The 141,267-nt window shown below is 41.8% G+C and overlaps 2 protein-coding genes across 4 annotated transcripts in view; both read right to left on the bottom strand.

Annotated features, from left to right (window-relative positions):
• Positions 1-11,111, bottom strand: part of serpine2 (serpin peptidase inhibitor, clade E (nexin, plasminogen activator inhibitor type 1), member 2) — a 15,550-nt gene extending 4,439 nt beyond the window's left edge. Inside the window, exons 1-8 of one of the 3 annotated variants that reach the window (XM_041182830.1) lie at positions 10,675-11,111; positions 9,978-10,068; positions 5,634-5,919; positions 4,436-4,663; positions 3,668-3,862; positions 2,465-2,663; positions 2,090-2,190; positions 1,915-2,001 (exon numbers count right to left, since the gene is read on the bottom strand). In XM_041182830.1, the coding sequence (XP_041038764.1) occupies positions 1,915-2,001; positions 2,090-2,190; positions 2,465-2,663; positions 3,668-3,862; positions 4,436-4,663; positions 5,634-5,889 (1,066 nt within the window). In that variant the 5' untranslated portion in view covers positions 5,890-5,919; positions 9,978-10,068; positions 10,675-11,111. Of the gene's footprint in view, positions 1-1,914; positions 2,002-2,089; positions 2,191-2,464; positions 2,664-3,667; positions 3,863-4,435; positions 4,664-5,633; positions 5,920-9,569; positions 9,735-9,977; positions 10,069-10,674 lie in introns of those variants that run through there. The other 2 variants (XM_041182829.1, XM_041182831.1) reach the window with 2 other exon arrangements.
• A 25,042-nt stretch (positions 11,112-36,153) lies between these two features.
• Positions 36,154-108,271, bottom strand: prss16 (serine protease 16). Its single transcript, XM_041205418.1, has 10 exons — positions 108,265-108,271; positions 106,972-107,093; positions 102,345-102,526; positions 90,116-90,348; positions 84,903-85,038; positions 67,036-67,150; positions 64,496-64,697; positions 62,190-62,280; positions 58,559-58,755; positions 36,154-36,263 (listed from the first exon to the last, which is right to left on the bottom strand). The coding sequence occupies exons 1-10, from the start codon at positions 108,269-108,271 to the stop codon at positions 36,154-36,156; spliced, it is 1,395 nt and encodes a 464-aa protein (XP_041061352.1).
• Positions 108,272-141,267: the final 32,996 nt, after the last annotated feature.

The following is a 141,267-nucleotide window of genomic DNA, read 5'->3' as shown; positions in this document are numbered from 1 at the left end:
AAAAAAGACAAGAGCCATGTTGCCTTTGCACCAGAACTCTGTTACGTGTGCATCTCCTTAATGATTTGTACTGCTCCAGAGTTCCAATTGCTGAAGCATTGTTCTGCTCCCATGCAAGAAACTAGGGAAGATGAATTTCTACCAGATCTGCATGGGTGCATATTTACACCCAAAGGTTTAGGCACAGCTTGTAGTTGCACTGACCTCTTGGATCACTGAAAACTTTGTATTCGTGCTCCAACATGTCAATAAACATGGATGTCCAGATTAGATAGATTCCACTGCAGTTGCACAAATAACACCACAAAAACTGACATGCACATTTACACATTGATAGTAAAACAAGTCATCCTCAAACTTTTAGAGCTGCACCAGTACGACTATTATTTTCACATGACACAATAAGCTTATAGTGGGTTGTCCAGTTTGGCTATCTGTTTGACAGCCTAGCTGCTGAGCAGCAAAGTGAGGTGCCTTCTATAATAGATCCTAGTGGGCAGGTTGATGAGATGTGTTCCATGGTTTGGGATTCATGTCCACAATTACATTTCAGGTTGTTCCCTCATCTTCCACTTGTGGAGCTAGTGGCTGCATTATCCTTACCGACTTGGTTGAGCATCATTCACCGCCTCGGAGGGAGGTCAAAGCCAGGGGTGTCTGCTGTGGGTCAATAATGAGTCGCTGATTCTTTATGCTAAGTATGTCCCACAATTTTGCCCATCTGGATAGTGGATTGATATCAATAGCATGAATTAGCTGCTGTTTCCTAGAATGGCCGGTATGATTTTAAGTGTTTACTTGGTAGGTTTATCCACCTGAGTTTTCCTCTCGGTTGCATTTGTTCCTTTAGTGCAATTTGCCCAAAAATCAGTGAAACCAGCACAAGGATTGCGGAATTAAGTCCAAATTGAGTTTGTAATCTTTTGCGCTATTTAAAAAGTTAGAAGTGGAGTCCGCCAACACAACACCCCTAGATCAAATTAATCACTCATTGGAAGTTCCTACTAATTCTGCTTGTTTGTGGGCTATTTTAAGTTTTTCCTTATTTAGGCACAAACAAGTTGTAGAAACTTTTGAATATAATTTTATTATAAATTGACTTACTGTCAGATCCAATACCTAAACAGTGCAGTACTCCCACAGTACTGCATTAGAGTGTCAGCTTTGATTTTTGCTCTCAAACCCTGGGAGTGGGATTTGAGCATGAAACCTCGTGACTCAAAATGCGAGTAAGTCACAGTGCAAACCATCATCTTACGAGATGGAAGGCTGCCACTAATGACTCAGACTGTGGCCTAGACATGGATTAAATGTTTTAATTCAAGATACCCATTTTCAACTATATTAATCAAGTTACACCAAGTTGCCACTCAAAATATATCCATTTAAAACAAGTTCAAAAACATTGACTGACTGCGCTGGTTCATGGCAGATTTTGCATTTGGTGACATGGGTCAGAATTTTACAGCCCCTCCCACTGACAGGATTTTCCAGTCCCCCCTAAGACTTTCGAACAGCTTGCCACATTTTCCGACCCCACCCTCACCATAATGGGCCATAAAATTCCGCTCATGTAAATGAACTTGAGTGGAAATTGAGGGAAAAAGAAACACTTCTCAAAACTAGTCTATTTTCAGGTGCAATTTGTACATGAATCACCAATTACACCAAAACAGAAACTTTACCCCAACAGTCTGTTCTGGCAACACGTCTTAGCTGTCTCAACTGCTACTTCATGTTTGTGCAACACATGCTTTGCAATCATTACTTGAAACAAAACAGTCCAATATCCAGCTCACTGCAGTTGAGGGATGTTCTCTTTTAGTGCATTAAGTATACTCTGTAGTGTTATAAATAATACATGAAAAACACTTTACTTCCTATGGTTAAAATTCAAAGTGCTGTCAGACTTGCCTGTTGCTGCAGAAGCTTTAGTTCCATCTTCATTCACTTCAATTTTAGCCCTTTGTAGTACCTGTGAAACATACAGTTCACCAGATCCTGCAACATATTATTGAAGGCAGTTTAAAAAAAATATACACTTCAAAAATATTTCTTGAAAGTTCTGACAAAAGATTCAATTACTTACTGCTAATTTTTACAAAATTTGCCTTAGTTTGATCGAACATATCAGTGATTCCAAGAGCTGAAAGCGGTTTCTCCAGGTTGGTTTCTGCCTCAGCAGTGAATCTACAACATATGAAGCTTTCAGTTAAAAAAATGCCCACAAACAAATTTACCAATAAATTAGTTTGTCTACAGCAAGTTAATTTATTATTGAAGAGAAGTGGCAGCCAGAATAAAAATCTTTAGACAGACAACTAATTTATATACACAACTTATCATGTAGTGCACAAAGTGCTTCTGTTAGTTAAACAGGCTTCAAAGACAGAAGCATTAGAACTAGAACATGACTATTTCCTTTCTGACGTACATGTTTCAAGCGCAAATACTTCACACTTACCTAGGTAAGGCAATATCAAGTTCCTTTTCTCTCATGATTGCCTTCCAGCTGTTTATAGATTGTACATTCATGTGAGGAATTATTTCAGAGAGTTGGATAGTAATATCCACTGGAACAACAACAAACATACTGATAGTGCCTCCATGGTATGGCAGCTCAAGGATATAATAGTTCACATTAGTAGGTGTGATGGCCATACCTGCAAAGCAAAATCAAAATAACATGTCCAAATAGTTTAAAGATAAATCTCTTGTACAAGGGATTCTGATATTCAAAACCTGGTTTGCCAAAGCTAGCATGAACTATAATCTCGTATATTATGAAAACAAGAGAGATCAAATTAAAATACTATTGACCACCAACCCCATTCAATCCATAGACAGTGATAGATAGAATGAGTGGTAGTGATTTTAATGCAATAATCAGCAGCATTCAGACTACCAAAATAAACAGATCAACTCTCCTCTTTAATATTATGACGTTCATGGGGATGGGTTTATACTTTTTCACAAATCATTTGTCATTATCCTAGATACCAGTCATTACCTTTCTTGTTAAAGTACAATAGTATTTGCAGTGAATAATTAAGCTACTCAGATTTGCAGAGATAAAGAATGGATCAAAAATAAAATATCGACAATGCAAAAATTTACATCTACAGCCCCCTTGCTCAGCTCGTTGTAACAGTTAGTTACTGATCAGAAAATATCTCAAGGTTCAATTGCTGATCTCTGCTGAACCAGCTGCTCTTTGTCAAGGTGGCAGCAAGGCCACCAAAGCAGCCTTGGACCTCAGAATTAGGAAAAGGAATAAGGTTATAGCTCCACAACATCAATATACTAAAATACAGATTTCAAACATCTTACACCCAAATTTTCAGACATTAATTCCCTCAGCTCCCATTTTTCATCCGCTCAGCACTTCACCCAGGAACCAGTGTCCCAGTATTATTGAGGTACAAAGTAACACTTAGTATTTGCGTTTTCAGAAAATATCCGCAAGATGATATGACCTAATATACAACTTAGCAATTTGATACTGAACAGCACACTTTTTAAAATCAGGAATACAGCAAAACGCAAGAATGAAACCATGCCACACTCTGGCACACTTTGCTGCTTCAATATACTATATACTACATTCACCTATCCAGTATCCACCCAATCAAGCTAAAGGCAGGTATTCTAATGATGCCACACTTACCAAAATTGAAGGTTGATTTTTGGGACATCATAGGAACTTGATACACATTTCCATCAGCTGCATAGAAATCCCTGTTGCGAGTATTTTTTGGTAGAAACCGAGACTTCCACAAACCCTTGAAAAAAATAGCATTGACCACCACTAGCCTCGTAGCTTCACTGAGAATTGCCGGAGAAATTAGATTTGTAATCATACCTAAGAAACAGGTCAAATTATAACACTTCAATAAAACAGGGAGTAAATTCTATACCTTGCCTTCCCTTTAGTACAATTAAATGATCTTAAATAACATGCTTTCGTGGCAAACAAATTACAAAGAGCATGTCAAGATGCAAGTACCAAGTGAGATTTACTCATTATCTAGAAAAGTCCAGGAAATATTTTTCATTACTTTACATTCAAATTCATCACAGCTGAATGCAAACCAGTTTGGAAAACACTGCATTAAAGATAGCACAATTATAACAATATTATAACCACTAAAATAAAACCAGATACACTAATATTTTTTCATATCTGACAAGCAATCACCCAAGAATTGGACAAATAATATCATTGCAGTTCATTAAAGTTAAAATCCAATACTAAGTTTAAAATCCCAAATTATGAATTTACATACAAATGCCACTGTTTGGTAACTTTCATTTTAAAAAATAAAAAAAGCATCCAGGAAAATCAATTGCTTTCTCACTATCCCTCACCCCCCTCCCCAAAGAAATGTTAGCAGATTAAGCTGCTGATCTCTCTTCATATTGATGGATGATGTACCTCTGGTTTGATTGTTAGTCCACTGGTTGATTGCAGCTGCAGCTTCCACAGGATTTTCATAACTCAAACTTCTCAATGCAGCTTGATACACGTCTTTAGTCTTTCTAATAAAAGGTTCCTCCATTGCAAAATTATTAGGTGCAAATAATCCATTGGCAATAGTTACTATATCCTGATTTCTGCTCTCAGTTAAAGACTTGTGTATCCTTTTGAGCTTTCTGTAAATACCTATAAAGGAATCAATCAATATAGAAAGTAGCTTATTTAGAAACAGACTTCTGTTCTACATACATTATCTAATAATACACAATTCATAACATCAGAGGTACTTGGGTATAAAAGATGAACTCCCCAAAGATCTAAGAGATATGTCCAAAATGTTTCATTACTTAAATTATGTATAAAAACATTTTTAGAATTCAAATAGTGTATCTAATATGTGATCTACTAAATTTATATGGTATTAAAATTGCTATGCAATTCTAGACATGTGAACTGAATTAATTAACACTACAAAAGGAACTATTTTGTCTGGTGATTTAGAATATTTTATATGTTGATTTATTAGCTGGAGGATTAAGTTGGTCAGGGTCCTGATTTCCAAGCCATTGTGAAAAGGTAGCGTCTGTGCTCGGAAAGACTGAAGTTGCATTAAAAGAAAGTTATTGTTTTGGAAAATTACATGCAAAAAAACTGCAGCATTTTAGTTTTGAGAGAATATATCCAGAAACCCACAGGAACACAGTCAAGCTTGGTGACTGGATGAAACACAACAGCTCCTTATTTGCTTTTTGCATTGCAACTGCAACCAGTATCTTTTAAACAGCACATAACCAATATAATGTCTTTTGGAGTTTTAGGTCAGATTCTGGTGATGGGGTCCCAAGTACCATGGGCAGGATGACAAACAATCTTCTTCAGAACCATAATTTCAAGGCAATACCTGAAAAATGTGTTAGTGTTCATGGATGGCTTGCAAAATCAGCAATTATATATGCTTGAATACAGTGAAATAGACTGAAGTAACTACGGCAGTAAGAGCCAACTGCCCAAAGTAGAGGACAAATTGACATCAGTTTTTTTTTGCCACTATGGGGTCCAAATTACAAAATCTCATTTAAAATGACATAGGGAAAAGGATTTTTTTTAAAAAAGTTGATATAAAAACATTAAAAAGCTTATAAAAGTTCACACAAACCATACGAGTTGTATTTCAGAGCAGAGCTCAATTGCTGTCTTGTTCTTGCACCTGCGCCTAGCTGCAGCATTCCAAGTACAGATGCAATTCCATGTGGAGACATGATAATGTTTTCTGTTGGTTTAGAATTAGCAACGTGATTGAAAATCTTCATCCCCAGGTCTGACCCAAGTTCTGATACTCGAGTGTTCTTCCACTGACAATCAATAGATTTCATAAACACACACAGGAGGATCAAGATGCCTACTTTTTCCATTGCGATTCCAATACTAAATCAGATAGGAATCTGCAAGATAAAAACAAAAACATTTAGTCTGCAAACCACATTGGAAAAATAAAAATAGTGAACTTTGATGTCTTCAAAGCCTTAATATTGGATCACAGTTCAGCTTCTATTGGGCAAAGAGCTAGGAAGGTGGCTATATTATTTCAGTTTTTAAAAAGGTCCATCAAAATATATCTCGAGCATCTGATTGCGTTAAAACCTGAAGACTCGAGACCCTTCTCTAAAACTGATAAAATCAGTAAAAGCACCACAAACAACTTACGCTATTACATGATAGGAAAATCAAGTTCAACATTGGGACAGATAATGGCCGTCATTATCCTCAAATGATTTTGGTGTCCCACTCAAGCATTCTTGTAACTTACTGACTGGAAATCTTGTCAAAGCTCAAATATCAACTGCATGGACTTTTCAATCTATTGTCTAATCTACATCATAGGACATACTTTACTACACAAAACACACAAGGGCCAGATTGATGAGCTGCCCGCAGCAAAATCAGGCCAGGAGCTTTCCTGCGAACTCCATGCCGAACATTACTTCTGGGTGAAAAAAATCCCAGAAGTGATCTCAAATGTTCAATATGTCCACCCCAAAATGGATTTGTAAAAATATAATTGGACAGAAGTTACAAGAATATTTAACATATGCACTTCAACGTTAATTATATTGTTCCTTGTGCCCAAAGAGTCACCTTCCATTGTGCAACTGGTCTTTCGACTAATTGCAAGTGACATGGTAGGAAAGATGGACAAACAGGGTGGTGAGTGAAGAATTATTGATAGAGTGTGAAAATGTCAAGCTGCACTGTCGCAGGCTTTCAGGAAGAGATATTAATGTATATAATGTAATTGGAAATTATTTTGTTTAAAATATAGGTTTAGTTTGTGTTTTATTTGGATTAAAGCCAGCTAGTCTGGGTGCTTTGATGTATAGCAGTTTTGAGATGTAAACAGAGGTAGAGAGTACATTTGCATTTTGTTGAATAGAGCATTCAAGAGTGGGAGTGCAATCTTGCATCTAGCTAGGAGACACCAATCAATGTTTATATTATTAATAAAATCAGTACTATGAAAGGGGTTCAAAGGGCCTGATGATACAATGGAAAATTTACATTCAAAGGGGAAGGCTGGGTATAACAGAAAGGAGTTGTGCTTGCAGGTCAGAGGCATGTAAGATCTAAGCCTGTAAGCCTACAACTGTTTGCAAAGAAACCAAATTGAAAGGAACCTCATTTTGAATTCGTAAGGTGAAAAATGCTTTGCCTGGTGTCTGGTTAAGTCTATTGGTTATTGTTGCCTTAGTGGAGATTAATTTAGGAATCTGTTAAAAGTTATAGCAGTAATTTATAGCCAAGTGTATGTGTTTCATTTGTTGTAACTTGATAAATGTTTCATTTAGATATAAAAAATTCTCGAGAACTGGTGGCCTTATTCCTGAATTTAGAGCTGCAGCTCAAAAACATTCAATTGAAAATATTAGGTTATGATAGTTGTTTAACATTTTCCTCTGGAATTTTAAATGACCTAGCCTTTACAAACTGCTGTGTCATAACATAGGCACCACACATTTCCCTCCAACAATCCGAGTAGGCTGCCTGGTGAGAGAAACGCAACTGGAACCCATCTAAATTATTCCTATGACTTCCCCTTGAAAAATTGACAAGTGAGTCAGGAGCACAGACATAGCAAAGTTCCAGCACCATTGCAGCAAAATAAAAAAGTCTACCAAGTATTTCAACACAAAAAAAAAGTCATCAAGTAAATCCAAATGTCAAAGGCCTGGAAGCAATTTGCTTCATGGCCCATGTTGTTTGTTACTTGCTACAACAATCCCGTGATAAAATTAATGTATACCAATTTTATTTCACACAGTATCAGAATGCTTTGCCTGCTGTAGTCTTTTACAGATTACATAGCACAATAGGCAAGTTTAATGCATTATTTTCTACAACTATAAGCTAATTTCAGTAATATGCACACGTTTGACCAGAGGAGATAGAAGCAAAAGCAAATTTGTTTATTAGCCTTCATTTACCAGATCATCTTCCACAAGGTTGTGAACCAGCAAACATCAATTTAAAAGGTGAATGGCAAGAGTCAAAGGTAACAAGAAAAAGTTTTTTTTTTAAAAACCTAATAAGTGGTTAGGACTTGTAAGGAATGCACTGGCTGAGGGGGTAGTGGAGGCTGTTTTAATTGTGGCATCCAAAAAATTGGGTAAGCACCTAAAGAGAAAAAAATGGGCTGTAGAGAAAGGGTGCTGGAGTGGGACTAGCCAGGTTGCTCTTACAGAGAGCTGGCACTGACACCTAGGACCAAATGGCTTCCTCCTGTGTTGTAATCATTGCATGATTCTTTGATCCAACCAGCAACAACTACTTCCTTTCCCTCCACTTTCCTCAGGGATCATTCCCTCTACAATAACCTTGTTTAGGCTCCACCCTCCTTGCTTCCAGGTGCAACAGTTGTCCTTTCAAACACTTCAGCAAATAAGCAAACTTTGTCTAAACCCACCAATCCACTGTATACTCATCATGCTTCATCTGTGTATTCAGATTAGGTTATCGCTTTGATGAAACATACAAGATTCTGAGGGAGCTTGACAGGGTAGACATTGAGAAGATGTTTCCACTAGTGGGGGAATCTCACACTAGGGGACATAGTTACAGAATAAGGGGGCACTCATTTAAAACTGAGATGCGAAGGAATTTCTTCTCAGAAGAACGTGTGGAATTCTCTAACCGAGAGAGTTGTGGAGGCTAGATCACAAAACTATTTAGAGGATAGATTATTTAGGCCAGCCTTTTTGGCCATCCCTAACTGCCCTTGTCCAGAAGGCATTAAGATTCAACCACATTGCTGTGGGTCTGGAGTCACATTTAAGCTAGACCAGGAAAGAACAGCAAATTTCCTTCCCTAAAGGACATTAATGAGCCAGATGACAATCAACAATGGTTTCATGATCATCATTAGACTTTTAATTCTAGGTCTTTATTGAATTCCACTATCTGCCGTGGCAGGACTCGAACCCAGGTCCTCAGAGCATTACCCTGAGTCTCTGGATTACTAGTCCAGCAACAATACCACTATGCCATCGTCTCCCTGAAATATCAAGGAGTTAAGGGTTATGAGGAGCTGGCACAAAAGAGGAGTTCCAGCCTAGGGGAGATCAGCCATGATCTTATGGAATGGCAGGGCAGGCTTGAGGGGCCAAAGGGCCTACTCATGCTCCTATTTCTTATGTTCTTATGTAAGATCTAAACTCCATCTGCAAATTCTTTCCTACTGCAAATCATTTTAACTTGTGCGCTGGCCTCTCTTACACGGTCCCAGCTAAGCTCAATGTAAATTCAGGAACTGTATCTCACTTTTCTTTTGCAAATTCCCCAGTCTTCTAGCCTGAGCAATGACTTTAGCAATTTCAGGTCTTTGGTATAGCATCCATTTTCTTTATAGCAGAAAGTAATGTTGATATGGGGCAGGGGTAGGGCCTGACAAATTTGTTGTTTGCATTTATTTCAGACTGATATTAGTATAGACATTATTTAGCATTTTTGGGGTTTCCATGAGACTTTAACTGAAATTATGACAGATCATAGGGTCAACACATTTCCTGCGTGCTTTTTTCAATTCATCCAATTTTCTCACCTTTTTCTCGAGGTTGGTGTTTCATGAATTTTGTTATTTAAATGTTGTTTTCTTTAATGCTTCTCTCTCCCCACCCCACAATTGCCTGACACGGATGATCATATTATCACAATCTCCTACTTTCCTTTTAAGTGGGTTACACATCACTCAACTTGCTCCGTGTGTTCGAGCACACTCCACCCCACTCCTTGCCTCTTCCATGCATATAAAAATCAGATTTATCTTTCGGGTTTCAGTTTTGAAAAATATTTGTGCTTGAAAGCACTGAAACGGAATGACTTGCTTATCCGTTGCTGTTGAAAACCAGGCGGCCTACTGAAAAAAAAACATTTTAAAATAAAGTGCCTTTCCAATTCATCAAAGCAACAAAGTAAAAGTTGTTTGTATTTAAAAAAAATACAGACCCACCGTGCACGTTGGGGTTCTTCAAAAGATGAATATCAATTACTTTTCACAGCAAAATCAAGTAAACTCGGAACAACTTGCGTTTATACAACACCTTTAACAAGAAAGGATGTCATAAAGCATTTCGCAGAAGTACAAGCAAGTTGTCACCAAATAGCCGAATTGTTCTTCAATTTGCAAATTCTACATATTGATGCACTAGAGACCAAATACCGGACCAAGATGTAGCAACTAAGTTTTGTTTCCAACTCATACCAGTCACTTACCTTAAGTGACTGCACAATACAAAAAAAACTTTTGCTTCTAAAACATTTCTCTTAATTCACTCAAATTATAAAAGCTATCCATACAAATTAGTTTGGTTTACCACATATATATTAAACTACGGTGATTGCGAGCACTTGCACTTGATTGCACTTGTTAAATGCAGGCTGTTTTGCAAACGATTTAAAAGCCAGAATAAGCTTCATCGTCGTAAACCGGCGAACAGGGAGGAATTATGTTTTCCCAGGACTTTTTTTTCACAAAAGAAAACTACCTTTCACAGTGACAGGACAACCTTATAAATCCGATTCCAACTCAGGGTTACTTAAAACAACGAATTAAGCACACAAACAAATCACCATCCTCACACCAACCACGTAAATACTTGCTAAGTAGCTAAAACAACGCCCAACTTTTCAAAACCGCATCAACTTACTTAGAAACAAGCTTGAGTTCAACTAGGCTAAATAGAGTTGTCTTTTTGTTGAAGACCAATTTACTTGTACACGGACCGCCCTCATTCAAACGCAGTTAACTCCAGCTAGCCAGCTTTACCGTGGAGTGGCACTTTAATAGGCTGGCCTCTTGCCTCCTCCTTGTTGCTGGCGCCTGCCGGAGATAGGCGGCTTCACAAAATCTGGAACTCCTCCTTCTCAATCCGAATCCCCGTGACAGAGTTCTGGCACCAATCCCAATCCTCCAGCCCGTGTTTTAAACTGTCAGCAGTGTCCCTCCCCGCACGACTGTGACCCGCTGGTCAGCTTTGCTTTGAGTGACAGGTCTGTGAATATGAACCGTGAAACCACCAGGGTGATAGGTTTTGCAATCCAAAATGGGAAGGAAATGTCTCGTAGGGGTAGGACACACAGGGCTCTTATGTGCAGCTGTTGTGTGGTGACCCACATAAAGAGCGTTTATGGAAAATCGCCAATATAAAGAGTCCCAGTTCATTTGGCTCTTCCGTTAAAACATCCCACGTATGTGCTGCAAACTTAGTCCAGCGTCACATCCGACCACTGACTTTGCAAATGGCATCAACTCCGACCATGGAAGTAACAGCGTTCATGAAAAAGAATGATTTGGGATTGAAATAGTTTCACCCTTTCAAGAGGCAAACGTTTTGTCGAAATAAAATATTAAATGAAACTCGGTATTTTCCGTGCCCAACAATAATTGCTCGTATGGAAGTTTAATATTGTTCATTTTAGCTGTAGATTAATAATCCAAGACCTACAGAATCGCATTTCACAAATTTGACTTCAACATTGCAGCTAACCAAACTACATAATGGTGAGTCATTGTTGATGTATTGGTGAATAATTTAGAGACAAACACTATCTCAAGGATAGTGTTGCGTGTACATTGTCTTGGAACACTTAAGCACAGATTTGTTTGGTATTTAATTTTCACGCATATTTTTTAGTTACAGGGATTTGGTGGCACCTTTGCAATTTGAGTTGGAATTAATTTGGGAGATAAGAGACAGGGAGCAGAAATAAAGGATAGTTCCTCTGGCAAAATGCGACAACCGATGTTCCGGCGGGATTTTCCGGCTTCCGGGATCGTCTGGTCCCGCCGAAAGTCAATGAATTTCTGGCTGGGCTGCCGCATCGCCCACGGGCCGGAAAATCCCTGTCTTCGGTCTTCAGTTTTTCACCACACGTATCAATAACTTGGATGAAAGATATAATTTATATATCCAAGTTTATAGGTTACGCTTAAATTGGAAAACATAGTGAATAATGCAGATAGGGGGAGAAGGTTTCAAATGGACAAAGGAAGTGAATGGGTAACACATGGCAAATGTTCATTGTGGACACGTGTGAGATCATCAAATTTGACCTGCAAGCCAGGCAAATCAGAGTGAATTCTAAATGGTGAGAAACTACATATGAATTCGGAGAAAGGTAGGCTGATCAGCCTTTCAAGCCTGCTCCGCCATTCCATAAGATAATGGCTGATCTGATTTTCACACAATTGTTATAATGTAGAAGAAGGCCATTCAGCCCATTGTGTCTGTACCGGCTCTCTGAGCATTTTAACTTAGTGCCAATCTCCTACCTTTTCCCTGTAATCCTGGCATTGTTTCTATTTAAATAATCATCCAATGCCCTCTTGAATGCCTCAACTTAACCTCACATTCCTGCCTACCCCGATAACCTTTTATTCCCTTGCTTATTCAGAATCTATCTACCTCTGCCTTAAAGATGTTTAAAGACTCAGCCTCAACCAGCTTTTGAGGAAGAGTTTCAAAGTCTCACAACCCTCTGAGAGAAAAAAAATCCTCATCTCTGTGCTAAATGGACAACCCCTTCTTTTGAAAGTGACCCCGTCCTAAATTCTCCCATGAGAGGAAACATCCACATTCAGCCTGTCAAGTCCCCTCAGGATCTTAAGTGTTTCAATCAAGTCACCTATTACACTACTAAACTCCAGTGGATACAAGGCTAGCCTGTCCAACATTTCCTCATAAGACAACCTCCCATTCCAGGTATTAATCTAGTAAACCTCCTCTGAACTACTTCTAATGCATTTACATCTTTCATTAAATAAGGCGACCAATACTGTGCACTAGGAATTGTGGAAGAGCAAAGAGGTTTGTGTGCCCATGTACACAAAACCAAAAGCTTGTGAACATGTACATAAGTAAACAAAAAGGTTAATGAAATGTTGGCCTTTATCTTAAGGGGCCTGGAATTCAAACAGGAGAAAGTTATACTTCAGTTCTATAGAGCCTTGGTCAAATTCCTTCTGGAGTAATGGGTTCAGTTCTGGGCACAGTGCCTTCATTGGTCTTGGAGGAGGTACAGTGAAGATTCACCAGAATCTTCCACCAGACTTGGGCTTCAAAGTTAAACTATGAGGACAGGTTGCTTAAACTGGATTTGTATTCCTTTGAACATAGGAGATTGAGGGATGAACTAATTGAGGTCTTTACAATTACAAAATGATTTGATAAGGTAGATACAGACAATCCATTCCACCTGGTGGGGGAATCTGGAAATAGATTCTTTTTAATTTAATTTTTAAATTTAGAGCCAGGCCATTCAATAGCAAAATCTTCTTCACACAAGCAGCGGAAATTCTAAGCTCTCTCCATAAAGATGCAGATGCTGGTTCAATTGAAACTTTCAAAACTGAAGTATGTGGACTTTTGTTAGGTAAGGCATTAAGGGATATGGAGCAAAGGTTTGGTAAATGGATTTGAGGTACAGGTCAGCCATGATCAAACAATCTTGAGGGGTTGAATGGCTGACTGGTTCCTATGGACACATGAAAATGTTGGTTGTGATCTTTATGAATGTGCTTTATTGATCTTTCGACTAAGGGTAGACTCTGCCAAAAGTCCAAGACATAAAATATGTAACACAAACCTGCTAGGTCTCCAGGGGTTTCTTTGGGCCCACAGAAGCTTTAAGTTCTCATAAACCAATCATTCATTCTGTTGACGCAAAATAAGGAACTAAGTAATAAAGTAAATATATCCAGTTTAGCTGAAGTGATTTTGTGGAAATGAGTGTCATTCTAAAAAGGTCAAGTTTGAAGTTCTAGCTTAGTAATAGTGAATCACTATTACATCAGTTTTCATTTTTTAAAAGTTAGCTTTGCATAACCCAAGATGTTAATTTTGGTTTTCACAATTTTTGAGGCATAATGATATCACCCATTCTTCCACATTGACCTGTAATTGCACTGTTGCAATTGATTCAGCCGTCTGCCTTCAAAGAATTTAGCAACCGAACTATTGGTTACAGTTTGTTTGCATCATTTACAGGCAAGTACACCAGACATTTCAAATGGATCTTTTTCAACTTATCCTATTTTGAATGGAAAACCAATACAGGCCTATATTTTCCTCTCATTTTCTGCCTGCTTTGTAGCAGATTCTATGGTGGAGGAAAATGGAGCTGAGCAAACTTGCACCCAAAGCCCATCAGACCAAAACCCCATTGGCATTTTTTTTGATCCTGACATACAGCATTAATATCAATATTGTCATCAGTATTTATTTTGTTCTAATGAAAGGCCATCATCGATCTGAAATGTTAATTCTGTTTCTCTCCACAGATGCTGCCTGTCCTACTGAGTATTTCCCACATTTTCTGTTTTTATTTTAATGTTGTCCCATCTGGCATGAATAAACTTTATAGGCCATGAAAGATTTAGTTCAATTTCTGTTGTACTTGTTTTCAATATCATGCCTTGGTTATTGTTGTATGTGCATGTAGGAGCAATGTTTGGGGACTCTTGATTGCTTTCTAATCTTCATTATTCACCAGGTATAGTTCCCTCCATAATAGCAGGAAATGGAAGTTCCACGGTGCAACAGTTCAGATAGGTTATGTGCATAACAATGAATCAAAAGAGTAAAATAATCAATTTTAAACAAAATGGACTGAAATTTTAGTAGTCTATAATCATTTATACATGATGACATATATTCACTAAGGGATGGAGATGCAAGCCATTGCTTCCAAGGAAGATTCCCACTTGATGGGAGCAGAGATTGGAAAATCAGAAGTAGAACACTTAAGTTACACAACACATCTGATTTTCTGATTATTAAGATCAAGAACTAGAAAATTGGGGATTTTAGTTTTGAATTTCCCATTTGCACTCTTTTTGAGTGAGACACCTAGCAAGGGCAATTAGGGGTGGGCAATAAATACTGGTCTAGCTAGCGATGCCCACATCCCATGAATGAATAAAAAAAATCATGCCAGAAGTAGTCTGATGGCTTTGGGGCTACAAAATCTTTCAGGTGTTTAGCAGAGTGATTTTAGCTTTGAGTTCATTTCTTTATGTCACAACTTGTCATTTAGGATATTGAAATAATTTATTGCCTGTGATATTTGTTAAGCAAACCTTTTTTTAAGTTTTCTTTCTGTGTTTAAAATTTTAGGTGTGTGGAGCGATGCGGTCATCAACATCAATGCATTTAAGGAAAAATTAGATAATCGCAGGGAGTAAGGAATGGAAGATTATGTTGATAGAGTTAGATGAAGAGGATTAGAAGAAGATTCATGTTCAGCATGAACACTGGAGGAGATGGGGAGATGGTGACATGGTGGCATGTCATTGGATTTCAGATCCAGGTTAATGAATCCCACCATGGCACTGGTGATTTTTAAATTCAATTAATAAAATGTGGAATAGTCTCAGTAATGGTGACTATGAAACTATCATTGATTGTTGTAAAAGATATCTTGTTCACTTAAATCTTTTAGGGAAGGAACTCTTACCTGGTCCGGCCTACATGTGACTCTACATCCACTGCAATGTGGTTGACTCTTAACTGCCCTCTAATGTTGATGATCAGAGAAACTTGGACATGCTTGTACAAGGAACGCAGAACATTAGCATGTATGGACAGTGAGCAGTTAGGAAAGCAAATGGCATGTTGGCCTTTATTGAAAGGGATTTGGAGTACCAAAATGAGGAAGTCATGCTACAATTGTACAGAGCTTTGGCGAGACCATACCTGGAGTACTGTGTGCAGTTTTGGCTCTCCACATTTAAGGAAGGATATACTTACATAGGAGGCAGTGCAGCAAAGGTTCATTAGATTGGTCCCTGGGGTGAGGGGGTTGTGCTATGATAAGAGTTTGAGTAAATTGGGTCTATGTTCTCTGGAATTTAGAAGAATGAAAGGTGATCTCATTGAAACATACAAGATTCTAAAGGGGCCACACAGGGTATACACTGAGAGGTTGTTTTTGCTGGCTCGGAAATCTAGATCCCACAATCTTATGGGACTGAGATGAGGAGAAATTTCTTCACTCAAATAGTTGCGAATCTTTGGAATTCTTTATCCCAGAGGGCTGCGAATGCTCCATCCTTGACTATATTTAAGGCAGGGATACACAAATTTTTGGTCTCTTAGGGAATCAAAGGATATGGGGAGCGGGCAGGAAAATGGATCGTAAATCCAAGATCAGCCATGATCATATTGAAAAGCGAAATAGGCTCGATGGGCCATGTGGTCTATGTGCTCATGCTCCTACCTCTTGTGTTATTGGATGCCATTATTGTCAATTGAATACAGTACTGATTTATAGACTGTATTATCTCCTATTGCTATGAGATTTAGAAACCTAATGATCAAAGTCGACTAGATGTCTTCAACAAATACATGGTTTGGTTGTACATTTTCAAATCTAATTAACTTTCCAAGTACATTAAATGCCATTGACCTCACTTCACAATATTGATTGTAAGGAAAGGCTCGACTGAAAATGCTAAATTAACAAGAAAGTAAAATACATAATTCTCTTACATACAATAAACAATCTTGGATATGCTTTACGTTGCATCAGCTGCTTTGGGACCGGTGTCTACTGGGCCTCTCTAAAGCTTTCCCATGTTCTGTATATTACACTCTGTGTTAGGAGATCAAAACCAATATAGCATTCTAGGTGAGGCTTGATGAAAGCCTTGTACAAACACAGAATAGTGTCCCTTGTTTTGTATTTAGTCATCTTGGCTAGACATCTGAACAACTTAATTTGAGCAATTAGCTCCATGGCTCTGGAAATGGGCTGTCAATGGGTCATTCATCATAATACTTCTCCTGCTTAGTAACCTTGAGTAATGTCCTTATCTGTATGCACAGCATTACATTTACATATGCTAAAAATCATCTTCCAGATGTGCTATTTGACATATATCCTTGCGATCAACTGTAATGGGATGGTAAAAACTTACTCCAACCTGAAATGCCAGAGGAATTTAAAAAACAAATTATTTAACTTGAATTTTTGAGTTTTGAAAAACTGAAAGCTGACCATATAAATACAGACAATTATAAAAATTTTAAAATTATTATCTCCTCAACAACACATGATTTACTTTTTTCATTCATTCTAGATCAATGTTGTTCAGTAGGATTTCAATGCTTGCCAAACTTGTGGCAATTAAGTCACCATATTTGCCACATGATGCAAAAAAAATGCAATTTGAAAACAAATGAGCAATCTTATGAAATTAGGTTTGAAGTTTTAAACCATCAGCAATCAAGACCGATACACTCATTGCTAGAGTCAGGAGAACAGCATCAAGAGCTTTCCAATCCAACTATTCTGCAAAGCAAGCCTACTGTATACACTCTTAAAGGGTGGTGACAACCAGTTAACTGAAGTATTCTGTTTGTGACAGTCCAGTTTATTTTGGAAAAGCAAATTTCTTCAAGAGTAAATTGATTTTGTTTTATTAACATTGATATATTCAGAGACTTACGGGAGGGAAAATAATTGAAAAACCTCTATGTATTGCTTTTGCACTCTGACTCTTGCCTTGCTTACGCTTTGTCACCTGTCATTTCCAAACACAGCATCTGGACATTTAATTGACCTTTGGTTCATAGCCACCTGTGGTCTCTCCTTTTACACTGATAACGCTCAATCCCTTTCAATTGCTCATTTGAACAGATCTATTAAGATGAAGGGAGAACATTTGGACCTTGTTGCACCACCCCAACTTGCTAATATTGCACATTTCAATGCTCATTGGCAGCCACGCAACACTGTCTGTCACTCATGCACCTCAACTGTTTTGTGAAAATTGCCAACTATCAGCTAACCAAAATCAAGTTAGTCAATTAGCATCCCCCGTATCACTAGATTTCCCCAAGGAAATGTCAAGAACAATCAGACTATTGTCCATTTGAAGGCCGGCCCTTCACACAGTAATCCCGTAGATATAACTATATCGTCATTTAGAGGCATCCAGAGAGAACATGAACAGAGAAGTTAATAAAGAGAAGTTAAAAAAGGACTATTTTCCTTGTTTCATTGAGCAAGTGACTCACTCCCAGACCACTAGATATTCAATAACTGAACTATATTCTGATAAACATAGTTGTGGTCTGACCAATATGTGACTCCTATCTAACAGCGACATGGTTGAACCTTTCTTGCTCAGTTAGGGACATCCATACTCATACTGCTGCAACTTTAACATAACTCTGTATTGTATGGCTCTAAAAATGAACAGCATCTACTTGCCACATGTCTTTGGTCGGTTCACCACATGTGGTGAGTGGCAAGTGTATTGGACAATTACATTGCTCTAGATTTTCTATTCTTGTTTGAATTGTTTTAAGTGTCTTTTAATTCAATAATTTTTGGGTTTTTTTGTCATTTGTGTGCGTTCTATGTGATATTTTGGTCAGTGTGTACTTTTGCATTATCTACCATCAATTGGTCATTTTCCAAGCAGTCTTGATACATTTTGATTTCCTTCTAGCTATAAAAACAATACTTCCCTCCTTTGTTTCTTTCATTTTGTGGTTTATTAATCTTTTGCTTATTATTTGCATTTTTATTTTGTTGCCGATAACATGTATTCTGAAAAATAAAACGCCCCAAAACAATTTGCAAGAATATCAGGATACCCTGTCTCTTTAAACATCAACAGAAATGATCAGTAATTTATGTTAAACACTGGCAAGAAAGTAAGTTTAGCTGTAGCTAAAAAGATATGTTATGATTTTACTAGTTATGATACACAATTTTTGAATTTGATTTTAAATTTCCTCTAAAATGTTTTAATCTTTTAAAAATATTTACATTTATGATGTTGATTTTAAAATCCTCAACACACATGACCCAGCTGTGAATCAGCTTTGACTAAGTTAGACATGTATTTTTATTGCCATTTTAAACACTGTACTAACATACTCAACAACAACCTGAAAGAAATTAACAGAGGTCTTGCACAACTCTTGGAGGAATTGCACAGAAACCTCTGCATACAGATTGAGATGAAAACAGCAGTCACTATGGAAACAAAATGGAAACTCAAGTAACAAAAACTTAGCAAACAATGAATGCAAGGATAGAAATGCATGAGCACAGTGAGGCAGTAAATGATTGGGAGCCGCATAACTACCATGGTAATATTGGCATTTAGCAATGGGAGCCAACAGAAGGGTGCAACCTAACAAGGAAAACAAAACCAGAACATGCTTGGAATATTTTTGCAGCAGGTTACTGCAGAAACAAGTGGCCCTGTTGACTTGGAACTGCTACCAAAATGGTATTTTCTCATTGCCGAATATGAACCCTTACGCTATTACCTCTGACTGCTTGATCAGTACTTTCCCTTGGTTCTGTTTGTCTCTTCATTTTGCCTTTCTAAATTGTGGTTCTGATTCTCTTTGTATACTTTTGTTTCACAATACTGCCGACACTGTTGCCATTGACTCCGTCTGTCTGAATCCCTCTATATTCTGTATGTATGCCTCTTTCTTTTATTACTTGGATTCTGTCATATGGAGAATGTGCCAGGAGCAATGCTTTACTCATGCAGTCAACACAAGAGCTTTTCATGCTATTTTGTGGATGGTTTGTAACCAGGATGAGACTTCCCTTCTGGAGAGCCATGAAAAATAGCTCCAGAAGCTGAATCACAGAAACAACAAATAATTCCCATCGTTTAGCTTGGCACTGACAAGATAGATGCTTATGTTTGGATGCAAATCACTTCACATGCATGTTTTACGGTCATCATAGGGCTTGAATCAATGCAGCCCGTTGTGGCAGGAACCTTGGCAGCCAAGCTCACTTAATCGCAGGAGAGGCCCCACTGTCTCCCTCAATTAAATCAGAGGGCAGAAGGGGCTGTCAAGGGATTCCTGGAAGCTGGAGGCCATTATCATTGAGTCCACCACAATTTAGTGGGTGCCTCAGGGCTCAGGGATTTAATGGGTGAAGCACAACTTTCACGGGCTCTCTGAAGGCCACCCAGCAGCCTCTGTGTGTATGCTGGGGGGGTTGGGGGGGGGGGGGGGGGGGGGGGGGGGGGGGGTGGTGTGCGGTGTGGTGGTGGGGGGGGTTGGTCTGGGATAGTCCGTCATTATTAAGCACTCTGGTGGCATCAAGTAGTTGCCAGCCACTGATTGGCCAGCAGCTCTTGGTGCGTGGAATTTCAGCTGTCAGGGGCCTTTAATAGCGGGGGAGACCTGATGATGGCCGTTTAAGTGCCTGAAGGCTTCTTGATTCCATCGGCCTCCTTCACAGAACTACCTAGTGTTTCCCACTGGTTCTCTGGCTAGTGGTGAAGAACCCTGTTGTTCCCACAACACCCAGCCCGTGATTACAATTTAAACACATTTATTTCACTGTTGCTGATAATGCAAATTCTGGGCATACTGTTTGTAAGCACTGATAAGATTGACACATAGTTTCTAGTTATTTAGATTTATTTCCGAGTCAAATGGTTTCAATTCACTGTACATTTGGTTGAGGGTTAACATAAATTCCAATGTTCCGATTTTTAATGCAGTACATATAAAAATTGATAGTGAAAACAATATTGAAGAAACAAGATGAAAATTTTCTTTATGCACAAAATTATATTTTTAGAAAGAGATTAAGATTCCCTCACTCACCTAACTCCCAGCACTCTTGTTCTAAGTCGCGCTCCCAAATACCTGGAATTCCTTTCCTAACCACTCAGTGGGTGTACTTACACCACATGGACTGCTCATCACCATCTTCTAAAGGGCAATTAGGGATGGGCAACAAATGGCTTTCCAGTAATGCCCACATCCCATAAATGAATAAAGTGGCAAGTTGAGCCGATGCTTGGAATATCCTTAGTTTGATTACCGGTCAGTTCTGAGTTGCCTGGTCTCAACCAGTTACATGGCAGGGGCTCTTTACTTCACCTCAGTGCCTCTGTTAGGAAAGGAGTGAAAAAAATCAGTTAGAGTTGCCATTCCTCAGCTCAGTTGGTACGGCCAAGTGCATGAGCTCATTATGTAGGCTCACATATGACAAGTAGCTTCTTGACCATTGGAGTTGGGAGGCATGGAGGAGGCACTAGTACTGTGGGTGTGTTAAGTGTGTGGTCACTAAACTTTACCCACACTCCTAATATTGGAATAAAAAAGGGCATTGTGCATGAACAGTTGGAGGATTTCTACTTAAATTCCTAATGGAAAAAGTGAACAAAATTGTGACTTGAAGTGGCTTGAACCAAACATTGTGCATTTGGGATAGTGAGGGCAATGAGGTAAATGGATAAAATGGCAAAGAGACTACAGAAAGGTAAACTCTATCCTGAATGAAAAGTACTTCAAATGCTGAACCACTATCACATGGTGTCTAGGCATCTGTTAATATTGATGATAAGACCATCAGTTATGTTTCTGTGAAGCAGGATATCTGCGAATGATGAGGCAAGGCAAGTGTGATGAATATCTAGTTTATGGTTCATGTTAATATTTCAGACAGAATGTTTAGTTTGGGGAGATTATTGTTGTGAAGGTAAGGTAGCTAAAATGCTGGGCTTTACAGATTGCCAGAACACCTAAAAGAAAATGGCAGTTCAGAAGGTTACCCATGTTTATTTAGGAGAGTCAGAGGAGAAGAGATGGAGCCATAAAAGAGGTGGGCTTACTTGGCTGGAGAACTGGAGGTGTGATGTTTATACTGCTTGCCAGACGTTTTGTTTTGAGAATTAGAACTAAATTAGTTTAAAAGCATTCAGTGAACTTTGAAAGGCTGTTTCATTATAGAGATGGGTGGCGTTTAAGAAGGTTCTCTGATTTCAATTTTCCTGTGTGTTTGCTGGGAGGGGGGATTAGTTGCAGTTTGGACCTTGTGTGGTTTGCAGCTCATGAAGAAACCCTTGGAGTTGTTAGCAGGCTCCAGGCAGATAGGGCTCAAAAAGGGCCTGTGGAACTGGGAAGGTGGCGGAAGGTCACTGGGTCTGTGCCAGACAGTTAGAGCTCAGAGAAGCCCTCGGAGCCATTTATAGCTCAGTGCAGCCGGGAGACTGGAGTCTGGAGAAACTCAGGGCAGTACCAGTTTAGTGAAGCTAGTGGTCTACAAAAGAGTTGGCAGTGTGCCAGTAATTAGAGTCGGGAGTGCAGCTTTGTTAATCCTGTGGATTGCAGTCTCAGGAGAGGAGATTGAACCATTTGGAAGTGAGCAGCCATTGAGCCAATTGAAGTCCGAATGGCTTCTGAGGTAATTCGGAGGCTAGATCTTTGAAAGTGAGGAGTTGAAATGCCTCATAAAGGAGACAGAATTTTAACAAGATTTTGTGACTCACAATGGTCACTGACATTGGGTGGGATGTCGAGAAATCTGTGGGATCTGTCTTGGTCACATCTGTCATTTAATGTGCAATGTGATGTGTCTGGCCACAGTTTGCCTGTTAATTCATATTTACCTCATGTTAATTCTGAATGTTAACACTTTTCTGACTTAGTATAGTAATGTTTATTTTTATGTTTAAAACTGTGGAATCTTGCGGCTTTATTCTCTTAGTGGGAAACTGGTATTCCAAACTTTGTCTACTTTAAACAAAAACTGGTCCCTAACTGGATTGTAACATGAGGGAGAACAGGAAATACAAGACACCTAGCAGGAACTGGAAAAGATTTAGTGCAATTATCTAAATGCAAGATTGAAAAGCTCAATGTGCAAAGATTTTTGAAAATGGGAACAGGTGAAGATGGGAATTAGGGATTTAGAAAAAGCAGTGCAAAACACAGGGCTTTGAGGCTGAATGTTCTACTTCAAATGTTGAAGTGAGTGAGAGAGAATGCATTATTGTCCTGACTCAGATTTTCAGTCTCTTCTTAACTAATTCTACAGCCAGGATTTTCTGGTCCTGCATGCAATGGCCATCATCATGGTGGGATGAGAAAATTTCGCCAGTGTCGGGGCCGGAAAATCCCACCCTACATATTTTCCAAGACTAATGTATGATTGGAATGAGTTAAAATTCATAAATATCTAATGCTTTGCTCTCACAGTTATGGCATTATCTCATCCCCTGTCGTACAGAGATTACATGTCAGGATCAATTTCGGGAGGTGACTTGAACAGAATTGTAATTGTTCTGATCTGGAATGCGCTGCCCGAAAGGGCGGTGGAAGCAGATTCAATAGTAACTTTCTAAAGGGAATTGGATTAGTATTTGAAAAGGATAAATTTGCAGGGCTCTGGAGAAAGAGCACGGGTTAGTGGGACTGCTTTGGTAGCTTGTTCAAAGAGCATGATGGGCTGAATGGCCTCCTTCTGTGCTATATCGGTGTTTTCCAAAAAAAAATCGAAGTACTGGCTATCTCAGTTGCAGATGAAGGAGCATAAGAATAGAAGTAGGCCCCTCTAGACTGTTCTTCCATTAATTTGGACCATGGCAGGTCTGAAACTGAACTCCATCTGGCGATTTTACGACTCCTAATACCCTTGCCAAACAAAAACCTATCCATCTCAGTTTTGAAAGTTTTAGTTGATTTAGGGTGGAATTGTCCCAGATTTGAACTAAGTGTGGTAGCAGGTGTGAAAAATATTGTTTTACTCGCCGGCCCTAATGGCAGGTTTTCGCGCCGTATTGCCTCATTCCCACCTCATTAATTATGCAGCCACAGAAAACATGCTATCTTGCTAGCAGCAGCCTTCGATTTGCCCGCCACACCGTTACCTTGTTGCTTCTTCAGGCAGGGCGCCACATTTAAACAGCAACCGCATGCACACTTCTCAATACTTACAACCCAGGGCTGCTCCTGTGAATACATGGCCCCAAAAGCCAAGAAGAGCATAGCCCCGTCCCCCCCATGATTCAGTGATGCATCCCTGGGACGTATTCTGGGCACTGTGGAGGCCCGCCGTAATGTCCTCTACCCCTGCTCTTGCCGTAGGAGGCCCGAGGAGGTGGCAGAAGTTGTCAGTCCCAATGCTGCACAAAGAGGTCGGCCATCCAGTGCAGAAAATGGATGAATGGTCTCATTCATCGGGTAGGGCAACTACCTTATCACTCTAAACTCATGCACTCACAAGGTCATCACACATTCACTGCCAGCTCAAGGGATATCACCACTCACTCTCTTGCGCGCACCCACATATCTCCAACTGGCCTCATCTCCTCTGGAGACTGCCTCCTCACCATCTTGAGGCCACTTACTCAAATCAACATGTGCCCCCACACACACCCTGGGATACCCCCCTTCTCCAGTATAGCCCTCGCCTTGCAGCCTCTTCCCTTGTCTAAGGCCACTTCTCTCCTTTCCCCAAGCAAGCCAAAGCCCTGCAACCATTGGAAAGCCACCCCTGCCTTACAGCAGAACTGGTAGGTAGCTACCTGCCTGTGACTCCCCCTAAAAGTGATGTGATGCTGCCTGCAAAGCCTGGTGCCGATGATCATGAGTGCTGCCAGAAGCAAGGTAGGCAAACAAACCTCGAAGTCCCAAGCAAAGTGCTGCTCCCTAGGTGCACGTCACTTATGTATAGTTGTGAAACACGTCGGCATGATTGTGCCTGGATGATCCAGCGTGGGGGTATGATTCTGCGAGCAGGGCTTATAATGAGTTGCTGAAGTATTGAAATTAGGTTCCTGATGTGTGGCATCGGGAAATGCAGCCTGTTATTGATGGGTGGAGCAGACAATTGTAAACTGGATTCACAACTGTGTGAAATCAACTGTTGACCATGTTGGCGTCTCCCCCGCCCATCATGACGCCAACTGGGCCAGAAAATTCTGGCCTTAATCTCTACAGCTTTTTGGGGAGAGATTCAGATTTCTACTACCCTTTGTGTCAAGAAGTGCTTTCTGACTTCACCCCAGAATATCCTGGCACCAATTTTAACGTTAGGCTGCCTTGTTCTGGACTCCCCAATCAAAGGAAATAATTGCTCTCTATCTATCTTATAAACTCCTTTCATCATCTTAAACTCCTCAATTAGATCACGCCTTAATCTATATTCGAGAATACCAGCCTAGTCCATGCAATCTGTTCTCTTAATTTAACCCATTTATCCTGGTATCATTCTGATGAATCGGTGCTGCACATCTTGAGTTAATTAAATTGCATAAATTACTGCTCCAGAAGATGTATTCTAGTTAAGCACTAACTCAAAGCAATTAACAATCATTTATATTTTCTAAAGCTTATTGTCTCTTCATGTCATTGCCATTTTCACTTACTAGTCACTTGTGGAGTGTTACATTTGGTAAATTTGAGAATTTGATTCAGTAGCCTTATACATACAGGAACATAGAAAGATTCATGACATAGAATGAGACCATTCAGCCCAGCATGTCTCTGCCAGCTGTATTCATCCCAGCTGCTTTTAATACTGGACAAATCAGATCCCAGAGTGAAACCTGGCTTGGTAGATCCTGACTTTTTTTTTAGAAACTGTGGAGGAACATTACTGAACAAATTCACAGCAGTCTGCTGATGAACTTTTAATACAAAGAATAAAATATTTATTAAAACGAGAAAAGTGAACTATATTACACCAGGCAAAAAGGTTGAAAAGATCTCAATGCAAACACAAGAAGATGATTCAGATTCCCACTATTCCTTTACACCAGCAATATCTTTACAGACACACAAACCAGTGAAGAGTTACCACTGGCACAGTTGAAACAATTTTCTTTTGGTGAATTCCTAAGCATTCACCTGATGTTTCTCACCCAACTTGTTTTGCCCCATGAGATACCCAAAAACCATACTCTAAACTAGCAGTTTTTTCAACTGCAGTGCAAACAAATAAGTTCCCTAAACTCAGTCTTCCAGTAGCACCTCTGCTAAACTGATCACTTTACTGAGTTCTATAACTAAGTAGTTAGTTAACTACTTTTCCACTTGGTTTGTAGTTTTTCTTCTCAGAGAACTTAAAATCCCTGACTTCTCTCTCTGATACACACTGAACCCGCTCCCTCTCAATTTCTGTCTTTTCTGTGTCTGTCCCCCGGATCACTGTTGCTAGACAACAATAAAGCTTTTCTATTTTTTTTTCAGAATCACTGAACTTTTAACCCTTTTTAGCCAATCTCTTTAACTTGAAGGGTTGTAAGTCCTCATTAAAAATGTGTATATACAAATAAACCCAAAAGAAGTGAAATCTTTTAATGACAAGTCTATCCGGACTCCCAGGCATCAAGGTTCTTGAACAAACATAAGTGAAACTGAAACCATTTTTACCTTTCTTAACACACAAATGAAATATATATAAATTCAACTTAAAATTGCCCACTGTTCATAACACAGCCAAAAAAGTGATTGATCTCTTAGTCCATAGCCCTGTAGGTTATGAACCTCATACCCATCCAAGGGTAGAATTATCTCCCCGTTTGGGGGGTTGTGCGGGGGCAGGCATGGAGCCGATCGGTGCCCCTGATCGGGTCTGCGCCGCCACTTTACGTGAGCAGACCAATTAAGGCCCGCCCAGCATGATGCGCACCCGGGAACACTGTGCACTCTCTGTGTGGGCGTGGTGGGGGGGTGGTTTCCCTGTGTCGGCAGTGTGCTTTTTTGCGCATGTGCACGAAAGAGCGCAGAAACCTCCTGAGTCACAGAGGTGCCTCAGGGAGATTAGTTTTAAGTTTTAACAGTTTAATAAAGTGTTGAAAAATGTTTTATGACGTGTCCCTTCATATGAAACTGCCGCATGAGCTGGGACATGTGCATTAATTTCAATAGAAATTTTTGGGAAAATTTAAAATCATTCATGAAACCTCATCCCATCTGTGGATGAGGTTCCACAAAAAAGTGAGGGCCGCCTGGGCTCTTCACCAACCTTAAGGCTGGATAGGCAGCTCTGTTAATTATTTTAATTGTTAGTTAAATGGCCTTAATAGGCCTTTGACAGTTCGGCGGGCTGCACGCCCACCGAACTGAAATTCTAAATGACGCATGGTGATGTGGGGACACATACCCGACATCACCTCGCATCATTTTACGTCTCAGCAAACAGGCCCTTCCCCGCTTGTTGAGCCGAAGATTCTCCCCCAAGCATTTTTTTATGTGTTGAGGGTTTCTGCCTCTACCAGCCATTCAGGCAGTGAGTTTCAGAGATGCAGCTCCCTATAGATGAATAATTTAGACCTCAACTCCTCCCTAATCCTTCTACCAATTTAAATCAATGCCCCCTGATTATTGACCTCTCTGCTAAGGAAAATATTCTGAGCCACTCTATCTAGGCCCTTCATAATTTTATACACCTCAATTCAATATTCCCACAATCTACTCTGTTCTATCTGAAAACAATCCAAGCTTAACTCATCTTTCTTCATGTCTAAAATTCTATAGTCCTAGCAACATGCTCGTAAATCTCCTTTGTAGCTGCTCTAGCGTGATCATATACTTCCTGTGATGCATTGACCAGAACTGAACACAGTACTCAGCTGGAGTCTATCTAGTGTTTTATACAATTGTAGCATAACCTCCCTGCTCTTTGTCAGGAAGATGTAATAATGTTATTGGAATTTATTGTAAAATAGTGGTATCTATGTCTATATGTTTGCACGTGTGTGTGTGAGACTTAATAGGATTAAAGGCAGCTAGTCTGAAGGCTTTGATGTATTAGAAGGTGAGCTAAGTTTGAAATGTTAAGTAGATAAATTAGGGGGATGTTTAGAATGTAAGGTGTAAAATTTTAAATGAACCAGACTAGATTGTTTTCAAAGGAGGGGTGAAATGTATCACCTAACCAGGTGAAGTTCAGAAACAGTGGGCAGAATTTTGCCGCTGATGGGCGGATGGGCGGGTGGGCCCCACCGACTTGGTTGCGGGCGGGTCGCCGCCGCCAAAATGAGCCCCGCCATCATTTTAAGTGGGCGGGCCGCCCGACAGGAAGCTCTGTGTGATTCCTGTGCGGGGGTGGTGGGGGGAGGGGGGATGGTGGTGGGATTCCCCAACTGCCAGAGTGTGCTCTTTCGCACATGCGCACAGAAGAGCACACATCTCTCTGAGACTAAGTGCTGCCTCAGGGAGAGCGCTGAAAGTTTTTGAAAGTTTAAAAATAGAAAAATAAAATAATTATTAACATGTCCCCCTCATGTGACAATGTCACACAAGATCGGACATGTTAATAAAAAGCATAGAAACCTTATTAAAGTTTTTTAAAACCGACATGAATCCTCATCCCGCCGGTGGATTTTTCTACTATCTTCAGGGATCCGTGGACATAACTCCAAGGTCCATCTGTTCTATTGCAATTCTCAGTATCCTACCATTTATTGTGTATTCCTTTGCCTTGTTTGCCCTCCCAAAATGCATTACCTCACACTTCTCCGGATTGAATTCCATTTGCCATTTTTCTGCCCACCCTGCCAGCCCATTGATATCTTCCTGCAGTCTATAGCTTTCTCCCTCACTAACAACCATGTGGTCAATTTTAATACTGTCTGCAAACTTCTTAATCAAGTCACCTATATTTAAGTAATTAACATATATCATGAACAGCAGTGGAAATATTACTGAGCCCCATTGAAACCCACTGGAAACAACCTTCCAGCCCATAACTCTTTGCTTCTTGCTACTGAACTAATTTTGGATCCAACTTGCTAAACCACCCATACTCGGTTACTAGTTTTCTGCCTTCTATTTCTTTCTCTTCTTTATGAATCTACCTTCAAGTTCCAATCCCCTGCCAGGCTAGCTTAAGCTCTCCCCAGCAACACTAGCAAACACCCTCACCAAGATGTAGGTCTGGGCACTGTAGAGGTGCAGCCGTCTAGCTTGCACAGATCCCATTTCCCCAAAACAGATCCCAATGCACCCAGGAATCAAAGGCCCTCTCTTCTGCACCACCTTGTCAGCCATACTTTCAGCTGCACTTACAGACAATGGCATCAGCAGTAATATGGTAATTATGATGTTTGAGGTCCTACTTTTTAATTTCTTTCAGCTCACTAAAATCTGCCTACAGAATCTCATCCCTTTTTCGACCTATGTCATTGGTACCAATATTGACTATGACTTCTGGCTAATCTCACTCTGTCTCAGAATATTCTACAGCTGCTCAGTGACATCCTTAACCCTAGCACCTTGAAAGCAAGATAGTGTCCTGGAGTCATGTCTACAGCCACAGACATTCTTGTCTGTGCTCCTACCTATAAAATCCCCCATCACTATTGTCATGAAGATGTGCTTTATGGAAAATAATGACTTTTAATCCACCAGCTGGAAACCCAAATTGAACTTTTAAAAACAAACTTTTTAAAGACACAGACTAAAGTGACTTGAACTCCCAGTCCAAGATGACTAACTCCAATTTGCGTTACTATACATTCCACAATCCAATTTATTGGAGTGGAGTCAGTCAGTCTCAAAACGTATCAAAGCCAATAACTTCAGGAGAATGTGAAGGACTCATTGATCAATCTCATTAGCAAGGCAGCTGAGGTATTCAATGTTGGAGATGGGCCATTAAGACTAATCACTTGGACAATGGAATGCAGGATAAATTAGCTTCCAGACATGAGCTAATCAAGCCTACTTTGAATACATGGACAATGTCTTTTTTTTTTAATCCCCTTGGGGGCAGTTGGAAAAGGAAGGTCACATGACAAGTCAAACATCTGTATGCTTTAAGTAAATGTTTTCTCAGCAGAACTGAAGACAAGCAGTTTAGGGAGAAGACCTAAATGTGGTCCTTCCTGCCTCCTTTTTTTCTTGCCAACCCACCTGGTAAGTTTTGAGCTGTGTTTGCTGATTATGATCATCCAGGGCTGCCTGCTGCAGAGATTTCTTAAAAGAATCCAACCCAGCACTAGTGTCTCCTGAAGAACAAACAACTCAGTCATCTACATCTATAAATTGGAAGCATCAAGAACATGGAATTCAGCCTAAAGGCAGCCGAATCACCAAACTACAGATTGTATACTCTTTCAGTTTCTCTTAATGGACTCTAATTTGACCAACCTCTCCTTCCCAACTCTGTAACCTGTGCTTATATCTGTTTGAACTTTTGAGTGTTTGTCTGTGCATGCATGAAAGTAAGCGCATATTTTATTATTTTACTTAGATCAGTTTAAGTATAATAAAGTTAACCTATTTCTTTGTTAAACTCAAGAAAACCTATCCTATTGCTTTCTTTATGATCACAGCACATAAATAATTAAGCACTTGCTGAATTGGCAAGTATGCCCTTTTCAAAAAAAAAATTTGTTGCAGTCAAATGAGGAGAAGGCAGAAAGTGGAACATTTCAATCCCTCCTCACCTGTTTCTAACTCTATTAATTTCCCAATTTTTCTTCTCCCCTCTCCCCATTCACAGCCGAGCTACCCACGGTGCTGTGGACTTGATTCTGCTTGTATTCCACAGAGGAACCATCATCCTCACCAATATTCAGAACTGAACACTGGTTGGGAGCAAAGTGCACTCAGGGGACTCCTGATTCTCTTGACTGTCTTTGGTTACCTGTTTGTTCTTTGTCTGCACATACTTGAGTTGCAGCATGATCAGCTCTAGAAATGTGCTTTTCATGTAACTCTCAGCCTACTAGATACACCACAGTGACAGCACCTACTGTTCAAGCTCTGAAACCTGGAACTCAAGCTCTTCCAACAACATTTACTGCACGACAAAAACAGAATTACCTGGAAAAACTCAGCAGGTCTGGCAGCATCGGCGGAGAAGAAAAGAGTTGACGTTTTGAGTCCTCATGACCCTTCGACCGAATGACTCGAAACGTCAAATCTTTTCTTCTCCGCCAATGCTGCCAGACCTGCTGAGTTTTTCCAGGTAATTCTGTTTTTGTTTTGGATTTCCAGCATCCGCAGTTTTTTTGTTTTTAACATTTACTGCACGTGTGGTTATGCCAGACACAAGAAATATCCTGGAGTTCCCAAATGGATCAGGATTTGCATTCCCCAGCACTGAGGTGCCCTGCCATGCCTCTATTTATTAGACTAACTAAACTTAGCAGAAATAAACTGAAGATTAGTTAAAAATTCACACCAGATACTCATCATTCGGTACCTTCGCTTGTGTTGATGTCACTTTAGGTTTTATTTCACCTCATTCCTGACATTACTGCTCTGCCCCTGAACTTCTTCAGGCCTGTAATGCCTCTAAGCTCTCCAATTCAAGGGAGCACATGCAGAATCAGAGTGGGATCATTTTATGAGTATAAATTTCTTTTTAGAATTTCAAAATATCTCGAAAGAAGGCTGAAACATCAAGAAAGGTTAGTCACTTTTGCCTTTATTGTGGAAGTTAATTTTTCAATAAAGAACAAACTATAGGGCAGAATTTTTAGGTTGGCGCGAGGTCGTGTGCCCGATCTGCACGGACACGAAATCGCACGTGATGACGTCGGGCAAGCATCCCAGCGTCATCCTGCGCTCTTACGATATTTCGGTCTGCGGGCATGTGCGAGTTTCGGAGGCGCACCTGCTGACAATTAAGAAGGCAATTAAAGTTGTTAAGGTTCCGATTGTTCCCGATTTTTCATGGTCCATCCAACCTTACAGTTTCCAACCTTACACCTCCAGGTGGACTTTGCATTTTTGATGAAACCACATCCAAGGGCGGGATGGGGTTTCCATTATTAAAAAAAAATAAAAATCTATGGGCAGAATTTTCTTAATGTATATGTTCAAGTGAATGATTCTGCTGCATGGACATTTTTTCCGGATTTTAAAATCTTTATTTAATTGCTTTGAAGTCTTCAGCTCCCTGAGGCAGCTCTCTGCCTTCAGGGAGCTTTCATTCAGCGCCTGCCCTCCTCCCGCCCCCACCCTGGTAGCGCTGACCATTTCAGCATGCGTTTCACACTGGCTGGCCATTAATTGCCTAGCCAGCGTGAAATCACAGTCTGGGGCTGATCGCAGGCGGCGGTCTGTTCCCCAGCCGCTCCCAGGCCCACCGATTGCGCCCGCACACTGACCTAAAAATGATGCCCCCAGTGTTATTGTGACACTTCAATGATTTTAATGTTAATTGTTTTTATGATGAGAAATTCAAAATGTTAAAAGAAACAAATGCATTTAAATAACAAGTTCTCATGTTCACTAAATTTTTCAAAACGTAATTTCATTTGATCTGCGGTGACTTATAATGTAAGCAAATGTGGAAGCTAAGATCTCACATATATATCAATGAAACGAATGACTATTTTGCCTGACCTACTGCATATTTCCAGCATTTTCTCTTGTTATTTCAGATCTCTATTATTTTGTTTTTGTATTAGTGGTTAATTCAGTGCCAATTCTCTTTCGTGAATGCTCACCTTGAAGTGGTTCTGCCCTTCTCATTGATACGATTTCTGTTTATCTTTTTTACATCGTTTACCTTCATTCCTTTCTGTTTCCCTTCTTGTGTTTAATCAGGTATCTATTAAAAATAATTTTAACCACCACGCCCCTTTCCTCAGAAACAGCTTCCTGTGCCCAGTTTGCGGCCACAAAATCCAGCCCCTTATGTAGTTTGAGTGGCTTTTGGGAGGGTTTTATCTGCATCAAAAATTCTTCCTCAGTTGGTGCAAAATTGCTTCTGTGTGCTTCAAGTGTGAGCTGGGGATGCATCATTGACTATTCTATCCTGTGCGGTATATTTAAATTTTAAATGCCTCTTCCCTCGTCAGAAATGCACCTTTTTGTCCCTGTCTGCATTGACTTTTGGGCTATTAATGATGGGAAATATGTTGTACATTTGCCTGTCATTGGAATACACCCACCTGTATTTAGGCAGATAATAATGGCAACTTGCACTTCATACAGCAAATTATTCCAAACTGCTTGAGAAACATTTTTTGACATCGAGCCAAAAGAGAGTTTTCAGAACAGATGACCAAAAACTTGATCAAAGATTTAGGTTTTAAGGAGCATCTTAAAAGGAGGGAATTTGAGAGGTGGAGAGGAATAGCGAAGAAATTCCAGAGCTCAAGGTCAAGGTAGCTGAAAGCACAGCAGCCAATGGTGGAGTGATTAAAACTGTGGATGTGCAAGAGGCCAGAGTCAGAAAAGTGCAGAGATCTTGAAGGCTTGTAGGGCTGAAGGAGGTAACAGAGATAAGGAAAGATAAGGCCATGGAGGGTTTTGAAAACAAGGACAAGGATTTTAATATTGACATGTTGTCAGATCGAGAGTCAATGTAGATCAGCAAGCACATGGTTAATGGGTGAACAAGACCTGAAATGAGTTAAGGTAAGGGTAGAAGAGTTTTACGAGCACATATTTATATAGAGTGGAAGATAGGGTGCTGGCCAGGAGAACAGTGGAATAGTCAAGTCTAGAGATAATGAAGACATGATTGAGGATTTCAGCAGCACATGAGTTGAGGCAGGGTCAAAGGCAGGCAAGGTTACAGGGATGAAAATAGGCAGTTTTAATGATGGAGCAGATGCATGTTCAGAAACTCATCAAACATAACACCAAGGTTTGGAACAGTCTGTCTCATCTACAGACAGTTGCCAGCAATGGAAATGATGACCAGCAAATGGAGTTTGTGGTGGAACCTAAGACAGTGGCTTCAGTTTTCCCAATATTTAGTTGTAGGAAATGTCTGCTTGTCCCACTTTGGATATTGGGCAAGTAGTGTGACAAATTAGAGACAGTGGAGGAAACCAGAGAAAAGTTAGAGGGATAGAGCTGAGTGTTATCAACGTAAGTGTAGAGCCTGAGGTGTTATTGGATGGTATCGCTGAGTAGATGAGAAATAGAAGCAGTCCGAGGGTAGATCCTTGGGGGATTCAAGAAGTATAGGTACAGTGTCAAAACAGAAGCTATTGCAGTTGATTCTCTGTCGACAATTTGACAAAATAATAGAAACAAGCAAGAGCAGTTCCACCCAGTTGGACAATGAAGAAGGTATAGGAGAAAGATAAATGATCGACTGTGTCATAGGTGTCAGATAGGTTGAGCAGCATGATGATGGATAGTTTACCACAGTCAGGTTGAGCAGCATGATGATGGATAGTTTACAACAGTCATAGTCACAAAGAATGTCATTGGTGACTTTGATAGGGGCTGATTCAATACTGTGGTAGGAACAGAAACCTGATTGAAGTATTCAAGCATGGAATTGTGGGGAGGAAGGGAACAAGTTTGGGACGCAACTGCATGTTCAAGGATTTTGGATAGGCGATGGAGTTTGGAGACGGGGCAATAGAATGCAAGGACAGAAAGGTCAAGGTTTTTTTTAGGAGAGGGGCGATGATAACAGTATTGAAGAAAGGTGGGAAGTGGTGTAATCAATGCCTGCTTTCACTTCAGGTAAAAATCCTGTGAATGGTAATGAACTAAGTGGGTGATTGAAGGGGTCCCAGTTTGATTTAATGTCCTCACCTGCTGGGGTTACATTATGAAACTATCCCAGTGGGATTAAGGCAGCTGCAGTTTAGTTCAACGTAATCAAAAGTGACGAATAATTTTACGTTAATTTAGAAATCTTACACAAGGAGATGATAGGATGAATGTTGTGGAAAATGTTACTGTTCAGCAGTCGTGAGATTTGCAAAGGGAGTTTTATGCCTGCACTGTATCTGAACTTGCATTGCATGAAAAATGTTCAATTTGTCAGTCAGATATTGTTGTTCTTTGCACTAATAATCACAAAATCTTATGTCACTCCCCCCAAAAAGGGGGGGTGCAAAGGACAGCAGACGCAGCAACAAACCAGCACCAAACTATCTCAGTGCTTATTGAGCTCCACAGGATGTACAATAGTAAATGACTAAAGGCAATGTAAATGGATAATCATGGGTGTTGGCATACAAGTCAACCTTTGAAGCCCCCCCTTTCAAAAACAGGGGTCGACTTATAAATGTAGTAATAAAAGTGAACTGCCGGCATGGGTGTAGGTGATCGCCTTTTTGAAATGTTATCAGCATCTGAAGTAAATAGTGGGCATGTCTTAAACTCCCTTGTATCTTTGCAACACAGTCTGTATCACCTGCTTGATTCCTATCGCCCAATTATAAGACACTGGTAAGTAAAACATGCATTTGTAGAGTGAAAAATTGAGGCTGACTGCTCATGCAAGTATAGCACGTCGTGGCTTAAAAAGGGAGGAGTGGGGGAGGTTGACAAATATGTTGAGTATATGCAAAAACTAAAGTTTTGGCCTGAAAAATGGAATCGTCTTAAATGTTGGGTCGGCTTATATCTCCCAATTTACAGTAGACCTTTCAAACAGTAGGAAAACAAATGTAATTTACAATAAATGAATACTTTCAGAGTCTAAAATTGTGTCGTATTTCTATGTGACATTTTATATCATGAGTGAAAATCACTGGTATAATTGCTTGAATAGTGAGGTCCAAAAGATGTGCTACCAGCATCATTCCTCTTAAATAAATATATATGTTCAACTTGCAACTGCCTCAAGTTTATTTTACAATTTACTTCAAGAATTGTTTATGGTAGAGCAACTCTCAGAAGAAAACATTGTAAAAATAACTCATTTGTAATTCTTGTTGGACATGTGGAAACAGCTGATTCCTGGACCATTGAACCATCTCAAAAAGTTATTATAGAATTAGAATTGGAAGGTGAGTTCTTACAGTTGCAATGGCAACTTCTACTCTACCTTATACCCAATCCATCTAATTTTTGTTCCATATACCAATGCATGCTATCCTTAATTAATTAAATATCTACCCTATTTTTCATCCTGGTGTCTAACTATTGAAAACCTAGGGACAATTCACATAAGTCATATTAGATTTCACCTCATTGCACAGAAAATATTTGTTCTTGTTAAGTGGGAGGTCAAAATATCTCCAAGATCATATACGTCATTTTAACATCTCTCACATCTGGGGCTTTAACTACACCATCCTAATCTGGATAATATGAATTCCTAAATATTAAACTATAAAAAAAATGTACAATAGTACAATAGCACACGCTTACTGTTTGACATGTTGAGTTTCTTTACTTGTAGAATTCTGCAAGTATGGGTTAACACTCATTCTGCTGACACCCAAACCATAAATCAATATGGTTAGAATATTGTGAAAAACATTTTAATATATCATTACTAGTAATAATACAGTTTATACAGAAAGGCATTGCATTAACAAGTTTTGGAGGGGAAAAATGTAAGTAACATTTTTTCGTGACATTCTGTACGAGCAGGTTGAGGGGAGAAAAAAAATACAGCTAAATCCCTGAAGTTCTGAATCCTTTTATAAAGTTTCATTCTCACATAGATAAAAGACTTCATTCTTCAATCCAGGTTTTGAGTCGCTGCAAAATTTCTTCTCTTGCCTTAACAAGTTGTGGTCTATCAGTTTGTTTTTCTGGGTACATGTCAGCACAATGGGCTGTACCTGTTTGAGTGATTAAGGACAACACACAAAAATGAAAATCCTAGAGAAACGAACTTACCTGCACTGTATTTTCACAAAGTCCTCATTTATATTTACTGATTTAAAACATGCCAAGCATATCCTGCATGCAGATATACTCCCCTTAGTTTAATGTCAGTTATGACCTCTTAATTTAAACATGCAAGCGTCACTATGTAAAACACCCACTTGCCTTATTGGAATTCACTAACATTTCTATAACTCATACCAGATACAGGCTTATACTCAACAGTTACTGTGTTAGACACAAGTCAACCCTCAAGGTTTAAAAAAAGACTAAAACTAAAACATTTTCTTCAAGTTCTTCAACCAATCCTTTCTTTGAAAGTGTTGTGAATCTTGTTCAGCTAGTTTTTCATGCTGGATGTAAATTATTTTTCAACAGGCTTTTTGTTTAATCAGTTTGGAAATTAGCTTTGAGCTGTTCCAATTTTAGTCTCCCTTTCTAGAAACTGGATAAGAGCATTTGAGGCATCACACAGATCACTTGGAGAGTAAACAAAATGATTAAACATTGTGTATTTCTGTTTTATTGCAACATTTAATTGATGGTCCCAGATGAACAATTAATTAGAATTTTGCTGACAAAACTTTGGCCACTTGCTCAGCTAAATATCATTACATCTGTCATTATTTTTTCTCTGCTACTTCTCTTTTTGGTAGGCTAATTCGTAAAGCAAAGCTGAAAAGTGTAAAAGGACATGATCCAAGGTTTGAGCTATTACATTACATTGTGGATGATGAAACTCTGGCATATTCGGAAGATGAAACCTATCAGTTTGAGACAGACCAATTAACTGGAGACAATCTTAAAGGGAACAAGAATGCCATATCAAATGAACTAGATGCTGTATAGCGGACAAGAATGAAAATACTACTGGACTTTTACTAAAAAAAAACCTGTACGAGCACAATGCAGTTTGTTCTATGTCAATTCTCAGCATGGATGGAACCAATCAAATGCAAAGAAAATCACTCCCCCGTCTGTCATTTAAATTTATAAGTAAAATATTTGTGATTAAATTACTGCTTGAAGGAAGGATTAATTTATATGTCCATTTTATTAGAATCTCCATAGTGCTGATAATGCAATGTTTGAAATCTATTGTCATGCTGCACATGCTTTCCATTTGGGGCAATGAGACAGAATGCTTGTCTGCACACTCACTCAGCTGTAAGGTTCTGGGCAGAAGCATCCCGGAAATCGGCAAACTCAGATGTCGGGCGGGGAAAGCGGCATTTGTCCCGCCGGCAGCAATGGCGACTTTTTCCACATGGCATTTTGTTGAAAAAAGGCAGCCACACAGGTTTCACGTTGGATCGCTGGCAGGGTGGCCTCTGATTTGCCCACCCCACTGGCACCTCAGGCCTTCAGTAATCCAGGTGCCATGTTTAAAGGGCACCCCTGCACAGAGCTAGCACTCTCTAAGGGATCAAAAGCTGCTGTAAAGTCATGGCTGTCAAAGGGAGGAAACATGCAAATTTAGCAATGCCTCCCTTGAGTGCCTCTTGGACGCAATGGAGGCCTGACGTGATGCCCTCTACTCCCGCTCTGGGCGAAGACCAGCAAGCAAGGTTACCAGCTGTGGTCAGTGCCAAAGCCCTGCAAAAATGGACCTAGTGCCGAAAGACGATGAATGATCTCCTCCGGGATAAGTCACTCTTCTCATCACTCTCAATTCTCACACTGACAAACCCATCATACATCCACAGGGATCTCACTCACTGCCAGTTTAAGGGATATCACCATTCACTTTCTCACACACACCATCATCTGCCCTGCAGATCGTGTCCATGGCACCAGTCAGCACCCACACGTGCCAGGCATCCTCCTTAATTGGCCAGGCAGGCATCCTCTCTCCATCTGCTTTCATGCAGGACAAGCTGGCACACAACAGAAGGGAGAGGTCACAGACTGGTGGAGAAATGCCCAACATCAAGGTCCTCACTGATTTTGAAAATAGAGTCATCCAGCTGGCTGGTGTTGATCTGGACTGTTCCTGTGCTGACAGTGAGGTCGGCGGAGCTCAACCAAGTGAGGAGCCAGCAATGCAACATCCAGCAAACAACTATGCTGTGAGTCAGTTCCCCTGTTCCACAGTCCACTTCCATGCACTAATTATCTCCCTATTTTTGCAGATACATCTGGGAAGCAGCCGAGGGAGGTCCACAAGCCCGGTCCTCAACCCCAGCCCTGAGGACACCACAGAAGAGGAATCCGCATTCACCGACATTGAAGACCCATCACAGCCTCACCCACACCCTCCACCAGCGCAGAGACACATACCTCAGTGGGACCTAGTTCTAGAGTCGCCTAGGGGGGGGTCACAATTTGGTGAGCACATCGCACTGGTCTGATCCACAGCAGGCAAAGGCGGGGACTTCCTAGGTTTCCAGCACTGAGAGGACTGCTAGAGGCCAGAAATCTGCTGAGTCCAAGTCCATAAGACCATAAGACATAGGAGTAGAAATTAGGCCATTCGGCCCATTGAGTCTGCGCCATTCAATCATGGCTGATAAGTTTCTCAACTCCATTCTCCCACCTTCTCCCCGTAACCTTTGATCCCCTTACCAATCAAGAACCTATCTATCTCGGTCTTAAATACACTCAATGACCTGGCCTCCACAGCCTTCTGTGGCAATGAATTCCATAGATTCTGGTTAAAGTTAGACTCTGGCTAAAGACGTTTCTCCTCATCTCTGTTCTAAAAGGTCTTCCCTTTACTCTGAGGCTGTGCCCTCGGGTCCTAGTCTCTCCTACTAATGGAAACATCTTCCCCACATCCACTCTATCCAGGCCTTTCAGTATTCTGTAACTTTCAATCAGATTCCCCCTCATCCTTCTAAACTCCATCAAGTATAGACCCAGAGTCCTCAAACATTCCTCATTTGTTAAGCCTTTCATTCCTGGGATCATTCTTGTGTACCTTCTCTGGACCCTCTCCAGTGCCAGCACATCCTTCCTGAGATACAGGGCCCAAAACTGCTCACAATATTCTAAATGTGGTCTGACCAGAGCCTTATAAAGCCTCAGCAGCACATCCCTGCTTTTATATTCTAGTCCTCTCAAAATAAATGCCAACATTGCATTTGTCTTCCTAACTACCGACTCAACCTGCAAGTTAACGCTAAGAGAATCCTGGACTAGGACTCCCAAGTCTCTTTGCACTCCAGACTTCTGAATTCTCTCCCCATTTAGAAAATAGTCTATGCCTCTATTCTTCCTACCAAAATGTATGACCTCACACTTGCCCACGTTGTATTCCATCTGCCACTTCTTTGCCCATTCTCGTAACCTGTCCAAATCCTTCTGCAGCATCCCCGCCTCCACAATACTATCTGTCCCTCCACCTATCTTTGTATCATCTGCAAACTTAGCCAGGATGCCCTCAGTTCCTTCATCTAGATCATTAACGTATAAAGTGAAAAGTTGTGGTCCCAACACTGACCCCTGCAGAACTCCACTAGTCACCGGCCGCCATCCTGAGAAGGACCCCCTTATCTCCACTCTCTGCCTCCTGCCAGAAAGCCAATCTTCTATCTATGCTAGAACCTTGCCTCTAACACCATGGGCTCTTATCTTACTGAGTCAGGTGAGGAGTCTCTGGACTTGGTCGCACCTCAGTTGCTGGAGCTGCAAAGGCAAGCTCGGGAACATCAGGAACGGATGTCCACAGCACCCATCAGATTACAAGGCATGATAGGAGTCCATCTGCCTTCTGTCTGAGGTGATAGCAGTGGCATGCCAATGCACTAAGGTCAATGCTGGTAGAATGGTGGCCACCACGGACACCTTGGTCCAGGACATTGGTCCTGGAGTGTAGGATTTGCACTCCATTGCCGAGACACTTGCAGGCATCCGTTAGTGCCAAGCAAGAGGGAGGGCAGAGTGTCTTGAGTTCACTCCAGCTGCCCCTCCCTCTTAAGGATTCAGCCAGGGGCCCTCGGGTGCCCATAGGGAGGAGGAGCAGCAGGTACACGCTCCAGGACTATTCACCCAGGTGCCTCCAGGAGTGTCCGGCCCATCCGAATCCCCTCTTCCTTTGACTCCAGCAGCCCCAGCTCCACAAGCCAAGGAGGGTGCCACTGCTTACAACAGGACCCCGAAAGCAGGCCGGGGCACTCCAGGTCTCAGCCTGCCAAAGTCATCACAGACAACTGGGCATACGTAGGCTGCCTCCACTGCATTGTGGATGTCAGGGGAGCACCAAGACGTAGCAGCAAGGTTAGAAAGGTCAAGAAGATTTATTTGCACAACACGGGCACAGGTGTTCATCACTTGTACTTAATGTTGACCATTGTAAATAAACTTCCAAGAAAGTCTCCTCGTCCCTGGCCCCTTGTTATGTTGAGCAGTGTTCGTGTCAATCAGATGTGAAAACTTGTTTCCTGCACAAAATGAAGACCAGTGTCTTCAACACGTAACCATTAAAAGCACACAATGATTTTCCAGCTTCAAAGTCACTCTCCAGATCAGTAATGCCTGCACTTTGCTTTGGCTTGTGTTTGGTGCAAGAATCTCGTACCCAAGCATCACTGGGTTCTGCGATGTCCCTGTTTGCTCTCAGCACCTTTGACGGGGGGCTGCCCCCACCATCTTGTCAACATTCCTGCCAAGTGAAGGTGTGTTGCTGAAAGGAACAGGTGATGAAGCCTGCCAAAGAATCAATTTGTCTTAAAGTCCATGTGCCCGCTGTATCTCAGCAGTGTCTCCATGATATGACCCTCTTCACGGAGTGTCTGTGCGCTGCCCTCACCCAGACGGGTGTCAGATGTTCCCAGATGCAATGTGAAGGTCTCAGGAGTGTCCTCACTGCCTCTCGTCATCATCCTCCTGGAATCTTGTGGCAATGAGGGCCTCACGAGCTTGCCTGCCTTGTCTGGCCAGTGTAATGACCTCATCACCTGCATCCTCCCCTTCCCTTATCACCCTCATCCCCTTTGACTACCTCCTCATCGGAGGAGATGTGCAGCTCTTGCATCTCCTCATTATCCAAGTCCTCCCCACTTTGCATTACCAGGTTGTGCAGCACGCAGCAAGCCACGATGACGCACAACACCCTCTGGGGAGTGCACTGCAGTGCTCCACCAGACCTGTCGAAGCACCAAAATCTCATTTTCAGGATGCCAACGGTATGTTCAACCAAACTCCGGGTCACGACATGAGCATTGTTGTACCTTCTCTCACCAGGAGTCTGAGGCCGCCTCACGGGCATCCTTTGTGGGTAGCCCTTGTCGCCGAGGAGCCAACCCTACATCCTGTGTGGTTCCTGCAAGATGTCAGGAATCTGAGACCTGCTGAGGATGTACAAGTCGTGGATGCTTCTGGGGTACCTTGCACAAACTTGCATGATCTGTTTGTTATGGTTGCAGTCCAGCTAAACATTGAGAGAGTGGAAGCCTTTGCGGTTCACATACTGGACTGCTGGTTCCAGGGAGATTTAAGAGCCACATGGGTGCAGTCGATTGCACCATGCGCCTGTGGGAATCCGGAACTCTCAGCAAATTCCAGTGCTCTTGCTTCCTGGCTTGCCTGATCCCTATCGAAAATAACATAGAAACTAGGAGCAGGAGTAGGCCATTCGGCCCTTCATGTCTGCTCTTCCATTCATTATGATCATGGCTGATCATCCAACTCAATAGCTTGGTCCCACTTTCTCTCCATATCCTTTGATCCCTTTCGTCCCAAGAGCTATATGTAACTCCTTCTTGAAAGCATACAATGTTTTGGTCTCAACTATTTTCTGTGGTAACAAATTCCACAGGTTCGCCACTCTCTGGGTGAAGAAAGTTCTCCTCATCTCAGTCCTAAGTGGTTTACCCCATATCCTCAGACTGTGACCCCTGGTTCTGGACTCCCCCAGCATCAGGAACACCCTTCCTGCACCTACCCTGTCTATGAGATTCCCCCCCTCATTCTTCTGAACTCCAGCGAATATAATCCTAATCGACTCAATCTCTCCACATATGTCAGTCCCGCCATCCCAGGAATCAGTCGGGCGAACCTTCGCTGCACTCCCTCTATAGCAAGTACATCCTTCCTCAGATAAGGAGACCAAAACTGCACACAATATTCCAGGTATGGTCTCACCAAGTCCCTGTACAATTGCAGCAAGACATCCCTGTTCCTGTACTCGAATCAAACAAAGTTGTGTGCCTTGGCAAAAAGGGCATCTGGGACCTCCTGGATACATTTGTTGGTGGAGGCTTGTGAGATCCCACAAAGGCTCCCATTGGAGCCCTGGAAGGAGCCACTGTCATAGAAATGGAGTGCGACAATAAATTTAACTGCCAATGACAGTGGATGCCCTTCAAGTCCCGATGGTGCCAAATTTGCAGAAGGTGGCAATAGTGTGTGACCAATTCCCTTGACATGTACAGGTGTCGGTGACACTGGTACTCGCTCATCCGCAGGTAGCACATGCACCGTCTATAGACCCTGGATCTAGCGATGCGCCTACGAATGACTGATTCTGTGGGGTTCATCCTCTGCATATGGAGGAGGCCCTGCCACCACTTGGCCTTGAGGGTTCTACTCCTTCCTTTAGCGAGCCAGGTGCCCCCGTCGCATTCTTCTTCTTCTTCTTTCCTGCTTATAAGCAATGAGGCTGACAGCGAGATCACCAGGCTCCACCTTCCTGATGGTCTCCTCACTGCAGTATCAAAGTGAGACGCAAGGCTCAGCAATTTCCTCCTAAGGGCCACTCTTGGTCAAGTCATCACCTGCGGCTGCCTCTCAAGGCCCCCTAATGCATGGAGAGTCCAAGCCACCACATAGATGCCCAGTATTTAGTACGCATGATGGTTCACCGTGCCCTCATCCAGCCCTGTCCCACACCACATGACCGAGTGGCAGCAGCTTTGGCCACTTGACTGCATCGTGAACTCTCATCTCAAGCGCAGGCATTTTCCTAACCTGGACTCCAAGACTTCGCGGCTTGCTTGTACCATGAGGATGACTTTTCAATGTCAACTGAAACATAATGCAAAGGACTCCGTCAGTATTCGATGGCCACCTTTCCGAAGGAGATCCTCAAGCTTGCCCAATCACACAATGCACCAGAGCACTCATTAGGGTTTGAAGTGTGCACGCGAGGGGTAAATAGTAGAGGAACAATCGTTGGCACTGAGAGGAATTAGTGCTGCTCGAGTCAGCACAATTGCTGGACTAGGCTGACTCCAAGCATGACAATTGAGCACAAGCTAAATGTTCTCAGCTGTGGTGGAGTGTTCATCTTTGACATGTTTTGCCATTAGCCCAGATGTTTTCTCACTCACCCCCACTCCACATGTGTTTGTGCTGAAACTTCAGTCAGTGCTGCCATGACAGCCCCGCCCCGCCAAACCCCCCGCCCCACCCCCCCCCCGCCCTGCCAAACCACACCCCCCCCCCACCCCCACCCCCCCCCCCCCCCCCAACCCCCGCCCCGCCAAACCCCCCGGGTGGGGTATGATTCCAGCGTGTGGCTACAATAATTAGATGCAAATTTATTTAAAATTAAATTCTCGACATTTGACAGCGGGAAACACGGCCCGTCATTGACAGGAGTGGAGGGGTGGGTGGGAGTGGACAATTGAGCCTGGATTTACATCATCTGTAAACGCAACTAAGGCCTTCTCACGAGATTCTCCGATATTGCCACCGAATACGTCCATCACGATTGAGCGCAGGAAATCCCAGCCTCTGAAACAAACATACAATACACATTCCCAATACTTCTACCAAACACAGTTTCACTCCATTGGCCCCAATCATATGTCAAGACTGATCTCAACTTCCATATTTTGCCACAACTACCATATTTTACCGTGACCAAATGTGGCACATTAGAGTCCTGTTACGCTAATAGTAAGGTGTAGGTGCGCTTAGCATGTTTTGCCCAAAGATGAGTATTTTTCACTCCCTGATCATATTCTCTTTCTACGTGTTTCCCCAGCAAGAGGATAAAATAAAATGGACAACTGCTACATGCCATTGGATGTTTCTAGGGATTGAACTGATTAAGTGGCTCCTTGTGCTAGGGTAATAGATATCACTTATTTATGTGATAGCTACTTAAAGCTACATAATATGCAAACATCTGTCTTTTGACTGGGCAATAAATATGTGGCATCAGAGAGCTGGGCTACACGGAGCATGCCAGGTCCAGTTCTCTCACTTGCATTTTGTGGTCTCTTCCACATAGGTCGGTGAGATAACGGACCTATGAATGGATGAAGGTTATGTATTAACCCGATGGAGGCAATGCATTTGGTGAGGGTGAGGAGAAGACACATGCATCACATTGCACAAGGACTGGAGTAAGTGGGAGGGGTGAATGGATAAATGAGGAAATGAGGAATTGCATCAAAAGTGAAGGATGGGTGCTGCTGAAAGGTAAGTGGTCTGAGTGATGTGATGAGTATCTGTGGAAATACAGATTGAAAAGAGAGGTAAAGGGGGTTAAACCACAGGAGGTAGATGCATCAGCAAATGTACTCACTTCTCCTGGTCCAGGTAGGTCATTAAACTGTTTCTTGCGCTGCATCCAAGGCCAGGGCATAATGCTGTTTCTGCTCACCTCCTCAGCCACCTCCACAATGCTTTGGTAGGAGCCATAGCTTTCTTCCTCCCATTGTTGGAAGTATGTCCCTCCTGCACCCAGCAGCAATTCCAGGGAAGTATCATTAAAGCTGGGTGCTGCCATCCATTCTAAAACTTAACTCCTCCATTTCTACATTAATTAAAGGGACAAAGTTGAGACCACATCCTGCGGATGATGTCATGCTGTGCAGCTTGGAGATGTTAAACTTGGAAGTCAAAATTTATTGCCTCAACCAAGTTGAAATCATAGAATCCGACCAACAGCCTTGATTTCCAGGTTTTGCTCATGCAGTCCCACCCCCTCCTCCCAACCCCCAGCTCATAGTGCATGTCAGGCGCTTGCCAAGCCAGCCAAGTGGGGTCTTAATTAAAAAGTTAAGGACGGACTCCATTAACCTTATTACCACCCAGACTGCATTTTAAATCCAAATTTTGGGGATCCCAGCCAGTCTTAGTTGGATTGGTGTCAGATAGTTCCTGTAGTAATATAAAAAATGGCCCTCAGCCTATTGGTCACTGGATCACAAAGTCATTTTCCTCTGGTTTACCAGGAGAGTTTCCAGCTTCCAGATTGCTACTTCCTCACTTGTTGTCTTGCAACACTTGAGTTAACTTTTTTTTTACTTATTATCAATATCATCCTTACTTCTTTGTTCTGAATGGAAGGAAGCATGGAGAAGCAACAGCAGCAGCCTTAGCAACCAACAGTACCCAGTCCTCTCAGAAGACCATGGGTAAGAGTTACTGTGCTCAGAAGGCCATACCTAGCACATAGGTTCACCTTCATGGTGCTGTCTGAGGAGCAGTGCAGGACGAGGTTTCATTTCAACAAGCAAAGTTGTCACAGTTCTCCGCGTCTCCTGTGACATGACCAGCGGCCTGCTGGACTGGGGGGGGTGGGGGGGAGCGGGACGACACACATGCCATGAAAGTGACCTTCAACGTTGTCCCCAGCCTGAAATTTTATGCCACTGGAATCTTCTGGGGGACAATAGCTGCATCTCCCAGTCTGAAGTTTACTAGTTAAGTTTAACTATTTGGTTTAACTGCACTGCTCCTCACGGCACAGTGAAGGTGAACCTATGTGCTAGATATGGCCTTCTGAGCACACTCACTCTCACCCATGGTCTTCTGAGAGTTCTAAGTACTGTTGGTTGCTAAGGCTGCTGCTGTTGCTTCTCCTCCATGCCTCCTCCATTCAGAACAAAGAAGTAAGAATTATACCAATAATAAGTAAAATAAGTTAACTCAAGGGCTGCAAGACAACAAGTGAGGAAGTAGCAATCTGGAGTGAAGTTAAACAAGTTAAGTTTACCAAAGCCAGGGCCAAACAATATATCACCTTCCTCACGGACCTCAGTGGTCAAATGGGACAGAGCTTGTGGCTTTGCAGCAGTGGCTGGCTTCCCTCACATACAGGATGCAATTTCCTGTACGTGTCTGGTCATCACCAGAGCAGGAGCCAACAACATTTGTGAATAGGAAAGGATCCCACTGTCAGGAAGAACTAGCGCTGGGTCACATGAAAAACATCAGCAGTTCTGTGCCATATTCTCAGGGAGCTGCCTCAATGCTTTTATACTCAGACATTCTACCATCCGCACATTATTCAATTGTGTAAGAAATATGACAGAATGCTTGCTGGACAAAAAGACATACCTCTTGCAAAACTGGGTGGCAATTCCACCATGCCTGAGCAACAAAATACAATACAAGCCAGGACACAAAGAGAATCCTTATGTAATCCATACAATAGGAATAATCATGGTAGAGGTTTAGATATCAGTATCACTCAGGGACTCGCTGCAACATGTCCCAGATAAGAGAATGCTGCAGATTGCACAGCATTGGATTGCAGAGAGGCCTCCATTTGAAGGAGGAAGACCAGGGAGATGGAGAGGAAGCAGTTGTTGAAGCTGAGTCAGGTCAGTGTCTTATCAATCTGCCTAGAGAAGGGTAGCCTCCTCCTGCACTGCTCTTCATATAGTACCATGAAGGTGACACTTTGGAACACAAGACTGTGTACCACGTATGACCTCATGTGCACAACCACACAGACAAAGTTTTCAGGGATCATTTCATTGTTCGTTGATTCTTTGAGCTTTTCACACATCTGAATGAGAGCTTAGACAAAGTCTTCTACACAACAGTTCTTGTTACATTTTCCCCACCAATATAATCCTGCATTAAAAAAAATTGCATTTATATAGCTCCTTTTGTGACCCCAGGATGTCCCAAAATGCTTTACAGTGAATGAATGACTTTAGAAGTGCATCACTGATGTAACGTAGGAAACACAGCAGCCAATATTCACACAGCAAGATCCCACCACAGCCAAGTTACCATCTTTTTTTTGTGATTTTGATTGGGGGATAGATATTGACTAGGACACCAGGGATAAGTCTATGCTGTTCTTCAAAATAATGTCATGGGATTTTTTACACCTCCTTGAGAAAGCATTCAGGGCCTCAATTTAACATCTCATCCAAAAGACAGCACCTCTGACAGTGCAGCACTCCCTCAATACTGCATTTATGTCAGCCTAGATTTTTGTGCTCACATTTCTGGTTTGAACTTTGAGGTCCCAACCACTTTGACTCAGAGGCTAAGGTGCTATCCACTGAGCCACAGTTGATACTTCAATCAAACCATTCAGAGATTCTATATCATTAAAGAGTACACCTTGTGGTGCAGTGGTAGTGTCCCTACCTCTGGGCCAGAAGTTCCAGTTTCAAGTGCCACTTCAAGACTTGATGGTCATGGAAGGTACATTCATAACATGACCAAACAGTTTGATTATCAGTCTTCCAATCCTTCTAGTATGCCTGATGGCAGGTGGTAAGAGCAGGAGAGTTTCCTGGTCAGCCATACTGCAGAAGGCAATGGGAAGCCCCTGCAGTACTTTGCCAAGCATAATCATGGACCAATCCAATGGCAGTCCATAGTCACCAATGCTATCTTGGGGTATGGTAGCTGAAGGAGGAGGAGGATATCATAAACATGCTGACAAAGCAGAAGCTGCAGTGAAACTATGCTACAGACCAATGTACCAAGTCTGCTAAGGGTTTAACATCAAATGTAATAAATGCAATCCAATCATTTAGTCACCCAGGTGATTAACCTATAGTGCTTTTTTATGAAGAAGACTTATTCACCGGGATTTTCTGGCCTCGCCACCAACAGGCATCAACATGGGTGGGACGGGAAAATTTGGAGAGCCTTGACTTTTAACAGCTCTCCTGCGATGATGCCTGCCGGTGTCGGGGCCGGAAAATCCCGCCCTATATCTCTGTAACTCCTATGAGGTGCTCTCCTAGTAGCCTGAGCAGTGCAAAAATTAATGTTCAAGTTTAGTGTTAGGGCCTGATCACACGCTGCTGCCAGTACAATCTAATCCAGATAACTTGCTGTCATCATGACAAATATTGATTTGGGGAAGGGGTAATGAGTGATGTTGATGTGCAAATGTGCAGATGTGTTGATATCCGAGGAGAGGCCATCACCTACTGTTCCTGTCATGACTCTGGCTCTTCTTTGGGGTTTGTCTTAATTAAATCCACTGATATACAAGAGAAATGACAAACAATTTCTTCAAAGACATATCCTTTCATTCACCAAACTCTCAACTGTAGAAGATGGCATGACAACCATTTGAGCTTCCACCAAAGCTACAACACATGCAAGCTGAATACCTGCTATGAGGGCCCAGCTTCAATGTCCCATACTATTCATCATGTGCATGGACTGCACAGTAGTGATACCATGTGAGATGACATTGCGCGAACTGGATGTGGACACTCAACCATAGTTGTGAAATGCCTTGGCACATGTTCTAAAACCTTGTATACCCATTTGTGTGTGTGATGCCAGCCATTTTTCCCCCTGAAAGTTCTCACTCTCTGTCACTGTAGAAAGAGAGAAGAGTGAAGAGTTAGGATAGGAGAGAAAACATGCATTTAATGTTGACCATGCAGGTTAAAGTTGTTAAGCTTATCTGTGCTACATTAATTGAAATGTTGGATAAATTCCAGGTATCCCCTCTTGGGTATACCACCAGTCTGTCCTTCCTTGATGCTCATGTCCCTGCCTGGGCCAGTGATGTCAGTTATGTTTTTGCCCTGGCCTGTGTGAGGACAGTCATTTTGGGGACTCCCCCACATGCTCTGTTCTTCTCCTTAACCTTAGGAATGGTCTCGTCCTCAATAAGGATGAGAATTAACAACAGAGTGTTGAGAAATGAGTGGAGGTGTATAGACTTGTGCAGATAGTGTATGTGGTGAGAGGTGTAAAATAAGCAAGTTGGAAGATGATGAGGAGGTGATGAATGTAGAAGGAAGAGTGTGATGCTAAAATGAGGATTGACCCCCACATCAAGTTAAAATCAGAGCTTAATTGTTTTAATAAGCAAGGTGTCCTTTTGTCATCTTGATTAGTACTGTAGTAGTGACAAGTTATAAATATATACTGATGTTGTATGATCTATTGATCACAATGTCAGCTATATAAACCACTCTGTATTAACAACCTATCTGGACTGTGGTATCATCTTCAACAGAAAAATTGTAGTTTTGCAAAGGCAGTTGTAACTTTTTTTGATTAACATGGAGGAGACAAGACTAATTTTTCTACATTTATATTAGACGTCCATGAGTCAGTTAGTTCATCAATGCCAACTGACTTGGAATGGTAACCTACCTAAACGTTGCCTGACAGGACTGGAACTAAAAAAAAATCTTTCCCTTTCAACGACTGTTAATGTTTTTAACTGAACACTGGTATATTGTCAAGGTAAGTCCCCAAATAATTTATTTTCTTAAAAAACGTGGGCAGGCAAATTAAAGAAGGAGCCAGCTATTGTGGTAGCACTGTATAGATTACAAAGATTAGAATGCAGGGCAATGATCCACTTGACCTATTTAGTCATGTCTAAAATTATTAAATTGAGCAATTTTACAGCTGTCAAGTCCTGAGTACCGGTCGAAAGGAACTTCTTGGCTGCAGGCTAAAGATTATCAACAACCCTTTTATATTGATCAGGTAACTGAACAAATAATAGATTCAGATTTATAAAAGTAAGAATTTCAGTGATGACATAAGGACTGCAAATCATAGATTTAAATGAAAATGACCATTAGATACTTCACAAATTTTCACAAGCTATTTGAATCTATTATAATGAATATCATTCCTTCAGCAGCATAGTTCATGTGCTTATAATTCACTGATAAAACAAGAACACTGTTGGATAATACAGGAAGTATCTGTAAACAATGGCTGGCTTGTCCATGCCCACCTTTCACAAATGATAGTTATATTCTGTTGAAAGCTGAAACTTTAAGACAATTCGTTGTGAATGATGTTGCTGTCCAGTATTTAATCATCTTACTCGATTATTATACAGGATCATTCAGCAACCAAAAAATTGGTGAAGGATCCATTTAGGAAAGGAGAGGAAAATTAATGCCTTGAAAATAGATTAGTGGTAGCATGAATCAATTGTTAATCCTTGCAGAATGCAATAAATAGTCGATGAAAGATAGTGGAAACCCATGCAGATAGCATTAATATGTGGTTCTGTAGTTAATTATGTGCTTAAGATTCTTTAAACACTGAAATAATAACATATAGCTCTCATGGTATTTTCAAGGGTTCTGAAAAATTTGGAGTGCTATTTCTGTGTTTAGTTTTGTCACTCAGCAGCTCAAATATATAACTATCACGGAAATTTACTAAGACAATATGGACCCTGATATTCCTCCACCCCCGAAAATAAAAGCAAACTCTGCAGTTGCTGGAAATCTGAAATTAAAAATGCTTTGAGTCATATATGTCTCTCCTTCAGAACCGAAGTTCAGAAATATTGACCCAAATTTTACGCTTGGGGTGCGCCCAAGGTTGGCGCAGACAGAAGTGGATGTAAAACCTGCTCCCGGCCGAGATTGCGCTATGAACGCGATCTTACGCTCGGTGGCTAATTAAGGCCTACCCAGCATGAAACGCGACCGCCGCATACGTTCTCTGTGTGTGGGGGCGGGAACCTGTCAGGCACCAGGTCCAATGGGGACCCAGCGAGGTGGACAAAAGCGGAAGAGGCAGCTCCCTGAAGGCTGCCAGGAGTTGCGGGGGAGGCTGAGGGAGCTGTCTGGAAGCTACTCAAAAGTATCCTGGTGTGCAGTCATGGCCTCAGCACCTGGAGGCCATAGAAGGCAGGAAGACAACTTGGGTAGGCACTCTGCTCCCCTGTTTCCCAGATGAGTGCCTGGGAGTGCTGGTGGAGGAGGTCAGTGCCAGGTGGCACATTTTAATGCCAAGGGAAGGCAAGAGAAGGCCACCCCACCTGACCAAGAAGGTCTGGACAGAGGTCCCTGTCCAAGTCAGTGGACACGACGTGGTGCACTGCACGTGGCTTCAGTGCTGCACAAGGTTCAATGATCTGCTGCAGTCAGCAAGGGTAAGTGGGGAAATGGCATTGATCTGTGCCTGTTTCTTGTAACGTTCAGGGTAAGAGCACGTATGCCATCTGGCACTTAAGCCTGCCATCCTTCTGGGATGTCAGCACGAAGGCCTCAGTGCATTGCAAAGTGAGATGTGCCACAGGGACACAGCCCACCTAATGCCCTGGAGGGCAGATGGGAACCAGGAAAGGACCTTCAGGGAGACGGAGCAATAATGAGGCTATTTTTCCATGTCAAAAGAGGAGTCATAATGCCAAGGAGTGCCGTAGAACACGTGGGAGAAGTGTTGATCTGTACTTCCTCACCAAGCATTAGAGTGATGCACTGGAGCTTTAATGCCCCTGGCCAGCTCACTTCTCCGGTCATGGTGAGGCGGGGGTCTTGGCTGAAGATAAGAGTGCAGGTGACAGATGTGTGAGCAGTGGGTACTAGGAACATAACGGACTCCTCTCATCAGAAACTGCACTGTCATAGCCAGAGAGCCCATTGAAGCTCCAATGCAGGTGGCACCATGCAGCATCTCTCCATTGTCTCCTCAGCCCACTTAGCATGCATAGTGACTATGATGATTGAATGTACTGATCTTTTGCCTTCCTCCTGCAGATGCACCATCCACAGGACACCCCCGGGACCTTGAGGACCCCCCCATTGCGCTCCGGGGAAAACATCACACCTGCACTAGCATCATGCTGTCTCTCTGAACCAGGCACCAGCGCAGATACTCACACATTGGTGAGCATTAGGGATTTGGCTCCGTGGATAATGCACAGTAGTGAGGGCACATCACACTCACTTGAGGAGCTGGCAGAGGCAGAGAGGTCCCAGGGATCCGACAGTGGGAGCACAGCTGGAGATCAGGACCATGCTACGTCCAAGGCAGATGATGAGCCTCTGGAGTCGTGCATCAGGTGGCAGATGCTGGATGTCCAGTGAGATGTGCGGGGAGAACTAGCGGAGATCCATGAGTGTCTGTGTGCCATGGTCTCTGTCATGGAGAAGTCCATGCAGAACATGAGTTCTGCATTGACCCTTAACATTGACAGCATAGCCTACTCCACTGAGACAGTGGCAACTTTCATGGAGATGCAGCTTCAGGAGCAGACTCTGAGCCATTACTTGAGTCATTCTCCCTGGCCTGTGGAGGTACCTCGCTTTCCTCAGCCTCTAGTGGGTCCCACCTTGCCTGAGCCAGGTTGTGCAATGATTATGAGGAAGGCACACGCTGGTGGATACTGCAATGCTCCTCCTGACTGGTCCAAGCATCTTAAGTGTATCTTCAGCAGCCCGATGGTCCTCTCCACCACCGGCCTTGTGGAGGTATGACTCCTGTTGTATCTCTCCTCGGCCTCAGTTCTTGGGTAATGGAGTGGGGTCATCAGCCACCTCTCCAAGGGATGGTCCTTATCATCCAGGAGCACCCATCCACTCATGCAGGAGCCACGAACAGCCCTCGTACCTGTGAATGCTGCAAGATGTAAGCATCATGTGGACTCCCAGGGTAATGGGCACAAACTTGGAGAATCTGTGTCCTGTAGTCACAGACAATCTGAACATTCATTAAGTGGATAAAAGCTATACCTTGAGTGCCCTACCATCCATTCTTAATTAGCACATTCGTTTAGATAATATCACCAACTTTAACACCTATGTGTTCTTTTGTTCTATTGTTGTTGACATCTTTTGATGATCTGCTTCTATCACTGCTTGTTTGTCCCTATAACCACACCAACCCCCTCCACTTCTCTCTCTCTCTCCGCACGCCCCACACACCTTAAACCAGCTTATATTTCAACTCTTTCTTGGACTCGAACTCAAGTTCTGTCGAAGGGTCATGAGGACTCGAAACGTCAACTCTTTTATTCACCGCCGATGCTGCCAGACCTGCTGAGTTTTTCCAGGTAATTCTGTTTTTGTTATTCATTAAGTGGAACCCCTTTCTGTCTACAAAAACTCCTGGCTCACCTACAGGTGCCTTGATGGCCAGGTCAGTGCAATCTATTATACCCTGGATGCGGGGGAACCCAACCATCACAGCAAAGCCTCATGCTCTCTCTGCCTGGCCCGCCTCATCCATCCGCATGTGGATGAAAGTGTGGACATGTCTAAAGGTAGCATCAGTCACAAGCATGACACAGCTGTGTGCAGTTGATAGAGAAACACTGCACAGATCCCTCACCGAGCCCTGAAAAGAACCAGGGGTATAGAAGTTGAGGGCCACTGTGATCTTCAAAGCACTGGCCACATCATTGGAGGCGATTTCTGGACCTATCATGTGACCTATTGCTGTCACAGTGTCCCTGAAGAGGTGGAGCCTCCTGCGGCACTGGACCTTGGATATCTGGAGGTAGTTGGAACGCTGCCTGAGCACTCTAAACGCTGGGTAGTGGTGTCATCGGCGTGCCCTCCCGCCTTGGCCTTCCTGCTGGCCCTGCACCAACTGAGCCCGTGCTTCTCTTCTTAAAGGCCTGTCCCTGGGACACTGCCTGCACTCACCTGGCCTCCTCTCCCTCCTGCCCCTCACATCCCCTTCAGAGGAGGTTCCACCGGCAGAATACACTACCCCCATTAGATGGGATCAGAGGAGCAGTGCTTTGAAAATGAAAGAACATTGTGCTGCAATATTCAGGGGAACCTTCCAGGGAAGCTGAGGACTTGAGATGCTGAAAGGCAGGCTTGACCATCAAACGAAATACCAAGAAACTGCCAAGAAACTCTGGGATAACTCACACAACAAAGAACTGGCAATGACAGAGAAAGTGCTGCTGCTCTGGGGACCTTTTATCCCACCCGTGGATGAGGAAATGATAAAAACGTGAAATCCGCTCACCTAACTTGCCCATGCGATGAGCTAAAAATTGCGCAGGCAACGTAAAATCGCTGACAATTGGCTTTATAATGGCCTTAATTAGCCCTATAATTGTCAGAAGGCATTGCTTCGATTCCCGTGTGCACTTGTGCATGCGATGACATCAGGCCACACACCAGATGTTTTCTCATGCTATTTTTCATGTGTTCAGGTCGGGTGCGCGCCCAATCTCAGAATGCAAAATCCTGACCATTATCTTTTGTATCTCTCTCCCCAGATGCTGCCGGATATGCTGAGCATTTCCAGCACTTTCTGTTTTTATTCCTCTAACTCCCTTTGACTGGGAACTGCACAGGGTGCAGCATGCCTGATTTTGAAGAGCCAAGTCGTTGGATGTCTCAGTTGCACTTGTTGACAGTGCCTTCTGCATAGAAAGGGAGTGATATAACAGTTGCAGCTGGAAAGCAGCAGTCATAAGATCTCAAAGCCCAAATGTCCCTGGGGAAGTGCAAAGATAGGTGGGATATTACCTTAATATAAGAGCAAAATACTGCAGACGCTGGAAATCTGAAACAAAAACAGAAAATGCTGGAAAAACTCAGCAGGTCTGACAGCATCTGTGAAGAGACAAAAACAAAATTAATATTTCATGTCTGTATGATCCTTCTTTAGAGCTGAAGAGAAGTGGAAATGTGATGAAATTTATACTGTTTAAGGGGGGGATGGAGCAGGTGGAGCTGGATAGAAGGCCAGCAATAGGTGGGGACAAAGGAGGGATTGACAAAGATGTCATGAACTAAAGGACAAAGGGATTGTTAATGGTCATGGTTAGTGCTAAAAAAGGTGCTGATAGTGGCATAAAGGCAAGAAAGCAGAATGTGATTATATTAGAACAAGGGTAGCATTGTGTAAAAGGACAACATGGAACAAGTGACAGATGGCCCTGCAGGGGATGGGGTGGGGGGAGGGGGCTGTGGTGGGGAGATAAAGGATAGAAAATGGAATAAAAAAGCGATAAAAAAGGAATAAAAACCTCACCTATCACTGGCCTTCTATCCAGCTCCACCTGCCCTGCCCACCTTAAACAGTATAAATTTCATCACATTTCCACTTCTCTTCAGCTCTGAAGAAGGGTCATACAGTCTCGAAATGTTAACTTTGTTTTTCTCTCTCCACAAATGCTGTCAGACCTGCTAGGATATTGCCTTCTCAGGCCTATTGATAGTTTCTTCAAGTGGCTCTGCATCTGGGGTGCCTTCCACAAATGATAGAAGAACATGAGGTATGAGACCTGAAAACATCTGTTACAAAGATGAACTTTATAAAATTGTTATGTTTTGGGACACTCTCTTTAATTTAGGCTTAAAAAGGAGGAATGAAGGGAGTCATGTGACCTGTTCTGAATCCTGCCTGACAAGCTTAGGTGGGCGTTGTTAAAGATTAAAACCTGGGGTGGGCGACCAGGGTGTTTTACAGGGAAGATGATGCATGATCTTCACACTTGTAGACAATCGCAGGAGCATCTGTGCTGACTATGGGTAAACTGTTACTCTCCAAATCCCACAGGACGGCGTTTGGAATGTTAGGTTTTATAAACAATTATACTTTAAACTGTCCATTTAGTTTCAAGATAGAATGGCGTTGGGGGCTAAAGGATAGCTAATTAGCATTTCTACTTGGATTCAAGACCCATGGAGATGGCCTTTGAAAAGAGAAAAGTCCAGAGAGGAAGCCATTGTAGGATTAGGTTGCAGGTTTTCTTAATTATCCCAGAACCTCACAAACATGGTCAGTCAGCAAGAATCTGTGCGTATGTGAGAGAGAGAGAGAGAGCATAGAGATAGAGGCAGCCAATTTCTTTGATCACTATAACGAATGTGAGTGGGAGCCTGCACTTGAATTGAGGAGATGAAGTTTATAAAGACTTAAACAAGGCTGGAAGATTCGCTGAACTTTGATAGAGGGAGGGATCTCCAGAATACCCCTCACAATGAAAGTTAGTTGGAGATTAGAATTTAACAAGCCAGAAAAATTAAAAGGAAGCAAATCATCGGGGGATAAGAATTACTCTGGAGTGGTTCCTGGAGAATTTTTATCAGGAATTGAAAAGCTCAAGCATTGTCTAACCAAAGATGGTTTAATAATCATTGTACTCTGGCAGCTGATGAGGGTAGATACACTGAGGTTCTGCAATCTGAAGAAAATTGATGAATGTACAGTAGAATCTGCAGCAAAAGAACAGATAGAAAAAATCTTGCAGTTAAATCACACCTTTCACAAACTCAGGGTAATCCAAAGCACTTTATAACCAATGAAGTACTTTTGAAATATAATAACTGGGCATGATATTTCAGATATCAGAGTTCCCCGCCTGCCACCTGAAGAGTCAGTGGAAAATGTATCCCTACTGATCACGGCTGCCCTGTAACCATTTATCACTCCAAAGAGTGTCAATTGGCTGGAGGTGAGATTTCTGCCCCTCACTTGAGATGAAGGCCCACCTCAGAGACTCTGTCTTCTCAGCAGCACTATCTTGAGCAGTGTACACTGCTGAGCCTACATACAGTCTAAATGTCAGAGCCTCCAGGACCAGGTAAGTGTGGGGTCTTGTTGTGTGTATGGGAGAGGAGGCCTGGGGTAATGGGAGAAGGGGCTGAAGGTCACAATGGCGAGGCCAGACAGGGAAGGAGCAGCCAGGGAGGGGGACAGACATCGGAGGGAGGGCGGGTCATCCCCTTTTCCCGTCCGAGACCCAAGCAGGGTGATCTGCTGGGCTTCTCCAACATCCCTAAACTCGTCCTGCCAGGTGGAAAATTACAGCAAGGTGGGAAATGACCCAGGAAATGAGCAATAATTGAGCCTCAATTGGGGCAACAGGCGGACGGCCGCCCTAGGTCTCATACACCCTCTGAAAAATTGCAGACAGGTTGGGGGCGAGTGGGAAGGCTGCCTGAGGAATTTTACTGCCCCCCTCCACTGCCTGCAAACCCTCCAGTCGGTGACCATAAATGTCTGCCCATTGTTACAATATAAGAAATACGGCTTTCAATTTTGCATAACAAGCTCCTGCAAACTACAACAAAATGAATGACTAGATCATCTATTTTAAGTATTGGTCGAGGGATTAATGTTGGCAAGGAGTGCTCCTTAAATAGTGCTGCATGATCTCTTACATCCTCCTGAGAGAGTTGAATGGGCTTCAGATTAATGACCCATTAAAACATGGCACATCTGTGAACATAATACTTCCTCAATGTTGCACTGAAGTGTTTTCCCAGACTAGTTTTGGGTAATGAGCAGAAAAATTAATGATACGAAGAAGGAACAGAATAGGGGATAGGACAGAGTCCTAGCGAATCCCAAATGATGGAAAACACCAAGGTATAAGCCAAATCATTTTCCCCATATACTCAAAATTATTATTACAATCTGTCCACCATGAAATGACACCCCAGATCTCATAGAATACAAAATGGGAAACAGTTTCTCCTGTGGGCACATACAGTATTGCACTGGTTATGTTACAGTTCAAATTTTTACTAAAATGTAGTTGCCTAATCAGAATCGTAAAATCTTCCATGGATCTGTGCAATCAGGCAAAATTAAAAGAATGTAATCAATTTTTTCACTATATTGAAATTATTCATTGATCTATTTAACATTGGCCCTGGTTCAGTTTTTTTAATACAGCTAAAAATGGGTTTATCACCCCATAAGCATTTTTAGTCAGATGTCCAGTTCTCTACCTGTGAGTAACCTAATTTTAAATAACCAAGAATGACTTAAAAATATATTGAACCATTTACTAGCCAGTTTCAATATAAATACTTTATAACATGTAAAACAATTAAAATGCTTTACTAGTGCCTGTGCAACTAAGAAATGGAGCTCAATTTGAAGACAAAAACAGAATTACCTGGAAAAACTCAGCAGGTCTGGCAGCATCGGCGGAGAAGAAAAGAGTTGACGTTTCGAGTCCTCATGACCCTTCGACAGAACTGTTCTGTCGAAGAATCATGAGGACTCGAAACGTCAACTCTTTTCTTCTCCGCTGATGCTGCCAGACCTGCTGAGTTTTTCCAGGTAATTCTGTTTTTGTTTTGGATTTCCAGCATCCGCAGTTTTTTTGTTTTTATATCAATTTGAAGACCCTGCTTAACAAGCCACAAACGGGTTGTATTGATGGAAACTGACCATTCTCATTATTTTGATCTTGGGGCATGGCCAGTTGTGTGGGAAGGGCTGGCTTCTGGCAAAATGATTTTTAAACCATCATTAAAAGCCAAGAAAATTCAATTTACGCTGGCTGTAACTTATGCTTGAACATCTGCAATCTTATGCAATTGTTTGGCTGTTCTTACCCAGGTTGTGCTGCTATAACTCTAGGTCAGTTTGTTTCATATTTCATTACCTTGAATGTAAATAGCTTTAGGCTCTTCGGTAATGCCCAGTACATGCCAGGGATCCATTGAGCCATTAGGGAAGACTATCCGACTTCCTTTGATTTTAATGCCTCCATAGTTTTCATTGGTGTGTTCGACAGCATCAGCAACTACAGTGTCATTAAATGCTGGGCCAAATAAATCTACACATTGCTGAAGTTTGTAACTATAAGAGAGAAATAAAACTAACATATAATTGTGAAACTGTCTACCTTACTGAATCAAAAGATCAACGATAATAACTTTGCTCCTTAGTGCCAGTATTTTTGGTGCTCCACAGCATGTGTGCACGCTGATGGTGTTAGCTGCAACAGGCATCACTGCCACATGCGCTGGAGCATCCACCACAATTATGCAGAGTAGGCAAATTGTGACCTCAATCACTTGCTGCCAGTTTTGCCATTTTATAACTCATCGCTGCACACATGCTGGCTGTTAAACATGCATAGCTGAGCTCTCATTCAGCAGCAAGAACAATGCCATGCAATGCACCACCCCCCACCGCCCGCCTCCACCACCCCCCCCCCCCAATTCCCCACTAAAAGCCCCACCAGCACTTTTTAAAGGAATCATCAGCTACCTAGTTGCTGATTGATTTCTACTGCTTGCTGCTGCGATTGTAGAAGAGTATGGTGGTTTTGTCAACTCTTTAAAGTTGCTGAATTCTACAGAGAGTGGTGTGACACATCCTGTAGGACTTTGATTTGACTTCAAGAATTCTGCACAAACCACTTGCTCCCACTTTGATTACAACATGACAGAGAGAATAAGGAGAGGCAACAGAGAGCAGGATAAGCTGTTGGAAAAGGGAAGAGGAGGAACAGGAGAAGGACCCTCAGCAGTAGGCCTTTTCCATTAAGCATGTTCTGGGAACAATTCTCCGATTGCAATCTCAGCAAGGAACAGTGTGTCCAATGTTTTTGCTTCACTAAGGATGCCCTCATTGAAATTGCTACCTGCTGCAGCCACAACTGCATCATTGAGCAGGGCAAGGATGGCATTGCCAGTATCTAGGAAGGTAACTGTGGCCATGAACTTTTAGATGCTGTCCTCCTTCCAGGCTGAAGCAGGTGATAGTTGCAACATTTCCCAATTTGCCATTCACTGTTAGGTAAGGCTCTGTATTCCAGGAGAGCTGACTACGGTTTATTTTCTTTTGCCAGAGAGCAGCAAATGGAGTGAGCATGGACTTTTTCAAGGCTGGTAGGCATCCCTATGGTACTGAGTTCCATTGATTCTACATGCATCATTTTGTGGACACCTCCTATCAATTCCAAGATGCATCAATGGGATCTATTTCCTCAATGTTCAGAGAATCATGCAGGTCAGTGGCTGATGTTGTGGCAAAAGTCATGATACCTTCATTCTGTGGCAGTCCTCTGTGTCAGCTGCATTTGAGTCATCATTACAAACCAGAGGGTTGCTACTGGACAACAAAGGCTCTCCTTTGATGCCTTGGCTCAACATTCATGAAAGCGAGAAGAGTGTGAAGTGGGATTTGAGAAGGAGCATAAGACCATCATCCTGGGTATATTTAGTGCTTCCGCTTGCAATGCCCTCTATCACTGTCAGCATAATAATTCGCAGCACCATTTCCTCCAAAGGCTCAGGAGATTCTGATTCTCAATTCTGTGCTGCTGTCTCCTGTTATTTACTACCTCAGAACTTGGGAGATATATTACAGTGGGGAAGGAGGGAAAGCATGCCGTTTGGAAAGCACAAGAGACAAAGTCACAGCAGTATTATCCCAGGCAACAGAGTTACCTTGGCAGTGTCAGTACCTGAACACAGTGAAGCAAGAGTGAATGAGATATGCAAAGGCACAAAACTGTTGCTGACGCGATTGCCAACTGCATACTCTGGAAGTAATCCATGCATGCCAAGAGGCCAGGCCATTTTTTCGCTTATTTACATGAACATAGAACAGTGAGCTTTTCTGATTGTTTTGTGGTTGCTTTCAACCATTCTCTAAACTTGTTGTAGCCCGTCAACTGCAAGTAGCAATTTCTACCATGAATTTTAATAAATGTAATAGAAATATTCGAATGAGGGGTACCAATATGCACACTGCTTACATATCTGAGGCCCCTATAGCAGATGCCACTGGTGTGGCCATGCATTTAACGCCACACTGCAATGTAACTATTGCTCCATGATATTGTGGGAGATGGCATTGCACATCTTGGAGTCTGTCCTTTCTCACAAACAAGTATGCTTTAAATTCCATTTGTAAAGAGGCAAGTGACTCCTCAATATATCATTGCTGATGGACCAGCCTTTTTTGAAAGCCGACCCACTAAGATGTGTAACAGTATGAATGTGTATTCATGCATGTGTATTCAGGTCAGCAAGCTGGATCACTGTTCTGTACCAGTTGGCCCATCATCAACCAGTTCCACTGTTACTTTTCCTCACCAATTGTCAGTACCTCACAAATGCTTCTTTATCATCTAAGTCTAGATCTTCCAGAGTGTGTATGTTCTGTGTGCTGGTACTGTTCCAATTGAGAGTGGTGATGATGGCTCATACTCAGAAATGCGGTGCTCTTCTTACATAGTTGATGATAAGAGAAAGGAGAGTTATAGTTGGCTGACCTATGGAATCCCTTTCTTGCTTTACATTCTCTTTTCCAGCATGGCATGGGAAATGTCATTGTCATCTTATTTGCTGCGCTTTTGTTGACACTTCTTCGAGTACAATGTTTTCTGGCATTCATAATTTCTGACTGTAAATTTCTCTCCTGCCATTACTTTTCAGTGATATTTATGCCTTACTTTTGTGCTCTTCATTTAGTCATTGTATTTTCTTCTGAATCTCTTAGACCATAAGGTGGAGATAATGTTTACATCGTCATGTATTGTCACAGCTTGCAACTTCTTTGTTTGCTAGGAGATATGTTTTCCTCAGTAAGACAGTTTTTTGCACTTTTTATGTCTTGTGTAAATGAGTTTATTCGTCAACCGAACTCTAATTGCATGCCTTCCTATGTTCTCAGCATTTGCTGCTTACAATCAATAATGGGGAGAGACTGAAGTAAGAATAAACAGTGATGGTTTATTGAGACATAGGGCAGAGCATCAGATCATATCAGCTCACTCAGAAACCTGCAGAACTAGACTTACAGTTCCCAGATGCCCGCACTGTACAGTGATTTGTCAGTGCTGTCACATGATCAGTACACTTGCATTCTCTTAGAGGGACAGGGTACCTCACTTTACCACATCACTCCTTTAATGGGCTTACCAATACTCATATAGCATCATCAGTAGATTACTTTTTTCACAGTTGGGGTTTGGTTATTTCTTCATCAGTTGTGTACTCCAGAGCTGGATTATCAAATTTATCAACATTTTTCACGATTAAGTGGCTTGTTACTTGCTTGAGAAGTGTGAAGATCAGTATTATTAGTGCAGCATGATTTTCTGCTATTTTTAAAAAAATTGTTACAAACAAAATCAGATTCTTACAAGTAAAACACACCTGTGTTTTTGCCACATTTTAAATGTGCATTTACTCAGGATTATTGTGCATTAATGTTCCTCATTCAAGTTATCAATAGAAACAGAGTGTAAGCAACAAGTTACTTAGAATTCAACTTACCTAAGAGGAAAGCCAGAAAAAGGCTGCAGTGATGAATCAGTTGACTGATAATAGCCAAATTCTGTACATGACTGATAGGCCCATTGCCTACCTGGAATGGGAAAAAAATGCAGTTCAAATGTGTAAGCAGATAAAAATACATTTGTCTAAGCTCTTCCTGTGACTAGTGGGTAAATGCATAAGCTAGAGCAATACTGAACCAAATACCGCAGGTTTGACTCCCAGTCTGTGGTGAGCTAGCTGGACCAGCTGTTCAAATGCTACAATTGATTCAGTGCCTATGAGTTACTAAGAGGGAAATAATGTTTTTTGCTTCTGACCAGAATCCAGTGAAGCCTCCTACAAAATGCACATTTGTCAACGTTTTTATAAGAGCAGTATCAAGCTTGACTATTGTTTCCAAAAGTTGAATAGTTTGCCACACAAACTGTCTAGACTTGCATATGTGGAATAACCACTCTGGTATCTAATGGCCATGGAACTGAATGCCAGAATAAGATGTCGTCTTCAGGAAAGAAAGGGAGAAAATTTGAGGGACAAAAGAAAAAAAAATAGCAGGTACCATTTTCAGTGTTGTTATGTTCTAGCTTCACAATCTTTTCAAAGGCTTTGTAATATTGACAGTTAAACGTGAGAGTGAGAGTGAAACAGCAGGCATGTTGAACACAAGGCTCCTGACTGCAGTTCTGGCACACCCATATAATGCAGCATTTCTGAAACACTAGCATCATTAATATCATGCAAGTTCTCAAGCTGGTTAGGCACTTAAAATAGACTTAGAAATGAATTATGTAACTCAGGAACTGTGTGCTTTAAATTAAAACATATAAAATGTACTGTGAGAAGTAGTTGAACATTGCACTACCCGGGATTTTCTGGTACCTCACTTTTGGCTGTTCTCCAAATTATCCTGTCCCGGCCATGGTGAAGCCCGCAGCTGGCAGGACTGGAAAATCCAGCCCCTAGTTTTCTTTTATGTTGTTCTGTCACTTAGACTGGTACTGGTTTTGCAGAAGCCAAATTAAAAAAGGGATTTAGCTTATAAAGGTAAAATATTGCTATAAAGACCCAAAAGTCATTTCCGACTTTTTAAATGATAATTTTAAGAAGGCTGTTTTTACTCTTTCTGCTAAATAATCAGAGCTGATGATATAATTTCAAAGAGGCTAGTGACTGTTAAGTTGCATTTAATGGGAAATACATCATAAATAGGAATAATCATTAATCTACTGTGGTTCGGCTTTGAGCTGTTAATTGTTCATTAACACCCTTATTCACTCAGGAATGCTCACAGTAATAGTTCCCATGCTTTAACACTTTAGACATATTACTGTTGAAGTCAGATCCCTAAAATTTAAATTTAGAATCTCACAAGGTATTTCATCGCATAGTAATTCACATTCAAAAGTAAACCTTCAGGTCCAACATCAAGAACTAGTCTAAAAACGGAAGTTATGATGTGATTAAATAAATTCAATCAAACCAAATCTCGTGTCAAAGTGTAAAAAAAATACAAGTGAGAAAAATGCACAATGGTTGATAAAAAGGTTAACCCATGAATTACCAAGCTCTGCACTTTAAGCAACTCAAGCACCCAATATATCATGGGTACAACTTTGCACTACACAACTACAGAACACAGTGTAAAACATAGCAACTATGCGTGTCTTGATGTGGCTACTATAATTGCAGAGGCCAGGCAAATACATTTTATTTTCCTTCAACACAGTTCTCCTGTTAAGACATCTATGAAACTTATGAAACATATATAAGCTGGCTTGTACATTACTGAAGATGGCCAGATATGGATGATTGGTCAGTTTTTCACCAATCAGTTTAGTTAGCAGTTTTCTTTTGCAATAAACGAACAACAATAATATGTGATCTTATGTCTGGTGACATATTAAGTAGATGGTGTTTATCGTCCGTGCAGATCAATGACATTGTTTCCCCATCTCTGGTTTTTACAGGGTTTACCAATATCTGGCAGCTAGAAATGAAGTCATGAATCATGACTTTCAAATATTGCTAATACTGTAGAATCAATCCTATAACACAAAATTCAAAATTCTACAGCATTGCAGTTCGATAAAAGTGACTAAGGCCGCATCATTGTGAATTAATTGGCACAGTTCCTACAACACTAAGATATGGATTAAATAATTTAAGAAATTCGTTCAGCATCTCACTAAAAATTGGGTCAAAGAATTATAAAACTGTTCCATTCCTCCATTATTTTTGAATTCTGAAACACAATAAAACAGATCTTGATAAAAGCAGTTTTTAAGTATTGATTGCTTTCCTACTTCCATCTGCTGCTGGTGCAGCCCAGGAGGTGTTCAACATATCAGATACAAACTTGCTGTAACTTGCATCTACACATTTCTCTTCATACGTCTTCAGTAGGAGGTGTGAAACTTCTGTATATCTCTCATAAGGTATGCCCAGTGATGAATTCTCCATTATAGTACAGAGCACGTCAATGGTGATGTTAACGCCTTTTGGGTCCTGTTTATAAAACATCCGGATAAATTATTATAGACACTTAAAAAAGAAAATGCATGAAAAAGATTAAAATAAGAAAACTGCTTATTTCATTCCTCATCCATCACCATGATGAGTTTTAGCAAAAAGAAGGCTGAAGATTGGTCTAATAAAATCTTCAAAATTAGGAAGATGTTTGACAGGGTAGATGTAAAGAAGATGCTTCTGCTTGTGGGGAGCCCAAAATTAGGAGCCATACTTCTTCAGCCAGAGGGTTTGCTACCACATGGCATTGTTGAGGTAAACACATTTAAGAGGTTGAAAAAGCATATCAGGTAGAGGGGAATAGAATTAATGAGAATATGGTCAGATGAACTAGAGTATACTCATGTGGAGTATAAACACTGACTTGAACCAACTGGGCCAAAGAGAGTTTAACACAGAAACAGACTATGTAACTGTCCTTACTATTTGCTTCTCTCATTTCCTCTCATCTTTGCCACTGTTCACACAACAGCCAAATTATCCCATAATGATATGCACATTCTCAAGACGTATCACTAGGCTATCCCTAACACTCCATCCTTTCTAGCAGCTTTCAAGCTGGAGTACAATATCCAGGAGCAGATGAGAACAGGAGGAAGATGAGCATATATTCATGTCTTGTCATTACTCCTGGAGAAAGTCCTGAATGTGGATAAACACTTGAAAGAGAAAGTATTCAAAGGATATGGAGAAGGAGCAGAAAAATATTAATATTTGTAAAAGACTTATGTGACTCTGATTTGATAAAGGTGAGATTCTAGCTCAATATAAGCATGTTAAAAATGTTTTGGGGTAATTGAGCCTGAAACCCCACAATCCAATAACAGCAAAAAAATGACACCTTTCAAAATCACCTTTAATTCATAATTTTAAACTGCCACTTTATTCAATGATACTGCCTGCTGATCTTCTTTTGCTACTCCTCTTCAGTGTCCACTCCCATATTTAATGCTAATTCTGCTCCTTCAGCCTTCTTCTTAACCACAATGCAAGTACAACACACAAACTGCAATTACCTTGAAAACTGCACCTAACGAAATACTGCCCAAAGATCAAAGAATTGTATTCAAGATATCTAGGAACTGTTTGTGGCAGTTCTTCACACAATTGCCCAAGTGTAGTTTATCCAACCATCATCATTTACTTCCTCTTTGGTACCTAGACCACAGGATATCTTTTAAGGTTGGGTAGTTATGTTGAGAGATGGGTTGGGTTAACATTCCCAATTCCAAAACACTAAATTGGCTTTGAGAGTTGACTGACCCAATTATGAAGATAGTATCGCTGTTTAAAAACAGGTATATCAAACTATTTTAAAAATCATAATTTTTTTCCTCAGGTTCCTTATTTCATTAGCAAAGTTGATTTTTATTTAACCCTGTAACAGAACAGACCTTCAAATATGATAACTAACAGTATCTTTCAAAGGTTTCAAGCATACATCACATGTAATCACCAGAGAGAACTATTCAGCCTGAGTCAAACCGTATGGTTAGAATGTGCAAATTGCACTCACTACAATGTCAACAACAGGTTTTGAGAAACTGTTGTTCATTGGCTGGTCCTAGAGAAGCATTGTGCTAGTTCAAGTCTATTAGCTCTTTGTGATCTGGCATCTATTCCAGAGCATCATCATATTTTAATTCCTATGAGCTCTGGGTATTCGATTTTTTGAAAATAGAAAATTAGAATTTAATAAAAAATAACCCTTAACATTGTTAGATGGGGCTTTTAAATAACAAATCATCCCATTTTTAAAAACAATATGTAAAGAAGGACCAGTTCTCTTTGTACTTGTGTCAGTAATGCATGAAAAAGATATGTAAAAAAGGTGTTTGTCAGAGCGTGAATACATCAATCAAGGCGATTTTTAAAACATAGGTTAATATTGACCAGTAAAGCCAAATCTCTTCTTATCATTCCACAGCAAATATTTAGAACTTCTGGAAGAGGCAATTCAGAAAGTAGCAACTTAAGTGTGTCATAAAGATCTTGGGAACATTTAAATTGCACAGTTAGTAGCACACTGAACGATAACTATTAAGTTAGTTTAGAGAATTATGAAGGTTAGATAATAGCTTATTATATAATATTTGGCAATATTTTAATGAAACCACTAAGGTTGTAACAGAGGAAAAAAAGATTTTGTTAAATTCTAGAAGAATTCTAGAAATGATAAATGGTGCAGCTAGTTTTGGTGCAAGGCAAAGCTGGATCTTCAGGCCAGATACACAAACATTTACATTTCAGAAAATCTTGCACTCCTATGTATACAAACTAGTACAAATAAATATCCCATGCTTATTGTAGCACTTACCTCAAAAGCTCTGTTGTCCTTATTATATTGGACCACATCCATGAAATTCCCAGCCAATGTCTCCAATAAATAAGCAGAATCCATTTCAGATTTTATTTTAAGTTTTTCGCATAAGCTGAGAGGATGAATAGTGTACGATTTAAAAAGAAAGGTTTTTTAAAATTCAAAGAAAGCAAAGGGCATGGGTTAAAATATCAATTTATATAAACTACTTGACAAATCATTAACCATTTTCAATGCTAAAGGACCTCGTGCCTTCCTGTTAGATATTTATCAACATTCATTGAAAGATATTACTGCATTTCAATTCAAACAATTTATACTGGTACAAAGGCATCCAATAAAACACACCACCAATACAGGGAACAAATATACTTTAAGCGATCAGTTGGGTTTCTGAGATGCAAGGGAGACATCCAAGCCATATGGAAGAGAAGAATCAGCATCTCACTGCTGGTTGAATATCAACGGCAGCAGGATGAGGCCCTTAACTGGGAATTAATTGTCCACTTAAGGGCCTCAATTGACATGTACACGCCTTCCCATGACAGAATTTATCAGAGCAGAGGTGGGAGGACAGCAGGGTCCATCCTTCCGCCCGACTAAATGCCCCCCACCACCTCCACCACCAACTCATCATAGGGGATGGCATTAAATTCCACCCTTGATTGCTGCAGGCGAAGGAAGATTTTTCTAAGACTCATCAAGCAGTAGAAACACTATGGGTAAAGTTAAGGAACAGCAAAAGATGCAGGATTCTGGTAGGACTTGTCTTCAGGCCTCCTGATAATAGTGAAGTACTAGGGAAGATCTAAATACAATGATTAGGGAAACATGTACCAAAAACAATATAATTACAATGGGAGTTTTAAATTTTGCACATAGACTGAGAGAAAAGCAGAACAGTAAGTAATAAAAGCAATGAATTTCTAGAATATATTCTGGACAGCTTTCTAGAACCATAGGGTACAGAATGGATGAGGCCAGACATTGGACGCGGGGATCTTGATGTATTATGGCCACATGGGTGGCCCCCTAGAGGTAGGCAGCATGCAAACTTTGTGCTACCTGTTCATCTAAATGATTTCAGCATGCAGCCCAGCGTGGAACTTGCTGCTGATTGCCTGCTGAGTCATCAGGGTGGCAAAGGTGCACACATGGCTAGCAAGGTATGCAGCTAGCCTGACTCACTTAAAGGCAGCCTGCCCCTCTTAAACTGCAGTCATGCAATTGGAGCTGCTGCAACTGTGTCTGGAAGGCTTGGCTGAAAACAAAGCACAGCAAATGGAGCAACAGGCCAGAGAGAGGGCTCCCAGGTTTTCTGATGCGGTGTTGGAGGAATCCGTGACGGAGGTGGAAAGGAGGAGAAACTCTGTTTCTGTAGGGGCCAGGCGGCTCTCAATGCACAGCCTGAGAATGGAATGGAAACAGCTGACCAGGGAGGTCAATTACTGGAATCTGGTCCTAAGGACGTGGCTGCAGTGCCAGAAAAAGTTCAATGACCTCACACTGGTACTGAAGGTCAGTGAATGCATTTTCAAATGACATCTTGTATCCACCAGAACACCAACCTTTCACAAACCTCAATGCACCAGGTCATCAGCAAGTCAGGGCTCATGTCTAATATTCAGATACTTTACCTCACCTGCACATACATATCAGTTCTGCCAGCATCACTGCCACCTCTTGCAGATTCCACATACCCCAGCTATTCAGCTATGGCAGGCACAACACCCAATCACAAGCATGCTAATATTCTTCCCTCTCTCTTGCAGGACAAGGAAGCAAATTACCTCAGCAAACAGCAGAGAGCTGGGGGCATGGCATTCTGGTATCACCAGCCCTCTGGAGCAGACAGCACTCTACACCCTGGGCTGGCTGTGACCAAGACCATTGCATCCAGCATCACTGGAAACACTGAGATGAGAATATGTTTCTGTCTTGTACCTCTTCTGAAATCCCAGTTCTCCTTATCCTGCTATCTGGCATGCAAGCCGCAGATGGTATGGACCTCTTACTTCCTACGCCTTCACCCCCCAACCTTTCCCTTGGTTATCTGAAAGCAGAAATTCACAAGAACTGCTGTGTAGCCAGCCTCATCATTACCACAGACCACTGATGAAGAAGTAACATCACTTGATCTGGGAATCACAGCCATCAGCTTGGATACCGGCTTTTTAGGATAGTACAGTGTCTGGATCAGTACCTTGTGAGTCACCGAGGATGAGAAGGTTGCAGTCAGTCTGGCGAAAGGAGAATTCACCGGAGGGCGAGGTCGCAGATGAGTGCTGCTGCAGTGGATTCAGATGAGGACTTTGATGGGATAACACAGAGGAGAATACAGATGAACATGCACACAATAATGCATCGGCAGGCCTGCCAGCCAGCCTCTTGTCACTGTCAAGGTGAATGGAGGAGTCCAGTTCCAACTTGGCATAGGGCTTTGCTCAGAACTTAGAGCCCATCGTTTCCACTGTGGAAGTGGTAGCCAACCCCATGATAGCACTTGTGGACTCAAGTCATCAAGCAGCATCTGATGGCTGATGTCTCAGCTTCCATTGCAGCACAAGCAGAAGCCACCCATCATCTCAGTGCTGCAGTGACTGAGATAATGAGAGCCATGCAAACCCAGCATCCTACCAAGCAGGCTCAGACTGCATCATCATGGTTGTGCATACCAACACTCAAAGGGACTTGCAGGCTCTCACAGCAGTCCAGCAAACTAGCTTGCAAATTGAACAAGTGTTTCTGATGCATCACCTCCAGGGGAATGTCAGTGGTTCTAATGTGCATCAAACTTTTGTCCTCTTTGTTAGGATGAAAACATTTATCCTTCCACCACTGCCACTTCTCCAGTGTCCTTGTTGCTGTCTTTCAGCCCAGATTTCTGCTGCTCATGCCAAGTTAATGCAGACTGAAGCTGGGCCCACAAGGACCAGAGCTGCTCAAGGTCATCCAGCATCTATAGTCTCCCCAGTGAAAGTCAGCAGCCTTCCACTAGCCAGGCTGAAGCAACCTGGGTAACAGTGCAGAACTAGAGCAGACGAAGGCACAAGAGAGATAGGCAGTAATGTAATGCACAAAGTAAATAGGTCAGCTTTATATGTTTCATTGCAAGTGTTGTTGGATAAAGTTGCTGTGGAATTTTTTTTATTATCATGGATAAGAGGATGCTGTACTTGTATGTAGCAGGTGAATTGAAAGGTTCGGAATTGTGGAGCAACTGTGATGTAAGTGCAACATTGTGGGGGAACCAAAGTCTCAGGATCCACTCTTTGACAGTCTGTTTGGTATGAAGGGGTTCTGGATGCCTTCGCCTCCTCTTTCTTTTTATTTGTTCTTTCCTGGGATGTGAGTATTGCTGACTTGACCAGCATTTGTTGCCTTCCCAAATTGCCCTTGAGAAGGCAGTGGTGAGCTGCCTTCTTGAACTGCTGCAGTCCATGTGGTATAGGTACACCCACAGTGCTGTTAGGAAGAGAGTTCCATGATTTTGACTCAGTGACAGTGATGGAATGGCGATATATTTTCAAATCAAGATGGTGAGTAGCTTGGAGGGGAACTTGCAGGTAGTGGTGTTCCCATGCACCTGATGCCCTTGTCCTTCTAGATAGTAGAGGTTATGGGTTTGGAAGGTGTTGTCAAAGGAGCCTTGGTGAGTTGCTGCAGTGCATATTGTAGATAGTACACACTGCTGCTACTGTGCATTGGTGGTGGAGGGAGTGAATAATTGTAGATGGGGTGCCGATCAAGTGGGCTGCTTTGTTCTAGATGATGTTATGCTTCTTGAATCTTGTTGGAGCTACACGTATCCAGGCAAGTGGAAAATATTCCATCCTAACTTGTGCTTTGTAGGTGGTGGACAAGTTTTTGGGAGTCAGATCACATCACACATCACACATCACAGATTTCCCAGCCTCTGACCTACTCTTGTAGCTACAGTATTTATAATGGCTGGTTCAGTTCAGTTTCTGGTCAATGGTAACCCCCAGGATGTTGATAATGGGGAATTCAGCAATGGTAATACCGTTGAATGTCAAAGGGAGATGGTTAGATTCTCTCTTGTGAGAGATGGCTATTGGTTGGAACTTCTGTGGTGCGAATCGTACTTGCTGCTTGTCAGCCCAAGCCTGAATATTGTCCTGGTCCTGCTGAATATGGACCTGGCTGCTTCAGAATCTGAGGAGTTGTGAATGGTGCTAAACATTGTGCAATCCATATATGTGAATATCCCCACTTCTGACCTTATGGTGGAGGGAAGGTCATTGATGAAGCAGTTGAAGATGGCTGGGTCTCACCCTTCCTCTTTCCAAGGAAAACAGCCCCAACTGCTCCAATTTATCTATGTACCTGAAGTTCCTCATTCCTGGAACCATTCTTATGAATCTTTTCTGCACCTTCTCTAATGCCTTCCTAAAGTGTGGTGCTCAGGACTGGAAGACATACTCCAGTTGAGGTCAAACCGGTGTTTTATACAAGTTTATTATAACTTCCTTGCCTCTATTAATAAAGCCCAGGATACTGTATGCTTTATTAACCACACTCTCAAACTTCCTGTCACCTTCAACGATTTATGCACATATACACTCAGATCCCTCCGCTCCTGCACTCTCTTTAGACTAGTATCCTTAATTTTATATTGTCTTTCAGCAGTCTTTCTACCAAAATGGATCACTTCACATTTCTCTGCATTAAATTTCATCTGCCATTTTTCTATCTATTCTGCCAACCTACCCATGTCCTTTTGAAGGTGTACACTATCCTCCTCACAGTTCACAACACTTCCAGGTTTTGTATCATTTGCAAATTTTGAAGTTGTGCCCTGTACACCAAGGTGTAGGTCATAATATATATCAGGAAGAGCAGGGGTCCCAACACTGACCGCTAGGAATCTCCAACACTAACCTTCCTCCAGACTGAAAAACCACGACTCTGTTTCCTTCACTCAGCCACTTTCATATTCATGTTGCTACTGTCCATGAAGCAGACTTTCTCCTGATAGGCCAACCAAATCTGCTGACCTCAGTGTCAAGATCCAGCACTATTTCCTTTCAAATCCAAGAATTTAGCAAAACACCACCAATATCACAGAACACAGTACCTCTACTGCACAAGCGAAAGTAAGTCAAAAACCCTTCAACAAAGTTGCACTGTAAGCCCTTTAAATAAAGCTAGTTGTCAGGGGGAGGGGGTAATCTTCTTGCAGCCGAATACATATTTAACTGGGAATAATGAAGAGAGGGCATTAACTGGACCTGATCCAGCCAATCTGCATGTGTCAGAAGAATGTATGACAGCTAGGGCACAAGCATAGGTGTGAGTCAGGGGGTGCCATGCAGGCCACACAGTAAGTGGCCAGATGTGTCCCAGACAACGTTCTTAGAGATTGAGTCTTCAATAGTGCTGGCAATAGCAGTGCTACAGAACCAAATTTTGTGGCTTTAATACCTTGGAAGTGATAAGGGACTGTGCCACAGTAGATTTAATGGTGAGTAACAAACCAGCAGTCTGAAGGTAAGGGAATTTCTTTTAAATAGTGACCATGTTATGATTGAACTTGAGAAAAGGTTTGAGAGAGGGTATCGAGAGAGGGATGTAACTCGTACTATCAAGTCTGCTGAACCACTGATCAGCGGGCACTCAGTTCCAGAATCCAGCTTTAACTAGTGTGGCTAGAATCCACCTTCAGGATGCAGCCCTCTCTCCTGATGGCAGCTCATATGACCTTTCTGGCTAGCCCCCTCAGTTGCCTGCTTGGTGTCAGGATATAAGACTTGGCTGCCTATGCACCCGCTGAAGAGTCCTCCTTATACTCAGAAGCCCTGCAACCAGGGCTACCTCAGTCGCCAGTCACTCATGATACTACAGCACAACCAGACACCACTATTTGGTGAGTAGTGTATGCATAATAAAGCATGTTAGATTTATTTTATTTTATCATGTTTAAACATTTTTACCAACTAACCATTCTTGTCAGTGTCAAATACACGTGTTTACACTCATCATAGTTAAAATTAGTTATTCGGTATCTGTATAACTTGAATATTTCAGTGTTAAATATGCTTTTTAATTGCCTTTTAGTAGTAAAAAAGAAAAAAATCAGAGCTGTATATCCATCTACATATTTAGTGTTACTTCTATGCTGAGTTCCAGTCAACTTTTTCAATTATAAATTCCTATGTCCACATTTACAATGGAAACTGCCCATGTAAATTTATCACACATTAATTACCCCTTCCCACTATTGTACCTCAGTTATGTATCTCCCACTTCCTCAGCTTGAACTGTAGAGAAGATCATATGTTCTAACTAACTCTGCATCCCAAATTGCTTTAGGGTTTGCTATTTAACTATAATTCATTATACAAAATCAAAGTAACAGAAAAATAATGACAAAATGCATGACTTTAAAATGGGTATTGAATTACATTCCATATTCTAGTCTAATTATACCCTGACCTTTAACCCTGCTTTGCCTGAAGATTACATTTGGCCTCGACTCTCCCTGTGAAACGCCACAGGAGATCAACTCGTAAAGATCCTGAAATGAAAGTGTAATCACTGTTGTTCACAGAATGCCACAGAAAGCATAATGCCACCATTTCTAGCTATCCCACTAGTGCTTTGATTGATGATATGCTGACAGGCAGGTTTACTAATTAACTTATATGGCCACATACACACAATGTTACAGCATGTTCCAAAAATCTGAGCAACCCTTTGCAGATGAATAAAAGAAGGCAGTTGCAGCAGCGAGGAGATAAATCATTAGTTAAATATCATTACAGCACAAGTCAAATGGGCTGTAATTTCCAATCCTTTTATGCTGCATTATTTTAACTACTGCCTCATTGTAATAACAACTGTCTTCTTATTAGATATGATAAATATCTCCAAAGTATATGTAATGAGGATGTAGTGGCATTTAATTTTGTAAAATGATTCAAAATTTGAAAGTGTTATGATTATATCATCCAAAAATGTGGCAAACTTCATAATTCCATAGCTGCAGACCCAAATCCTAATTGCAGCTTTTGAGGGTTTGCCAAATCTTACCCATATTATTAGATCTGGCTTTCCACAGGAAGAAAACTGATATCCAGTCTTACTTCATGAAAGCCAATGAACCAGAATTACACCTGTATGTGAGGCTGGAGTCTGTGACCTATTTCACAGGTCATTTCACTGGAAAGGAATTGCACACTTTTTTTTAAACAAGAGGGAGGGAGAGAATAGGAAAAACACATTATAATGTTTATCCCCTACAGCTATTTGACTGATTATGACTCAGCCAGTGAACACAAAGGCATAACAGCTGGTTTCCATTCTATGGACCAGTTAAATCTTGCATGGAACTTTCCCTTAGAAGGAAGTGGCATTTTTAGAACGTTCTAACCACAATCCAACAAAATAACTTCCATACAACTAATGTTCTAAATTGTGACATTACAGAACCGCAGCAGAGAACCAAGTCCATTGCAAATTCCAAATAAATCCACTCTTGGTAAGAGAGGAAATAAGTTTGTCTCCCACACTGGTAATGACAGGTTTGTTTTCCTGAACTCCAGTCACTGTTTTACACTCGTTAAAACTGGATAAAGTGGGGATGATGTTGTCAAGAATAAGTAATGGAATAATGTATTTTGGTTAACACAGCCTAGTTTAATGTTACTATAAACAATGAACGATTGATTACAGTTAAAAGAGGTGGGATTTCCAAACTGGGGGATTGCCCATGTGAGGTGGGGGGATGGATGACAAGGCACGAAGGAGTTTGGAGGGGGGGGTCGAGTTCAGAGGGGGGCGGATAGGCTGGTGAAACAGAGCCACCAACGAAATCTGGCAAAGCTAGAGATGAGGCATCAAAGGCTGCACCTCTTTAATTTTTGAAGAAACTGGGCCAAAATTAAGTTGAAGTTCAATGAAGAAGTATTGTGTACAATGAAGCAGCCTCATACAGAATGATCTCAGCACAGCACTGGAGCAGAAGTTGAACCAATCAGAGCTGTTTCTGGCAGATAGTAATTACTTGCTATGCCCCAGAACCAGCTTTCACTGGTCCAGCTTCTACTTCTAGAAATCAGTGGGATTTAGACATCCTTAGTAGTGATATGATCATCCTAAGTGAGGCTACATTGGCGTATGCTCAATGGGGTACAAAATTGGCTGGAAGTATATAATAGGATAAAAGCAAAATACTGCAGATGCTGGAAATCTAGAAGAAAAAAAAAACCTGGAAAAACTCTGTAGGTCCAACAGCGTCTGTGGAGAGGGATACAGTTGATGTTTTGAGTCCATATGACCCTACATCAGAGCTAAGACATATAGAAATGAGATGAAATATAAGCTGGTAGAAGGGGGTGGGACAGGAGAGCTCGATAGGGGGCCAGTGATAGGTGGAGACCAGGAAGAGACTGCCAAAGATGTCATAGACAAAAGGACAAAGGGGTGTTGACGGTGGTGATATTATCTAAGGAATGTGCTAATGGGGACATTTAGGGAAGCAAGCTAGTGGCAGATGGCTCTAGTGTGGGTGGGGTGGGGGGAAGGGATCAAAATGGGCTAAAAGGTGGAGATGAAACAATAGATCAAAATAAATTTTAAAAAAGGAGGGAAAAGAAAAAAATATAGTTGTAAAAAAAAATTACAATTTATTGGAAAAAGGGGGATCGGAAAGTGGGTGGGGATGGAGGAGAGAGTTCATGATCTGAAATTGTTGAACTCAATATTCAGTCCGGAAGGCTGCAGTGTGCCTTGTCGGAAGATGAGGTGCTGTTCCTCCAGTTTGCGTTCAGCTTCACTGGAACATTGCAGCAGGCCAAGGACGGACATGTGGGCATGAGAGCAGGGTGGTGTGTTGAAATGGCAAGTGACAGGGAGGTCTGGGTCATGCTTGGGGACAGACCGAAGGTGTTCTGCAAAGGGTCACCCAGTCTGTGTTTGGTCTCTCCAGTATATAATAGGGATCCGACCTGAACACAACCCTTTTTTCTGAGTGGTTTAGATTAAATTCAGAGTTTGCAATAACCATTAATTGTGACGTGGCCAGCATCCTAATGTATGAACAAGGAAATATTCTTCTTTCTGTAGTCTTCTCCCTCTCATTCCTTCTCAATCTCTCTGTACATTTTCTATGCCTGTCCCTTCTTGATTGCCATTTTTAATTTGGCTTGCTTCCTCCCGATCTTTGTTCTTTATTCCTGTAGAACGCACTTTGCCCTCCACTGCAGTCTTGCCACTTAGGAACATGAATGGTACAGGAAATGGGACGGCTGAAGAAACAAAAAGGAAAGTGAAGAAACCAAAAGAGTAGGAACAGGGACAATAAAGGAAATAAAATTGAACAGAGATCAAAGAAAAAAAGAAGAAAAATGTAAAGGATAAGAAATGGGATAATGAGCAGCAAAGGAAGAGAGGATGTGCAAATGAGAAGTGAAGTAGGAAAGAATAACAAAAAGAGAAGGGTGGGAAGAAAGGATAGAATGGAATCCAGGTCCATTCATTGGACTTTATTAGTGACGTGAAAATAAGGCAAATGTGAATGAGAGCCGGAGACAGAGGCAGACACACAGAAGTGGTGGAAGAGGAAACTAGAATGAATATCAGTGGGAATGAAAGAGGGACAAGGACTCTCCTGAGGACATCAATTAGTGAAGAGGAATGAAAGGAGAGAGACATGCTTTTGGAAGGTATGGGGAAAGAAACAGAAAAAGGCAGAGATCCCCTTTTTATGTTTGAGTGGAGGGAGAAAACCTATTGAGTGGAGTGCAGTTAGAGAGGTGGCAAGAAATCCAATTGTTGGATGAGGCATAAACCAGCTGTGCTGAGAGGAGGAGGGATAGTAACCTTTAGAGCAGACCCTTGTCATAAAATGTTGCAGCCACTAACATGCCATGGACAACATGCAGAGTTGTTGAAAAAAATGTGGAATGCATCATAGTTCAGTAATCTCAATCTGAAATTCATTCAAGCTTGTGATTTATGATATTGGGCAAATCCTTTCCCCTCTTGGAGTATCTGTGTTCTAGAGTGACTCCAAAAAGCTCAACAGTTGATACAAGCATGTTTAGAGAGCAAAACAGCAGAAAAAACTGGGTGGCCTGATGGAAAAAGAGCCACAAATATCTGTAGCCATTGAACATTTAAGGTAGGAGGCTTATGTGGTCTTTGCTTTCATAAGCAAAATCCTTAAAAAGGGACATGTTCACGGAACGGCTGCAGGGCATTCTTCTGGGGGAGGCTGATCAGCCAGAGGTTGTTGTCCACGTTGGTACCAATGACTTGGGTAGGAAAAGGGATGAGGCAGACTTTAGGAAGCTAGGAAGGAGATTGAAAAGCAGGACCTCAAAAGCAGTAATCTCAGGATTATTCCCAGCCCCATGTGCAAGTGAGTATAGATATATGAGAATTGAGCGAATAAACACATGGCTGGAAACCTGGTGTAGGAGGGAGGGCCTCAGATCTCTGAGGCTTTGGGGCCGGTTCTGCAGAAGGTGGGATGTATACAAGCTGGACGGTCTCTACCTGAACAGGACTGGGACGAATATCCTCGCAGGAAGATTTGCAAGTGCTGTGCGGTTTAAACTAGATTGGCAGGGGCTGGGAACCTGAGGGCAAATTCAGAGCAGGGAGCGGGAGGTGGAGAATTAATGAGTGACTCTGAAAGACAGAAGCAGTACAGGTTAAAAAGTGTACAGCAAAGGAATTTGGCCGTGTTAAAAGGTATATACGTAAATACAAGGAGCATTGTAAATAAAGCCCATGAGCTGAGGGCACAGATAAACGCATGGCAGCATGATATCATCGCTATAATGAAAACTTGGCTTAAGGAGGGGAAAAAATGGCAGCTCAACATCCCTGGATATAGGGAGGAATCATCCCAGATTTGCACTAAGTGTAACAACATTTTACCCACTAGCCGCAATGGCGGGTTTTCACGCCATATCATCCCAAACCCGCCGCATCAGTTATGCATTCCCGGAAAACGCACCGTTTCCATGGTAGGTGGGCTCACATTCACACACCACAACATCACCTCACTGCTTCATCATGCCAGGCACCATATTTAAAATCGAGCTGCACGCACGCATCTCGGTGCTTCCAGCCCATGACTACTGCAGAGAAGATGTCCATGAAAGACAAAAAGACTGCAGCCTCCAGGTTTAGTGACGCATCACTGGAATGCCTTTGGGATGCTTTGGAGGCCCGCTGCGATGTCCTCTACACCCAGTCTGGCAGCGATGGGCAGCGGCGTTACCAACTAGGCTCTGGAGGCGATGGCAATGCTAATCAGTGCCAGAGCTGCACAGAAGAGGTTGGTCATCTAGTGCAGATAGAGGATGAATGATCGCATCCGTGCAGCCAGGGTATGGCAACCATTTCATCACTCTAAACTCACACACTCAAGCCCATCACACATTCTCTGGCATCTCACTCACTGTCACCTCACGGGACAGCACCACCCATCCTCACACACACACCTTCACATGTCCATCTGGCTTCATCTCCTCTGGAGACTGCCTCTTCAGCCCACATCATCTTGAGGGTACTTGCACAGATCAACATGTGCCCCACACATGTCCTAGGTTACCCTCCTTCTCCAGTATAGCCCTCACTCTGCAGCATCTTCCCTTGCCTGAGGCCACTTCTCCCCCTTCGTCAAGCAGGTCCTAGCCCTGCAGTTATTGAAAATCCACCCATATATGGCTGATCTGGTAAGTAGAGACCTACCCGTGAGCCCCCTAAAAGTGATGTTGTGCTGTCTGTGAAGCCTGGAGCTGATGACTGCGAGTGCTGACCTAAGCAAGGTAGGCAAACAAACCTTGAATTCCTGAACAAAGTGCAGCCCGTCAGGTGCACATTGCTAATGACCTGTTGTGAAACATGTCAGTATGTTTTCCCACCGACATGGGTAGACAATCCAGCGGGGAGGGGGTTGAGTCCACCGGGCTGGCCTTAAATGATATGCTGGTGTATTACAATGAGGTTTCCGATGTCCAATGGTGGAGAACGCGGCCGGGATGAGTGGACGGTCGCAATCTGGTTCTACGTCATTGTGAAACTGATTGCACCATATTATCTGCATATTGTGCCACTGAACACGCCTGATGCCAGCAGGCATGGAAAATCCCAACCATAGAGTTTTCAGGCAGGATAGGGAGAGGGGTAAAAATGGTGGAGGTGTAGCATTATTGGTTAAAGGATCAATTACAGCTGTGAGGAGGGATGATATACTAAACGAAGCATCAAATGAGGCCATATGGATTGAGCTCAGAAATAAAAAAGGGGCAGCCACATTGATAGGCGTGTACTATAGATCCCCAAATAGTGGAAGGGAGTTATATGAGTAAATATGTAGACAGATTACTGAGTGCAAAAACAATAGGGCAGTAAACGTTGGGGACATCAACTACTCTAATATCAATTGGGTTACAAACAGTGTGAAGGACACGGAGGGCATAAAATTATTAAGCTGCATTCAAGAGAACTCTTTTAGTCAGCACCTAACAAGCCCAATGAGAGGGGGTACAATTCTTTACTTAGTCTTAGGAAATGAAGCTGGACAAGTGGATGAAGTAGCTGTGGGGGACCATTTTGGGGATAGTGACCATAATACATTTAGATTTAGCATCATTACGGAAAAGGACAAAAAGAGAACAGGAGTGAAAGTTCTAATGGGGGAAGATATTTTTTACAAAGCTGAGAGGTGAGCTGGCGAGTGTGGACTGGGCACAGCTATTAGAAGGAAAACAGTGTCAAATCAGCGGGAGGCATTCAAAAGCAAGATTCTACAGGCACAGTGTAGACATGTCCCCACAAAGAAGGGTGGTACTGACAAATCTAGAGCCCCCTAGTTCTCCAGAAGCATACAGACCAAGATAAAGCAGAAAAAGAAAGTTTATGACAGTCACAAAAGACTTAATACTGTAGAAAGCCTAGAGGAGTACAGAAAGTATAGGGGAGAATTAAAAATGGAAATTAGGAAAGCAAAGAAAGGATACAAAAAAATATTGGTGGGTAAAATCAAAGAAAATCCTAAAATGTTCTACCAGTACATTAAGAGCAAGAGAATAACTAAGCAAAGTGTAGGGCCTATTGGATATGGTAACTTGTAGGCTGATGCAGAAGATTTGGACAGGGTTCTCAATGAGTACTTTGTCTCTGTTTTCACTAAGGAGAGGGATGATGCAGACATTCTAGTTAAAGAGAAGTGTGAAATACTAGAGACAATGAGCATAGTGAGAGAGGAAGTACTTGAGGGACTGGCATCCTTCAAGCTGGATAAATCACCAGGGCCAGATGGATTGTATCCCAGGCTGTTAAAGGAAGCCAGGGAGGAAATATCAGATGCTCTGAGGATCATTTTCCAATCCTCACTAAATATAATGAGGTCCCAGAGTATTGGAAGTCTGCAAATAATGGTTGTATCATTATTTAAAAGGGTGCGAGGGATAGGCCAAAAAATTATAGGCCAGTCAGTCTGACTTCAGTGGTGGGTAAATTATTGCAAACAATTCTGAGACACAGGATAAACTGTCACCTAGAAAGGCATGGATTGGTCAGGGACAGTCAGAATGCTTTTGTTAGGGGAAGATTATGTCCTACTAACTTAACAGAATTTTTTGAGTTAGTAACAAGGATAATTGATGAGGGTAGTGTAGTGGATGTTGGCTACTGTTCAGTAAGACATTTGACAAGGACCCATATGGCAGACTGTTCAGGAAAATTAAATCTCATGGGATACAGGGGAAGGTCGGATCCAAATTTGTCTCAGTGACAGGAAACAAAGGATATTGGCTGATGGGTGTTTTTGTGAATGGAAAATGGTTTCCAGTGGTGTTCCACAGCGCTCAGTGTTGGGGCCCTTGCTGTTTGTTGTATATATTATTGATTTGGACATGAGTGTGGGAGGTATGATTGGGAAATTTGCAGATGACACAAAAATTGGCCATGTAATTGATAGTGAAGAGGATAGCTATTGACTCCAGAATGATATCATTGGTTTGGTTGAGTGGAAGGAGAAGTGGCAAATGGAATTCAATCTGGAAAAGTGCGAGGTAATGCATTTGGGGAGGGAAAATAAAGCAAGGGAATACTCAATAAACGGGAATTATTGAGAGGGGTTGAGGAAGTGAGAGACCTTGGACTGCATGTCCACAGTTCCTTGAAGTTGGCAGGACAGGTGGGCAGGGTGATCCAGAAAGCAAATGGAATGTTTTCCTTTATTGAGCGAGGTATTGAATACAAAAGCAGGGATGTGATGATGCAACTGTATAAAACACTGGTTGGGCCACAACTGGAATTATGTGTACAGTTCTGGTCCACATTACAGGAAGGACATAATTGCTCTGGAGAGAGTGCAGAGGAGATTTACAAGAATGTTGCCAGGGTTTGAAAATTGCAGCTATGAGGAGAGACTGGGGTTGTTTTCCTTAGAACAGAGGAAACTAAGGAGTGACCGAATTGATGTGTAAAAATTAAGAGGGGCCTAGATAGGGTAGACGGGAAAGACTTGTTTCCCCTCGGTGAGGGGTCAATTACCAGGAAACATAGATTTAAGGTGTTTGGTCGAAGGATTAGAGGGGACATGAGGACAAACCTTTTCAGCCAGAGGGTGGTGGGAATCTGGAATTCACTGTCTTAGTTGGAGTTTGAGGCTGAAACACTCAACTCATTTAAAAGGTACCTGGATCTGCACCTGAAGTGGTGTAATCTGCAAGGCTATGGACCAGGTGCTGGAAAATGGGATTAGAGCGGCCAGTTTCTTTTTTCTCTTTTTGGCCTGCGCAGACACGGTGGCCTGAATGGCCTCTTTCTGCACCATAACTTTTCTATGGTTCTATATTCCTTATTTGAAAATAGACATTCCTTGAAAGGAAAAGTTGAAAATTTATGCCCAAATTGCGATCATGTTACAAACGTTAATGAAGAAACACTGCCCTCAAATGGAGTAACAAAAAAATTCACTTTGCAGAAACATGAGCAGATACCTGAGTTTTGTAGGCATAAGTGTAATTTGACTATCCAGACACATGCAGGCATTGTCATTGACAGTAGTCTGGTGCATTACCCCAGTGGACTTGTAAGTCTAGACATACAGGGCAGAATTTTGAGGTTCAGCACCACTGTTTAGCCTCACATGCAGCAAGCAGTGAATCAGAAACTCTCAGGTACAGCAAATCTCAGGAAATTCTGTTCAGAGTCACTAGGTTATCTGAGTTTTCAAAGCAGCATGATTGAAGTCAATCACGTTCTTACTTGATGTCCATGTGCATATATTTCCCAGAAGTTACAGGACAGCAATTAGGAGAAGGAGTTCGATTCTCATGTTCAAATCCCCCATGATCTCACCCCTGCCTATCTCTCTATCCTCCTCCACCCCTACAACTCTGAGGACTCTGTGTTACTTCTGCGCATCTCCCACTTCCTTTGCCCCCACCATTGTCAGCCATGCATTGAGCTACCTAACCCCTAAATTCTGGAATTCCCTCCCCAAATGCCTTTGCCTCTCAATCTATCTCTCTTCCTTTAAGAAGCTGTTTCAAACATACCTCACCCGCCCAAATTCCCCTTCTTTGGCTCAGTGTCAACTTTGGTCTGATTATGCTCTTGTGAAGCACTTTGGGAGGTTTTACGCATTAAAGGCATTATATAGATGAAAGTTGTTGTTGCTGAACCCTGATTTGGCTTTTTTCTCCCCATTCTTAGCCCTAGGGCAGCGACAACAACTGTAGCACGCTAATTGCTGTGAAATGAAAGTCGCCATAGTCCCAGAAGACAGTAGGCTGCGCTCTCAGAGACGACTGGTGATGAGTTTAACCTGAGGATCACCACACCTCAGGCGAGGGGCCAGGTTGAGAAGATGAATGACCTCATGGATAACTTCAGCCGGTACGGGAATGAACAGTAATTGTTGTAGCTGATCATTGGCTTTACACTAGTGAATCCTATTTCAAAAGTTTCACAGAATTTCCTTTAGAACAATTTGCCTGAAATCAGTGCAACCAGTACAAAGAAAAAATCATAGAATTTTAAGTGCAAATTATGTCTGGTGCAACTCGAGTTTTGGGGATCTTTTCTGCCAGTTTTCAGCCAATCACATCCCGCCAATCATAAAATGACTGTGAGGAAGACCGATTTTTAGTAGGCAGGTTCCTGACTGACCTTTAAGTTTGGGGGCATAGGGGAATCGGGGTGGGGGGAGGAGTGGGGATCGGGGGTTGGATGTTGAGGAATACGGTGCCCATATAATCCAACTCTATAAAATAATTTTTTTGATGAGTAAACCCATTTTCAGCTGTTTTAATCAAACCACATCTGATTATATTGGGTATTATTTATTTAAGCAAATTTTTTTTTTTGAAAAATTATATTTTAGAATGCTGCCCCAATTGCCCTGGTTCATGGCAAATTTTAAGTTTGGTGAAAGTCAAAAAAGAGCCCTTCCCAAAACAGGTAGATTTAAACTGCACCCAGATCGCAAATGGTGGCCAAAGCAGAAACTCTGCAGTCTTCAAACTGAATTTTTGTGGCCAAGGATTTTCTTGCTGCCCCGTTCACTTTTAAACTATATAATCAGCTTAAAAGAAGAAGATGGTCGATCAGGCACTGTTAATTTAATAAAAGTACCATTGAACTCTGTATTTGTGTTTGAACATCAGAATCAGCATCCAAGAAGTAGAAAGATATTAATCCCACCTTGATACTGGAACAGCTGACCAAAGACAGCATCTGAACTGGTCTTTTCTGTCCTGGAGACAGATCTCCTTGCAGCCCATGAGACTGTTTTAGGAGAATGGAGAATATCCTCTCTCAGGGAGAAGTCATCCTGCTAACTTCTATATGCACACGCATACACACACACACACACACATGTGCACGCACACACACACACACATGTGCACGCACACACACACATGCACACGCACACATACACACGCACATGCACACATACAGCAAAGTCTACTGTAAAGTACTGCACTAAGAAAGGACAATGTGCAACACACCAACTCCAGAATTAGTGTTGAAATAAAAGGAGGGTGAAGCTGCAAGAGACCTAGGAGTTATATAGAAAAGTCAAAGTTCAACATGTTCAACCAATGCAGAGCAGCAAACCACAAAGCCAAGAGAAATTAAAAACCAAGAAGTTGCAGATACTGGAAATATCAAACAAGAAACAAAAATGCTAGAAAAAAAAACAGCAAATCAAGCAGTAGCTGTGAAGGAAACAGATGACATAACAGTTCAGGAGTTCACATGAGGAAGATATTCAAACATTAGAGATAGAGTAGAGTCACAAGGCTGATCCCAGCCATGGAGGTCAAAGTTGCAGGGAAAAGCTGGAGAAACCTGGGCTTTTAAGCTTTGGAAGTCAACATCCGAGAAAGGCATTCTAGACAGGAACACAAGATAGTAAATAGCATGGAAAAAGTAAATCAAGAAAATTACCTTGTGTGAGTAGGACAACAATCACAGGTTCACACTAGTAAAAGGGAAATTCAGGATTAACATCGAAGACATTTTTATTCGAACCCTTTGAATTCATTCTCAGATAGATTAGTAAAGGCAAAGGAATCATTTAAGAACCAAATGAACGGAGAGGATTTCAAGACAATTCTGGGTGGACTGACTGACCGACCTTATGAAGTTTTGAAGTTGTTCATTACTGTGATTGACAGTTTAGCTCCATGTTGTCTTTTGAAAGGGTTAGCTTGACAGCAGCTTGATGTTACTGTACAGAGTCCGCCAACATTACCTGCCTCAGAGCTTGTGCTATTTATAATGCAACCTGTTTTTGGATAAGTTCAAGTAACTTCATAAAATACTTCATGTTATAGCCATATGTTTTTGAAATCTATTGTACTTACTGGAAATCTTGTGTTATCTGCTTATGCTTTCTAGTATTTGCCAGCAACTCTACCAGAGTGTCAGAGGCATCCTTCACCAGCAGAGGACATGGGGTATTGAAACTTTCCAAGGAATAATTAACCACTTCCAAATACTCTGGAAAATATTAAAAATTAAGTCCTGAATTTATTTCTGGTTTCTCTGGTGACAATTTAACAGAAATTTCAAATGGTGACTGAACTTGGACTTTTTCTGACTTTTACAGCTAAGTATGTTTAGACAGCTAGTCAGGTACGTGACCAAGTTAAAATGTCTAGATCTGCAAATGAAACAGTCAGTCAGCTACAGAGATTCAGAATAATGACAACTAGGCAGGTCCTAAAACTTCTCTTATATTAAAACCTATTTATTAAAATCAGCCACAGAAGTTCATCCTAACACACTGTAAATTGTACATTAGATGGGAATAATCTATTCACACCAAATAACCAAAAAAAGGGCAAGATTTTTACCTTGTTGGCTGGGTGGCCTGGGAGCAGTTGGGAAACCGACTGCCGCCCACGATCAGGCCCTGACCGCGATTTCACGCTGGCTGGCCAATGAACAGCCAGCCAGCATGAATCGTGTGCTGCAATGCTGAGCGCCAAGGGGACGGGGTTGGCGGGTGAGCATGGACATTTGTGCATGTGTGTGAGTGTGTGCACTGAAAGCTCCCTGAAGGCACAGAGCTGCCTCAGGGAGCTGAAGATTTTTAAAAACATAAATAAAGAAATTTTAAAATGTTAAAAACATGTCCCCTCAAGTCACATGAGCAGGGACATGTTATAAATGAGCTTTCAACACTTTTATTTTATTTTCAATTCCTGTTAGAAAAATCAGATTTACTTAATCGATTAAGGACCTTAACAGACCTCTTAATTGTCGGCGGGCGTGCTGCTGCCCCTTGCGCGTGCCCGCCGAGTGAAATATCACGAGAGTGTGCGATGACGTCAGGATGCTCACCCGACGTCATTGCGCACTATTTTACTCTCATTCGGGTCGAGAGCATGCCTGTCTGACGAGAGAAAATTTCTGCCCATGGTTAAAAAACAAAACCAGATGAATCTTGTGGCAGCAAATGGAAAATGTTCCAATTTTTTTTGGATCAACCTCTCAAAGTCAGGTTTGATGTGTTTAATGCTGGAGAAGGTTCTTTTGGTTACCCAAACCCCATTTCAGAAGAGCCTCGTGCTTGTAATAGGGTTAATTTCTGATTTTCTTATTAGTAATTGGTATCTCTTTGTAAGTTAGCTAAGGAAGTGCCCAGTGATGGACTACTGCAGTGCTGTTAACCCATCTCTTTCAGAAAATGGGTTTAGAATACCTAAAGTACCTTTATTTTAAGAGAGAGAAATTTATTTATTTTGTTCTCCCACAACTAGATATTAGAAATCATGCAGATGGGAATGTAGCAAAAGCAAATATGTGAACTTTACTCAGAGATTTGCTCAGTATGAGATAACTGATGGTGCTCCCTTGAAAGCAATGAGCAGCTGGGCTGTTTGCGACAAGAGGCAAAATGACAAACTATCATTGATGGCTGCTGATTTCACATTGGGAATGGCAGCCAGCCAGCAATAGTAGGCTTTGTATAAATATGCCTTTTTTGCTCATAAAGGTGCAGAATTCCATTTCTGGGGAACGGAAGTGTCAGCGTTCAAGGTATCAGCACTGGCTCAGTGACAGCATATTTGCCTTTGAGTCAAAAGATTCTGCGTTCAAGCCACATTCCAGAGATGCAGTACACAATATAGGCTGGCACATCTATGCAGAGAGAGGGGTGCACTGATGAAGGAGCTACCATTGGATGAGATATTAAGCCAAGGCCTTGACAACTCTCTCAGGTAGATGTAAAACTCCCATTAAACTATTTAAAGAGTAGGGAAACTTCCCTGTTGCTCTAGCTAATATCTATTTTTCAGGTAACCCCACTAAAAACAGATAATCTGGATGTTTATCTCAACGTTGTTTGTTGGTCCTTGCTATGCATAAATTGGCTGCCCCCTTTCCCTATATTACAACAGTGACCACACTTCAAAAGTACTTCATTGACTGTGAAATGCCTTGGAACATCCTAAAGCTGTGAAAGATGTTAGATAAAATTGAGATATCATTTTTTTTAACCCAAGTAAGGTAAAGCATGGGCTACATCCAAAGTGAGTTTATTTCTGCCTTAATAACTGCCTCAACAATCACCCCACCATTGCAACAATTTTTCCTCTCCAAGCCTCAAAGGGCAAGAAGTCCAAATTGTCTCAAATCAATGGCAGCTTTGTTTTGTGAATGCGACTGTTCCAAACTCATTAGAAAGATGAATGTTATCGTGTACATTGGACAAGTTAATTTTCATCTCATCAATCTATGCTATATTCAAAGTTGGGTCCAGATTTTCGCTGCTGGATCGGGGGCACAGAAACAGGACATTTCCCAGCTCTGCCAGTCTGAATCAGGAGACAGAGGCCCAAAAGTTGGAATTCTCATTCCAGGGGGATGGGGGGTATTGGCTGGATTAGAAATTGGGCTAACTACTCCCAGAACAAGTGCGGAGGCTGCCAGGTGCGGAGTCAGATTGGGCGGAAGCCCTTTCTCTGTGCACTGACACTTCGTTGAATATATTAAAAAATTGGACAAAACAAAAAACATTACTCCAGCCCTCACCCCTCACCCCTCACCCCCACATACTCGCCATGCCCATTCATACCAACCTATGCTACCTCATGTCCTTCACCCATCCCCATAGCCCCTCTTACACCCTATGCCACCTCATGCCCCTCTATCAATCTCCTATGGCCCTTCATACACCCTATGCCAACCTTTTCCCCTCTACCACCCCTTATGACCCCTCATACACCCGTGCCAACCCATGCCCCCATTAATTCACAACATCCTATCCAGCCCCATGTCGATATAGTGCCAACTCATGCCAACCCATACTCCCCATCCTTTTCCCTTACCCTCTCAATGCTAACTCACCTAGTATCTACCATGGGCAACCTTCAGGAACCATGCTGACATAAAATGAAGTTGTGTGTCTATTGATGACATCACTATTTTAAAAATCACTCTCATTGATTATAAACCATTCAAGACAATGAAATTCCTTCAACCAATCTCTTATGAAAACAAACAATTCTGTTTATAACTACTTAATCAAACTGCTCACTTAATATGTACCCCAATGTGATAATGTTAGGTTGTAAAAATCAGTCATGTAGCAAAAGTCCTATTATGATAGATTTTTTTAAAACTCAACACTTTTTAAATTTTATAGCTTAGCAGATATAAACCCTTTGATAGCATTCACAGTTCTAATGAGCTTTTATGGCTGCAATGAATTTTGGCAATTCCAATGAGTTTTAACAGTTCTTTAACAGTTCCTTGACCGTTCTTTGACAGCTTGAGCAGTTCCATTGAATTTATGCACTTTTTACAACCATATCTACTTTTAACAATCCCAAAAGGCACCTAACATGTCCAAAAGGGTACTTGGCCTGTCCCAAAAGGTGCCTTATCTCCCCCAAAGATGCCCTGGAACCATATCCAAAGGGATACCTTACCTCTCCAAAAGTTTATCCAAGCATATCCACAGGGTTCAGACCTGCTCCTACCAGGTCTAATCTGTACACTTCAGGTTTCAGAAATCACATGAATGAAGGCAGCTGCTGATTTATATGGGCATCTGCCTTCATGAACCACAGGTGTACATCTTAGAACCTGTTCGCATTGCACCACCGCGCCACCCCCAACAAAAATTGTCAGAGTCCAGGTTCAGGGGTGGGATTTCCCGATTTGAGCCTCTGTTAGCATTTTTGTGCAGATAAAAAATCAGGCCTTGGTGTCTGGAGGTAATGCGTTAACCTTATGTCTACCCAATACAATTTCTAGTGAGATATAAATGGGAATATATTTATACCAGCAGGCTCACTTAAATTCAGATAATAATAAAAAACAAATGTCAATATTTTTGAATATATTTTGAATATTTTCAAGTTAACACAACAGCACTTGTCAAGGCAGTAATGCTAATACTGAAACTCTGGTCATATTGCTGCTACCAAACTGAGATCAGCAACTGCAGTATGGGTTCCAGCTAAGTCGTATCCCATTTACGCTACCTGATTGAAGTCCAATTTCCTGTGCTGGACAAAGATCTATACATGCTTGGTTGTATATTTGAACACAAATGCATCAGATAACAAAGGACTCATTTTAACACAGTGTATTTGAAAATAACGAGTAAAATCAGCAACTGGTGCTCTACTTGTTTTTTTATACCTCTCTTTCTCTGTCCTCACACAAAATAACTTTCTGAAGTTTGTTTTATATACCTAACTTCCTCCTCCCCTACTTGACGTGGGAGGAGTCACAACTCCACCTTCTCACCACTCAGTCAGGAAGACCATAACCTCACCACACACTATATACTGCTACTGAGGATAAAGGAGGAAGCTGCAAGCATAATAAACATGTGCTACACAGAGACATAAAGACACTTCTGAAATAACTAATATATATATCTTGTAAACTGATACTGTAGCTAATCATTTGCACAATATTACATAACGAGTTACACTGTGCTATTTCAGATCCATTTAAGATAGCAGCAATGAGCAGCAAGTTTTCAATTTAAAAGAAAAAGAAAAAACTTGCATTTGTCTCACATTTTACATGACTTCTAGTCAATTAAACACTTTTGACATGCAGTTACTATTGTAACGATAGAAATACGACAGCCAATATGCCCACAGCAAACTCTCACAATCAGCAATGACGTTAGTGACCAGATCAGTTTCAGATGTTGGTTTACAAACATACAAAATTGATCGGCAGGAAAAGCCCATCAGATCTATTAAACCTGCCTGTGTGTTTAGGGATAAATGTTGGTCAGGACATCAGGAAAACTCCCTGCTCTTTTTCAAATAGTGCCCTGGAATCCTTTATGTCTGAAAGGGGAGACATTGAAACAGCAGCTCAATTAGTGGCATAATGGGTAAATGCAACACATGTGTGGTACTCAATTACACAGGTTAAAAGGTCCCAGGTTTGAAAACTACTCCGTGCTGAATAAGGAAAAAAAAACAATCAGGGTTCCTGTTCTTAATTTTTACCTTTGTTTGGAGTCAGCTTCCTTAGGAGAGTAGTGAAGAAATAGATGCAACACTTATAGCTTGGATAATGGCATGACAGCACTCACCCGGAAAGTTGACGACAGCTTGCACTGGTGCACTGGATGCAACGGCAGCATGGACCAGATGTGGGTACTTCAGTCTAAACCACGCTGCAAGGGATCCTGGATAAGAACCTCCAAAAGCAATCCACTTGTTAAGGGTAAGGTTCATTTTCACATCCACCTTAGCCCGAAAGTGGGCAAGGTCTGCGAGCGCCTGATCAGAACGGAGGTATTGAAGATTTGAAATGCTCAAATCCCTTGAAGAAAATTTCAACAAACACAGCATGAGGGTTAATGTAGGATTATAGGATCTGAATTAGGACAATTTTATGTTTTCATTGACATTGTTTACAACCCTGTCCAACTGTGTCATTGGCAAATTTAGACATGCGATTTTCTATCCTATCATTTAATTCAGCAATAAACATGGTGAATTGTTAAGGCACCAGCACAAATCCTTGTAGGACAGCTCTAGTAACATCCTACCAATTAGAGTGCCTGCCCATTGTCCCTACACTCTGTTTCCTGCTGTTCAATTTCTTCATGAAGTCAATAACTTGCTTCAATGTTTGCTAAGATTCTTATTTTACCAAAATTACTTTACCAAATGCCTTCTGGAAGACAATATAAATAACACCCATAGGCTTTCCACTGTCCAGGTCTTTAGTCACCTCTTCAAAGAACACAAACAGGTTCATCAAGTGTGACCTATCTTTTACAAGTCATTGTTGGCTCTCTCTGATCAGCTGAAAATTTTTGTGATATTCAGTCACTCTATCTTTAATTATAGACCATAGTAATTTCAGACAACAGATGTTAGGCTAACTGGTCTATAATTCCACAGTTTTCCTCTCAACTTTCTTAAATAGCAGAGTGAAATGCACAATTTTCCAATCTAAAGGAATGGTTGCCAAATTGAGAGAACTTTGGAAACTTACAGTTAGGGCCTATGGAATGGTCTCACCTGCTTCCTTTAAATTCCTGGGACTGAAACCATCTGGTCCTGGGGATTTGTCACTTCTCACTGCCAATATTTTCTTTGTTACTGTTATTTGTTAATTTTGGTGAGTCCTTGTACCTGATACAATATTATTTTCTTTGCAATCTCTGACTTGCAGACCTCTTCGTCTACAGTTAAATACTGACTCAAAGTCCAGATTTTCAGCCTTGAGGCAAGAATCATGAGTTGGGCCATTTCCCAACACTGTAATCCTACTTTCTGCCCAGCAGTGCCTGCCCACATTATTTTTAACATGGGGTGGTGAGGTGCAGGCAGGAGTCGGGGTCACCGCTTCCAAAAACAGGCCCAAGACAGGAATGGATGCAGTCAGATGCCGAGGTGGACAGTTTAAAAAGTCTGCCTCAGTTCCCTGGGACAGCAGCCCAGTTTGGTTGATCAATATGAGACCCCCTCCCATTCTCCCCAGCCCCCTCACCCACATGCCCACTCACCTACTCATCCCCCATGCCCACTCACCCATTATCCACTATATACAGGACTCTTTGAGCCCTATAATAACATTCGGAATCTTTGAGATGCTCATGAAATTGTCAAGGTAAATAAACATTCACTTCAGAAACATAGTTCTTTTAAGTGGCTATAAAAATGTAAAGATAAACAAATTCACAGTCCCCCTCGACAGCTGTGTCAAGAAAATCTGCTGAGCTGAATCCAATCATAGGCTTGGAGCTCAGCCAAACATTCATAATGAGATTCTATTGCACAGCTACATAAAGAAAGTCCCTACGGCCAAATACATTAAGGCCTTTGAAGTCTTTGAAAGGCCTCAGCCATCTGTTCCAGGTTAAAAGCAGGGGAACAGGCGTTTGAGCTATCAGTCAAAGAAAAGATTAAATCACCGGGGAACACTGACAGTGGCAAATATCAATGAAGAAGAGTACTTTATCTAATGCATTTGAACACTTCACCACATCCACAATGATGGTCAATTTAATGGTCACTTACCTTTTAAGAACAAAGCCTTATAATTAATCACTGCCAGCACACATTAAACCTCCTGATATCCACAGGGAAGATATCCTCCTCAAAGAACACCAAATGGCTGACAGCTAACCAAAATAGGACCTCAAAAAAAAAACTGCGCACCTGTCAAATTCCTGTAGCTGCGACTGGAGCATACTCCACACCCTACAAACTGATGACAGCTCCACCTCTTGATGGCTCGCCTCCTGGTTGACTGCAAACATCACCAATTGCAACCTGGTGACTGACTCGAGTAGTGAACTCCCAGGGGTTTCAATCCTTCATGGAAAATCTGGATAACCCTCAACCATTTGAAGATGGGCTGGGGAAGATTTGGCCATTTGCTTCACAAGTGGAATATGAGGAACAGTGCAAATTGTGGTTGTGGCAATCCACATCAAACTATTGCCCATATACTGAACTTGAGAGATCCATTCCTGGTGACACCACAACCATTCGTATTGTGTCACCTGAAGCCATTGAATGCATTGCTAACCTTGACATCAAACTATAACTGCCTCCCTAGTCATACGAAAAAAATTAATCACTGCATTTAAAGCATAGTTAACTTATCAATCAGTATTACATTACGATATGTGAGATTGTCAATACCTTTTGAGCTTACCTGTAAAAAGGTTCCTGACTCAGATAAGGGATCACCCATGATCCACGACATCTCTGAGATGCTGTGACCGTGTCTCCTTCAGAAGCTGGTCTGATTCCATCAATATTGTTGGGGGTCTGAAATGCCCACCCCCGCAATGAAGCTGGCAAGGTTGGGAGAGTTTTGTGTGGGCTCATTATCTGTATCCTCGCCATGCCGTTAAAAATTGCCAGCGACAGGAATGAGGGTGTGAATATGGGAATTGGGTCCCACCCACCATTTTAGAAACTTGCCCATCTTTGTTTCAACACAGACAGAGGCATGGAAATCTGGTCCAAATTAATTATTCAACCTGTTCGCCATTTCTTTATTTTCATTAACAAGTTATCAAGGGGCCTACATTACTCTGAGCACCCTCTTCCTCCATACTTGTAAAACTTTTCATGTTGATTTTGCAAGTTTATTTCCACAGTCCCTTTTCATAATTCTCACTGGCCAGAATGTTTCCCTCGTCAGGCAGGCTAGGCGGGAGCGAGCGGGGACAGTCGGGAAGCTGACTGCTGCCCGTGATCGGCTCCGCACCCCGATTTCATGCGGGTGGGCCAATTAAGGCCTGCCCTGCGTGGATGACGAGCGGCAGCACTCAGCACTACCTGTGTGGGCAGGGGCAGGAGGGTGAGCGGGGCCTGGTGGCAGTTTGTGCATTCGCGTGAAAGAGCACTTCAATCTCTCTGAGGCACGGAGTGCTTTTTAAAAAAATTAATAAAGACGGTAAAAATTTTAAAAATCATGCCCCCTCATGAGATGGGACATGTTTTTACTTCCAAAATAAGGTTTTTATTTAACGTTTATTTGCTTAAGGAAACATCATCCTGCTTGTGGATGAGGTTTCCTAAAAAATATAAAGGCCATCAAATTCTGCCCACTATCTCTTTTGCCACCCTTTGGTGTTCCTTGTATCTTTCTATTTTCAGGAACAGTGCTAAATTCTGCATTCTCGTATTTTTTTTACTTTAGTTTTTTTTATCGCTTACCCTTTAATCATCCATTGCTGCCTTTTTAGGCTAATGGAACTCTTTCCCCTTAAGAGGTAAAAACTGGTTTTGTATCTAATTAAATTCTTTCATGAACACCTCCCTTCTCTCTCTTCTGTCACTTTTCATGGCACTGTCTCATTGGTATCAGCCTTCCCTAAATCTAGAATCTTGGTAGTTGTTTCCCGATTCTTCCTTTCAAACATTATGTTGAACTCAATTATGTTATAATTGCTATTAGTTAAATTACTTAGCATTATAACACCTTCTCTAGACCCATTTTTTGTTTCTTTATTTGTCCAATTACCACTTCTTTTTTGCCTTGCACCATCCTCTTTTGTTATTTAATATCTCCTGCCTTCTAACCTATCACAGATCTCCCCTTTTATTCTTCATTCCCCTCTCTTCCCCCGCCTCTTAACCTGCTATAAACCTGTTATATCTCTAAATCTTTCCAGTTCTGATGATAAACCATCAACCGGAACTGTAACTTTGTCCTTCTTTCTGCAGATGCTGTCTGACCTATTGAGTATTTCCAAAGTTTTCTGTTTTTAAGATGGACCCTAACCATCTCTCCTTAACGTTGAATAGAAGTACCACCATCATTGTGTCCTCTACCATCAACATCCTGGGGGGGTCACCATAGTGCAGAATCTCAACTGGAATAACTGGTTAGGTGCTTTGGCTACTAATACAAGTTAAAGGCTGGGAATTCTGCACTTCCTGACTGCCGAAAGCCTCTCCATCACTCACAAGGCACAAGTCAGGAGTGTGATGGAATACTTGTCATTTGCACTCTAGAAACTCAACACAATCCAAGACAAAGCAGCCTGTTTGACTGGCACTCCAGCCACCACCGTAAACATTAACTCCCACCGGTGCACCATGACTATAATGTGTACCATCTACAAGATCAACTGTAGCAACTCACCTAAGCTCCTTCAACAGTATCTTCTAAACCCAAAACCGCTCAGAAGAACAAGGACAGCAGGTGCATGGGAGCACCACAACCTGCAAGGTCCCCTGTAAGTCATACACTATCTGGACTTGGATATATATTTTCGTTCATTCTTCATCGCTGGCTCAAAATCCTGGAACTCCCTGCCTGTCAGCACTGTGGGTATACCTAACACATGGATTTCAACAACATCAACATCTCATATTTCTATAGCACCTTTGATGGAATATAAAGCATCAAGGCACTTCACAGGAGCTTTATCAAAGCAAGTAAGACACTGAGCCACATGAGCTAAAGTTAGTCAGATTACCAAAAGCTTGGACAAAGAGGTGGGTTTTAAGGAATGTTTTCACAAGGTCAATTTGGAATGAACAATAAGTTCTGGCTATGACAGCAACACCCACATTCCAAAAAATACATATAATAAAGAAACAAGAATACCTGTTATGCTTTTTAAATAATATTTGAATCCTAGCCATTCAGAATGCCTGTCCATCTCACTCAGGCCTCCTACAGCAGATTTGTTAATTTTTGAAGAATGAATGGTTTATTTTTATATTTATTAGTTTCCGTTAAGCAATGATTTTCCTCTGAAACTATCACACTAGAGTTTGATTCTAACCTTATTACAGTAGTAGCATTGCACCAGGAAAACTTCTTCATCCCAAGGACTGCAGAAGACACAGAGAGAACAGAAACACCCAAGTTGTACATGATGTATGCAACTCACATGGTCTCTTGTATAGTACATAGGTTCATTGAATAGAATGGTTACAGCGCAGAATGAGGCCATTTGGCCTGTCATGTCTGTGTTGGCCCTCTGAAAGAGCAATTAGCCTTTTCCCTGTGACCCTGCACATTTTTCCTTTTCAAATAATGATCCAATTTCCTTTTGAAAGCTTCTATTGACCCTGCCTCCACCACACTCTCAGTCAGTGCATTTGAGAACCTAGCCACTTGTTCTACGAAAAAGCTTTCTCCATGTCACCCCAGTTCCATATCATTCTGTCTTGTACTACTACAGCTATCATGACTAAAATCTAAGTCATTTTTGCCTTTCTCATACAATTCTGAAACTGGAAGTGTGTCACTTGTTTTTTGCTTTTCTTCTTGAATATCTTATACTGACTGCTTTTTGCCAACTATAGGAACATACGGATATACGAACATACAAATTAGGCGCAGGAGTAGGCCACTCGGTCCCTCGAGCCTGCGGTGCCATTCAATAAGATCATGGCTGATCTAACTGTAACCTCAACCCCACATTCCTGCCTACCCCCTTTCACCAAGAATCAATCTAGCTCTGCCTTAAAAATATTCAAAGACTCTGCATCTGCCCCGCCTTTTAAGGAAGAGAGTTCCAAAGACTCACAACCCTCTGAGAGAAAAAATTCTCCTAATCTCTATCTTAAATGAATGATCCCTTTTTTAAACAGTGACCCTGGTTCTGGTTTCTCCCACAAGAGGAAACATCCTCTCCACATCCACCCTGTCAAGACTGCTCAGAGTCTTAAAGGTTTCAATCAAGTTGCCACTTACTCTTCTAAATTCCAGTGGATACAAGCCTAACCTGTCCAATCTTTGCTCATAAAACAACTCCTTATAAGACAACTTGCTTCCAACTCAGTTACATCTTTCCTTAAATAAGGAGACCGCTACTGTACACAATACCCCAGATGTGGTTTCACCACTGCCCCATACAACTGAAACATAACCTCCCTACTTCTGTATTCAATTCCCCTCACAATAAATGATAACATTCTATTAGCTTTCCAAATTTCTAGCTGTTCCTGCATTATAGCCTTTTGTGATTCATGCACTAGGACATCCAAATCCTTCTGAATCTCAGAGCTCTGCAATCTCTCACCATTTAGATTTTATTCTTCCTGCCAAAATGAACAATTTCACATTTGCCCACATTATACTCCATTTGCCAGATCTTTGCCCACTCACTTAACCTATCTATATCTTTTTGTAGCCTCCTTATGACCTTTTCACAACTTAGGCCAGGATTTTCCATTGGCAATTTGGGGGTGGGGCCAACTACGTCATCTCGGTCCATTTAAATTTTCAGGAAGGTGGGTGGACAGTGAAATCAGCTGTCCGCCCGCTGACCTGTCAATGGTCAATTAAGGCCATTGACAGGCTTATTAAGATTGTTAAAGAAAGGCTGGCAGGCAGGCCAGGAGCCCCAGCGGGCTCCTGATTATTCATGAAACTTCATCCACTGGCGGGATGGGGTTTCATGTCCGTTTTTAAAAAGTTTCATAAAGTTTATGTATTTCTTATTAATATGTCCCATCTCGTGTGACATTGTCACATGAGGGGGACATGTTAATAATTTTAATAATTTTTTATTTTTGGAGTTTTTTTACATGTCAGTAATCTCCCTGAGACAGCACTTGGTCTCAGGGAGCAGTGAGCTCTTTTGCGTGCATGCGCGGAAGAGTGCACTTTGACAGTTGGGGATTTCCTCCCCCCACTGCACAGGAAGTGCATAGCGCATAATGTTTTCTGTCGGGCAGGTGTCTGGGCGGGCCTTAATTGGCTCGCCCACTCAAAGCGGCAGTGGGCCCCGTTTTGGCAGTAGGGTTCAGCTGCCCGCCCGTCACTGAGCCGGTGGGGCCCGGCCGCCCACCAAGGGCAAAATTTTGCCCGTACTTTCTTACCTATCTTTGGTCCTTTCATCCAAGTAATTTATATAAATCGTAAAAAATTGAGGCCCCAGTATTGATCCCTGTGGCACACCATTCGTCACTTCCTGCCAACTAGAAAAAGACCCATTTATGCCTACTTGCAGTTTCCTGTTAACTTGTGTAATTATATGCTTTTTCTTTAAGTCTGATACTGTCTTTAACTTTTTTAGTTAACCATGGATGATGGGCCCTCCCCTTGGAATTTTTCTTCCTCATTGGAATGTATATATTCTGTATATTCTGAAATATCCCTTTAAATGTCTGCCACTGAACCTCTATTGACTTACCTCTTAACCCCATTTTCCACTTCACTTTAGCTAGCTTTGCTTTCATGCCCTCATAATTGCCCTTATTTAAGTTTAAAGTATTAGTCTTGTACGCACTTGTTTCTTCCTCAAAATGAATGTAAAATTCAACTATATTATGATCACTGCTACCTAGGGGTGCCATCACTATGAAGTTGTCAATTAATCCTATCTCACTGCTTAATACTAGGTCTAGTGTAGCCTGCTCTGTGATTGACTCCAGAATGCGCTGTTCTAAGGGATATCCTGAAAACATTCTATGAATTCCTCATCTACACTACCTTTGCCCACCTGATATTTCCAGTATATATGTAGATTAAAATCCCCCATGATTAATGCTGTACCTTTCTGACAAGCTCCCATGATCTCTTCTTTTCTACTCTGTCCTGCCACGTAATTACAGTTAGGATGCCTGCCAACTCCCACAAATGACTTCTTATTTTTGTCATTTCTCATCTCAATCCAAACTACTTCTACATCCTGGTTTCCTGAACTTAGGTCATCCCTCTCTAATGTGCTAAATACCATCATTAATTAACAGAGCTACCCCTCCACCTTTTCCTAACTTCCTGGTCTTCCTAAATGTCATGTACCGTTCAATATTTAGGTCCCAGTCTATGGGGAGAATTTTCTCCCTGTCGGGTGGGCCGGTTGGGAGCAGGCATGAAGCCAATTGGCACTCGTGATCAGCTGCGTGCCGCCATTTTATGTGGTGGGTCAATTAAGGCCCACCCAGTGTGACGCATGCCCGGTAGCACTCAGCGGTACCTGTTTGGGCAGGGCGAGGAGGGAGAGTTGGGGTCTGCGCTCTTTCGTGCATGTAAGCAAAAGAGTGCAGAAATCTTCCTGAGGCCTCAGGGAGATTAACTTCAGTTTTAAAGTTTAAAATAAAGAAAGTTGAAAATCATTTACACATGTCCCCATATGACAGTGCCACATGAACTGGGATATGTTTATAAAATGTTTGAAAAATTTTTATTAATTTAATAAACCCTTCATGACACATCATCCCGCCCGTGGATGAGGTTTCATGAAAAATGCGAAGGCCCCCTGGGTTCTTCACCTGCCCGCCAACCTTAGGGTTGGATGGGCAGCCCTGTCCAATTGGTTAATTAGATTTTTAATGGCCTTAACAGGCCTTTGACAGTTCGGTGGGCGCGCAGCCAACTCTGGTACGTGCCCGTCGAATGATAAATTGGCATGATGCATGGTGACATTGGGATGCAGGTCCCCCGTCACCGTGCATCATTTTATGTGTTGGTGTGCGAGGCCCATGCCTGCACCCCGAACAGAAAATTCTGACCTATGTCATCCTGTAGCCATGTCTCTGTAATTGCTATCAGATCAAACTTATTTATTCCTATTTGCGCAAACAATTCATCAGTTTTGTTTTTAATGCTATGTGCATTTAGATACAGAGCCTGTAGTTTTGTCCTTTTATTATTTTTGTAGCATCTAGCTTTATCTGCTGATTTACTCTTATAATTGTATTCTCTGTCCCTTCCTGTCACAGTCTGTTTATCATTTCCTATTTTAATATCTTTCCCTTTTGCCTTGTCTCTACTCTTTGGTTTAACACATCTTCCCAAATTTGATCCCTTGCCCCCACTATACAGTTTAAAACCCTCTCTACTTTCCTAGTTATGCGGCTTGTGAGGATACCAGCCCCAGCATGGTTCTGGTGCAGACCATCCCAATGGTACAAATCCCACTTTCCTCAATACTGGTGCCAGTGCCCCACAAACCAGAACCCACCTCCCACACCAATCCTTCAGCCACGCATTAATTTCTCTAATCTTATTTGTCCTATGCCAGTTTGCATGTGGCTGAGGTAAAAATCCAGAAATTATTACCTTTGAGGTTCTGCTTCTTAACTTGGCTCTTCATATTGACTATGCAGAGACTCCTTCCTCATCCTGCAAATGTCGTTTGGTATCTACATGGACCGTGACACTGGATCCTCCTACTCCCACTGCAAATTCCTCGCCAGTTCTGAGCAGATATCCCAAACCTTGGCACCGGGCAGGCAATACAGCCACCTGGACTCTTGCTCTTTGCTGCTGAGAACAGAGTCAATCTCCCTCACTATACTGTCCCCCACTACCACTACATTCCTTTTTGCTCCCCCTACTTCAATGGCTTCCTGTACCATGGTGCCATGGTCAGTTTGCTCATCCATCCTGCAGCCCCTGCTCTCATCCAAACAAGCTGAGAGAACCTCAAACCTGCTGGACAATTGCAAAGCCTCACACTCCTACACTCCTGCCCTCTGCCTCACTCGTAGCCACACCCTCCTGTCCCTGACCACTGACCAAATCAGAAGACTCTATCCTAAGTGGTGTGACTGCCCCCAGGTAACTTTCCCCCTCCCTGACGTGTCGTGGAGTGGGCAGCTCAGCCTCCAGCTCAATGACTCTGAGCCGAAGTTCGTCAAGCCGCAAGCACTTACTGCAAATCACATATGAGCTCCCATACGCTGCAGCCTTGAATAATCATCTGTACTACCACTTTAATGTGTTTTAAATAATTACTTAATTATTTTAATCACTTATTTATGTTGCTCTCTTATATATTTTATTAACTTTGCCACCAATTTATGCGCTATTTTAAACTTTAGGGATAGAATAGAAATTATCTACTTACCAGATACTCACCAAACAGCTAGCTCCTTTCCCTACAGTAGAGCAAAAACCAATTCCTGTGGGGTGAGAAAGATAGAAAAAGGAAACAAACATCTTCTTCCCCCTACACCAAACTCCCCCTCTCACCAAACTCCAAGTCTTCACTCAGCTAGCTCAGCTGCACTCTGTTTTAACTATTAACATCATGACAATTATTTTTGCTGTGTCCAATTTTAAATTATAAAATTATAAATTTTATTTATGAATATGGATACTCCACATGTTACAAGGGCACAAAATTGTCTTATGTCTGTACTGATGAAATGTTTCTGGTCACAATTTTCTCCACACAATAACCAATTCAGGTCAGAAATTCCTGCTTGAGTTATCAAAATATCTAAGTGGGCAGAATAATGGTAGGTGAAATCTAACACAAACAAATTTAAAGTAAAACACATGGGAAGGAAAATGGGCAACATAAACACACAATGAATAATGTTGAAATAGATGAGGAGGTAGTTGAGAGATGCCACACGGCTCCAGGGACCTGGGTTCAATCCTAACCTCAGGTGTCTGTCTGTGTGGAGTTTGCAGGTTCTCTCCATGTGTGCATGGATTTTAGGTTTCATCCCACTATCTAAAGACGTGTTGGTCAGATGGATTGGCTGCAGTAAATTTTCCCCCAGTGTGTGTGTCTGTCTGTTTGTGTGTACCCTGTGATGGACTGGTCCTGGGTGTACCCCGACCAATGCCCACAGCCTGTCGGGATAGGCTCCGACTCCCCTTGACCCTGAATTGGTTGAAGCGGTTCTGAAAAAATGAGTGAGTGAGCGAGAGTAGTTGAAAGAGGCCAGAGAATCTTCATCAACTGGGATAATCAACACACCCAGTAGTACAGAGTAGCAGTCAACAAAGCCAATAGAATAAAAGCAAAATACTGGAAATCTGAAATAAAAACAGAAAAAGAATACTTCTCTTTAGCTCTGAAGGAGACTCATATGGACTTAAAACATTAACTTTGTTTCTCTCTCCACATATGCTGCCAGACGTGCTGAGTTTTTCAAGCATGTTCAAGCATCCCACCGCAAACCACCCACCTCCCCCCGCCCCCAACCCCCATCTCCGCGATTCATAGACCCTAGATGGACAACCATTGACTTAAAGAAAATCTTTGCTGGCAAGCCTGCAAGAGGTATGTGGGAAGCTATTAGCGAGCTGAACAGCAAGTGCTGATCCTTCGCCATGGAGAGCAAAATCCAGGTCATTTGGATGAAGCAATGATAGAGAAATTAAGATGCACCAGTTGGCCTTCCACTTTCATGGATTATCTTACGATCTTGACATTCAATCAAAATAATCCAAGCTGCAATTCTTGTCATTAAGATATAATAGCAGTTGTAAGACTGGGAATACATGTTCAGAAAGGCATTGATTCAAGTGAATTAAAATGGTTTGAAGTTCATTTATGCAAGTCACTCATGCAACAGTTACTGCACCACTTCCATTCTGTCACGTTTCTCTCCAAAATCTAATGGAAAAAGTGAAAGAATTGCCTTTCTTGATTACCTCAGGAGCACAGCATACATGATTAACACAGGTAGAAAGAATGCATTACTACTTTAAAAATAAAAGAATAAGAAGGTGTCAGGTGAAGAATATGAAATATAGCACTGTAGTGCTTGAATAATAATACACTAAAAGTATTACAGTATGGGCATTAATTGCATTTGTTTTTCCACTTAATGCTTGATCTCAACTAAATTACACAGGACGATGCAGAGCAAGGACTGTGGCATTCAACAGCTGAGGAAAAATGGAGGGAGTACAAGTCAGAAGAGACAACAATGACCATGTGGTGCCTGGTGGACCCCAGGAGCTAGCTAACTTCCAGGGATACTTGTGATCACCTGGAAGCAGTCTGTATAATCCCATCAGCTCAGCTGTCCGACCAGGCAAATGGAAAAGCTAAAAATACAAAGTAAAAGGGGAATTTTACCCAAATATCATAAAAATAGTTAAAAAATAAAACAAGCACAACGTCTTAAACCTACATTGTTGGCTGACTTTTTCCATAAAATCGATGCTCTATAAGTATACAGAGGGCACCTAACTTTTCTGCAAATGTTAACCAGGCACCATAGTCCATCCATGCAGGGTTTGCAGTTCCCTCTCCACCAATCATCAGAAAGACAGGACCCCCAGTCTGATAAAATGTATCGTTGATATAAAATCTCTGGGAAAATAAAAGCAAAGATGAACTAGTACTGGTTTGTCATATTTATTTGAAATTTACTCTAAATGTACACTCATTATTACTTCAAAAATATTAAATTCTAAAATTAATTACTGAACGAAAGACCAAGAAACTAGACCAACATTTTGCATCATCACCAATAACAGCAATAAGTCATAACTACGACAGTCAGTCTCTTGGAAGTAGACTCCTGTTATTTTATGGTAGATTATTCCAACTAAAAAAGAACAGTCATAACCAAATGGCTTGGCCAAGACACTGTACCCTCAAGCATATTAAGCACATCAGTCATACAAATGTTCACATAATTACATATAGGCAATTACCTGATACTGCTGCCACAATGGTTTAAAAGGTGCTCCTGTATGCTACCCTTTGGAGATGGACAAAACTGGATTTTTGGCTAATTGTACTGTCATTGTGAGCCTTTGTAACGTTAGTACACCAATACACCATTTTAAGAGATCTCAAGTAGCATAGTTTTCTTATTAAGTTAACAAGTTACTACCAATGTATTTGCTGTGTGTACTGCTTACCCCATTATAAAGCAGCTGGCCAAAGTAATCGATACCTTTCCTTATTATGGACTGAGTTAAAAAGATCCTGGACTTGGCACAGAGTGCTCAATTGGGCCTTTGGTCCACTGTTCAATACCTGCAACATTCTGCACATGTCCATGGAGAGGTTGAGAAGGTGAGCAACTAACAAGATTCTGCATATGTGTGAATGATCCAAGTTATGTTAAGCTGGTACATTACCTGGTGTTGCTTTATGTTGCATCATAATTTTACCCTGTAATATGTGAGTAAAGTTTGCAAGATGGCCAGCAAACATGAAGTAACAAGCGGGTGGTGGCATAGCGGTGTTGTCACTGACTAGTATTCCAGAAACCCAGGGTAATGCTCTCCCACCATGGCAGATGGTGAAATTTGAATTCAATAAAAATTGGGAATTAAAAGTCTGATGGCAACCGTTGTCGTAAAAACTCATCTGGTTCACTGATATCCTTTAGGGATGGAAGTCTGATGTCCTTACGTGTCTGGCCTACATGTGACTCCAGACCCACAGAAATGTGGTTGACTCTTAATTGAACAAGGGCAATTAGGGACGAGCAATAAATGTTGGCCTAGCCAGCGATACCCACATCCCACGAATGAATAAAAAAACGGATTCCACTACTACCAAAAGGTAGACGAAACCATTACTCTGGAACAGAAATTCATGATGACACTGATGAGAAGGCAGTAACTATAGCAAATTCACTTGGCCTTCCACTAATGACTATGTACACCATCAAGAAGAACAAAGATAAGATAAAAGCTAGTGGCCAAATTTGTAACTTTTGGCCAGGACATTGTTCGAATTTGAATGAACTCTCCAAAGAAGTCCATGTAGAATATCTCCTAAACACACCGCTTCTTGGTAATACTGCCATGTTCAAGGCTTACTTACTACCTGTGTGCGACTTCACACAACTCATCAAGCTGACAATACCCAAGTTCTAGCATGACTACAACATTGTTCAGGCAATTAACAACATTGCAAATGCTTGGAAGGAGGTAAAACAGTCAACCATAAGTGGTGTTTGGTATAAGTGGTGTTTCTTGAAGGTGTTCATGACTTCTGCAGCTTCAACGAGCCTATTGAATCTATTTGTCAAGACATGGTCAACAAGGTAGGATTTTCTGAAGTTGATCAAGATAATGAAGAGAAGGTGCTGGAGTCCTATGGCCAACAAGGAGCTGATGCAGCTTCAGTAGAAACGAGTGGTATCAGGGAAAGGTGAAGAGGAGGAAGTATTCCAAAGCAAGCAACCAACAATGCAATGCATGTTAGAGGCTTTCAAACTCATTGATTGAAATTTTTTGAAGATAATAATTCCTATTTGGAAAGAAGTTTAAAGGTCAGCAGAGAGAGTTAAAAAGGTCATCAGCTGCTACAGGGAGTTGTACCAGGTTAAGCAAAAGCATAACAGCTTAGTTGAGCATTCTTTAAACAGGCTTGGCTACCAAAACACGAGACAGAAGAAAATCCTCCACCTTCCATCTCCGAGTAACTCCTTCCAACCTCATTGATGTGACTGCTACTTGTTTTTGTGTATTGTGCATTGTGTTTTGTTTATATTTGGCTTATAAATGAAGCATATTTCATGTTTATATGATATATTGAGGCCGAAAATCTTGGGTTGAAAATGCATCTCCTGGTATTATATAAGTTTAAATGGGAAAATTTGCTTTGATCTATGTCACGAAGCGATATTAATGTGTATAATGTTATTGGAAATTATTTTTTAAAATAGAATTCAAGTGGGAGGTCTTTGTCTAGGTTTGTGTCTGTGCATGTCTTAACTGGATTAAAACCAGCTAGTCTGGATGCTTTGGTGCATAGTAGTTTTGAGATGTTAATTGGGTGAACAGTCAGGAGAATAGTAAGGAAAAGTGTTCATTTACATTTGTTTTATAAACCATTCAAGACTGCAGGTAAAATCTTGTACCTAGCTAGAAGAAGCCAAACAATGTGTTTATTTTTTCAGCTTACTAATAAAATTGGTGCTATGAAAGGGGTTTTATTGTTGGAAGAGCTGAAGTTCAAAAGACCTAGTGATACATTGGAAAATTTGCATTCAAAGGGAAAGCTAGGTATATAAACAAAAGAGTTTGTGTGTGTAAGGTAGAGGCATTTAAGACCTAACCAGCCTGTATGCATCCAACCAAGCTATGAAGGAACCTCATTTGGAATTCATAAGGTCAAATTTGCTTCTCCTGGTGTCTATTTAAAGTATATGGGTCACTGTTGCCTTAGTGGAGATTTACCTGGGGCTGATTAATTTGGGGATTTGTTAAAAAGTTATTATCATAGCAATTTGTAGCCACGTGTATGTGTTTAGTTTGTTTCTAAATTATTAAATGTTTAATTTAGTTTTATATAAAAACCAAGAGGCTCGGCAGTCTTATTCCTACTGAATTCAAGGTCTGTTTCTCAAAATTACAAATTGCAAAAATGGACTATGACAGTTGTTTCAAGTTTCCCTCTGGGATTTGAACAACTTAGCCTTTGCCATCGGCAATGTCATAATATATAAGTCATATCAATTTAAGTAATGGTTTCCAGAAACTTATCAACTACTTAAAATGCGGTGTTCCTGTATAAAACAATTTTGAGATAAGGTCACAGGAGACAATGGAACAAGAAAATACAATTTGACTCATTTGCAGTTGACTATCAAATTATCAATGTTTTCTACCCTTTAAGCCCTAGGTGGAAACTTATGCATAAGTATTCCAGGATTCACAAAGGCAATAAAAAAAAACTCTGCACTATTCATTAGGGCTTAGATTTCTGCTACTCAATCCTGAACTTGCACCATGCATAACCAACATTACCACATGCCCAATATTCTTGTATTGCAGAATTTAATAACTTATTTCCTTATATTTTGTTTTATTCATTCATGGGATGTGGGAATCACTGGCTACACCAGCATGTAATTGCTAATTACTCTTGAGAAGGTGGTGGTGAGCTGCCTTTTTGAACCACTGCCGTCCAGGTGGTGTAGGTACACCCACAATGCTGTTAGGGACAGAGTTCCAGGATTTTGACCCAGCGACAATGAAGGAACGGTGATATATTTCCAAGTCAGGGTGGTGAGTGGTTTTAGAGGAACTTCCGGGTGGTGATGTCCCCATGTGTCTGCTGCCCTTGTCCTTCTAGATGTAGCGGTTGTGGGTTTGGAAGATGCTGTCTAAGGTTTGGTGAGTTTCTGCAGTGCACCTTGTAGATGGTACACACTGCTGCCACTGTGCGTCAGTGATGGAGAGAGTGAATATTTGTGGAAGGGATGCCAATCAAGCTGGCTGCTTTGACTTGGATGGTATCAAGCTTCTTGAGTGTTGTTGGAGTTGCACTCATCCAGACAAGTGGGGAATATTCCATCACACTCCTGACTTGTGCCTTGTAGATGGTGCACAGGCTTTGGGGAGTCAGGAGGTGAGTTACTTATTGCAGGATTCCTAGCCTCCGATAGATCTTATAGTGGAAATTATGAAAAATCTCAGTTAAAACAATAACACAGGCTCTGTAAAGCAAGTTTTTGTATATTTTCATTATTATTTCAATAAAGCTGTATTAAGTTAAAGCCGAGTTATAGGTGATTAAATCACATGACTATATATTATATAGAATATTCTGGGAACTGAAGACTTGCCACATTATAGTAACAAGCCTTTTGTTAAAAATCAGCGATACTTTTTTGAAAATATAGCGCAGAAAATCCTGTATCCCCTTACAGTCTATTTTATATGTAGATATGTGTATATCTTTTAACAGAGAACAACCACTGGAATACGTTGGACAATTTATTATTCACTCAAATCCTCTGTACTTCTGGAATGAGTAAATACTTTCGTTCATGCAAGAAAGATTACCTGTTTCCAAACCCTCCCATCAGCGGCGTTGAAATGATCCAGTTTCTGGATGAACCATTGCTCAGAACCTCTAAAATGCGGTCTCTGCCGTAAAATTCTGAGGTACCTCGATTTATGAAAACCTAAAGCACACCATTCACAGGAAACCAAAAGAACAATTGACAGCACAAAACGAGTCATCCTCATCACCACTATAGCTGCACTACAAAGTCAGGGTCATAATCATTATATGGAGACGTTTATCATGATTATGAAACCTGATGAAAAGCAAAAACTATTTGGATCAGCGGACGCTAGAATAGTGACATCTGGCAGCCGCATCGTGTACTTTCATTTCAACTTACTACTCGTGATTAATAACGTAACACTCCGAGAAGAATTGGCAGTCAAAGTAATAATCACAATTGTACTGCTTCGGCATCACAACTGACTGAGTGACATCACAAAGCTGTTAGAATTAAGTTCTAAGAATAAGTAATGCGTTTGTAAAACACTGACACATTAGATATATCCCATATAATTCTCCTTTACTCCTCCCAAAAATAAGATTTAGACTTCAAACTTGGAATCTAATCCTCTTCCCATTTGCTCCAACAGTGAAAGTGACAGTCTCCATGGATTTTCATGGAGCACATCTTAAGATCAGTCTTCAACTATTTCTTTAACTCCTAACTCCTCAGTAGTGGTCTAGTTATTACCAAATGTAAACACTTTTGCTGCTACCTCACAGGCAATCAAGCGGATTTTAAAAATATTATATCCTATTGTTTAGTGTGGTGTATTTTGTTCATGGTCACATGGTATTCTAAATTAGAGTCATATTTGCAGACCCAGAGTTTTTAAGTCTGCTGCCAGCCTGTTGAAAACATATTTACCATAAATGCTTTGAGCTGGCCATTTTCTGGGATCTAAATCAAGAGACTGCTGTAAAAGGCCATTATGAAATAATTTGTACTTATATGGCATTTTTACACATCCTTAGAAGGTCCTGAAAATCTTACAAGCAATACTGTTAGAAATGCAGCTAATGTTGTCATGTATTACATAGAATTAGGGCGTGATTTTCAGGCCCCACCTCCCCTCCCGCACCCCCACCCCCAGCCAGGATCATCTGGTCCTGCCAAAAGTCAAAAGTCAATGGACTTTAGGCTGGGCCACCAGGCCCTGCATCCTGAACTTAGATTGAATTTATAGCACAGAAACAAGCCATTTGGCCCTATCAGTCTGTGCCTTCTCCTTATTTCATCTAACCCAATCTGCACATCCTGTTGTTCCTTTCTCTCATTCACTTACCTAGCATGTTATTTTCTTCAGCTACCCTACATAATAGTAACTTTCATATTCTAATCACAATTGTGTAAAGATGTTTCTCCTGAATTCTTAATTGGATTAATTAGTGACTATCTTGTATTGATGGGCCTTAGTTTTGGACTCCCCACAAATGCAAAAATCTTCTGTACGTCTACCCTGTTAAAACCTTCATAACTCCAATTTGGTCACCCTTGAGCATTCTCTTTTCTGGAGAAAAGAGCCCCATCCTGTTCAAGCTTTCCTGGTAGTATAACCAGGAAAAACCTCTCAGGTGTTTTATTGCTTATAATTCTTCTTCAGTGTCTCTATATCCTTTTCATTGTGTGAGGATGGGAACAGTATACAGCAGTGCAAGTCTGATCTAACCAACGTTCAATATAGGTTTAATATAATTTTTCTGCTTTTCAGTTCTATTCTGCTACAATTAGAAAGGAAACAGGGCAACCAGTTTACATGTTATAATGTTCCACAAACAGTTTAATAAGATGAATGAACAGTTAATATATTTTGGTGTAAATTTTTAGTAGTAACTTTGAATGATTAAAAATATGATTTATTCTTAATTTTCACTGAGAGTTTGTTGACTATTAAAAGCAAAAGGGGAGAAGAAAATGACATGAGGATACCATTGCAGTTTTGGGGACAGTCAGGAAATAGCATCCAAAGGGTGTGTTAAATTGTGCTGATTAAGTTAGGTTTCAAAGGCTACAAATTCAGTGCCAGGTGCTGGGAGGGGAACTAGCAGGGGGTGCTTTGCATGTGCTGGAAGTGAGCCAACCAACTACACCGTGATGTGAAAGAGCCATTCTGAATTCTGTGGCACACATTTCTGAAAGTCTCTCTTCAGATGTTGCCCCTCTCTCCTTTAAATCTGCCGTCACCACCCCTCTCCACAAAAAAGCAACCCTTGACCCCACGTCCCTGCAAACTATCACCCCATCTCCAAACTCCCTTTCCTCTCCAAAGTCTGTGAACATCTTGCCACTCAAATCTGTTCCCATCTTCCCCGGAACTCCTTGTTTAAATCCCTCCAATCAGGTCTTGAAACGGCTCTTATCAAAGTCACAAATGACATCCTATATGTCTGTGACAAAGGTAAACTTTCGCCCCTCATCCTTCTCAAGCTGTCTGCTGCCTTTGACATGGTTGGCCACACCACCCTCCTCCAACACCTCTCCAATGTCATCCAGCTGGCTGGAACTGTTCTCATGTGGTTCCATTTTGTTAAAATCTATCTAATCACAACCAGAGAAATGCCTGCATTGGCTTCTCTTCCTGCTCCCACACCACAACTTCTGGTGCCCCAAGAATTTATCCTTGGCCCCTTCTTATTTCTCACATACATGCTGCCTCATGGCAACAGCTTTAGCTTTTACATGTGCGCTGATGACACCCAGCTCTACCTCACCACAATCTCGCTTAACTCCTCCACCATTGTTAAATAACCAGACTGCTGATCTGACATCCAGTACTGGATAAGCAGCTATTTCCCCCAATTATATATTGGGAAGACTGAAGCCATTGATTTTGACCCCCATTCCAAACTCCGTTCCGTAACTACTGACTCCGTGCCTCTCCCTTGCGACACTCTGACAGTAAGCCAGTCAATTTCTCAACCTTGGTGTCACATTTGATCCTAATTTGAGTTTCCAACCTCATATTTGTGCTATCACCAATACCGTGTCTTTCTGCTTTTGTAACACTGTCTGACTTTGCCCCTGTCTCAGCTCACCTGCTGCTGAAACTCTCATCTATGCCTTTGTTACCGCTAGACTCAACTATTCCAATGCACTCTTGGCTGGTCTCCCACATTTTACCATCTATAAACCTGAGGTCATCCAAAACTCTGCTGCCCATGTCTTAATTCGTAGCAAGTCCCGTTCCCCATCACTCTGTTTGCCCCCATGCGGACTGATCTACATTTGTCTCCCAGTAAAGCAACATCTTGATATTAAAATTCTCATCCTGGTTTTCAAATCCTTCCATGGCCTTGCCCTTCCAAATCTCTGTAATCTCCCCTGACCTCACAATCATACAAGACATTGGTGCTCCTCTAATTCTGGCCTCTCATGCATTCCCAATTATAAGTGTTCCATCATTGATGATCCTGCCTTCAGTTGTCTCGGCCCTTAGCTCTGGAATTCCCACCCTACACTTCTCCACCTTTACCTTGCTTTCCTCCTTTAAGACATTCCGTAAAACCTACCCCTTTGACTAAACCTTTGATCAGCTGACCTAATATCTCCTTAAGTTGCTCGGTGTCATGCTTTGTTTTATGATGCTCCTGTGAAGTGTCACATATCTTTGAGAAAGTTGTGGCTTCAATTTATTAGGTTTTTTTTCCCCCAAAGGGGTTAAAGGGGTTTTGGTGCAGTCTGAAGTAGAATTATGGTGTACACTTGAGTACTATACAAATGCAAATTTTTCTTTGTTATCATGTTACTCCTTCTATGCTATTTTCATTTTGTAATGGAACACTCATTCTCCAATATGAGCTACATTACATTGGTAATATATGGTGATGCAATACAACATTATTTGCACAGTCTTCTGTAAGACTCATTTCTTCATGTGTTATGCATTACTGCTGATTGATCCTGAGTCAGTAGGACTTTTAGCAGTGCTTCAGAAATGTACAACAGCAGAAAATCTCTTCAACTTGGTTGAAATTAAAACAGTTGAAACAGAGACTGATGCAGAAAAGATTTTCAAGAACATTTCCTATCAGAGTGGCAAGAGCAAAGTACAACAGCTTCCTGTCAGAAGAAAATATCTAAAAATATAGCTTTCTGTAACTTTGGAAGTGGTAATAAATTCTGTAGCCCAAAAGACATTCGTTTAGATTTCCAAGCAGAATGTCACAGATTCAAGTCTCAGTGATTTCATTCAAATTTATCCACTATCACTTCCATTCTTCACAAGGTCACTGGGAACAGCCTTAAAGATCAAAATGTTTCATCATCAAGGAGGAAAAAAAATGGAAATTCCATCTGACCACTACCACACGTGCATTGTATGTGACCTTAACACAAAACTGCTCTGACTATATATAAATTCCACAATCACAGCTGTCAGCAAATATAAAATAAATCACATGACAGTATAAGACCTTCATTTATGGAAGGTGGAGAAGAAATTTTAAAGAAAGCTTTAGAAAGGTATATTCTTATCTAGGTATTATCTAGGTATACAATAGTTTGAGTCAGCAAGAATTGCAACTCAATTTCTAAAACCTTAAGGCAAGCTTGGGAAGAATTGGCTTAACTTTATTACACCTCTATAAAGGTTTAGCTGCTTCTGCGAATAGTAACTTTAACTCCTTTTATTGAAACAGCTTCCTCCTTGGTGTCCATACCATGGTGCATGGCGCCACGTACAGTCAGAATCTGAAAATATATCAAAATCATCAATAATTCCAGTTCCAAAATACATTGGTCCTCATGTTAATTTGATTCAGATCACAGAAAAAGAAATAAGAATTTAACTTATGAGGTCACAGTTATACTGAATCTAGCATGTCAAAAAGCTTGGATACAGATGTTGAAGTCCACTTCCCGTGGCTAATTCTAAATATTAAATGGAACATTCGAGCTTTTTTTAAATATCACTTTCCACAGTAATACAATATTTTGGCTGTCAATGTGAACTCAATTTGGCATTTTGAGGTGATCACTTAGATAGGGCCTCCCTCCCATCATTCAGCTTTAGTGCATATGGAAACCAGACCAAAATCTGGGGTACATATAATGCTACATTTGCACTGTTGTCCACCCAAAACATTTGCATTGACACAAAGTGGTAAAGCTTCCAAAGCCAATGGTTATATATAATTATAGCATACAAGCAATTACTATTTTTTTTAACAGCAACAGTTAAGCACACATAGAAAAATTACATATCCATATAAAAATATTGCACCTTATAAGGCTGGCTCCATGGCCCTTTTCCAGTCATATTCACTGCACGGACCCGGAACAAATACTCAGAGTTAGTGTTCAGGTTAGTAGCAACAAAGTTTGTGCGTCTGATTCCAGAGAAGACTCCAGCTTGATACTGAGGTATAGCCATCTCCTTGTCAACAGAAATTATCTCTTGGAACTGCAGTTCAAAAAAAAATACAGTGTGTTCTTCCACTGGAAACATCCATTTCACCTGTTTAAAATAGTAAAATAGATGGTAAACTGAAACGAAATAGCTGACATGCCCTGATGTACTAAATAACACACAAGCACAAAACCATGGATTTGAGTATTAAGAATAACTACTGCTTTTTGTCTATCTACCACTGTCAGGAATATATTTTCCTGGCATGACCACCAAATGGGAAGTGGAATGCAGTTGAGGATTTCCAATTGCAGAAGACAAGGAAACTTAACAACTAATGGTCCTGCGGTCATTTTACTGATGCAGAGTAGTATAGCTTGTCAGCACTCATTGTCTACACTCTTATGAGTAGAATAAATGCTGAAGCATGTTGTGAAATTAAAACTGTACCCCAGCACCAATAAGAACTGCAGCTTAGTGATTTATGTGTATGAATCTGAAACTTCTTCAACTGAGTCAAAACATAAGCAATCACAAAGCTACAAATGAGCATTGACACAAGCTGAATAAGATATAGTTCATTAGAGTAACAATTTGTGGCACATTTGAGATGGTGCACGGGTTTGGACCTGCAAATCCCATGCAATTTAGCTAATGAGTTTAACTGCTTCACTTTGGAAAAGCACCAAGCAGAGGAGAAAATCTATGGAGTCTCATCCCCAGGATACTCTCAGATGCCCTCAAATGGTATTTTTCTGAGCCGCACTGACAGTGAGTTACCACTTAGCTTTTAGAGTGAAGATATCCAAATGGGAAAGTTGAAGAAAGAAAATGAGTCCTTGCCTGCAAACCACCTGAACCCCTGCTACTCCCGAAACAAACCACCATCACTCACTGTCCAAATTCAGTACCTGAAAGATACAGAGCACACTGTTCATAAAGGTCTCGGATTTGATTCCCTGTATTGGCTGAATTAACTAAGCTCAGGTGAGGTAGCTATGGAAGTTTTGTAGCTTCCTTGGGCTAGTGTGGTAATTATGGTTTTTAGAAACGTAGAACTGTAGTTTTAAGAATAATCCTGTGTTGAAAGATCACATGATCTGTGTAAACCAATGAGCTAGCAGTGCAGGGAAACTCTGGGGAGAGTTCTTCTTTAGTTATAGAGTTGGATGTAGTTGCTGCTGCTGACTTGTAAATAAAGTTAAATGTGCCCACCAAGAAAAGTTGTCTGGATGATCAACTCTGTAACAAACTGGTGATGAGGATGGGATCAGATCCATTGCTGTATCTCATCCAGCAATTGTCAGTATCTAAGTTCATTAAAAAAGAAAGAAAGATATACTCATCTGAGATGCCATAGTTTGGCAAATCGATCCATTTGAGTCAGTCTCAACAACTGGTCTCAATATACAGAAAATCTTGCATTCTACTTTCAAGCCAATGAAATCATGGGGGGAGGAAAAGAGGAGAGTGATTCTCCTAAGTATTTGTGGGATCAAGACCTACAGTTTAATTCAGAGCTTGACAGCCCCCTGTGCCCCAGGTTCAAAGACTTTCAGTGAATTAGTAGCTTTCATTAAATGACATTTTCAATCCAAGCCCTGAGTCATAATTCAGAGTTTCAGGTTCAATTCACAGAATGGACCCCCGGGGGAGACCACTGCTACCTATGCGATGAAATTAAAACAACTAACGGAATATTGTGATTTTGGCGAAACCCTGAATGACATGACCAGAGATCATTTGGTACGTAGCGTGCAGGAGGATGCTATTCAGCGAAGATTGCTGGCTGAAGTGAATCTTGATTTTAAGAAAGCATTAGAAATAGCACTTGCAATGGAAAGCACTGTTAGGGATTCACAAATATTTCAAGAGGCGCAAAATGGTGCTGTTCTCCTGGTTGGGTGAGAAGAGTCAGCCGAAAGTGGTGCAAAAAGCCAAGACTCCACCGGGAAGTGGGAAAGAGCCCCTGCTAACAGAAAAATGAGAAGAAACAGCTGAGCAACAAAGTTGAAAACTAATTTTTATCAACATGGAAACAATCATACTTCCAACAATTGGAAGTTTAAAAAAGTAGAAGGTTATTTTTATCATAGAAGTGGACACATAGTGAAATATTGCAAAGCAAGATTTAAACAGGTTTCCAGACAACAAACAAAGTCCAATGAAGTCTATAGTGTAGAAAAGCCAGAAACAACCAATGCTGACATTTATTCATTATCCAACATGAAAGTTGGGGAGACAGAGCCAATATTTGTTACAGTGCAAGTGAATGGTAAACCCTTAAAAATGGAAGTAGACACGGGTGCTTCTACCACTGTAATAGGAGAACACGCCTTCAGATATTTAAATAAAGGTGATCAAGATTTAAATTTGGAACAAACAACTGCTAAGTTGAAAATGTACATAGGCGAAGAAATCCAGGTAAAAGGTATCACCAGAGAAACTGTCCATTATAGACTCCAAACAGCACAACTACTTGTGATGGCATTTGAAGGTAAAGGACCAAGCCTTCTAGGTCAAAATTGGTTGAGGGAAATTAACCTTGATTGGCCAGCGATGTTTCAAGAGGAAGCAGAGAAAGTTCCTGAGTTGAAAAACGAACAAGGCAAGGTACTTCAGAAAGAGCCTGGAGAGTCCAGAGACTGCAACTGGATGAAAAAGGAGTATGTAGCCATTCAGCAACCTGAAGAAATGAAGACTGTCTTAAACAACGACATGGAAAAACAGCAGAGGAAAGCCAAGGAGACTGTGATGAATTACAGAATTCAAAATGAAGTAAGTGAGCTTTGCAAAGAAAATAAAAACTTGTTGAAAGGCCTTCACACACTACAAGGATCCCTCAGGTCAAAGTTTGTGCCTCTGGAAAAGTATGAAGAGGAACAGGAAGAATTTAACATCTCTTTGAACAAAGAGAAGAACCAGTTGGCGGAGAAGACACAGTAATTTTCAAGTTTTCTGGAGGAAGCCAACAATACAAGAAGGAAACAGAAGAGCTGAAGAATCAGCTAAACGAAGCTAAAGAGATTTTGAAAGCAAAAGTCGTAGAACTTTCCAAGATGCAAGTAGGCAATGAAGTCACGGATAGCTACTGAACCAAGACAAGTTGAGATTGCATCTGAGAGAAGTCTGGCCGACAGTGAAGTCAATAAGAAGGCTGAGACTAAATTCTGTGGTAGAAAGAAAAGGACACGTAGAAAGAGGGTGAAGAATTATTGATGAGGCACCAGCTTTGGACAAGACTAAGCCTGTTACTTCCCAATTTGGACGGGAAGGTGGAGAAAAGTCAAGGGAACCAAAACAACTCATGATTTCATAGTTGTGAGCGACAATTTACTGTTGGAGGAGCAGTATATGTAAAGAATTTCAGTGGCAGAGTGAAGTGGTTACCTGGTAAAGTAAGTTCTGTGACTGGATCATTGTTGTACCATGTGGAAGTGGAGGGCCTGATCAACCGGAAAGCTTGTGGATCATTTAAGAAAAAAGGAGATACCTCATCAAAATGATGTTCCACCCATAACCATTACTGAACCAGTAGTTCTTGTTGAATTTGCTCAACCTAGGACAGGCATGCTTGATGTCTCTTGGAGTGGAAGACACTGAACTGCATGTGCCTAATGAGTTACCTGATGTTAATGTGGTTCCAGAGAGTGTGGTTCCTGCAAAAGAATTGGAAGTTGTGAAGCTACGATGTTCCACACAGATCAGGAAACCTGCTGAAAGACTGAACTTGTAATTTCATGGCCTGTGTAAATATCGTAATGTCATGAGATAAATAGCCTTGTAAATACAAAATATACAGAAAAGTTAAAGGGGGAGGAATGTAATAATTCTAGTTTTGAGAAACTTAAGATTGTAGCTTTAAGAATAATCCTGTGTTGTAAGACCACATGATCTGTGTAAACCAGTGAGTTAGCAGCGCAGAGAATATCTAGAGAGAGCTCTTCTTTTGTTATAGTGTTGGGTGCACATGTGTAGTTGCTGCTGCTGTCTTGTAAATAAAGTTAAATGTGTCCACCAAGAAAAGTTGCCTGGAAGGTCAACTCTATAACAGCTAGGGAGAGCAACATTGACTAAAGTTGAGAACTAGGGATTACTATTCTGCTTAGTTTGTGTACGCAAGTGGGAGAAAAAACAACTTAAGCTCTTAAAAAGACTGGGGGGTGAGGGGGGGGAAACTGGCCTCTGTAGTACCCATTTGTTTAGGCACTACTCAGTCTCTTAAATATCAAAGAAAAAAAATCAGATCCTGGATGTGCACACACACTTCCACTGAGAAGCATGCTGGGTGCCATATTGGTGCCATTGTTTGAGCACACGCAACTAACAACTGCTGGCATCATGCAAAGCAGATATGATGAATCATATCAGCAATGCTGATTTGATGCCAGTGTTGCCATTTTTAAATGCCATGCTGCAGCCAATGCACTCATAACCTCCGACAGCTGAACAAGCATTCAACAGCATGAAGGACCCCCCACCCCAAGCACCACTTAACGGGATCCCGACCTAATTAGTGTAGTTTTTGGTATATTTTTTCCGGCTGCTGGTGCAATTCTATGCAATTTTCATGCTTTTCTATACTTGTTAAAGTTCTTTGATAGTCGAAAGGGAGTGCTTTGTCTGATGTTTTCAGGTATTTGAAAGGCCTATGCTGAAATATGTTGCTTCCAGACATGAGTGGCCTGATAGACCTTCCTCTTGGAATTTAATATGACTGGGAGAATGAACAGAGGTCACACAGATCAGGACAAGATGAGATAGGAGGAGAGATCATGGGAGGCCATGTCTGCTCAAGGTCTTCAGGGAAACTTACTGAACTTCAGTAAGAAAAATGCATGAGATGTTTTTGATTCACTAAAGAGATTGTGACTGAAAAGTGCTGACTGCTGTAGCTGCATCATCAAAACAGGGCAGGGCCACATCGCCTGTCATTGTCAAGGGGACTATGGTTCTAAACTTTTATGTGTCTGACTCCTTCCAGACTGGTGCTGGAGATATAAGCAGGATCTTGAATTTTGAAGCACTGTGCTATACAGAGAGCTCACTGAGACTCTCCATATGTTCCCATTCCCTCTTGCCAGAGACAAGCATGTAGAGTGATCATGAGGGTTTGCTCAGATTGCAGGCTTCCCTTTAGTGCAGGAATCTATTAGCAGCATGCGTATTGCTCAGGCATGTGCCCCACGTGAACGCTGCCATTTTTCTGAACTGAAAGGGATTCCAGTCCTTCAATGTGCATCGGGCCTGTGGCCAGAGGCAGTGCATAATGCAGGTGAATGCCATTATCCTGGCAGCCATCATGATTCCTTCATTCTGCAGCAATCGCCTGTACCAACTGCATTTGACCCACCACAGCAAATCAAAGGGTGATTACTGGGTGACAATGGTTGTCCACTCATGACATGGCTCATAACTCCAGTCCAGAATTCAAGCATATGTGTACAGCAGGCATACAATGAGAGCTATGCTGTCAAAATGAACATTATAGGGCAGGCCACTGACATTCTTAAACAGTGCTTCTGCTCCTGGGACTACTCTGGAGGAACCCTGCAGTACTCAGCTGAGCGGGAGTCATGAATTGTGGAGTGTCGCATGCAACAACCTGGCCATTATGAGATTACAGCCTGTGTCACCAACTGTCAGGTGAGAAACTGTGGAACAGGAGCATGAAGAATAAGAGAAGGAAGTAGAGGGAGCACATGCAACAAGAAGTAGAGACACAGAAAGTGGAATGGAGGAGACAATATTGACAGTCTCTTTCTGCCTGGGCTGTGCATGATCAAATAATTCATGAGCAATATTAATAACCTCAATAAGAAGCAACTCTATGGAGCCACGGCCAGGCTTCCAGAGCAGCAGTTCAAAAATCCCAGAAATCTGTTGGAGAACAGTTTGATGGGCCACTGTGATGTCCTAGAAGCCCTTTTGAACATTGGCACTCCGAGTCAGAATGACAGTAGTCTGTGCTTCCACTGCAACACTCACATTTAGTGGAAGCTCTGCATGCTGAAATAGAAGCTGTGATATCAGCCAATAGATGTTGCATCATGCTGAGTTCCATGGGTATGCTGATGGAGGTGACCACTCATTTCATGTTGAAAAGGGTGTGCTCCAAGCTCAATGCACAGCCCTTTGTCAAGGGATTCCTGGATTGCTCCCAGATTCCTCTGTAATGCTTGTTATTGAAAACAAGTTTTCTGGTAGGCATTCCAATGAACCAAGTATTTGGTTATGGACACCTATCAGCCTTCTTATGCAGCTCAGTCCATCAAAGTCATCATCTTGGTCTTCTTTAGCAGAAATAGTGGACAACCTCACCCGCCTGTAAGGTAGCACCTGTGGAATTCTTTACTCCCACCTTGTCTCCTGCAAAATTGTGTCCAGTGTCTTACCATCTGAAAATCTCTCCTCTTTCCAGCCTCTGAAATGTAAAAAGTGTCAGTATCTGAGCTGCTGGCATCTGAGAGTAAGATTGAGTTATGGTGTCCCTTTATCTTCATGGTCTCCTTCCTCCACCTCCAAAAACTTGGAAGGCTTCTCCAGTTCTTGAATATTTAAATCAAAACAGGCCAAGTGTTGGGGCATGCTGAGGAGAGAAGAGGAAGTAAGAAGTTTCCACTTGAATGATGTGCATCCTTTCAATCAGAAGACTTCTAGATGAGGGATAATTGGGAGAAAAGAAGATGGATTACATATGCAGATAGCCTCATCATCAATCAATTTAGTGCCATCGGTGGCCACAGACTCAGTAATGTTCCTTTCCATGACAACCAGCTCTGTCTCCTCCATGGGGTTAAAACATGGAGACTCACTTGTCCTTTTCCAGTCATTTGCTGCTTACTTCTGGTATGTGCCACCTTCTTCTGCAAGAAAAAGGGAAGTGTGTCAATGTATTGTGCAATCTGTTTGGGTCATCGGCAATCATTGTTGAGCAGCTACCAGTGTGTGTGAGGCTTGCAGCATTACCAAGTGTATGGAGGTGAGGTAAAGCACATGAATGTTCGGTTAAGTACTGAGTGATAGAGATTGTTGGTAGGTGAGGTACTAGAGAGGGTGGTTTTAATGAAATGAGCAGAAGATGATATTGGTGAAGTTGGGAAGATATTTAATTCGTACATGAACCCACTCATCTTGACAACTCGCATCAGATCATTAAACTACTGCCTGCATTGCATTCATGTTCAATGAGCAATATTCCTGGCAGACCTATTTCTGCTCCAGTTATTTTTTCCAATTTTGTTCTCAACATGTATCTGGAAGGCCCCCTGCCCCGCTATGTATACAGGACATCTCTCCTCCTTTGCACCCTTCCACCAAAGCCTCCAGTGCACTCTCTGAAAACTTTGGTGCTCACATGTTTAGCCATTGCTCAAAGTATTACAGCAGGGATTCAGTTTTGAAAGAACCTCCCAGTGCTTGTCTCTCCCCTTTAAGTAGCATTAGACATTCATGATAGTAGGCTCCTTGCTGATACCTTCAGCTAAGTGCGAGAACTATTAGGTGCATGCAGAAATCATTGAAAAGACCAGGCAGCGTGCAACATTATGAATGGGCATGAGTTAATCATGCGTTATGGTCTCTGCAACTGTTTTCAGGTCTTACCCAAGTTCATTCCCATTAAATTTGCAATGTTCTCTGATAAACAAACAAAGAAGTTGAGATCTGTCAGGTCTGAAAAAAAAGTTTGTAAGTTTGTAGCAATGGAACTGTATTTTAATAAAAGGACTTAGCTCATTCAGATTTATTTTATGTAAAATGCTACGATAAATTAATTAAAATGATGTTACACTGGATGCTAAGGTTTCATTAGATGTAATATAATTTCAATTAGTTTATCTGTACAAGTCAAATATTACCTTGGCAGAGGTTCCATCCACAGTGTGCTTGTATATAGTAGGAGCTTCTGATAATTCATGCCTTAACGTATCCACAGGTTCATTTGGGAAACGTTGTGCTGATAGTTGTGCTGAATCATTATTTTCTGTATCAAATTGTATACGATTATCAAACAATTGAAGTTTCCCAGTATTGCATATTAGTATAACATAATGCATCTGAGAAAATAATGGAACCTTTCTTGTACCTTGGTTTAGAGTAATGTTCTTCTTTGATGTGTATACATGTCGTTGATTCTTGTGACCAGTGCTAATGTAGATGCCATTTTGTGGTCTTGATTTAGAACAGGTTTGGTGGCCATTTCTTAAAGTTTGGGTCTTTGGAAAACCAGTTCTGTACAAATGGTTTGAAGAATGACACTTGATCGAATCCTTGATGGGTGTGCTTGTGTTGACTTCAAAATTAGTTGCAGACTGTGATTGACATCGAGTAGACTGTGCAGGTCTTACATTGTATCCAGTTTGAGCTTTGTGGTTACTTCTTATGAAACTTTTGCTTTTAAATAGCAACTTTGGATTCCGGCAGTAAGGTTGACCCCCAAAATTATGCCTTGATCTTGAATTATGAAGGACATTACTTGTATTCCAGAATCGCAAGGGGTCGTGAATATCAGTGTTGTTAAAAGAAGCACTTTTTGCGCTGTAAGAAGTGGTACCAAGCAAGCAATGCATTTCTTGTCCACTACAGTCCATTTTGTAGCCACCTGAACTGCACTGTTGTTGATGATGATGGGAACTATGGGTAGCTTTTTCAGAACGTTCTCTTTCAGATGGCAAATTCAAGCTTTTGCAGCAGAGGTTATTTCCAAAATCACCATGTGACCTCATACATGAAAAGGTGTTGTATGCGTCGTTGGATGCTTGACTCTTGGACGAACCATCACTGACAAAACAGTTTGAAGTAATGCTTTTCTCACCTTTAGAACAAGTACCCTTGCCTAAATGTTCTGATCCATTCTTAATAGAATCTGTCAGAGTTGGTTCTGCATTGGTAAAGAAAAAAGATCCATTCAACTGGCAAATTGATGCGATGTTTTCGCCACCCTCTCTTTCCAATGATAAACAGGAACTATTGTAGGAAGAGCTAATTCCAATGTCACTGTCTGGCATCACTTCAGAGGGAGTGCTGAATGTATGATCTTTCAACAAGTCTGCATTATCATGATCATTTTGATGTTTACTATGTATTGTTTTAGGAGAGGATATTGCATTTGAAAAATATGTTCCTTTCTGATTTAAGTCTACAGTAAATACATCTTCACTGATAACACTCTCATAGCTACACTGCTGCTGACACTGCCAAGTAGATATAGCCTGTGTATTTTCAGAAATACACATGAACTTTGTTATTTCAGGTAGACTTTGGCATTTATCCGATTCTTGACTTTTGTCAATACATTCCATTTTGCTTGGCATATTGGAAGCTTTGCTGCAAAGGTCAACTCCATTGCAAAGGGCGTTGTTTGTATCCTTGAATTCATGATTCTTGATGCAGATACAATGAACACCACCTGAAGGAATACTCCCATCAGATTTAGAACTGCACAAAGGATGCAAACTATGATTTGCACTGGCTTGAGTTTCACTGCCATATTGTTGGGTATGATGATCAGAATTTGACAGAGATTGACAGCAGGCCATACTGGGTGCATTTGAAATCACGCCTATCTTAGGTGTAAATTGATTTCTACATTTGCTAGAGCTTGAAATGTAAGTAGATGAGTCCACATCAGTTCCGTTTGAAGTGGCATCCATCTTAGATGTACATTGAGAGCTGCATTGGCTAGAATATGCCACCTGACTGCACAAGTCTATGTTGGCTGAACTTATGGTAACATTATTCTCAGATGCACATTTTGGTCTACACTGGGGAGAACTTGCAACATGTGTATGAGAATCTGCATTGGGTTCATCTGAGTTGAAAGCAGCTATACAAGAACGTGAAATGCATGAGCAAAGGTCCAAATTAGGAGCACTTAAAGTGGCATGAACTTTAGAAGTGAATGATGGGCAATGTAGGTTAGGCAATATCTCTTGTACATTGCAAGTAGCTATCATCTTTTTCATTTTGTATGGAACATTCAGTACTTGAACCTTTTGGAAGTCTCCAGTACACAAACGCCCTGATTCACTGTCACATATTTGTGAAGGAAGTGCATTGATTGCATCCTTTAAGTGATCTATGTTTAATTCAAAGTCTTCAAAAGGAATTACAGCTAATGACTTACTCGGAGTCACACATAGCATACTTTCAGTCAGCCGTTTGTTTATCTGTGCGGATGTTTGAAGGAATATAGCTGGACTAGTTTCTCTGAAAGCTTCTATTGCAAATAATATCAATCCTTCTAACTTTAACATTAACTTTGATGCTGATTCAATGAAATTGTCAACTTCCTTTTGTTTCTTTGCATTTTCAATTTTCATGAAATCTTTAATCGATTGTTCTTGTAGTTTAAGCGCTTCTTGTAATGAATTAAACTCCTTGGTTACCTCTGCATTTCGTTGCATCTCATTTAGCTCAATATTGGTCTTCATTAACTTCAGCTGCTGAATACATTTTTCATAATTTGCTTTGACTAAAAAAAAAGGGCATCCGTTTAGAGAATTTTAAAAAAGCATTTTCTGAACCACATTTTGAATTTGGCTGTCACAGGCAACGCACAACTGTAGACAACTAATGTTACAATTGACAGTATAACTCAAAATATGCCAATTTTATTTTACAAAAATACATTGTCTAAACATTGTCTTTTCGTTCATAATTATAGTTCCAAGTAAAGCAATTATAACCTAGTATAATTAAAAGTTACATTTGTTAAATTAATTAATTGAATAGACCTTGGACAGTAAGGCAAAACAAGCAATGGTGAGTTTGTAGTCTGATTTACATGCAGCCGAATATTTAAAAATTGGTTTCGATGGAAAGTTTTGCTAAGACTGATTCTACCCTAATTTACATACATTGCAGTTATTGTCTTTCAAGTACAACTTCCTCTATAGGTCCCAGCTAATTTAAAAAGTATTACTGATAAATCCAATCAGGTGTCAAATGACCTGTTTCCATAACGTGTACCTTCAGTGAATTGGGAGACATTCTTCTGCATTTCTGCTACTTCACATTGAAATGCGAGGTCTAGAGAATATAAACGATGATTCCTGTGGGTGCTCAGCTTGCATTCATCACAGATTGGTAATTTATCCTGCACGCAGTAATGTTTCAGATTTGTAAAAGGATGATAGAAACACTTAATCTGATTGCTAATGTATGATGAAGGATCTATCAAAACATGAGATAGAAACGCTTTATTCTTGTGAATTTTTCGAAGACATTTTTCACAGAAGTTCAGATTGCAGTTGACACACTTCTTCATAGCAATATGATTGTCTTTTTCATCACAGAGTTGACAGAGGATCTGCATTTGCTGGGGGCTTATTCTTCCTTTCGTTTTTCGCTTTTTCTTCTTGATATTTTCGGCACTGACATTAAATGCTTCTTGTCTGTACCTTGTCACAGTGTTGTTTAGCAAATAGTTCTCTGGGAACTTAACTTCATCTTCTTGGTTGAAACTGAAGTTTTCCTTGCACAAAGGGCACTTAACACTTATCTGACCCCATTTCTCATGCTTTATTTCTTTGTTGAGACAGATGTCACATAAACTATGATTACAAGGCAACAAATATGGATTGTTGTAAAGTTTTCCACAGGCTGGGCAAGTAAGCTCTTGACACAATGTACCAATGACTTCTTTCTTTTTTTTCATTTTGGTCAGTCCTTATTTTCTGGCATGGCATTTATTGGAATGGGTCTGCAAGAAATAATTATGTGTTAGAAGAGCTTATTTGAAATAGTCATCGTAGGAATCAATGTTTCATTCACACTTGACTTTTTTAATTTTCAGTGCATTATTCTGATTTCATGACATCGTAAAGTACTTAGCAAGTTTAAATAAATTCCCAACCTAGAAGTGTAAAAATACTGTTGGATAACACAATCCTAAAAGCATTCATTGGAAAATGGGAAATAAAAGACTGCAATTTACTGCAAAGATTTTTGTGATATGTTGTCTGTCCTTCATAGTTGAAGATGACCATGACATCAACTAAAATTCATTGAGATCAGTTGCAGGTGCGATGTGTTCAAGATCTAGACCTGGATTTTTCAAGCAGCGACAATGATAGATTGCTGTAATAGAAAATTTGCCTGAATTCGATGCTGCTGCGCATTTCTAACCAGACCTTCCGAGCCTGGCTTCCACAGAAATGCGTAGTGTCGTGTCCAGTGGGGAACTTCGTCAAAGCAGAATAGGGTTGGGGAAGATAGGCCTATGGTAAGTTTAATTGTCCATTTTGAATGTTAGTGAATGGGTAAGTGGATGTGTGAATGGGTAGGTGGATGAGGTGTAACATTGGTGAGTGGGTACTCAGATCTGGGGGGTAATCAGGTCGGGGGATAGTCAGGTGGTCAGGAGAGGAAATGTGGGTTGCGGTGGGGGGGGGGGTTGATTTGGGGGTCAGTTGTGGAGCTACCCAGGTGTTAGGCCAGGTTTTAATTGTCTAACATTTCCTGGGTAACTATTTATTTAAATACCACAGAATTGTACAAAGTCTCCAACTCTCGCTCAGAGTCAGAGACATTCACAGAGGGTCCCAGGGGAGCAGGGCAATTGCCCATCAGAAGTTGAAACTTCCCAGGCAATTCCCATGGAGGTCTGCGAATCAGGACTCCCAAAGGGTCCCAACGCCCATCTCCAGTCATACTCTGACGATCCAGGGACTAGAAGATTTAGGCCATAGAAAGAAAGTGATGATAGTGAGTGATAGTTAAGGATAGAAATATAAAATCTGGATTTAATATAAACTTGCCACCAAAGTCTGTCAAAAATCACACTGATATGTTGGGTTTTAAAATTTCTTGCATGGAATCTTAATACTGTTTGGAGTGATAATTTGGGGAAACTAATATACTATATTGAAAATATATAGTGACTGAAATCACAATTGTTGTTATAATCAAGAATGAGATGTGAATATCTCCACTTATAAAGTGGACAATAATCCTCTTACGACTTTTCTGATCCTCACCTATGGATATGTTTTGTTACCTCACTTTTGGTCATGACATATCCTCTGTTTATATAATAGATATCTTTCAGCATTTGTAAACACGTTTTATGGGACTAACTTAAACTGTGTGACTAAATGTCTCACTTTTGAAGGCATCCTTTTACATTCAAAACAGTAAAAGCAGGGAAACTTGTGTTCCTGTTAAGATACTGACTAAAGTTAAATGCATGAAAATATTTACAAAAACACCTCAAATAACGAAAATAAATCAAATAAGTCTGTTCATCAGCCTCATTCAAGTTTACTAGAATAGTCTCTAGTACTACAAATTAGCATAAAACCACCCCTGATTATGTCAGACCCTTGTTACCATACCAACCACACAACAAAGCAAAGTATGGAAATACTGCACAAAGTAAGGCAAAGAATAAAAATCCTACACGCATCAAAGAAAGCCAGTGAATAAGATAGATTTGACTGGAAATGACAAATTTTACATACTTCTTCTGTTGAGCCAATGACTTTTCAGATTAGGATTTACAACAGATACTAGAAATTTAAAATTCACAAATCCTGTCAGAGATTACCACACAATACAAAACTACACAACAAACAGAACCATTTCGATCATTAGCTTCAATACAGGATTTTCAGACATCAACCTGCAGTAAACAACCTGCCAAATGTACAGGATCACCAATTTCCAAAGAAATTATATGAGAACTAAACTACATTGGAGAATTTATGGAGTAACTGAACCCTCTAACGAACAACAGATAAAGCAACAGGTACAAAAGGAAAGAATTTCTAAATTTTCTTCCTGGCTCATGTTTCATTTACAGCCTCTTCCATTCTTCAAACATTTCTAACTACTTACAGAATTGCCAAAATTATTCCTTCATTATAAAAATCCACCCTCATCATATATATATTCATAAACTACTATCTTTTCTCTGATCTAAAATTTTTCTCCAAGGCTTCTGAATGTATTATTGCCACATTAGTCTCCACTTGTCAATCCCATTACTCCCTCTGATCACTTCCCGATTAACTCTGATGATCTGTGGATTTTGTTATTTGGACTATGAGGTTGTCTGATAGTTTCATTGATAAATTGTTTACTCACTGTGGGCATGGCGAGAATGTATTACCTTCCCAAGTTGGGCAGGGACAACACACCTCAAATCTTCAGCTATAGGGCCTTCATGACATCAACAAATGTCCTTCCTGACAAATACAAACCTGGCCTGTAGTGGTGGGATTAGAGCCAGCAGGGCCGGCCGAAAATGGGGGGAAAATCCCATTGGGCCGGCCCCATGACATGTTCCCGCCTCCTCCCTATTATGGAGGAGCCAGACTGATGGCAGGCGGGTTGACTTTTAACTACCTCTGGCCTCAGTGAAGGTGGAAATGGTGGGTTTGGGTTGGGTACCTCATTTTAAGACTTAAACCCATACCCGACCCAAACCCACCTAGTTTTTAGGTTAAAATTCTCCCCATTTTTACCCAATAAATAAACTGCAAGGTAATAAAAGAAAACATCCTTATGAAGCCACTGCAGAAAAGTGAGCAGCTTTAATATACATAACAAGAACTTACATTTATAAAGCACCTTTTAGATAGTAAAGTATTATAAGGTGCTTATCAAACAAATGTGACACCATCTCACATTTTACTTCAAAGAGGTAGGTTTTAAGGAACATCTTAAAAAAGAGAGGTAGGGAGGCAGGCAGGAGGTTTAGGGAGGGATTACAGAGTTTAGGATCTAGGCAGTTTAAGGCACAGCCACCATTGGGGAAGCAATTAAAATTGGGAATGTATGAGAGGCAAGAATTAAAGGAGTGCAGAGATTTTGGAGATAGGAGGGCTGGAGGAGGTTACAATGATAGTGAGGGCAAAGCTATGGAGGAATTTGAAAACAAGGATGTGAATTTTAAAATTGAGACATTGCCTCCATCTCGGCTAATGTACATAGGGATGACGGGTGAATAGGACATGGTGAAACTAAATTAAAGGAAACATAGAAAATTTATGGCACAGAGGGAGAACATTTAGCTCTATGGCTGTGCCAGCTGGAAAGAGTGATCCAGCCTAATCCCACTTTCTAGCTCTAGCTCTATAGGTTAGGGCACTTCAACTGGACATCTAGTAATTTTTAAGTACAATGAGGGCTTCTGTCTCTCCCATCCTTTCAGGCATGAAGTCTGTGCTCCCATCACCCTCTAGGTGAAAAAAAGTTCTCAACTTCCCTCAAATACTTCTGCCAATTACTTCAAATCTATGCCACCCGGTTCTTGACTTCTCTGCTAATAGAAATAGGTTCTCCCTATCCACTCTAGGCCCCTTGTAATTTTATACCCCTCAATTAAATTTCCCCTCAGTGTCTGTTGTTCCAAAGAAAATAACCCCAGCCTATCCAACTTCCCTCATAGCTACAATTCTCCTTCCCTGGAATCATCCATTTAAATTTCCTCTCTAATGTGATTACATCCTTCCTGTAATGCAGTGACTAGAACTGTACACAACATTCTAGCTCTGGCCAAAAGTGTTTTATACAGGTTTTTGGCATAACCTTGCTGCTCTTATATTCTATGCCTCAACCAGTAAAGAAGGGTATCCTGTATGCCTTCTTAAGCACTTTATCTATCTGTCCTGCTACCTTCAGGGATCTGTGGACTTGCACTCCAAGGTCCCATTATTCCTCTACATTTCTCAGGATCCTATTATTTATTCTGTTGCCTTGTTCATCCTCCCCAAATGCATTACCTCACACTTTTCTGGGTTAAATTCCATTTGCCATATTTCTGCTCACCTGAACAATCCTCTTATATCTTCTTGTAGTGTATAGCTTGCTTCCTCACTATCAACTACATGATCAGTTTTTGCATCACTGGCAAACTCCTTAATCATGTCCCCTACATACATTGGAGAACAAGTCCATGCTATATTCCATGTCCAGATCTGAAATGGCAGCTAGTGCACAGACTAATAGGAAATCACAAAAAATGTCCTTGGAGACCTTAGTCTTTACCTAGAGTCATTTCAGACTCAGCAGCTTCCCATCCAGTAATAACTGATTTTGATGGCAGGATCACCATCATGGAAGGCTTCCAAGAGCATGGCAGAGAAAAGCATGCTGAAGGCCGTTGGTGCCAGCATGCAGCCCTGTTTGACTCCATTTGTGACTGGGAATGAGTCAGAAGACTCATCAGCATCCAGGACATGCGCAAGTATGCTGTCATGAAACTGTTGAATCATTGTGATGAATTTCTCAGGGCAGCCACATTTCTCCATTGCCTTCCGAAGGCTCTCTGACTGTTGGTCAGGTCAATAAATGTGGTGTAGAGGCCTATGTTCACTTCTTGGCATTTCCTCTGAAGCTATGTTCACCCCATTTAATGCTTCTCCTAGCTTATCAACCCTTCTTGCAGCTGTGATTGAATCTTTGACCAATATGGTGACCCATTCTTCTTTCTTCATCCCCCTCTCTATCTCTTCTGAAAATCCTGTCGAACTTATGTTCTTGCAATTCTTTAAATCATGTTTCAATGATTGCTAATAATATCATACCTCTAAATATTCACCAGTCTCCATGCAATGAGGCATATACCACTATTCATTGCAAAACCCCTTTATTGTCAATTTTCCAGCCTTGGTTTCCTCTACCTTCCATACTTGCCTACAGATCTTCTATCTTTCAATTCCAGCTTTGCTCGACTCCCTTCGGAATCTACATTCAGGTTCCCATCTCTCTGCCATGCTAGTTTAAACCCTCCCCAACAGCACGAGCAAACCTACCTGACATGATACAAAAGCAAAATACTGCAGATGCTGGAAATCATTATACCTGAAATTTCAACTCTGTTTCTGTCCACAGATGCTGCCTAACCTGCTGTGTATGTCCAGCATTCTCTGTTTTTATCTCCATGATAGTGGACCCTGTCCTACTGGTCTGTTGTAATTATGTTTTATTTAATGTGTGATGTACTTTTAAGAATGATACTTGTTAAGCAAGATCACATAACCTGTAGCAACCAATAGGAGAATAGAGCAGGTTACCTCTAGAGTCAATGTACAGATAGAGTTGGAGTTGAAAGTAGCTGCTGAATATGTTTTAATAAACTAGTTTCCCCCCAAGAAGAATCTGCAGATCAACTCTATCATTAATAGCAGCAACTTGGCCACCCTTACAACAAACTAGCAATGAGGATAAAGCAGGATTGAATGGAAGAAATCAAGTTAGAAAGAAATCGGCACCATACCTCGCCCAGTGATTGTAAGTAGCAAGCTCCATTAGAATTGAAGTCTTCCCCCCTCAAAATGCCACAATTTGGGAGAATTGATCCTTTGAACCAGCCACAGACAATTGGTCTTATTACATAGAATGCCTCATTTTTTTTTTCAAATGAGATTACGAGAGAAGAGAAGAGGCGAGTGATCCTCTTAAGTGCTTGTGGGACCAAAACCTACAGTCTGATTCGAAGTTTGACAGCACCCAGTGCCCCACATTCGAAGAATTTTGATGAATTGGTAGACCTCATGAAGGGTCATTTTCAACCAGAGCCCTCAGTCACGATGCAGAGGTTCAGGTTTAATTTGCGAAGTAGAACCCCGGGTGAGACATTTGCATGCTACATGGCAAATTTGAAGCAGTAAATGGGACATTGTGAGTTCAGCACAACTCTAAACGACATGCTCAGAGATAGTTTAGTGTGTGGTGTGAAAGAGGATTCTATTCAGAAAAGATTATTGACGAAGTGAATCTGGATTTCAAGAAGGCGCTCGAGATAGCACCGGCCATGGAAAGCACAGTAAGTGATTGAAAAGCGGTATAGGATGCGCAAAATGGCGCCATCTTTCACATCGGGCGGGAACCTTCAGTCGAAAGAGGCGTGAAAAAGTGAGGCTCTGCCAAGAACAGGAAACAGTCCCCACTAGCTGAAGAATAAAGAAAAATAACTTAGCAACAAAATAGAAGAATAATTTTAATATAGATGGAAACAATCAGTCTTTTAGCGATTGGCAATTTTAAAACATTGAATGCTGTTATTGTCACAGAAATGGACATCCGATGAGGCAGTGCAAGGAATGATTCAAGCAGGCTTGTAAACAAAAGAAGAAGGCCAATGAAATCTACAATGTAGAGGAGCCTGAAACAACAAATTCGGACATTACTCATTGTTTAATCTGCAAATTGGAAAGACAGAACCAATATTTGTAATAGTGAAAGTAAATGGCAAACCTTTTAGAACGGAAGTGGACATGGGAGCTCCCACTGCAGTAATTGGGGAACATACCTTCAGACAGTTGAATAATGGTGAGCATCAATTAAATTTATAAGAAACAACTGCCAAGCTAAAAACATATATGGGTGAAGACATTCAAGTAAACGGCATAAGCAGAGTAACTGTCCTTTATGGAAGCCAATCAGCAAAGCTACCAGTGTTGGTAATGAGAGGCAGAGGACCAAGTCTTCTGGGGTGAAAATTGGCTCAGAGAAATTAACCTTAATTGGCCAAGGAGATTCCAAAAGGAAGCTGGAAGCGTTCCTGTTTTGAAAAAGGTGCATGTAAGGACTCAACAACCTGAAGAAATGCAGGCTGTCTTAATCCAAAACCTGGAAGAACAATAGAAGAAACTCAAAGATACCCTGCTTGATGACAAAGTTCAAGATGAGGTGAGCAACCTTCGCAGGGAAAAAGAAAATCTGTTGAAAGACCTTCACACACTGCAAGATTCCCTCAGGTCAAAGTTTGTACCTCTGGAAAGATATGAAGAGAAACAGAAAGAATTCAGCACCTCTCTGAACAACCTGAAGAATGAGTTGGCAGAGAAGACACAACAATGTTCAATTTTCCAGGAGGCAGCAAACAAATAGAAAAAAAGAAATGGAAGAGCTGAAGAATCAGCCAAAGAGGCTTTGGAAGCAAAGGTCTCAGAACTTTCCAAGAAACAGACAGATAATTAAATTTTGGGAGACTTAGCCACTGAGCTCAGACAAGTTGAGCTTGCATCTGAGGGGATTCTGGCCAACAATGAAGTCAAAAGAAGGCTGAGATTAAAGTCTGTGCTAGAAAGAGGAAGCCATGTGGAAAGAAGATACCAAAAATACTAACAGGGCTTTAATTCTGGCAGCATATGAATACACTTTAGTACATAGGCCCAGTAATCAAATCGCAAACGCTGATGCTCTTAGTTGTTTCCCTTTACAAGAAAATGATGAGCACATCCCAGCTCCACAGGAACTTGTTTTACTGTTAAATTTCTTAGATTCCTCGCCGGTATGTGCTCAACAGATCAGAGACTGGGCAAATCGGGACCCAGTCCTATCTCAACTATGAGAACAAGTGCTGCATGGTTGGTCACAGGAGCCCGTATCAGATTAAAAGAAACCGTACTTCAACAGAAGACATGAAATAGCCAACCAGAATGGCATCTTATCGTGGGGAGCACAAGTGATAGTTCTCCAAAGGGAAGGGAGCCACATTTAATTGAACTATGTAGTGCCCATCCAGGAATTCCCGAATGAAGACTATAGCACGCAGCTATATGGTGACCTGGGATGGATGGCAAAATAGAGAGTTTAGAAAAGCACTGTGTGCAATGTCAGCAACTGCAAAAGTTGCCAGTGACACCCATGGGTGTGGCCAGGTAGACCCTGGGAGCTGTTACACATTGACCACGCTGGACCTTTCCTGGGAACAATTGAACTGCTCATTGTCGATGCCCATTCAAAATGTTTGGAAGTATGTGAGGTGAAGCCACCAACGTCAGCCGCTCCAATTGAGAAATTACATCAAAGTTTTGCCATTCACGGACTACCAGAAGTAGTCATTTCTGATAACGGAACGGCATTTACAAGTGCTGAGTTTCAACGGTTTATCAGCATCAATGGTATCACTTATGTAAAAACTGCACCATATCATTCTTCCTCAAATGGACTGGCTGAAAGGGCAGTTCAAACCTTCAAGACAGGCATGAAAAAGCTAACTGGTGATTCCTTGGCAACCGAACTAGCATGCTTTCTTTTTCATTACAGGACTGCCCCTCATACAATATCAGGTGTCATACCTGTGGAGTTATTGTTGAAATGCCATCTCAGGATGAGATTGAGCTTAAGAATGTCAAATTTAGAGGGGAAGGTGGAATGGAGTCAGGGAAGTCAGAAAACTAGACATAATTGGCATAGTTGCAAGAGGAAATTTACCGTGGGAGAGCCAGTATACATGAAGAACTTCAGGGAAGGACCAAAGTGGTTACCAGGTGAAATAATTGTGGTGACTGGACCCCTATCTTAACACGTGGAGGTGGAAGGCTGGATCATTTGGAAACATATGGACCATTTAAGGAAGAGAGGGATAAATCACCAAGATTTGGTTCCACCAGTGATCATTAATGGGTCTGTTTTGCCTACTGAGGATGCTCAACCCAGGACTGACATGTCTGATGTTCCTGTAAGAGTTGAGGATACAGAACTGCAAGTGCCACCGAAGCACCTGATGTTCAGGCAACTCCGGAAAAGGAGGTTCTTGACAAAGAATCTGAAGTTGTGGAGCTGTGACGTTCCACGTGTACCAGGAAGCCACCTGAAAGATTGAACTTGTAAATTCCTTACCCAGTATAAATATTATGTTGTCTTGAAAAATGTGTACTTGTAAATATAATATGTATAGCCAAGTTAAAGGGGGAGGAATGTAATAATTATGCTTTTATTTAGTGTGTAATGTACCTTTAAAAATATTTAAGGAAGATCACATGATCTGTAGTAACCAATAGAAGAGTAGCATGGGCTACTTCTAGAGCAAGTGTAGAGATAGAGTTGGAGTTGAAAGCACACGTGGTAGCTGCTGAGTATGTTTTAAATAAACTTATTGTTTCCACCCAAGAAGTGTCTGCAGATCAACTCTATTATTAAAAGTAGCAACTCAGCCACCCTTACAACAAAATGCAACCTGTCTGGCTTGTACAGGCTCCATCACCCACACAACTAGCTACGGGCAGCAGAGTTTTGAATGAACTCCAGTTTAGAAAGGAGGCTGGATAAGCGAACATTGGAATAGTCAAGTCAGGAGGTAATAAAAGAACGGATGATAGATTCAACAGCAGATGAGATAAGGCAGGGGCAGAGTTGGATGATGTTACCTAGGCAGTCTTGATGATGGAGCAGATATTCATCTCAGGGTCAAATAAGACATTAAAGTTGCAAAATGAAAAGAAAAAGTTGCACTGGTACACAAGGCAAAACTTATTGGCCTAAAAATATTCAGCCATGCAGTGCTTCTGAATTAGTTTATATTTCACAGGTAAGGGTTAGAGCATGTTACAGAAAAAAGTAATATATTGGTGTAAAAAAGGTAGTTTTTACAGTGAGACTTAGGCTATCAATTCTGCAATACCATAATTTTCTCCTAAAGCAACAAACTCACTTCACTCCTTTTCTGACAGAGCACAGCAGTAGCAGTGAAAACAATAGCACGTCACTCAGGGGTGCAATTTTTGCTGTTTACATTCCTCCTATTAGAATTGCTTCAACTTCGTAACATCTTTGCTTTTCTACACCCATTGTCATTTGAGCTGCTCTTCCAAAGTTTTTTTCCATACTGCCTTAGGTTGAAAATATGTTAAATTCTTTTATATTACTAATTTCACAGTCACCTTTCACTAAACTCTCTTCTATTTATATCTAAGGCATCATTGGCAATGTACTATTATGTCATCATAATGTAAAAGGGATATCATCCTAAGTAACCCGGAGAGGAAAAATTAGTGATAAAGAATTCTAAATAACTACCATTTCTATGGCTCTTAAAATTCCCATGAAAAGCAAAAATTCTTCTCAATTGAAGAAATAAACATTGTAGGTGTTTTATTGAATTCCTACTGCTTATGGATAAGTTTACAGTTACAGAAGAGCCCCTTTTGAGAAAAGTGGATAGTGCTAACCAAAATTTAGTGACTGCTTTCTCACGTCCAGGGCAGAATTTTGCCCTCGGTTGGTGGATGGGCTCCACAGGCTCGGCAGCAGGTGGGCAGCCAAACTCCGCCGCCGAAATGGGGCCCGCCGCCATTTTGAGTGGGCGGGCCAATTAAGGTCCACCCAGCGGGCTGCCCGACAGGAAGCGCTTCCTGTGTGGGAGGTGGAGGGATTCCCCATCTGTCAAAGTGCGCTCTTTCGAAAGAGCACACAGCTCCCTGAGACTAAGTGCTGTCTCAGGGAGATTAGTGACAGTCTAAAAAACTTTAAAAGTAGAAAAATTTTAAAAATTATTAACATGTCCCCTCATGAGATGGGACATGTTAATAAGTATCACAAACTTTATTGAAGTTTTTAAAAACGGACATGAAACCTCATCCTGCCAGCTGATGAGGTTTTACGTATTATCAGAGGCTCCTGGCCTGCCCACCAGCCTCAAGGTTGGATGGGCAGATTCTTTAATTAGCTTAATTACTCTGTCAATGGCCTCAATTGGCCATTAACAGGTCGGTGGGCGAACAGCTGATTTCGCTGTCCACCTGCCTTCCTAAAAATTTAAATGGACCAGGATGATGTCGCGGGTTCCTCCCAACGTCATCCCGCATCATGTTCCTGTCGGCGAGCGGGCCCCAACCCCAATAGCAGATAAGTTTAGAGTTATAAAGGGCAGATTTAGAACATAAATAAAGAAGTAATTATTTCATTAGAAGGTTTCCATGAAGGGAGCTCAAGTTATGATATTAGACTCATTTAATAAACAGACAAAATGCTATAATGGGAGATGGCACTATTTACTGAGGAGCCCTCTTTATTTAAATCAGTCTTGTGATAAGTAACCTATAAAAAGACTAGTCAGCAGACTGGAAAGACAACACAGTTAATACAATCTTCTATATTTTGTTCTAATGCTTAAGATAACCTAATAAAAAGAAAAAAATCAGGGGTTGACAATATTATCAAAAGTGATTAAAATAAAATTAAGACTGGGCATTTATTAATATCAAGCAAATGATTTTATGGTAAAGGGATTTTTGTGCAGCACATTCATTTTATGTGGGAGAAATTATTTATCAATCCATAGTCACATACACAAAGAATACACTGGTAAATTATTTCAAATTATAATGGGTTACAAACTTCTTCCACACATTTTAAACAATCATGAGTCCTGCAAGTGTAAGCAGGATATAAAAGTATTTTACAAGTGAAGGAATTTCAATAATCTCATTATTGGGAAGTTATTCTTTTTATACAAGCTTTTCAAAATTCTATGGCTAGACATTGATGTGTACCTGTTTTCAGGCTAGTAAATCCTATGGGTTAGGTGGAAGAGAATGGGAGGAGGGGATAGCCTGGACCAGCAAATGGAGCCTGGTTTCTGCTGACTCAACATTGAAGAAAGTTTGAAAGAAAAGACTCAATCTTTTATATATTTGAGGTTGTCTTAGCTCCACAAACTTGGAGATCAAAAGGTGCAAAATATATTTTTAAACTATGGTTTCTTCCAAGAGGAACAACAAGCCTTCTTTATGTTAAGATTAAAGTGTACAAAACATACTAATGTCCTCAGTTAAACTTTGACTTATTTAGTACCAACATAATGCTGCCTGAGCCTTAAGCTAAACAAATATATCTCGAACTTTCAGAACTGTAAAACAAAAAAACTTACAACTTTTTAAAGTTAAAATGTAATTTAAATAAATTAGAATCAATATTTTTTATCCTTTTAAGCTCTTCCTGTATTTATTGGTCGCAAACTCCAGCTGATCGCTGTTTAGGCTATATGTAAATTTGGGAAATCTGAGTGCAGCAGCCTCAGTAGTTATTGTGCTCAATACAAACAATTTCCAGAGGGATCCTTACGTAGATGTTAAGCCTCTCATTACCTTGAGCACAAAATCCTGCTGATTAATTGAGAGCACTAGTGAGGGAGTGCAGCACTGTCAAAAATGCTGTCTTTTGGATGAGATATTAAACCAAGGCCCGTTTACCTCTGAGTGGTGTAAGGGATCTAAGGCATTATTTTGAAAAAGATTGCGGTGTCCTGGCCATTATTTATCCTTCAACTAATACTGAAACAGAATATCTCATCATTATCACATTGCTGTTTGTGGGTCCTTTGCAGGCATAAATCAGCTGCCACATTTCCTACATTATAACACCTCAAAAAGTGCAACATTGGGCAGAATTTTCCCTGCCCACTGGCAGCGGGCATGATAGGCGAAGGCACGGACAATATGGCGCGATCTGGTTAACAACAGCGGGAAGGCAGGTCACGATTGTCCACTCAGCCCACCGACAGCGGGCCATGTTTCCTGCCAACGGCTGACGGGGAACTCATTGTAATACATCAGCATCTCCTGCCATCCTGCCAGGCTTTGGACCCCTGCCAGATCATCCATCCATGGTGGTGGGAAACCACGCCAACGTTCTTCACAACAGCACACAGGCGACGTACACTTGGCAGCCTTCACTCACGTTCCCCCAAAGTGAACAGCATCGTTTTCCATAGCTCGCCAGGATCACCTGTTGCTTTGCAGGCTTCAGGGGCACCTGGGGGGGGGGGGGGGGGGGGGGGGGGGGGGGGGGGTGGGGGGGGGGGGTGGGGGGGGGGGGGTGCTGGTTGGAGTGTGGAATGCCACCCTACCTTGGAGGCAACTGTTTTTGGGGTGAGGGTGTGGTGCCCAGGGACAACAACTGCCTTGTACTTGGGGTGGGGGGTGAGGGGTGGGGTAGTGTCCAGGGGCATTTGCTGCCCTGGTGTTGGATCCCGCACACAAAGTGGGGGGCAAGTTATGCGAGGTGGGTAGACACGCGTCAGGGGCACCTGTATAAACTGACCATTCCTCTGCAACTGAGACAGTTCAGGCGCAGCCACAGTGATATGATTGGGGTCGGGGTCCTAGCCTGCCCACCCATGCAAGCAATGTGGAGGCATCAATGTGCCACCAAGCCCTCCAAACCTTACCCCCCACCACCCCGGCACAGACTGCGAGTCTGCGACCACTTTACTGCACCGTGGAGCAGTTGGGCTGCACATGTTGTACAATCTCCTCACTAACGCTGAACATGTAACAGTCACTGCTGGAGGCGCTCACAGCCCCTTGCAATCTCAGCATCCTGGTTTGGCCCAGTGTCCCCCATGTTGCAGGTTGACAGGGCACTCGTCTCTGGCCATCCGAGGGGTGACCAGCACTCTCCGGGAAGTGTTAAGGGGCAGTCACAGAGGGCCAGGAAGGGACGCTAAGTATACCCATGCTAACCACGTCTCTCTCTCTCTCTCTCTCTCTCTTTCATGGATCTTGATGATCTAGCTGTATGCCTGATGGCCTACAGAGTGAAGAAGACGGAGAAGAGAGCGACTGAGGCTCCTGGCTATGCAAAGGCAGGAGCAGCAACCTCATGAAGAAGGGGCAGCAGGGGCTCCCACACACACTGCCCAGGAGTGACAGCAAGCTGTGACTGGTCGGTGCCCAGCGACACCCAGAGTCCATAGGTGCTGTCTGTCATTCTTGCAGATGACTGAGAACATGTGTTGCTGAAAACTGCGCATGTCGAGGGACCTGGTGGCTCAAATCTGCCACTTACTGCAGGACTTGGCGCCAAGGGTCATGGAGGGCATCCACTGCCAGTGGCTGTGAAAGTGATCACGGCGCTCAATTTCTATGCCAGTGGCTCCTTTCCCCAGGTAGCCTCTGTGGGATTTCATAATCTGCCACCCATAAATGCATCCACGCAGTTACGGGTGCCATCTTCTCTATGGCACACAACTTTCTGCATTTCGCTCAGGACTGGGACAGCCAGGATGCAAGGGCCATTGGATTCGCCCTGGTCTCGGGATTCTCACAGGTGCAGGGTGCAATTGACTGCACTCATGTGGTGCTCAGGTCTCCGTCGCTGCGTTCAGTGGACTTCATCAACCACAAGGGCTTCCACTCACTGAACGTGCAGCTGGTATGCAACCACCAGAAAGTCATCCTGCAGGTGTCCAGGCACACGGTCTCCAGGGAGTGTGCATGGCGCCTACATCCTCAGTTGATTGCAGATCCCTTCAGCCTTCCAGGGTCCACAGAGGCTGCAGGGATGGCTCCTCAGAGACAAGGGCTACCCGCAGAGACTGTGGCTGATGACACGCATTCGGCGGCCTCAGACTGCAGCGGAGCGATGGTATAACGAGGCTGCAACTAGAACTTGGTGGAGCAGATCATTGGAATGCTGAAAGTGAGGTTCCAGTACCTGGACCAGTCTGGTGGTGCCCTGCAATATAGTCCACAGAGGGTGTCACGCATCATCGTCGTCTGCTGCGCCTTTGACAATCTGGTGCTCCAACAGGGAGATGAGCTGGCTGAGGCAAAGATGGGTAGAATTGGAGGTCCCTTTAGATGAGGACAACAACAGTGGGGATGAAGGTGAGGAGGTCCTCAGTGGTGACAATGATGGGGATGAGGCTCTCATGCTGCTAGATGAGGCAGGTGCACTCGGGAGGCCCTCAGAGCTGCCAGATTTGTGGCGGATGATGACAGCATGCAGTGAGGACACTCTATGAAATAGCCTCTGTGAATATCTGACTCCTGTCTGGCCGAGGGCAGCTCGTTTGCGCTCCGTGATCAGGGCCATCTCATAGAGATGCAACCATGAAACTTCAGATGCATCTGATGCTGTGTCCACCTTCACCACCTGAGCCCTTCAGGAGCTGGTGCACAGCATCAATGGTCAAAGACGCTGGTGTGATGGGGGCCAGCCCCACATTAAATGTCCTGAGAGCACACAGAGGAAATGAGAGAACTCTGTGGCACCTGCCCACTACATTCTGGGAGCAATAACCAGCACCGCCGAGGTGCAGATGTTTCCAGGGAGTGTGAGGCTGAACCATCACTTTGGCCTGAAGGCTGCACAGAGCACAGGGAAGAGGCCCTGATCTGAGACACCTGCCTTTTATCTTGTGCAGAAAAGTTTCACATCCAAGTGACAAGAACACTGCTCATCAGAACAAGGAGCCACAGACAGGGAGACATTCTTAGGAGTTTATTGACAATAGTGAACCATATGTACAAATGATTAACACCCGTGTCCAGGCTGTGCAACAAATTCTCTTTAACGGCCCTAACCCTGCCGCTATGTGTTGATGTTCCCCGGACATCCACAGTACAGGAGGAGGCAGCCTGCTGACTGTGACGCCCTGTCTGTGATGACTTTGATGGGCAAGATTTGGAGGGCTTCGGCCTGCTTTTGGGGTCCTGTTGTGTGGCAGTGGCACCCTCCTTGGCCTGTGAACTGGAGCGGCAGAGGTCACAGGAAGAGAGGATTCGGATGGGCTAGACGGTCCCGGAGTCACCTGGGTGGATGCACCTGGGGTGTGCACATGCTGATCGTTCCCAATATAGGTGCCTGAGGGCCTTTGGTTGACACCTTGAGCGGAAGGGGTAGCTGGAGTGAGTTTGAGCTACCCGGCACCCCTCTCGTATACAAACTGTTGGAGGCCAACTATGGCACCAGGGATGGAGTTAAGCCCGCGCAGCAGTGCAAGAGCGACGTCCTGGACCAAGGTCTCCATGGCAGCTGCCATCCTGTCAGTGTTGACCTCAGTGCGTTGCAATGCCGGCGCTATCACCTCAGCCTGAAAACTCCTCCATCGTATCTTACAATCTGGGGAGTGCAGTGGACGTCCCTTCCTGATGTTCCTTAGCTTGCCTTTGCAGCTCCAGCAACTGTGACATGTCCAAGTCCAGAGGCTCGTTCTGGCCTTCAGCAGTCCTCTGAGTGCTGGGGACCTGGGAAGTCCCTGCCACTGCCTGCTGTGGATCAGTGTGATGTACTCACCAGTATGTGTTCCTGTGCCTCTTCTAAAGCTAGGTCCTACCAAGGTGTATGTCTCTGCCTTGGTGGAGGGTGTGGGTGAGTGCTGTGATGGAACTTCGAGGAGGATGCCTTCAAATCCCTCTTCAGAGGTTTCTTCAGGGCTTGATTGGAGACCCTGGGTCATGGACTCCATTGGCTGTTTGGCAGATGTGCCTGTGGAAGCAAAGGGAGATAATTAGTGCATGGCAGTGGCCTGTGAAACAGAACACATCAGTCACAGCATGGTTGTTTGATGGATGTTGCACTACTGGATCCTCACTTGGTAGAGCAGCGCTGACCTCACCGTCAGCACAGGACTGGTCCAAATAGTGGCCGGCCAGCTGGATGGCTGTGTTTTCAAAGTCTGTGAGGATCTTGGTTTCTGGCATTCCGCTACCGGTCTGCGACCTCTCTCTCTTCTTGTGTGCCAGCTTGTCCTGCGTGGATAGAGATGGAGAAAGTGCAAGCAGGACGTCTCCTGGGCCAGATGATAGATTGCCTGGCCTGTGCAAGTGGTGAGTGGTCCCATGGATGGGCTGAGAACAATGAATGTGTGGGTGAGAGAGTGAATGGTGATGTCACTTGAACTGGCAGTGAGTGAGGGCCCTGTGGATGTGTGCTGGGTTTTGTGAGTGAGAGAGTTGAAAGTGATGAAAAAAGTCACTTACTATGGTGGAATGGAGGAAATCATTCATCCTCATTTGGCACTGGGTGAATGTCTCTTCTGAAGGCATTGGCGCTGACCGCCGCTGCCACCGCCTCCCAAGCTGATTGGTTATGTTGTTGCCCATTCTACAGCCAGAGCAGTGGTACAGGATATCCCAGCAGGCCTCCACAGCATCCAGCAGTCGCTCAAGGGACCCATCATTAAACTGGGGGGCTGCAGTCTTTTTTCCTTTGCTAGCCATGTCTCCTGGGCAGCGATGGTGAGCTGGTACCAACGAGCGGTATGCTGGCGCCTGCCTTTTAAAAGGTGGCTGGTGTGACACAGCGGCGGGGTGATGTTGGGAGGGCAAATAAGAGCCCACCCACCATGGAAACAGTGTGTATCTCGAGAATGTACAAATAATGAGGCAGGCTTGGAACAACTGAGTGTGAAAACCTTCCATCGCGGCCAGCAGGTAATACATAGTTTTGCATACCCACTATCGCACTTAGTGCAAATCT

This window comes from Carcharodon carcharias, chromosome 2, assembly GCF_017639515.1.
Source record: "Carcharodon carcharias isolate sCarCar2 chromosome 2, sCarCar2.pri, whole genome shotgun sequence".
NCBI lineage: Eukaryota > Metazoa > Chordata > Chondrichthyes > Lamniformes > Lamnidae > Carcharodon > Carcharodon carcharias.
Note: the sequence above shows the minus strand (reverse complement) of the source record. Positions and strands in the feature narration are given on the sequence as shown.

Bases quoted from the DNA above. Each gene is read 5' to 3' on its own strand.
- prss16 (XM_041205418.1), bottom strand. The intron at 102,527-106,971 runs GTAATCTTTCTT...TTATTTTCCCAG, and splicing joins ATGGGAGGGTTTGGAAACAG to AGATTTTATATCAACGATAC. The intron at 67,151-84,902 runs GTAAGTACAATA...TCATCCTCTCAG, and splicing joins CAGATAACACAAGATTTCCA to CTTATGCGAAAAACTTAAAA.